The sequence below is a fragment of the Dendropsophus ebraccatus genome, chromosome 12 (genome assembly GCF_027789765.1).
Source record: "Dendropsophus ebraccatus isolate aDenEbr1 chromosome 12, aDenEbr1.pat, whole genome shotgun sequence".
Lineage (NCBI taxonomy): Eukaryota > Metazoa > Chordata > Amphibia > Anura > Hylidae > Dendropsophus > Dendropsophus ebraccatus.
In genome coordinates this window covers 64,004,345-64,148,523 of record NC_091465.1, presented here as the reverse complement: position 1 = coordinate 64,148,523, position 144,179 = coordinate 64,004,345, and the positions used below count along the sequence as shown (strand labels likewise).

The 144,179-nt window shown below is 43.5% G+C and overlaps 2 protein-coding genes and 1 pseudogene across 3 annotated transcripts; 2 read left to right on the top strand and 1 right to left on the bottom strand.

Annotated features, from left to right (window-relative positions):
* The first annotated feature begins 27,424 nt into the window (after positions 1–27,424).
* On the top strand, positions 27,425–31,742 carry LOC138768729 (putative nuclease HARBI1). The gene is made up of 4 exons (XM_069946686.1): positions 27,425–28,407; positions 28,601–28,680; positions 28,735–28,796; positions 31,614–31,742. Exons 1-4 carry the CDS (start codon positions 27,494–27,496, stop codon positions 31,740–31,742), a joined length of 1,185 nt encoding a protein of 394 aa, XP_069802787.1. The 5' UTR covers positions 27,425–27,493.
* Positions 31,743–58,468: 26,726 nt separating this feature from the next.
* Positions 58,469–58,580, bottom strand: LOC138770182 (U2 spliceosomal RNA; annotated as a pseudogene).
* A 27,615-nt stretch (positions 58,581–86,195) lies between these two features.
* Positions 86,196–138,636, top strand: PHLDB3 (pleckstrin homology like domain family B member 3). Of its 2 annotated transcripts, XM_069947763.1 has the most exons (16): positions 86,196–86,344; positions 107,822–108,072; positions 113,148–113,279; positions 117,770–117,907; positions 118,194–118,322; positions 118,759–118,914; positions 119,130–119,240; positions 124,953–125,036; positions 126,124–126,177; positions 127,203–127,293; positions 132,749–132,935; positions 133,029–133,107; positions 136,181–136,309; positions 136,678–136,861; positions 136,970–137,055; positions 137,531–138,636. In XM_069947763.1, exons 2-16 carry the CDS (start codon positions 107,842–107,844, stop codon positions 137,663–137,665), a joined length of 1,926 nt encoding a protein of 641 aa, XP_069803864.1. In that variant the 5' UTR covers positions 86,196–86,344; positions 107,822–107,841; the 3' UTR covers positions 137,666–138,636. The 2 variants fall into 2 exon arrangements, with proteins under 2 accessions (XP_069803864.1, XP_069803865.1); XM_069947764.1 differs by lacking the exon at positions 126,124–126,177.
* Positions 138,637–144,179: the final 5,543 nt, after the last annotated feature.

Below are 144,179 nucleotides of genomic sequence, written 5' to 3'. Positions count from 1 at the left end.
CTGATACCCTCTAGATAGGAGGTTGCTTGTAAAAACCTGCTGGACTTTTCTTACATATTCGAGTATATGCAGTGAAAACAGTATAACTTACTACTGAACTGTATACCTTTTCCCTCCCTTCCTGAACGGATTGTATTTGTGACCTATTTGGTACAGGTTTTCTTTCTTGTATTCCTGAAAAACTTTTTGAAAAACTTGAATAAATTGTTTTTTTTTAAATCAGGTAAGTTTTTATTAACACTTTCACTGCATTACATACAGGCAAGCAAAATATACCATGTATAAGCATTGCTCCATATTACAGTTTCATATACATATAACAAAAGTACATAGGGTAAATAACATAAGAAGTGCCCTATATCCAAGAGGAGTTATCAGCATTATTTGCAGTGAAGTCGCCATTTTCTACATTTTCCTCCCAACTTACAAAATCAAAGAAGGTCATTTGTTTATGCGTATATCACAGCATTTCTGTCGTGTCACGCAATTCGCACGACACCTTGTGTCGATGTAACTGTAAACCTTAAAAACAATCTTCGTAAATAAACTCAGTCAACAAACTTATTACAAAACTTCTGTGTTCCTCATTGTGTCTATCCTTTCCTTCCCCCGTTAGAAAAAACATATATAAAATATGTGGCATCAGCCACCGCGATCAGGACCACAAAAAAATTTAAAAATAAAAATACGTGGCATCAGCCACCACGATCAGGACCACAAAAAAAAAAAATACGTGGCATCAGCCACCGCGATCAGGACCACAGAATGGTATTTCGTGAAATTAAAATACTATGATCCTGACCGTGGTGGCTGCTGCACACATATGTGTTTACCATCAACTGCGCATATGCAGTTGGTGAAATTGGCCACAGACTGAAAGCCTGCTGCTGCCTGCAACCAAATCTCCGGGGTCGGACTGGGCTGCAAATGCTCCCAGATCACGCTGCACATGCACCTCACAACCCCAGATATGGTAGATTTACCAACCCGGAATTGGAGGGGCAACGATGTGTAAATCTCCTCTGTAGCCAGATATATGAAAGAGAAACAGAAAAAAAGATATAATTAAAAAGAAAAACAACAAAAGAAAAAGAACAAACTAACAAAAGAAAAAAAAACTCAACGTTATGAGCAGACATGCCACAGCAGTGATGGCCTTGAGGAAAAGAGGACAGAAAGGTTAAGAGAAATGCTTTAAAAACCAACAATTTACAAACAAAAAGAGTGCTTTGACTGTGTTCACACACGTTACTGTATAATTGCAGTACAATCAGAAAACAATCCAGCAAGTAAAAAGGTGGGAAAAAACTCTATGTAAAATGTATACACAGTCTAAAGAAAATTTTAAAATAACAATAAAAAATACATCTTGTTTGACCAAAAAAAGAAAAGAAAACAAAATGGAAAAAAAATACTTTAAATCTAAGATTTAAACTAAAAAAAAAAATATAAAAACAATTAAGATTGTGTTCACACATTGCAGGTTCTGTGCAGTATAGGCATGCTAGAATGGCATTCAACGGAGTATTCTGATCCAAAAAAATGATTCACCTAAAAGGCACCATTATGTCATTGTAAAGGCAACAGGTGAACACATAAATATAGTAAATAAAAAAACATCAGGTTTAAAACACCCGCCTGGCACAAGGGCGACGTACAATCTTCAACATAACCCATAGTACTAAAGGAACATGGCTACGGTCTAGCCGCCAGCGTGGTCCATTAGGCATAGAAGCATTTTCTATTGGAGCATTCTCCATTATTTCACTATTGCTATTGTCATTATGTATACATGCCTAAGGAAGGCTCTAATATAATTGAGAGCCGAAACGTGTTGCACTTACAAATAAATACTGTTTATTGTTTTACAATAATACCACTTGAAGCAATATCCTTGGTAGTGTAGCTCTATTGGATTTTTTTATACCTGCACTGGGCTTATTAGGAAAGTTCTTCCCTGCCCCAGTTGGTCGCTGCTGGGAACCTGCTTGATTGCAATTGTCTACACCTCCCGATTTGTACATGAGGCACCTCGAGCTGGCTGCGGTGTGACTTGAGCTTTCGATAGTGTTGTGCCTAGAATATGCACAACCTGCCCATGTGAACAATTCATTCGTTTACTACCCCTTGAATTCTCATTACTGATCTCCATTTACTGCACTAGAAGGCGCCCAACTTCTTTTCTCTTAATATTGATAGTGTATCTTCTGACAATGCATCTTCATCTTCTAAATCGGTAACTTTTCTTTATCCAGAGCAGTATCTTGCTCCAAAAGTAGACATAAAATCAAAAGCAGAACTCAAAAGATATATTGCTACTATGACTATCTCATCACATCACAAGTTAAAATGAAAACAAAAAATCTAAAAATAATGTGTGGAAGACTGACATCAACAATGATTCATACAATTTATTGATGAAGTCATCAGGAATAGCAGAGAGTGCAGTCTTCCATGCCTCCCAGAGGTCATCAAGATTCTTTGGTTTTGTCTTCCAAGCTTCCTCTTTCATCCTACCCCAAAAGTGCTCAATCATGTTCATGTCTGGTGAATGGGCTGGCCAGTCCTTGAGCACCTTTATCTTCTTTGCCTTGAGGAACTTTGATGTAGAGATGGACGTATGAGATAGAGCACCTCTTTTATGATTGGGAATGTAAGAGGTAGCTAATACTTCTTGATATTTTAGGCTATTGATATTACCTTCCACCTTGCAAATGTTTTGCACACCGCATACTGAATGTAACCCCAGACCATGATCTTTCTACCACCAAACATAACTGTTTTCTGGGTGTATCTAGGATCCATATGGGCTCGAGTAGGTCTCCTGCGGTATTTGTGGCGGCTGTGTTGTAATTCAACTGAAGAATCATCTGAGAAATCAACCTTCTGTCACTTTTCCAGCATCCATCCATTTAGCAGGCTGTGGGCCTTGGCCAATGCCACACGTTTTTTACTTGCCTTTTGTTTAGTGTTGGCTTCTGGGCACTGATTCCACCATGGAGACTATTTCCAGACAGAATCCTACAAACTGTTCTAGCTGACACAGGGACTCGAGGTGACCAGGCCTGATGGAGCTCTGCTGCAGTCGAAGAGGGGCTGGCTGGCTTTTGACTTTCAAATCAAGAAATTTTCCTCCTGAGCAATTGTCTTGCAGGGTTTGCTGGACCTGGGCTTGTCAAAAACATCTCCAGTCTCTTTAAATCTTTTTTTTTAATTCTTTGTACTTGATGCTGAGACACATTAAAGGTGCCAGCCACCTCTACAGTGGATCTGGTCTTCAGCCTCTTGATAATCAAGGCTTTGGTCGCAGGGTGGATGTTTGGTATGTTGTCAGAGGTCAAGTTGCAGTTCAAGTGAAGGTCTGGGGTGCTGGAGTTCTTTTTATAACATATCTTTTTATTTGTTTGATTTTCACATTACTTTCTGTGGCTGACAAAACTTTTGTCTTGCCAAAATCTGACCAAGTATGCACCAGCATACTTTACTGGAGATGGTCAATGCGACTCACCAGGTTTGGTGCTAAGTACTGCATCTACACGTTAATGGATGCCAAATCAAAAAACAAAATCTGCTCTTTTAGTGTTGAACAGTTGCAACCGTCATTATCTTCAGTATCTCTTGAAAAAATAGCATTTCAAAAAACAATAAATTAATTGATTTGACAAAGGAGTGGAAATTGGCATCTCGCAAAGTCGATTGGGTACAGCCTATTAAGAACCATATGTGGTGGTCAGCGTGTACATGTGGAAAGGACTCACAGGCCTTGGTTGACCGATGGCAGTCATGTGTCAATCATGTGGTAAATGAACATTCCTGTGAAGATGACTCTACATACTTAGGCTGGGTTCACACTACGTATATTTCAGTCAGTATTGTGGTCCTCATATTGCAACCAAAACCAGGAGTGGATAAAAAACACAGAAAGGATCTGTCCACACAATGTTGAAATTGAGTGGATGGCCGCCATTTAATGGCAAATATTTGCTGTTATTTTAAAACAACGGCTGTTATATTGAAATAAGTCCTTTTAACCGCAATGGTGAGTGCACTTGGACTTTTTTCTCTATACCAAGAATTGTTTGAATTGCTGTCTAGCTCTGTCCGATTGTTGCACCACCCTAGGTGATGATTATACTAAGAGCACAGCTACATGCACGCAGCTGGTGAGGCCATAATTGCAATAGGAGCTTTGGTAGTGCCGACCCTCTTTTTCTATACTTTGACTTTGGCAATATTTACAGGAGCCATACTAAATAGAGAGTCTGAGAGGGGTTGACAACGAAGCCTGTAGTGAAATTCCCCACCCCATAATATAGAGCCGCCAAGAAACACTAGGGGTTGCCCTTTGAGCTACACAGGCAGATGGGGAAGCCTCAGGAGGAATCCCCCTGCCTTGCAGCGCCACCGAGATGTTGCCGTTAGCGGGGGGAGCGGGGGCTGAGGGAGAACAGGAGTCAACATTGTGCAATATAAAAATGAAGAAGACTATTATGTCTAGATATAGCAATTTGTCCATCCACTGTGGCGGAGATTAGTTATATAACTGCAACCTTCATCATATCTTAAAAAGGACCTGTCACCCCCCGCGCCGGGGTGACAGGCTCCCGACCCCCAGATAGATCCCCTTATACTTACCTCATGTCGCCGAGTCCCGGGACGGAGATATCCCGGTGAGAAGCCGGCGCGCGCGCTGTGGAGATGGGTCCAGCGTCCATAGAGAATGAATGGAGCCGGACTCATCTCTGCTGTGCGCGCACGGCTCCATTCATTCTCTATGGACGCCGGACCCATCTCCACAGCGTGCGCGCCGGCTTCTCACCGGGATATCTCCGTCCCGGGACCGGCTCCGACAGCGGGACTCAGCGACATGAGGTAAGTATAAGGGGATCTATCTGGGGGTAGGGAGCCTGTCACCCTGGCGCGGGGGGTGACAGGTCTCCTTTAATTCTAACGCATGATGATTGTGGTAGTATTGGTCGTTCTTCAAGCTTGAGGAGTTTCACAACTTAAAAACTACAACCCCTGGTATTTATATGTTCATGTTTATTATATTTAGGTATTTCAAAATCTACTTTTACGCCTACAACAACGTATTAACGAAAACAAAGTAGCCCCATATTGTATTCAATCCGATCCATGTTGGGGCCTAAATGAAGAGCGCCCTGTGGCTACTGAAGATACAGAAAGGGGACTAGAAAATAGATCTTGGTGCAAATGTGAGAAGAGTGAGCTAATGGAAATCGTTGAGGAAAGCATATGCAGTACGAAGTATGCGGCAATTTCTCCTCTTCAACAGTCCTCAATTCTGTGACTACATGCCCAGTTTGAACTTGTGGTCCTTGATATAAACCTACTTAGACATGTGCTTTGTATGTGGCCTGGCATGACTGAGAGAAGACTTAACAGAAATAAAAATTGATAATTAAGTATATAATTAATAATTTTTTAAAATTTATGCTAGATAGGTGCTCGCTTACTGAGCCTTACTGGCTAACTCGGTCTAATCAGTGACATGCAGCTCAGCCAATCAATAACCGAGAGGCGGCCAGTGATTGGCTGAGTGGCGTGACAATAAACAATAAATTAATTGATTGACAAAGGAGTGGAAATTGCCCTGTTGGCAACTGATCGCCATGTGTCAATAAGAAAGATTTTGCGGCAGCAGTATCCTTACATAGACCATCAGTTTGACATATGGCATCTCGCAAAGTCGATTGGGTACAGCCTATTAAGAACCATATGTGGTGGTCAGCGCGTACATGTGGAAAGGACCCACAGGCCTTGGTTGACCGATGGCAGTCATGTGTCAATCATGTGGTAAATGAACATTCCTGGGAAGATGACTCTACATACTTAAAATGTGAAGTCCCAGAACTATCTGTACAGCAAACTGAAAAAACTAAATGGCTTACCAAGGAGAGTCCTGCTCATACTTGCTTAACAAAAATTATAAAGAATCCACTACTTTTAAAAGACATTCGGCAACTGTCTTATTTTGTCATACAGGAGAGCTAGAAATTTATCATAGTCTCTGCCTTAAATATAGACCTAAAAGAATTCACTTCTTTATAGATTTTATGGTAGCTCGTACTCAGCTAGCTGCCATTGATCATAATAGGAATGTTACAAGGATTCAGGCCACCGTAAAAAAAGGCAACACCAACTAGAGACCCTGTTGGAGCTAATCGGCACTGTGTACAATAAAGCACAAAGGGACTGGGTTGTGAAGGCCATATAATCAGTGTTTGAAATAGTCTGTGATCCAAACATCTGGTGATCTGGGAATTCAAAAGAGGTATGTATCCACCAAATATTGGTCAAAAACCAAAGCCAGACCATGCAGAGATAATTTCTCATTTTCGTTCTCGTTTTTTAAAAGTATGTAATTCATTCTTGTAGTTTATAAGGTACTTGTGGGGGAGAACATCTCAAATAGGCTGGATGAGATTATAAAATTCAGGATAGTTGTGTTTTTCAGCAGTGCTATTCTGCTGATATTGTGTTCAGCAGTCTTGGGCATGTTTTTCTTTTTTGGAATGGCGGGTAGGTTGGTCTATGATCCCAGCGTCAAGATGGGAGTTGTAGTTATGCAACCAGAAGAGCAGGTTGCATAACTACAACTCCCATCATGTAGCGTCACCAGGTAATACTGTGAACTGTAGCTGTGCAACATTTACAAAAGCCATACTAAATAGAGAGTCAGAGGGGGGGAGGTGACTATTCCCCACCCCATATTACAGGGCCGTCAAGAGGCACTAGGGGTTGCCCTATGGGCTACACAGGCAGATGGGGAAGCCTCAGGAGGAATCCCCGTCTTGCAGCACCACCGAGATGCTGCCGTTCGCTGAGGGAGGGGGGATGCTGAGGGATAACAGGGGTCAACATTGTGCAATATAAAAATGAAGAAGACTATTATGTCAAGATATAGCAATTTGTCCATCCACTGTGGCGGAGATGAGTCAGTTATATAACTGCAACCTGCATCATATCCTGATTCTAACGCATGATGATTGTGGTAGAATTGGTTGTTCTTCAAACTTGAGGAGTTTCACAACTTAAAAACTACAACCCCCGGTATTTATATGTTCTTTTTATTATATTTAGGTATTTCAAAATCTACTTTTACGCCTACAACAACGTATTAACGAAAACAAAGTAGCCCCATATTGTTTTCAATCCGATCCATGTTGGGGCCCAAATGAAGAGCGTCCTGTGGCTACTGAAGATACAGAAAAAGGACAAGAAAATAGATCTTGGTGCAAATGTGAGAAGCGTGAGCTAATAGAAATCGTTGAGGAAAGCATATGCTGTACGAAGAAAATGGCAATGTCTTCAATAGTCCTCAATTCTGTGACACTACATGCCCAGTTGGAACTTCTTGTCCTTGATATAAACCTACTTAGACATGTGCTCTGTATGTGGCCTGGCATGACTGAGAGAAGACTCAACAGAAATCAAAATTGATAATTAAGTATATTATTAATAATTTTTTTAATTTATGCTAGATAGGTGCTCGCTTACTGAGCCTTACTGGTTAACTCGGTCAAATCAATGACATGGAGAGGTGACAGTGCGGCCAGTGATTGGCTGAGTGACGTGACATTGAAGAGATGCGTCCGCTTTGAGCAGGGAACACTGACAGCATAACTGTGCTCAGCCAATCGCGGCTGAGCACAGTTGTGACGCGGCTGAGGGGGAACGGCGGCATCGATTCGGCCGTCCGTCCGAAGATGACGTTTGGCACAAGATGGCAGACGGCCTCGACACGGATCAGGTAATGTATAATGCACCACACACTTCCGGGTACACGGGAGGGGGTGGTGGGACACGGGGAAGGGGGCCATTCACAGACATAACTTACATTACAAAGTTGTATAACTTTGTAATGTGTGTTATTCTGTGAATAATCTTTTAGCGCCGCACTACCCCTTTCATAAATGGAGCGATAATTAGCTAAATTGGACGGATTTAGAAGATTATTGCACTGTAAACATTATCTTTGGTTACCCGACTGTACCTAATGACAATTCTCTGCCTATGATGGCCCCTGCACATTATCAATGTAGGGACTGTTGCCCAGTGGTTCTCTGCCACTTAGGATGTCAAATTGGCATAAACATTTTAACTTCAGGCATACTGCACCATACTTCACTTTTCATTTATGATATGTTTTACTTATACTTATGTTTAAATTATGTTAAAGGAACCTTCAATGGATTGCATAGTGATCATTTACAGTTATGATTTATGGGCATCTTGGAGAAAGCCACATAGAGTTCCTATATTATAATGTGTGGTTAGCAAGATAAGGCAAACATTTCCCGATCCTGCATGCCATTACACTGGGTTTAGATAGTATGCAAACTACACTACAGGAAACATGCAAAGAGAGCTAAATTATATAACCTTGCAATGTACTTCTATTACCGTTTTTTTAGTCTAACAACCTTTTCAGATACTCTCACCCCCACCAGGACGAATCGATTTTATACAATTACACGTGTGGCGTCATCACCATCTGTTCCCGGATCTGCCATTTTGTGACGATGTTGTCACCGAGTCAATCTTTCTCCTTGGGCTGTCCTTCTCCTCCTGTGAACGCCCCACATCACCAGATGACGTTGCTGATGCGTTACTTAGCTTAGGGGAGTTTACTATGGGCGGGCATGAGGGGGGAGGAATACTAGATGAAGGGGAGGATTTTTGGAACCAATGGGATCGGAAGTGAAACGAAAAGCATCTGGGACGCGGCGCGAAACCCTGAAGTGAGACATAATTTGAAACGGAGCCCAGGATGCTGGTGGGGATCCCGAAACTCGTGCTTTCATTCGCATTTAGTGTCTGGTAGGACATTAATTTATAAGCAATGATTTGTTCATTTTATTTTTTTTTAGTAGGCATCGCGGGAGTTGTCCTTTAAATAATTATAAAATGTTATAATTATTGTTATTGTTAATATTCTAAAGAATATTAATCTATTATTAAGAATTTATCTATTAACCCCTTAGCGTCCCATTATGTACCTGGTACATCATGGTGGCGCAGGGGGAGTTCAGAGAGGGTGGAGGCACCCTTACAGTAATATGAAGTAATATGACACCTGACACAGCCCCATAGACCAAAGGATAAAAGCGCTATAAGCCTGGGAATAGAGCGATTTTAAGGAACGTATATTTGTTAACAATGGTTTTAATTTTTACAGGCCATCAGATACAATAAAAGTTATACATGTTATATATCCTTTTAATCGTAATGACTTCTGGCTGTTATCAGCGGCTGCGGCAGGGCAAAACACTGATTGGCCGGGCGCAAGAGCAGGACGCCGGGACCCCGTGGAGCGAGGAGGTAATGTATACAAAGCTGAGCGGGAGGCGGCCGGCATCAGAAGGGGTTAAGCAGCCGGCAGATTTACATACACGCAGCGGTCGTTCAGACCGCTGCGTGTATGTACTGACAGTGATCTGCCAGGACCTAGCCGACTTGCAGCGTTATTAACGCTGCGAGTCGGTAGGTGTGAAGGCACCCTTACAGTAATATGAAGCCCCCTGGGGGACTTCTATATACACAGAACTGATCTCCCATTGAGATCAATCCTGTGTATATAATAGAGCAATGATCCATCAGATCGGTGCTCTATTATAATGGTCTGCTGCAGACCATCTGAATAGATTGCCGAGCCGGGATCAGCGTCATTCCGACGCTGAGCCCCGGCCGGCTCATTAGAACAGATCTCCCCTCCGCGATCGCATCGCGGGGGGGGGGGGGGAGATCCCCCACTGGACACCAGGGAGAGGGGGCACAGCTGCTATTCAAATGCAGCTGTCAGCTTTGACAGCGGCATTTGAATAGTTAATTAGCCGGCCGCGGCGATCGGCCGCGCCGGCTAATACACGCGGTCCCTCGCTGCACTTAGCAACCGGGGACCGCGCGCTGCAGAGAGGGCTCACGCCGGGAGCCCTCTCTGTTTACTCTTAACGGCCACATGACGGGTATACCCGTCATGCGTCGTTAAGAGGTTAATATTACAAATGTAATTGTGGACGAACGGCAAGCCCCACTCGAATCAGCAGTTGAAGGGCGTTTGGCTCATCCCTCCAACCTGGGTGCTCGTATTCAAGAGATGTATGCTATTTCATGTCTCCTGAAGGTGCCGTGCCCTGGCAATATTCCTGTGTTGGTGATGAGTAGTCACCTCGCACAGGAGGAGGCAGACAAACTTCCTGTAGGTCAAGTAGAGACTGTACTAGGGGCTTCAGCCTAAGGGAAAGCCGACATGACAGGGTTTGGAGGGACCAGTGTAATGGCCCAGAACAGTATTTATTGTCAGGCGTCTGGAGATGTATTGTTGCTATTGACAACCTTAGACAGTCTGTATTAGGGCCTATGTATTTGCTGCTCTTCCTTAACTCTCTTGTAGTGGTATTGTTTTCTGTATATTTATTCAATACGTTGTTGTGTATTAATTGCTAATAATACAAGTGTTGAGCTTGATCAGTGCTCCTCCCTGCAACCTATCACACTCTAGTGATTGGCCAGTGGAAAGCTAGCTCCGCCCACCTTTTACCCAGAAGGGCTGTGCGGTCTTGTCAGTGTCAGTTGGTAGTCACATCTAACCTCCCTACGTCCCCTCAGTAATCCTGTCAGACTCCATCTTCAACCCCCTAACCTGTTTCCAGTCAGCCATAAGGAATAATACGTGTCTTTAAAGTCTCAGCAGGACATCCTCTGTATTTATTAGTGCCTGCTGTCGGATTGGTGAAGTGATACAGGGTCTCCCATTCACCATCCACATCTTCCTGACTTCCAAGTCAGTGTGTCCATGCGTCTTCCTCCTACATGATAGTGAGCGTCGACAGCATCAAGTCTCTTTAGGAACTTCAAGAACCTAGTCACACATACCTTATAAAGGTGGAAAGCTATAAAGTCTCTGGAACAGGTCTGTCTCTTTGAAATCCTATTTATCCACCAAGTTTAAGCTATAGTAACCAAGGTAACCCTCCCCCTGAAGCAAAGGACTCTGACCAAGCCAACAGTTTGCCATAATCAGATGCCCCTGTATTGGATTGTATATAGTTATCCTTCAAGTAAAGTCTTAATATACTTTCACCGCTATTGTGTGAAGACTTTTATTAAAAATTACATGTCCCTGCGTGTATGCTGAAGAAGACAAGGGCCCCAGCACCCTCGGACCCCACCGTGACAGGAAGGTTTCAGAAGGTGAGCCCTAAGGTTGCACTACACCACCCAGCAACACAATACCCTCAGCATATTACAATAATACCACCAATAGGGACACTATAATTTTTCATGGCGTCACGAACAGAATTGTGCCTATTCTGCAACGCTGCACTACAAGTCCCAGAAGTGCTGATTAATAACCCAAAGCTTGCTTGTGAATTTTATGAGGAAAAAGTACTGTGTTGAAAGAGGGGGAGTTCTGTTTATTGAACTGTGCTTGGACTCTGCTGTGACTGCCTGTGTTTTTACATTTTGGGCGCCATTTTCTCTGTGTTTATGCTGCTGGAGCAGTCAACAAGGAGTTAATTTAACTGTAAACTGTAGCTCTGCCCGTGCGCACCAGAAGCTCAAGCCCCGGCCACCTGCAGTGTCTTCTGTGTAGTGGAACCTCCAGCACCACTGCTACGTTTAAGGAGGAAGGATTTCTCTGCTGCACCCAACTACAGGAATAGATAGTTGCCATACATCACTGCCCCAGCGTTACCATAACAACCTCAGCTTGTCACCTCTGCTCCGCTCTTCACTTCAGGGGCCTTAATTCTTCTCCAATCAGCCTGCAATCTATGTCACCAGTCTCATCAGCTGCCATATAAGTGCCATTTTCATCTCTACTGTGTTACTCAAGATAAAGAGGGGGAGGATTTTCAAGAGACTGTTCTGCTGCATAATTTTACAATTTCTGCATAATTTTACAATTTCTTAAAGAGACAGGCACACATTTTTTTAAAGGGACAGTGTACCAATTGCTGCAAATATGTCTGATCCTCAAGCTATTGATCAAGCTGTCTCCAGCAGTCCTGCCTCATCATCTAACAGTGTTCCTGCATCCCAGGCTGCTGCTGCCAATGTTGTTCCTGCTCCAGTTGCTACTACTGGTCTACCATTCTTCATAGTAACCTCCAGTCTTCCCAACTATAGGGGAGAGCCTCACACCTTTGCTAGCTTTAGGGAGAAAATACAGTACTTCGTACCCTTGAACTTGTCTCACTTTCTCCTACTGAGCAGGTACAATTGCTTCTAGGCCAGCTTGAAGGTCCAGCTGCTGAAGAAGTGCGTTCCTGGGCAGCCCCTGAAGTATCCAGTGTCCAGCAGATTCTCAACCGTCTATGTAAGGAGTTTGAGGTCCAATCACCTACAGAGGTACGGTTAAAATTCTATGACAGACGTCAGAAACCAGGTGAGACCCTCCGAGATTATACACTTGCATTACAGTCTGCATACAAAGCACTAAGCCAAGTTGACCACCTAGACCCTTCTGCTGCTGAAAGTATCATCACAGACAGATTCATAGAAGGCGTGGACTCTAGAATTATACAGAATCAGTTACAAATGCTAGCAGCACAAAACCCCAATATGACATTCCTTGATTTTAAGGCTCTGGCACTATAGGAACTGATTCACCATGCACCACTTATACATCTACTACTTATTCCAAAGACATGGCTGGTGAAATTTCTACTCCATTACTACCTTCTGTGCCACCTATGCAAGCCACCCAAGCTGCACAAGCATCTACACAAGCATCCAGCACCACTGTTACTCAGGATACACTTGCACAAGTGGTGGACTCTTTATGCCAAGTTTTAAAAGAGTTAAAGAGCCGATCCCCTTCCTCATCCCATGAGTCTTCTGCTAGTAGACCATTATCTCCAGAGCCTCATCCTAATCGTTTCAACACAGATAGACCCCCACCAACAAGGTTTCAAGTACGTAAACGTCCCTACTGTATTTATTGTCACCAGTATGGACACTTCAAGTCACAGTGTCATCATTAAACGGGATCCCCCGAGCTCATGGGCCGTCCCTCGGGAGGTAATGCCAAAGGCCCAGAGGGACAATCGCAGTGGATTTCGAGGTTTCTATCAAAATGCCCGCAAGTAACTGTATGGATTGATGATGTTCCCCTTGAAGCTCTTGTTGACACTGGATCCCAGGTCACCAACATTTCCAGACAGACTTTTGAGAAACATTGAGACCCCCGTGTATTGAGATCGGCTGACAAGGCTAAAGTTCAGTTAATTGCTAGTAATGGTCAGCCCATTCCTCAATTAGGCTACTGGGAGCCTACCCTGCAAATTGGTGATGGCAAACTGCCACGCCAAGGTGTTATAGTAACTGAATCAGAGGGAGTTAATACGCCATGTGTTTTCTGAGTTATTGAATGCTTTGCATGCCTCTTTGCCATCTATTTCTTCCCCTTAAAGGCAAGCAGTTCAAAAAACCATTAGAGTGCTCACCGCCCAGCAGAAGTTCGCCAACCACAGAGGAGAAATTTGCAGAGTTCGCACTAAAGATACCCGTCCCATCATTCTGGCTGCCAACAGTGAGACTTTGGTCTGGTGTAGAGTTTGACCTGGAATAGACAATGCTCACTATGAAGCTCTGATTGACTCTGTCCAAGTTAATAGCCATCCTCTTGTAAAAGCTACAAGAAGCATTGTTACAGTCTCCAATGGACAAATTCCTGTACGGTTAGTTAATCTCAGTAAATCCACTGCTGAACTCCCAAAGTTCACCACAGTCGCTCGGTTATACCAGTTGGATCCTGAAGATATTCTGGACGAAGAAACCCTTGCCTACCAGAAATCGATCAAAGCTACTTCTAAAGGTCCTAACCAGTCTACTACCCTCTGGTGGGATGAACTTAACATCGGAGACGCTAATACTCCCCTTGAGCATGTCAACGGTATCCGTAAACTTGCCAAACGTCATTCTCAGGCCTTCAGTAAACATTCCCTGGATTTCGGCAAGACCAGTTTAATCCAACACCGCATCAATACTGGTGACCATCCTCCCATCAAAGAAAAGCATCGGCCAATCCCTCCTGCCAACTACCAACAGGTGAAGAAGTTAATCCAGGAGATTAAAGACTCCCGTGTAATTCAAGAGAGTCAGAGTCCTTGGGCCGCACCTATCGTTCTGGTAAAGAAGAAAGATGGCAATATTCGCTTCTGTATAGATTACCGCAAATTAAATAGCTTCTGTATAGATTACCGCAAATTAAATAACATCACCCATAAAGATGCATACCCTCTCCCACGCATAGAAGAGTCCATTGCTGCACTTGGCTCTGCTGCCTATTTCTCTATGCTTGACCTCACTAGTGGTTATTGGCAAGTCCCCATGGCTCCAGAGGATCAAGAAAAAACAGCATTCACCACTCCCATGGGTTTATATGAGTTCACCAGCATGCTATTTGGATTATGCAACGCTCCTACCACGTTTCAACGGCTGATGGAGAGATGCTTGGGTCATGTGAACTTCCAAAGTGTTCTCTTATACTTAGATGATGTCATCGTGTACTCTCGTACTTATGAGGAACATCTTCGTCACTTGGCTGAAGTATTCCAAGTACTCATTGAGCATGGCTTGAAAATAAAACCCTCCAAATGCCATTTGCTTAAGCCACAGGTTAACTACCTATGCCACGTTGTTAGTGCTGCCGGGATCCAGCCAGATCCAGAGAAAATCTCTGCAGTTAAGTATTGTGAAACTCCCAGAACAGTGAAAGAGATCCGAAGCTTCCTGGGTTTTGCCAGCTATTACCGCTACTTTATCCCACATTTTGCACAAGAAGCAGAGCCGCTTACAGAACTCTTGCGTGGTTGTCTAAAAGAGAATTATAATAGAAAGCTGCCCATCAGATGGTCCGATCGCCAGGAAGATGCCTTCCAAACTCTGAAGACCCTATTGACGTCACCTCCAATTCTGGCCTATCCGGATTACAATCATCCACTTCGTCTGTATACAGACGCTAGTTTCCAAGGCCTAGGAGCTGTTCTGTCACAGGTACGAGATAACCGTGAACGGGTCATTGCATATGCTAGCCGAAGCTTAAGAGGAGCTGAGAAGAATGATACTAACTATAGTTCATTCAAGTTGGAGCTTTTGGCTTTAGTATGGGCTGTTACGGAGAAATTCAAGGACTATCTTGCAGCAACTCCCTTTACAGTGTACACGGATAATAATCCACTAGCCCATCTCAATTCCGCACGGCTAGGTGCACTTGAGCAACGCTGGGCCTCAAGACTAGCAAACTTCAACTTCGACATAAAGTACCGAAGTGGGAAGACCAACATTAATGCTGATATCTTATCCCGTCTGCCTACAGGTGAAGAACCTCCAGAAGAGGATGAATGGGAAGATGTTGAAATGCCACCATTCTACCAGAGGTTCGCCACGCAGTGCGCTGTTGCTGCTACCTAGACTGATGAAGCTTCCAAGCAAATGTCAGATCCCTTGCCAGAGTCTTCCAGATGGAAAACTATTCAAAGTGAGTTTTGTGTATTGGAAGAAATGTTTGATTATCTGACAGCAGAAAGAGTTCCTATACGGCTGAAAAAGCAATACCCTGATGTTGAGTTGAGACGCCTATGGAGACAGAGAAAAAGACTGTTCATTTACAAAGGTTTGATCCTCAGGAATACCCTTGATCCTGTCTCAGGAGAAAGACTCCATCAGATTTTAATCCCCAGGTGGGATGCCAAAATTGTCTTGGACGCCTATCATGACCAGTCTGGCTATTTCGGGGTCCACAAAACAGAGGCCACTATCTGACAGAGGTTTTACTGGATAGGAATGCGTTTGGATATAGAGAATTGGTGTGCTGAGTGTCCAGCATGCAATTTGTCTAAGGCCGTCAAGAAAGAAGCCCGAGCTCCTCTATATCCTATCACCTCTCACAGACCAAATGAGTTGGTCGCCCTTGACCATGTAAAGTTAGCTTCTACCCGATCCGGGTACACCTATGCATTGACAAAAGTGGATCATTATTCAAAATGGGTTGTTGTGATACCAGTGAAGGATTTAACAGCCTAAACTACTAAACTACCGCTATCACTTTCTACCAAGAATATGTCAAGCATTATGGTTGTCCAGAGGCAGTGTTGTCTGACGAGGACCTGCTTTCGAGTCCCAGCTATTTCAAGAGCTTTGCAACTTTCACGAATGCAAGAAACTGCGTACCACCCGCAAGGTAATGGCTTATGCGAGAAGATTAACCAAGTCTTCATAAACATGTTGCGTACTGCAGAGTGGCCACAACTCTGATGAATTAGTAGAGATTTATAATAATGCTGACTGGGTAACTGAGCACCAAAGACGCATCCATGAAGCAAAAGAAATTGTTGATCGTCGGATGGGTGAAGCACATCAGAGACAAGAACATCACTATAATCAACGTGCTAATGCCACACCACTAGAAGTCGGAACTAAACTTTGGCTGAAAAAGCATCATCGTTCGGATAAACTTGATGTATTGTGGGAGCAAGAGCCATACACTATAACTGCTGTTCCATATCCAGAATCAGATGTTTATGAGGTCCAGAAACCTGGAATGGCACCACAAACTATCTACAGGAATCGGATGAAACCTTGTACTAAGGAGGATCTAGCCCCTTCTTTAACTCCTCCTGCTCCAGTCTACACTCCTGTTCCTGTGCCTACTACTCCACCAGCAGCTTGTGCAGTGGGGTCAAGTAAAGGGCAGCAAGGGCAGACAGCAGACATGGGAGGGGTGCTAAGCTGGGATTGGTTGGAGGGGTCTGAGGAGCTTGGGGGAGGAGAAAAAGTGATATAGGGGGCTGCAAGGAGAAAGTGGACTGCTATTTTTTAGTGAACCACTACTGGAGTGGAATCTCCCACCCTCCCTCCCTAGGTTGGTGGTTGTGATAGAAGATATCAGCGCCCGAAGCCGTGCGCGCGCTGCTGAGATGAGTCCGACGCTCATAGAGAATGATGGAGCCCTCATTCTCTATGGGCATCGTACTCATCTCTGCTCATTTGCATACAGCGCGCGCACGGCTTCGGGCGCTGATATCTTCGTCCCGGGACCGGCTCCAGGAACGGGACTCATCGCAAAGGGTAAGTATCCGGGAGCTGCACCGGGGGGTCGGGCGGGCTCTGTGCCCGCGTCCCAGGTGACAGGCTCCCTTTAAGCCCATCTCACACATAGGGTGAATCTTTGAAAGACTGTGTACACAAAGCGATCTGCGAATATTTTCCAACGACGATTTGAGAACATGTTGAAAGATCACAATGAGCGATTTCTCGCCTATCGGTTGATTGTTCGCTGTGTTAACAGGAGCCGATTATCGCTCAAATGCGATCGTTATAGTGAAAATTCGAATGATAATCGTTCCGTGTAAATGCACCATAAGGCAGGCAAATTTCATGGTGCATTCACTAACAGGCGTCTGCCTCTTAGTGACTCCACTGGGGAAATTTTGGTTGGGCCTAATAAGACCAGTGTCAGAGTACACCGATGTACTCACATGGACAGAGATCATATCTGGTGTAATACATGTGCAACTCTCAGTTTACCTCATGGCAATGTTTGCAATCGTCTAATATTTGTTTGGTTTAGCAATATTTGATGTGTACATGACATTGTGGAGTAATTTTTGTTTTCTTTTTAATTTTGACTCATCCACTGTAGATTTGAGGCCAAAGGAGAGAGCTGTGCATCACTGCACTTCCAATTCCGGGTTGGTAAATCTTCCTTCTCTGGAATTGTGAAGTGCATATGCAGCGTCATGTGGCGTTGAGCCCATCTGAGGAGACTTGGTGACAGGTCGCAGCAGGCTTTCAAACTTGCTAATTTATTCCATAATAATCTTGAATTTACATTGCTTTTTACGAATTAAATGTAACATGTAAGCGACATATTTGATTAAAGAATATTACACATTTTCAAATTAGCTTTGCATCAATTTCTTTAAAAATAGGAATAGTAAAGGAATAGCATCTAACTTGCCATTATGGCTCTAGATAAGTAGTTTGAAGAGTGTAGCTTTCGACATGGGGTCACTGGGGGGTGAAATTTCTAATGTTCTACAACAATCTTTATTAAGTTTGCTTATAGTTTGATGAAGATTTTTGATAATTGTACACAAGCTTTTAAAGTTCAATTTTACCACCAATAGTAAGTCCAACATAAGAAAATAAAAACGATAGATACAGTGCACAAAAATGTTATAGAGTTATTACACATAATAGATTTTTAAATAGATTTTAAATTTGTCATTTGTCAAGGGGTTAATGGGATGGAGGGAGTTCCAATGGATTTCTTTTTAATGAAAAGAAGGCCAGAGCAGAAGAAAAAAGTTGTCAGCGATGTACAAATACTAAAGACAGAAGATGAACCTGTTTGCCAAGGAAAGGACAGTGAGAATAGACAGCTAGCTCTTCCACCCAAAGCACAAGAATATGACAATATGTATTTGGTTTTAAATCTAATGGAAAAGTAGTGCCATTGTCTCTTTGTGTCATATGTGCTGAAACATTATCAAAGCTTAGTATGAAATCTTCTCTTAGGGTATATTCACACGGGCGGGCTCGCAGCGAGATTCTCGCTGCGAGCCCGGCAGGTCCTGTCAGTTCCCATAAACTACATACTTGCTGCGGTCTAAACGACCGCAGCGAGTATGTAATTATACCGCGCTTAACCCCTTCTACTCCCGCCGGCTGTAAGCAGCATACATTACCTGTCCTTGCTGCACGGGTCCGGCGTCCTGCTCTCCCGTCCGGCCAATTAGTGTGTTGCCCAGCCGCAGCCACTGATTGGCCGGGCGGGAGAGCAGGACGCAGCAATGTATGCTGCTTACAGCGGGGGAGCCGGCGGGAGTAGAAGGGGTTAAGCGCGGTATAATTACATACTCGCTGCGGTCGTTTAGACCGCAGCAAGTATGTAGTTTATGGGAACTGACAGGACCTGCCGGGCTCGCAGCGAGATTCTCGCTGCGAGCCCGCCCGTGTGAATATACCCTTAAAGAGACATCTTTAAAAAAAAAAAAAAAGAATCTGAAAGGAACGAAAAATCATAGACATCTTTAAAAGAAAATTAGCAATGTTAAAAAAACTGCTACTACCATGAAATCTTCCATAAATTCAACTAGTTCAAAATGGGCTCTAGAGGCATCCTATCACATTTTTATTTCATAGCAAAAGCAGAAACATTGTTTAGCAAAGCTTAAGTGCTTAAACTAATACGTTTTTTCCTTAATCAAATGATACATTTAAGGTCTTTTACATTTACATTTTACAATTTTAGATCTAAATAACTGAACACAGCATCAAATCTGCTGTGTATTTGTTGCGTATCTGCTGCGTATACGGTGTGTGGGTTTGTACCCTAGAGAATAGAAGAACTAATCAGGAACTAATTAAAAGTAATAACTTTGTATAATGGAGACGAAAGATAGAAAGACTTCAAGTCAAATAAGAGAAGGGAAATCCCCATTGGGTAAGCTCTGTGGTGATGCCATGCCTGGAGGTGTTAAAACCCGGGCAGTAAAGTAAATTCTTGTTTTAGCTCCAAGAATAGATTTATTATTATGTAAATAGGAAGGGTTGAACTCGGTTCAGGAGAGTAGAGCATTTAATCAAGTCAATATGAGACCATACCCCATTGGTGTGAGAGACTGGTTAGTTGGGAAGAAGAGGGGGACAGGGTAGGCAATTTAAACTCAACCCACAATGGTTTAACATAATGGGGGATCTGACCCAGAAATTAGTGACTTCATGAAAAATAGAGGTTCTGCTAGTACTCAGGTCATATGGGATACATTGAAGGCTTATGTAAGAGGTTTAATAAGCATAAGGAAAAAAAGTTTAAAAAACAGCAATAAACTAGGAAAGACCAAACTGGCATTCGCACAGAATTTGCAAACAATTATTAGACTCTTTATTCCTTTGCACAACCAAATATGGAGGATCTAGAAAATTTGCTTTTCAATAAAATTGATTTACCTACATTACCAAATTCTCAAAATCAAGAGATAAATAGACCAATCACATTACAAGAGCTTGAGGAGACGAATTTTACAGGAGGCACGCAAAAGTGATTCTCCCAATATTGCTGGAGGTACTAAATGATTCCTGTAGGGAGGGGGCTCCCTGTGTCTATGAGGCGAGCATAGTGTTGATCAGTAAGAAGGGGAACGATCCCCAGGAAATCGCTCCATTTCCCTTCTCAACACAGATTACAAGATCTTTGCAAAGCTTATGGCTAGGAGGTTATCAAAATATATTAAAGTCTTAGTGGGACACTTACTAAGGATTTGAATACTTTATTTTTTTTAAAGATTTATTGGATAAAATTTCTAACCAAAATTGTCAATGTGATTTATTTTAATAGCGCACTAGCATTGTAAATGTGTCTAATTGTAACATTTATTGAAAAGGCGCAGAAAAAGGTACAAAAACCTAATATAAAAGGCCGAACATTAGTCAGAGGACAAACAGGAGGAAAGCAGACACTATTCACAAAAACGCATCTAAACATGCTCATGAAGATTTAACTCTGCTTTTAAGTGAGTTCATACAATACCAAAGCGCAAAGACGACTCCATTCAAGTCAGATGGAGGCAGCAAGCGACATCGAAGAATCATCAAATTCCCAAGAGGAGCAAATAAAGTCACCTAAGAAGAGGAGCCGAAAAAAGAAAAAAAATGCTGTTGGATATCGATCTGATGACGAGGCCACGCCTTATAACGCGTTATCCATGCAATAAAGTTATTGATTTTTGTGCCCAATGTGCCCAAGACATGCCTGTGGAGGTGCAATGCATATTTGATCTCCCACCCACCATATAAAGCGGAGGTTGAAAAGTTTGACTACTTCACTGCTAATGTTACCTAAGATGTAACACCTGAAAACATATGGAATGCACGCAAAGCTGTCATTAAAGTACATTAATTAAATTAGGCTCTCGAGTTAAAAAAGACAGCCAATGTGTGGTAACCTCCCTCCTCACAGATATTAAAGGAGACCTGTCACCCCCCGTGCCGGGGTTACAGGCTCCCGACCTCCAGCTAGATCCCCTTATACTGACCTCATCCCGCTCCCGTTCCCAGAGTCGGTCCCAGGACAGAGATATCCTGGTGAGAAGCCGGCGCGCTGTGGAGATAGGTCCAACGTCCATACAGAATGAATGGAGCCGTGCGCACGCTGCAGAGATGAGTCCGGCTCCATTCATTCTCTATGGACGTCAGACCTATCTCCACAGCGTGCGCTGGCTTCTGACCAGGAAATCTACGTCCCGGGACCAGCTCCGGGAGCGGGACTCGGCGGGATGAGGTCAGTATAAGGGGATCTAGCTGGGGGTCGGGAGCCTGTCACCCCACGAGGGGTGACAGGTCCTCTTTAAGCGTGTGGAGACAATTCACAAAAGATTACAAACCCCATCTATTACTATGGAACTCAGATCTTTACGCTAGAAACAAGAAGCTTTACTTTCTGATTTTGAATTCAAATATAAGAAACTTAAGAGTGTATATTATGCCCAAGGAGACAGGGCGGGCAAACTACTCCCCCAAAAATTAAAGGCCCAGCACACTAAAATGCGTATACCACATTTAATAGACCACCAATCTAAAGGGAAGCTTGTTAACCCTAATGATAGAGCCAATTCCAAGTCTGTCCATAAACAGACAAAATCAACTATAGATGCTTTTTTTTAGCAAGCTACACCTTCCAGAGGTGTCGAGTGAGCAACTGGAACAACTTTAAAGGGTATTGCCTCCCCAGGGCTAAAATATGAAATGCCCCCTTTCTAGCTGCTGCCATTCCTGAGGTATAAGTTTTTCTAAAACTGATCCATAACAAATATAGGAAACTACACTTCCCATCATGCATTGCTTCTCTCTGATTGGTCCGTGATGCAGCAGCCAGCTTGCCAACTTTTTATGATCTATGAAAGCCAGCTCCCTCACTCTTAAAGCCATACCAATGCCCCTGCATTCCCTGCTGATTGCACCCCCGGAGCCCCCTTCACACACTGTAAGCTGCTCCCCCCGCTGAACGACCCCCCACCCCCCTGCACACACTGTAAGCTGCTCCCCCGGCTGATCGGACCCCCCACCCTCCTGCACACACTGCAAGCTGCTCCCCCCACTGAACGACCCCCCAGCCCCCTGCACACACTGTAAGCTGTTCCCCTAGCTGATCGGACCCCCCACCCTCCTGCACACACTGTAAGCTGCTCCCCTGGCTAATCGGACCCCCCCCCCCTGCACACACTGTAAGCTGCTCCCCCGGCTGATCGGACCCCCCACCCTCCTGCACACACTGTAAGCTGCTCCCCTGGCTGATCGGACCCCCCCTTGCACACACTGTAAGCTTCTCCCCCGGCTGATCGGACCCCCCACCCTCCTGCACGCACTGTAAGCTGCTCCCCCGGCTGATCGGACCCCCGACCCCCCTGCACACACTTTAAGCTGCTCCCCCCTGCTGACAACCCCCCATTCCCCTGCACACACTGTAAGCTGCTCCCCCGGCTGATCGGACCCCCCACCCCCCTGCACACACTGTAATCTGCTCCCCCCGCTGAAACCCCCATCCCCCTGCACACACTGTAAGCTTCTCCCCAGACTGATCGCAACCCTCCACCCTCCTGCACACACTGTAAGCTGCTCCCCCAACTGATCGGAACCCTCCACCCTCCTGCACACACTGTAAGCTGCTCCCCCGGCTGATCGGACCCCCCCTGCACACTGATGCGCCCCACATACACATACACACACTGATGCGCCCCCCCCCCCCCCACACACACACACACAGACACTTACCAATCCAGATCCGTCTCTGCTGCTTCTGCCTTTAGAATGAATGGCTTGTCGGCTCTGCTTCATTATGCGTAGTTGAGACGATCGCAGCAGGGACAGAGCCGAGCTATCTTTGAGTGTATATCACTCAAAGATAACGGTGTTGCGGTGTTGGAAAAAGTCATGCAACAAGAGGAATTGAAAAAGCCTTTCTTTTCTCTCAGCTTCCAATTACAGTTTTTTCATGGCTGATAGATTGCTCAATAATGGTATTGTTGACATCTCCCAATCTCTATGCTGGTAATGTGCTTTGAGATTTTCATTCTCTTTGCTCCCAATTCCACATTTCTAAACATGACTTTTTCTTTTATTTATAAATGGTATGGTATGGTATGTTTCTGGATCAGTTTTTTCACTCAAATTTTACTATTGATAAGGTGGATTGCATGCATTCCCTGATCCATGACTATGATCTCGTCATCAAACCTGCTGACAAAGGTGGGGCGATCGTGGTCATGGATTGGGAAATATCTAGCTGAAGCGCATAGACATTCGGGGGACATTTATGTATTTCATGTACTTGCTAAAGATCCAAAATTTGTAAATGCTAAAAAAAAATTGACAACATCATACAAGAGGGATTAGGCCAAAATATAACTGATGAAAAAACAGATGAATTTTTAACAGTACAATATTCTAAGATGCCATTGTTATATTTTTTTTGCCTGAAATTCACAAAAGTATCATTGATTGTCCAGGTCTAGTGTCTAGTAGAGATTCTATTCTAAGCAAGATAACCATCTTTTCAGATAGGGTATTGAGACCTATTGTCACAAATGCCAAATCACACCTACTTGGTACTACAGATTTCCTCAATAGAATAAGAGACATTCAGGTACCCAGGGGAGCACTTTTGGTAACCTTGGATATTGTCAGTCTCTACACTTCAATAGACCAAAAGATAGGCCCTAAGGCTATTGCATGCTCTTTACAACAGCTTCATCTTCAATAACAGTAAAAGTGACTTTATTATGCGTTTATTAAGCTTAGTTTTGTCATATAATTATTTCTCTTTCAATGATGTTATCTAAGAGGCGTGGTGATGGGCTCGAATGTCGCGCCCACGTATGCCAACATTGTCATGACTTTCCTTGAGGAACAATATATCTATGTGGCGTCCCAGTTCTGGGATGCTCTGGTCTGGTGGCGTTACATCAATTAAGTGTTCCTCATATAGACAGGCGGTGGTGACACGCTACATACATTTGTCAACTATTTGAATACAACAGACAACACCATTACACTTACAGTGAATTTTTCTGACATAAAAATGAAATATCTTGATGTCATGGTTTTACTTACAGGGGAAAGATTGACAACCGATATCTTTTAGAAACCTACGGATACAAATACCTTACTACATTTTACCAGCTGCCACCCTAAAAAGATGGTACGGTCTCTACCTTATAGCCAGATGCTTAGGGCACGTCGCAACATTGAGAACCCACAAGATCTAGAGATAGTTTTGGGTTAAATGATTACAGATTTCAAGAAACGAGGTTACCCTAGTCAATTTGTTACATGATTGTAAAAATAGTGTCATTGATATCCTGAGGGAAGAGTTGCTGAAGAAAAGGATACATACTTCGGATTTGCAAAAACGCATTCCTTTTATTTCCACATATACTAACTGTTCCCCACAGATAGGGAGAATAGTAAGGAAATACTGGCGAGTACTCAAAGACACTTATCCAAACATAGGTGAACTACAAATACCACCACTACTTTCTTATAATTTAAGGGATAGACTTGTAAAAACTGATGTCAGTACTAAAAAGGTGGAACGTAAAACCTTCCTGGGTACTCCAAAAATTGGTTGGTTTCCATGTGTTGTGTGCATTCTTAGATGTATCTTCATCCACTGGGAAATTGGACTCACCACACACTCATCGAGCTGGATGCTCAGACGTTATTCCTTTATTCTTCTTTTCTTTTCTTACTCTATTTGGGTCATTCGAGTTTCCTGTGGAGCAAAGTTGGTTCAGTTGGAAGGAATCTACATGTTGCGATATGGTTGGGTTATGAATCTGGTTGCATACAAAACATGGAGTCCTTGAACTTTTTCCAACAGACAGCGGTTTGAATATACACTCACCGGCCACTTTATTAGGTACACCTGTCCAACTGCACGTTACCACTTAATTTCTAATCAGCCAATCACATGGCGGCAACTCAGTGCATTTAGGCATGTAGACATGGTCAAGACAATCTCCTGCAGTTCAAACCGAGCATCAGTATGGGGAAGAAAGGTGATTTGAGTGCCTTTGAACGTGGCATGGTTGTTGGTGCCAGAAGGGCTGGTCTGAGTATTTCAGAAACTGATGATCTACTGGGATTTTCACGCACAACCATCTCTAGGGTTTACAGAGAATGGTCTGAAAAAGAAAAAACATCCAGTGAGCGGCAGTTCTGTAGGCCGAAATGCCTTGTTGATGCCAGAGGTCAGAGGAGAATGGGCAGACTGGTTCGAGCTGATAGAAAGGCAACAGTGACTCAAATAGCCAACCGTTACAACCAAGGTAGGCAGAAGAGCATCTCTGAACGCACAGTACGTCGAACTTTGAGGCAGATGGGCTACAGCAGCAGAAGACCACACCGGGTGCCACTCCTTTCAGCTAAGAACAGGAAACTGAGGCTACAATTTGCACAAGCTCATCGAAATTGGACAGTAGAAGATTGGAAAAACGTTGCCTGGTCTGATGAGTCTCGATTTCTGCTGCGACATTCGGATGGTAGGGTCAGAATTTGGCGTCAACAACATGAAAGCATGGATCCATCCTGCCTTGTATCAACGGTTCAGGCTGGTGGTGGTGGTGTCATGGTGTGGGGAATATTTTCTTGGCACTCTTTGGGCCCCTTGGTACCAATTGAGCATCGTTGCAACGCCACAGCCTACCGGAGTATTGTTGCTGACCATGTCCATCCCTTTATGACCACAATGTACCCAACATCTGATGGCTACTTTCAGCAGGATAATGCGCCATGTCATAAAGCTAGAATAATCTCAGACTGGTTTCTTGAACATGACAATGAGTTCACTGTACTCAAATGGCCTCCACAGTCACCAGATCTCAATCCAATAGAGCATCTTTGGGATGTGGTGGAACGGGAGATTCGCATCATGGATGTGCAGCCGACAAATCTGAGGCAACTGTGTGATGCCATCATGTCAATATGGACCAAAATCTCTGAGGAATGCTTCCAGCACCTTGTTGAATCTATGCCACGAAGAATTGAGGCAGTTCTGAAGGCAAAAGGGGGTCCAACCCGTTACTAGCATGGTGTACCTAATAAAGTGGCCGGTGAGTGTATTGTATTAGATCATTTACTATGTTACTATGTATGGCTGCTTGTCGCGTGACCTGTTTCAAGTAGTCAGCTTTTAAACCCACCATGGACACGTGGACTTTTGCATTATAGACAATGGGCGGATCTTGGATAAACCCACATGTCCTAAACACATGGACTCACACGCCCCACAGTGGGCGGTCTATGTTTGTAGCACCAATACGTTTGTATTAAACACAGATGATCATAATGTTGTAATCACTGTTTACCACTTGCTTTTGATATAAATATATACTTTACATTTGTTTCACATTGTACGCTTGAAAAAAGTGTTGTGAAGCCATTGAAACGTCGCATGTATGGACTGCTGCACTATGTATTACTAATAAATCACAGTTTGCTTTTAACTTGACCCTTGGAGTGCCTTGGACTTTCGTGTACTAACTACCTGTGGACAAGCTAGAAAGGACAAGGAGCATGTTGATTATTCTGCTAGCAAAGAAAAAGACTACAGTGTATTTAATTTCAGTCAGTATTGGGTTTACTAGCATTCGCATCTCGTGTAATTCCCAAAACAGAATATTTTCTCGGAGATTACATCTTGCCACAAGGGGTCTGCAGTCACCATAGACACATATCAGGCTAACGGTATCACTAAAGCAGGATTTAGCTCTTTGGCTGGACATTTTATCTAAATTTAATGGCCAAGCAATTTGGCAGGAAAGATTTGTGGATTCTGAAGCTTTATGTCTACAGATGGATGCATTAGGCAGTATTGGGTATGGAGCATTCTTTCAGGGTAAATTGAGCTTTATTATGCTGCGATATGCTATTACAGAGTGATAATTCACCCAATCGATCATTTACAGAGTTTGGAGTAACAATTTTTTTTTTATAACAACGATCATCATTTAGACAAAACGAGAAATTATTTTAAGCAGTCGTTCCAAGTGTCGTTGGCAAAACGTTGAGGTGATCGTGTTAGCGTTCACACACATCAATCCCCTGATTTTTTCAAGTCCAGTTTGGTAGTGTGGTTGCAAAAGAGGTGTGTTTTAATCCTTGAAAAGGTGTGTTGTCCCTTTGGAAGCAGTTGAAGCAACGCCCCTTTTTCATCTAGGCAGCTGTTTCTCAGCTGTGTATGCACAGTTTATTTCTGAGGGGACAAGCAATGCAGCAGAAGCGCTCTCTAGCTTGCCTGATCTTGAATCATGTTGCAGACATAGATGAAGGTGAGGATCAGCCACCTAAGAAGCGTCTGTGGGTCAAGTCATGGCTGCAGAAACGGGAGAGGCTGTCCTATAAGCGGTTACTAGAAGAATTGCGGCTGAATCATCCAGACAACTGGAGAAACTATCTGCACATGTCTGAGGAAACATTTGTGCAACTGGTGGAAATAGTGTCTCCTTTCATGGCCAAAAAAGATACTGTCATGCGTGCAGCTATTCCTGCCGACCAGCATCTTAGTGCCACTTTACGTTTTTTGGCTACCGGCCGTGCTCTCCAGGATCTAAGATTCTCTACAGGGATTTCTGCTTCTTTGCTATCCGCCATTATTCCTGATTGGCTTGCCATTGCTGATAGTTTTTACAAGAATTGGAACCTTCCTAATTGTGGCGGGGCCATAGATGGAAAACATGTCAGAATTTGCCAACCAGTCAAATCAGGATCGTCTTTCTACAATTACAAGGGTTTTTTCAGCATCATTTTGCTTGCCATTGTGGATGCTAATTATGATTTTTTTATGGTCGAAGTTGGCCATAATAGGAGGCTTTTTGATGGTGGAGTTTATGAAAGATCACCTTTTGGTAATTTAATGAGAATTGAATCATTACATCTGCCAACAAATAATGAAACTCAAGGCCATCTTAATTTTTTTTTTGTCGGTGGCAAAGCTTTTCCGCTAACACTGTATATGTTAAAGCCCTATCCCCAAAGACTTCTTAATACAGAGCGCAAGATATTTAATTATCGTCTCTCCAGGGCAAGACACGTGGTGGAAAATGCATTTGGCCTTACAGCCAATTGCTTTCGCATTTATCATACGGCAATTAATCTCTTGCCTGTCAAAATAGATTCGGTGGTGTTGGCATGTTACTTCTTACATAATTACCTTCGGCGCAAATACACTATATCATACTGCCCCACCTGGATGCTGGATCATGAAAATGTGGAGACCTTGGTGGTAACGCCGGGACAATGGCATCGTAATGGTGATGCTCTGGCTTCTCTGCAGCGCCACTCAAATCTTGGAAGACCATCTCATGATGCCATACAGTATTGTATACTGTATTTGCTTAATCACATTCTGCCAGTCATGGGCAAATGGGCTTTAAGTTGTAGTGTGAAATGACTGCTCTAGTGTAATGTCCTGAGGAATGTTGATATTGAATAATATAACTTTTGCTATATGGTTTGACCTAAAACATGTTTGTAAAAGTCAAGTCAAAATATTAACCTCTCATTACAGGATCAACATCCACCTTAGTTCAGCATTTTTGCTAAAGGCAGAGCAACTAACCACAACTAAAGGTAGGATTGCCTATGGAGGTATGTATATTTTTCCATGGCTACCAGTAAATCTTTTTGTGTTTCTCACCACAGGAGAGAGCTATGTATTCCTGCTCTTCCAATTCAAGGTTGGTATCTCTACCATCTCTGGAATTGTGAGGTGCACATGCAGCGTCATCTGGTAGAAACTGCAGTCCATGGTAATCCCTTCCAAGGAGACTTGACGACAGGTTGCAAAAGGCTTTCAAAATGTTGCCAATTTTCCAAACTGCTTGAATGTTGACGGTGGTAAACACGTCTAGGTGCAGCAGCCATCGCACTCCAGATTTTATAATTATAAGAAATTCTTTTCTGTTGTCCTGATGGTGGTAGCTATTGCAAACTGTTGATTTGTTGCCATCGATGTTGGTGCCTATGGCAGTATTGGAGATTTTAAGGTGCCGCAGACATCACAGATTGGACTACAAATTCTCCGAGCAGGCGAAGCGCTCCCAGCTGACCAACCTCTTCCGGACTCCACAGATCCAGTTCCCTTTGTGATGGTATCAGATGAGGCCTTTCCTTTGCTGCCAAACCTGTAGCTTCCATATCCACAGAGAGAACTGGATATCCAGAAGAGGATTTTTAATTTACGGCTGTTCAGAGCACGAAGAGTTGTGGAGTACACCTTTGGGATCATGTGTAGTCAGTGGCAGGTCATGAGTACGGCAGTCAAAGTGGATGTCAAGACAGGATGTGGTAATTAAAGCTTGCTGTGTTCTCCACAATTATACGTGCCTTAATGTTACAAATGTAATTGTGGACGATCAGCAAGCTCCACTCAAATCAGCAGCTGAAGGGCATTTTGCTTATCCATCCAATCTGGGTGCACGTATTCATAATATGTATGCTGAGTAGTCAGTCATGTCCCCTGAAGGTGCAGTGCCCTGGCAATATTTCTGTGTTGGTAATGAGTAGCCAGGTTGCTCAAGATAAGTCAGCCAAGATTTTCCAGTGGTTACAAGGATTGTCCAAGCTCAACATCAAAGAAACTTGATGAGCTGAGAAAAAGATTGACAGTCTACATGATGCTGAGCCAAGTGGCCACCGACTTCAGGTAATGAGGCATTCTTGCATAGTACACATTTGGGCAAAAATGGTACTGTAAATTAGAATAAAAAAAGGGTATTGAACATTTTACTTAAGATGCTAGCGTGCTAACTTGCTGTTGTTGCTATTACAGTATATGCCTTGTCACCTAGTGGACAGTAATGGGGTGACTGCAGTGAGTTGTCTGGAGAGCCCATTCAACCAAGGGCTGCTTGCACCAAACCTTAACTATGGAGCTGCATCCTAATGTGTTAGTGTCTTTATTGAGAAAAATGATAAAAATCCAGCACCTAACAGCATACATGTCGTTGTTCCCTTGAAACATCAGACAGTCCCCAAAACAGTTATCTATTATAATACCTAATAATCCAGCTAATATACACAGGGCCGTCTTAACAGCATTATGGGCCCCTGGGCAGAGGTGCAAATTGCCCCCCCCCCCCAACCGCCGCCATCAAATCCCCCCATCTTTGCATATAGTGCCCCCCATAGTAGCCAATTCCCCCATATAGTGCCCCCCATAGTAGCCAGTGCCCCCCATAGTAGCCAGTACCCCTATAGTAGCCAGTGCCCCCCATAGTAGCCAGTGCCCCCCATAGTAGCCAGCGCCCCCCATAGTAGCCAGCACCCCTATAGTAGCCAGTGCCCCCCATAGTAGCCAGTGCCCCCCATAGTAGCCAGTGCCCCCCATAGTAGCCAGTGCCCCCATAGTAGCCAGTGCCCCCCATAGTAGCCAGTGCCCCCATAGTAGCCAGTGCCCTCCATAGTAGCCAGTGCCCCCCATAGTAGCCAGTGCCCCCATAGTAGCCAGTGCTCACCATAGTAGCCAGTGACCCCCAAAACAACAAACCAGTTACTCACCCGTCCGGCGGCCCCAGCAGCTGATGTCTCCAGGCAGCGCGCACTCCCGACATCCTCCGGCACAGGCAGCGGGGTGCAGAGAGACTGCCTGTGCCGGTAGTGTCCGGCTACATGACACATCCAGGACACAGGCAGCGTCTCTGTACCCCGCTGCCTGTGCTGGAGGATGTCGGGAGTGCGAGCTGCCGGGAGACATCAGCTGCTGGGGCCGCCGGACGGGTGAGTAACTGGACTGCCGGCCCCTTCTATCGCCACTTAGCTGAGCCGATCAGAAGCCCAGGAAAGTGCTGCTCATTGCACTTTCCTGGGCTTCTGATCGGCTGTCAGCTGAGAAGCGATAGAAGGGGCGGGCGGAGGGGGTGGCTCAGGGCCGCTCACTATGCATATGCTTAGTGAGGGGCAATACAGGGGGCGGGCAGGACGGCTTCCTTGCGGTGCTCAGCACTGCTTGGAAGCCGTCTTCGCTTTATAGGACGCACTTAGTTTTATAAGTGCGTCTTATAAAGCAAAAAATACAGGTGTGTCCCAGAGGGCAGGGGCCCCCTAGGACGCAAGGGCCCCCGGGCAGCCGCCTACCCTGCCCAATGGGTAAGACGGCCCTGAATATAGACACTAATCACTTTGTGAGAGAGTTTAACTTTTATCTTCATTTGGCCAGTATGGTTTCACACAAGCCAAAAACCTTCAAACCACTAACTAGCTTACAATGGTTGATAATGTGAATAAAAAAAGAGACCTGATCATTTGCAAAATTTTTAATAAAACTTATTGTATGCTACTAACCGTAGAGCCATGAGCTCTGCTGACTGCTATATAGTACAGATTTTTTAATTTTTTTTTTACATCAAATTTATAATTTCAACAAAGGAAAATTATAAAATAAAAATAATAAAAAATTATTTGATTAATTAACGAGGCCTAGTGTAGTCTTATTTGGGCCCATTGTTATTTGCAAACTAAACATTTTTACAATTTTCTACTTTGATGTTACTCTTCTATTCTTGTATTACTCTTATTTTTAGATTGCACGACATGAGGCCAAATTAGATGCAAAATACTCGGGCAGTGCTCATGATGAATGCTTTGTTACTAATCCTCAAGGCATGCTAAATTCGGACAAAGAAGAGGATGTTGTTCGGGGTGTGGCTTGATGCGATAGTGACCGGACGTGCCTGTTAAGAGCTTCGTCCGGGGGGCGTGGTTTGCTGCTGAGGGGAACACATGCACATCCACCGAGCTCCTGCACTATTAACTAATATACAGCTTCTACACTGCATAATCTTTTTTATTTTTATTCTGGGGACTGCTGTTACACCCCCACTCCCAGGATGAGGAAGACTTCAAAGAGAGCCTCGAGGGCCGCATGGAGGAACCTAAAATCCTCTCTACCTACAGCTAAAGCGGCACAAGATGGTGCCGGCTTCTTTAAAGACTATCACCTAGACTTCCTCTTCTCAGATGCCAGGGTGACATGGCAGGCCCCCCGGCATCAGGACCATCAACAAAGAAACAGGAGAGCTCAGAGTCCATGTCACAGCGTGGACAGATGTCTTCACAGCAGACTAAGATGGATCGGAGGGGACAGACCACTGATACAGGCTATCCTCAGCCACTACAGAGGAGCAGCAGCGCCATCTCTCCTCTTCTGTTGCTCCCTCTCCGATCCCCCCTCCCTCTCCTCCTACTGGCACTCTGCATAAGCCTCTACGTTCTCCTCTACATTTCCCTGAACTGCCCCCTGCCGAGGTTTCCACCACCTTTGAGCCCATGTCAGCCTCTCCACCAGCGGCTATCTCCTCTGAGATCCTGAGCCCGCCTCATGTCCCTGCTTCTTCCCTAGATTCGGGACTCTCCGCTGCATTTATGAGTGACCCCTTGGATGATTTGCTCAGCGTTGATACTCCCCTCACCACTCTTTTCCTCAGGAAACTACTGTTAGCTTTAAGAGACTCAATAAGGGCTGATCTGGATCGCACTGTTATGGCAATCAGAGAGTCGTTAAACGCAGTAGAATCTAGAGTTCAGCGTCTGGAGGACACACTGTCTGCAGTTATAAACCAGCATAATACGCTGCTCAAGTCTCATCGGCACTTGGAAATAGAGGTGAGCCGACTGAGCACTACCCTGGTGGCTGTTGACGACCGCTCCCGCAGTTGCAACCTCAAATTAAGAGGCATCCCTGAGACGGTTCCTCCTTCAGAACTGCCTGCATTTGCTCGGGGCTTCCTTAGGGAAATGTTGCCAATCTGCCATAAAGAGGAGCTTACTATCGACTGGGCACGCCACCTACCAAGACCGGCTAAGATTTTGCCCCAACACTCCTATGGACGCACTGATACGAGTACGTCATCTCCATGTGAAAATGACCTTTCTTGCGGCTGCTAAGCAACGCTGTGCACCGTCTACACCATAAGCTAAGATCTCCGTTTTTCCGGACCTCTTTGAAACAACACTAAATTTACACAGAGCATTCACCCCAGTTACTACTACCCTGAGGGAAAGAGGCATCCCTTACAAATGGGGGAAATCGGTCTGCCTTATTGTGAAGGTTCCGACTCTGTTGTGCTTTGAGGTGTGGAGGCCGGCTAACAACTATTGCAGAAATGGAACATTGTTCAAACCCCACAAAGTCCTCTTGGAACTATGTTGCCGCCTCGGAACAGCGTTACTGACTATCAATCCCTTTTTAGCAGTGGACTCTGCTTATCTATACATGACGTGCAGGATACTCTTTGGTGGACATATGCTTTCTTATTCGCTTCATATAACTCTCAATTTTTACTGGACTCGTTGCCCTCGCCATGCAGTACTATCCGTAGCACACTGTTGAATCTGTATGTTGATTTTGTCTATATGGTTACATAGGCTCTCGTGTTTTCTACCTGCCTGATGTCTATATCACACCCACATTTTGTTTAGTTTTGCTACCTTTGCATTGCGACCAGTGAGGACTCTTTATTGCGAGCCATTTATTATTGCTCATTTGCTGTTGTGTTCTGTGTTTTGTTGTTTGTCCTGTCGTATTGTCATATGACTTCTCGTTAGGCTCTGACCATGTCATGGTAATATTCCTCCACTCTCGACTTTGCGGTTCCTAGCCTATAATGTCTATTGCCTACGTTCATCGCATCATTGAATGGCAGTCTGTCGTTTTTTGGTTCTTGTTGTTGTACCCTTTTACTCCGCATTGCATTGATCACTGACATGCTTCCTGTTTATTGAATTTTATACCAGTTACTACTGCTCTTTGTTTAATTCCTACTAATTGAATTTCTTGCAGCCTTAGTGGGACTAGCATAATTCCTGTGTGGGCTAGTTGTACTAGCTACGTTCTATTTCTACCTGCTACTGTTCTCTGTAAAAAAAAAAAAAAAAATCTGTTAATAAAAATTATTGAAACATTCAGAGCTCCATCCGTGGCCTCCAGATAAAAAAGGGTTTTCAGCTACTAGATATCGGCAACAAGAAGACCGAGAAGCTGGATAAGACACCGGAGAACACCCAGACCACAGTGGTACCTCCGGAGACCCTGTACACGCAACAGAAAAGCGACATGGCCACGAGAGCTGACAGGAGCTCCACACAGGAGAAGACATCGACCATCTTACAACATGCAGCCTCACAGTTTGCTGCCGTGCTCTCCTCACAAACAGCCCAAGAACATCATAAGGGCTCAAAAACAGTGAGTAAACATAATGGGGGAACAGAGGTGACTACATTAGCATCCAAAAGAGGCAAAGTTAAAACCATAAAAAAGAGCAGAGCCTTTGAATTTAGTGATGACGCAGCGGCCATATCTGCTCACACTCTAATGGACACCTCACAGGCTGTAACTGCACAGACTGCCTTATCACACTACGATAAAGAGAACATTAACCCTACAGTAGCTACCTCCACTACCTTACTCCTCTAGTGTAAAGAGTGTAAAAGACCTACTCAAACAAAACCTCCAAGTTTGCTGCTGTGGAGTCATACCATACCAACAAGAAAAACCAGGGGTATGTAATGAACGCAGGGCACACCACGACTAATAATTTAGATAGATATACAAAAAATCTTAATCTCATCATGTTAATAATCAAAAAATACATATATATACACATGAAACAAACACATGGGCACAAAAGCCCCCTATCCATTAAAAACAATTAAAATGCATAACAAAGGGACCTATAAAATATAAAGGTACCCTAGGGCTCAACAACCTATGTGTAATACAAATACTCCGGCTGCAAAAAAAGAAGAAGAGGTGTACCAAAGAAAATCACAATGCCATGAATACAATACAAATATATGCAAGTGAAATAAATCATACCAGGCAATAAAAAATGTGATAGCCAACCCCTACAATGTACTCAATATTATGTACAAACAGATATAAAGTAAATTGCACCGTGTCCCAAAGACCTACACAGCCGGAGCAAATAGGTTGGAGTCCATAACCCATGGACTCCAACCTATTTGCTCCGGCTGTGTAGGTCTTTGGGACACGGTGCAATTTACTTTATATCTGTTTGTACATAATATTGAGTACATTGTAGGGGTTGGCTATCACATTTTTTATTGCCTGGTATGATTTATTTCACTTGCATATATTTGTATTGTATTCATGGCATTGTGATTTTCTTTGGTACACCTCTTCTTCTTTTTTTGCAGCCGGAGTATTTGTATTACACATAGGTTGTTGAGCCCTAGGGTACCTTTATATTTTATAGGTCCCTTTGTTATGCATTTTAATTGTTTTTAATGGATAGGGGGCTTTTGTGCCCATGTGTTTGTTTCATGTGTATATATATGTATTTTTTGATAATCTCATCATGTTAATAAAGATTTTTTGTATATCTATCTAAATTATTAGTCGTGGTGTGCCCTGCGTTCATTACATACCCCTGGTTTTTCTTGTTGGTTTGGTAGTCATTTCAGGTATGTAGCAGGAGCACCCCTTAGATATAGGGTGGTGCAGAATCCTGTGTTCTTGTATAGTCATACCATAACATACATACTGACTCTGAAGATGCCTTATCTCCAGAACAACTAAAACTAGACTGATCATGACATTGACATTGACATTGATATTTCCGATAAATTATCTTCTCCTGAATCAGACGAGGAACGCTCCCCCCCCCAATAAGAAAAAACTGCTCAAGACTCCAAGCAAACATGCTTTGAACAAATCTATTTTTAGTCAGTCACTGTCTTCATCTGAAGATTTTTCCACCTCCTCAGCAAATTCAGTGATTTATAAGCCTCCATCACCTGCATATGTTCCATCAACAGAAGACGCATCTCGTATTTTACAAGACCACCCTGAGCTGCAAGCACTATTGGCTTTCCTGCCTACAAAAATTACCTAGACCTCTTGGCCAAAGATTTGAAACTCACATTGCAAAAAGAACTGAACCAAGTAAAAGATGATGTCAAAAAATTAAAGGACAACACTACTATACTTGAAAAATCACAGAACAAAATGAAGGACCAGATCCAAGAATTGATGAACACCAGTAAAAACCTATTGTCTCACTACACGTCTAGACGACATTGAAAACAGAAATAGATGAAACAACATATGCATTAGAGGCCTACCAGAAGAAATATGAGCATAAGATCTTAACAACGTTCTAACCAACATTTTCAATAAAATACTTTAGAGACCATTGGACTCACCTATTGACACAGATGGAGCCCACAGAGCACTCAAGCCAAAAGGGGGGAGACCCCAGGACATCATATGTCGCATACATATTTACTAACTTAATGAAGAAATAATGAACAAAGCCAGAGCATTGAAAAATATTGAATACAACGGCTCAACCATCTTTCTCTTTACAGACTGATCCTTATTGACCCTCAAGCAAAGATCAGCTCTTAAACTACTTTCAAAAATCCAAGAGAAAAACCTGCCATACAAGTGGGGCTTTCCTTTTTTTCTACTGGTCCGCCTGCCTGGAGGGGTAGCAATTCTGAGAGAACTACAAGATCTACCTTCATTCTTATCAGCTCTTAACCTACCTGACATCTACCTGCCGGAGTGGACTGACTTACACAAAAATATGTTACTACCTCCATCGAACCTCAACATACCTAAATGGTATGGCTTTTCCAATGGCCCTCTATCAACTGACCAACATCCTCTACAGCAAAGACAGAAGAGAAAGCCATGAACTTTTATGTTTCATTTCAATCCCACCTTGTTTTCTCTCTTTTGAAGCAGCATTTTATGTTATAGGTTTATGGTGAAATTTCATATGAACATAATCTCCTTCATGACTGTTGAGTCTCATACTGTTTAATGCTTCTCTTGAATAGAAATAAGCAATGTTATGTTTGTTTCCCATATGACAGTTGTTTTAATTATATTTCTTATATATCTTCTTGAGTTAAGGTTTTAACCATATATATGATATAAGTTTCTAAGATTAGTACACCTGGATGAATCCACATTGACCACATAATTTATCAAGTTCCCCACTGCCTCAATCTTGTTCCCCCCACTAGGAAGTTTCTCAGTTACCAGAAACTTTGTAACCTTTTGTCAAATATAGTCAGTCCCCTTGCGCGTCTGGGATACACTTTTTTATTTAGTTATCTTGTTTTAACTGTTCACACATTTTAAATACATAAGGTATTAATCTATTTTCTTTTCTCTTTTTTTGAATTCTTTTGCTTACAGGTCTTGTCAGCCCCGAGACACATTTATCTACTCATCTCAATACAGAAGGACTATACATACATACAGTAAGTACAGAAGCACCTCATTATGTCTGACCTGACTTTCACCCTATTGAATGTCAATGGCTTCAATGTACCTTAAAAAAGGGCACAAACACTATACTCCCTACACAAAAAGCTCACATGCTACTCCTACGCCTCCCTCACCTATCAATCATTCTCAATATTTCCTTCTACTAGTGTTTTATGAAAGGCAGAAACATAATCTTAGACTCAATAGAGACCTTTTACCATTTGAAACGCTATGCTCTTTGCCTTCCCCCAGTCAAAAACCCATCTCCTCAATTTACAATATCCTACTCAATGAGGACCATGACTTCTCCACTCGATTTTATTCAAAATGGGAGACAGAACTCAAAACTAAATAGAAGAAATAAACAAAACCTTCTATTTATCCCACAAAACATCAATTTCGTGCAAAATACACAAACCAACTACAAAATACTTTCAAGATGGTACAAAGTACCTGCCAAACTAGCCTCAATGTTTCCCAACACGACTGACTCCTGCTGGAGATGTGAAAAAGCTAGGGGCACCATGACATATATACAGTATGGTGGGAATGCTCATCCCTACAACCGTTCTGGGTGGAAATAATAGATCTAATCAACAAAATCTTAATATACTTAATACCCCAAAACATGCTTTACTTTCCATGATACCAGGATCTATACATGAACATAAACATTCTCTAGTAAGATTCTTACAAGCAGCTGCCCGCACAATAATTCCAAGAAAACGGAAATCCACCACACCCCCCTCTATAGGAGAATGGCTAAAAGAAGTAGATCACTTATTCCGCATGGAAGAACAACTTTCAGAAAGCGAAAACTCTAGAAAAAAGTTTCCTAAATGCTGTACACCTTGGATCTTATTTAAAGACTTCACACGTTATCCAAGATTACTCCCTAATATTCCCATCACGCCTCCTACCTCCCCCTTTACATCACCCTCCTCATAAACCGACATTTTTTACTAATACACTAATACAGTAACAGAAAGTATATCTTATATATATAACGACACTTATCACAATATTAAGTCCTTCTGATGCTACTTCCTCTAAATGATGTGACTGAGGACCAGCAACATCGTAATACAAGATGGGTATAATGTAATATGCAACAAGTACTATACATCCAAATCCCCACCGACGAATAAAATATTGATTGTTTTTTTTCCTTTCTCTTCCCCATATCGAAGAGATGATGTTCAATTCTCCCTTATCTCTATTACACCCCCCCCCCCCTCCCTCCTTTTTTCTTCCTGAACAGCAGCCTGCCGCTGACTTCAGTGGGCCACCCGGACGATCTAAGGATCGCCTGGGCAGCCGCTAATCCACAAAGGTGCATTGTCAAGGTGAGGTGCTATTATATAAACACTTTCATGATGACAAGTATATTACAGGTACATGACTTTGGTATTGTAGAGTATGGTCCGCAAGAACACGCCCCCACAATACCAAACGCTTTAACCCTTACCCCCTTTCCCACTGCCTCCCCTATCAGCCATATCCACCCCCCCTCCCCCCACAAGAAGACACAGAGTTGTGTCCTTTTGGCTAAATATGGCCACAGCAGCCAAATTTTATTAAATATAAACATACAAAAACATTTAGCAAAACATTTTGATTGCACCAAAAAACATCCTAACAAAACTTCCTATGAATAACCATAGAGGAGATCCTTGTAGTTCCCAAAAAGATCTGACGCCCACTTTGATGAACTAATTCTTGTCATTAATTTGCCTCCAGACGCCCAGCCCGACTCAGAGACACCATTTAACCATGTATGGCTCCCAAGCCAACCTCTGCTCTCTGGTGATACACCTTCAGTGAGAGCCCTTAAAGCGCCAGACCCCCCCAAAATCTCTAATCATCATTGAGGAGGAGGGTCATACCCCACGATGATCCCCCCCACCCCCCCATCAATTTTTTGCCTCCAACTACAAGGAGCTCCCCCCCGCCACCTGCGAGTAGACCTTGAATACCTCAAGCCTGCGACTAACCCCCCACCCGCAAAGCCCTCTGAACTCCATCCTGTAAAGCCAAGACCCACAGATCGATGCCAACAGCATTGAGATGTACCCCGTATCTTAACCAGAAAGCTCCCTGACCGCCCTCCAGATCTACATGCCGCACAGCCACACCCCCATTCCGCGTTACAAACCCGGAAATCGCCCTGTTAACCTTTATCCTTGCTTTATTCAGCTTCTCGACCGATCGGGCTGTGCGCCAAGTCGCCCGAGGAACAATCTCCGACCATACCACCACCGTCCCCGGGTACTCAGTCCACAGCCTCAACAGGTCATTCCGGATATCCCGGATCAATTCCCGCATGGGGTGAACCCCCAAATCGTTCCCCCCACATGCAACACCAATAACTCCGGGGGGCGGTCCAACACCAAAAAACGACGAACTTCAGGCAGCACTCTACTCCAAACCAGACCACCAATACCTAGCCATCTGACCACCGCCATCTCCCGCGGAAAGCCAAGCTGCCTCCCCTCGGGCGCACATCTGCCCGTTGAGCTCCACGAGCCACGTAAGAGTGCCCAAATATCCATACAAGGTACAGCGGTCTACCTGCAACACAAAAACAGCAAGCACATAACTAAAATCTATACCAATCTGCAATCACCGGAACCCTTCCCCCCTTCAACTCCCCTAACAATCCCACGTACTCAAACACAATGGGGGCGAATATACCCCTTATAACGGTTAGAGTCCCAACGACCTATCCTTGCTCGCGGCCTCAGTCGCCGCCCCTATCCAGAATGAGTGTGGAGCGAAGCGAGACGGGTCCAACCCCAAAAACAACAAGCCCCGCCGAAAAATAGCTGTAAACTGGTATCGGGACAAGTATGTCCCATCCGCATGGCACAGCAGCAGGATGGCACCCAAAGGGCGCACCCGCAAGTACTCCTCCAAGCACCGCACCGGACAAACCCCAGAACCAGACAGCTGTCCCAACACTACCCGCCGTCCGGCCCCCACCTGATCCGTCTTGGACTTCCTAATCCAAAACTCAACCCGCCCCTGATAAAGCTGCACATCCGCCAGCAACAACCCCCCTAACTTAGAACCACTAGGAGCAACAAGCTCCCCTATCCTCAACGCGCCAAAGAAAGCAAGCACAAATGCTACCCTAAACAAAGCCGCCTCAAAGGAAGAACGACAAATACCAACAACCGCCTCCCCCAACCGTTCCAACAGCTGAAATCCCACCGGCCGACGGGTATCCCTGGTGGACCTCCCCCTTCTAAACCCCCTCACTGCCTGGGCCACCACAAAATCCTTGGTAATATCGGGCAACCGACGCAACTTAAACCCAAAAGCCAACCCCGCCAACACCCGATTCACCTTCGCTACCGACCAAACCTTCACAGACATATCCCCCAACCAACACAATAAAAGAAGTACACTACCCTCCCCCGATGCAGCTCCACCACCACCCTCAGACCATTCTTCCCACAGTTGCCAAGCAGACTCGTAGGAGGCCCACGTACCAGTAGCCAGGGAAGCCCGAATCAACTGCCCTGCCGCTCGCAGCCCAGCTCCCAGAGGTGCTCCAGACACTTCAAGCAGTGGATCTCTGCATCGGGTGCCAGCTCCCGGAAGCGATCGAACTGCGAGCGGGAGAGAGAATCCGGAATTGAGTTAAGACATCCCGGCACATGGACAGCCACCACCCACGCATTCAACTTCAAACATTCCAACACCAGACAATGCAGCAGCCTCACGACCTGCGGAGAAGAGGCCGACAGGTGATTCAGGGCCAACACCACCGCCATGTTGTCACAATGAAACCTGACCTTAAGATCCCTGAACCTGTCCCCCCACAGAAAAACCGCCAACACTATTGGGAACAACTCTAGGAAAGCCAGATTCCGAAGCAAACCCGCCCCCTCCCACTCCAACGGCCACCTCTCCGCACACCACTACCCCTGACAGAACGCCCCAAAGCCCCAGCTTCCCGCCGCATCTGTGTACAGCTCAAAGTCGGCAGTATCCATGACCTCAGCCATCACCATAGATCTACCATTGTACTGAGTAAGGAAACTATCCCACATCTCCAAATCCTCCCTATGGTCACGGGTCAACCGAATATAATGGTGAGGCCCCTGCACCCCCGAGGTCACAGCCGCCAACCTCCTACAGAATACCCGCCCCATAGGGATGATCCTACAGGCAAAGTTCAGTCTACCCAACAATGCCTGAAGGACCCTCAACTGAACTTTCCTGCACCGCTTCACCCGCCCCACCTCATGCCTCAAGGACAAAAGTTTGTCCTCCGGCAGCCGGCATTCCATAGCCAGAGTATCAATGGTAATCCCCAGAAAAACAAGCTCTGTACCGGGCCCCTCCGTCTTTTCTGGTGCCAAAGGGACACCAAAAGAGCATGCTACCCCTTCCAAAAAGCTAAGTAGTGCCCGACACATGGGTGAACCCCCGGGACCAATACATAAGAAGTCATCCAGATAGTGGATGAGAGACTGGACACCTGTTACATCCCGCACCACCCACTCTATGAATGTGCTAAAGGCCTCGAAGTATGCGCATGAGATAGAGCATCCCATGGGCAGACAACGATCCACATAATAGGCCCCATCCCAGAAGCAACCCAGCAGCCGGACGCTATCAGCATGGACCGGCAGAAGCCGAAATGCGGCCTCCACATCGGCCTTGGCCACCAAGGCCCCCCCCCCCCCCATACAATCTAACCCAATGCAGCGCGGCGTCAAATGACGTATAAACCACAGAGCAAAGCTCCGGGTCTATCCCATCATTGATTGAGGAACCCCTGGGATGGGATAAATGATGGATGAGCCGAAATTTATTTGGCTCCCTTTTGGGGACCACTCCCAAAGGAGAGACCACCAAATCCGGTATGGGGGGAGAGTCAAAGGGTCCTGCCATTCTACCCAGCGCCACCTCCTTAGCTAATTTTTCTCGAATCACCTGAGGGTACTGATAGGCCGACTTTAAGTTTCTCAACGATAAGGGGATAGGGTGAGGTGGAGGGGGGATAACGAACCCATCCCGAAACCCTTCAACCAATAATTCCGCTCTCCGCCTATCAGGAACCCTATTTAGATACGGGAGCATCGCGGCCAGCTTCACCGGGGTTGCCCCCTTGGCTATTGCCCTGCCCTGATCCACGGCCCTTTCCCCTTCTAAAACACTTAGCCGCCCCGTGTGTGGCGCAATTACAAACGGAGCAGGCATGCTTAAACTTGCAGTCATTCCCCCATCTACACTGCCCCTCATTGAACTGCCAGCAAACACCAGACTTTTGTCCCGTCTGCTGACTGCCGGCGGAGGGGGTTCCGCCGGAAGCTCCGTGGCCGGTCGAACCGGCCCCTCCTTGAAAGGGGTGCCCATACCGCGTGGGAGCCATAACTCTCAACCACAGGCCTATATCTTTATGATCCCAGCGAATGGAAGACCTAATGGCCTTCCGCTGCCGGAACTGCTCATCGCAATGGAGCCAGGCCTGGCCTCCGTAAACCCGATAAGCCTCACTGATGGCGTCCATATAGCAAAAAAGGGCCGAACAGTGTTCAGGCGCCTTTTCCCCTATAACACTCGCCAAGATGGCGAACGCCTGCAACCAGTTATTGAAAGACTGGGGGATCAAGCGCCACCGCCTCTTCTCTTCATCCTCTTTCTTACTATCCTCCTTCCTACCCTTATCAAGGTTAAATTTCTCCAATGGAAGGAGTGAGAATATTTCTATATACTCATCCTTCCATATCCTCTCCCTAACCTCCTTTTTTAAATGGGAACCAAGGGGGCCCTCAAAACATACATACACCTCCCCCTTAGCCCTATCATCCAACCGAATCTGATCACCCTCTGTCTGCACCGAAACCTCCACTCCCCCCCCACTAGAGGGGACTACACTCTGCCCGCCCACAACCGAACTCTCTATTCTCGTCCCCACAGACCCTGACTGCTGCTGCACCCAGGCCGCAAGCGGGGAACCCCCCCCCCAGCTCACGCACACTCCCCAGCAACTCCCCAATACTATCATCCTGCCTAACTGATCCTGAGCCTCCACCACTAGCCGGGGGAATTGGGGAATCTACAACGGGCCTAACCTCAGTACTCTGGGACATCAAAATAGGGGGAAAAGGACAAGACAAAGACATGAACTCACCAGGCTGCGCAGGTGCTGTGGTCCCACCAGCCGTGCGGCACGGGAGACTCCAAACGCTGCGGACTGGGATCTAACGCCCCCGCAAAACTGCTCCCACGAATGTCGTCCCACACGCCACCGGAAGCCCAGCTGGGGGCCTGGTTCCCTCTTGTGGCTGCTGCCGATACTGCAGGACCTCTGGCTGCAACAGGTGGGAGAGAAGGGGCTGCCAGGAAAGACACCCCACTGCTGGAAGGCTGCATCACTGCCGAACGAGGTCTGGGCCCGGCCTCGGCCTCATCAGGATCAGAAGGAGGAGAAGCCAACGGCCCAGCCGGAGCATCGCTGGGAGCCGCCGCCGCTGGGTAGCCATCATGCGACGAGGAGGGACGGGCAGGCCCCGCCCCCCTACCGGGGGGTGGAACTGCGCCTCACCGCAGGGCAGGGCCGCCTGTACGGATTCTTTTCGGACCGGGCCCGCCTGCCAGAAGCAGTAGGCCGCGGAGCCCGGCCAGGAGGGTCCCTGGAGGGGCTCTGTGGGCGTCGCCCAGCCCCTTCACTCTCCTGCCTCGGACTCAACCTTACCGGCGGCCGAGTCCTCCGAGCAGGTCGTCTGGATTCCTGGGGGGTGGAGGAAGGAGGAGTATCCGGCGCTGCAGGAGCATCTGCTAACAGCTCCCTGAGTCTCCCCTCCAGCCATGCCGCATTAGACGAGCCTGCAGCCGCACGCAGCTGCTCCAGCAGAGCAGGTAGGCCAGACATGGTGAGAGGAGAGGCGGTGCAGTAGGACCAACTACTTCACGGTCTCCCGCCTGACTGACTTCCCGCTCGCCACCTCTCCCCTATATAACCTAAGCTCCTCCCCTCCGCAGACTACGTGCAGGCCCCCCCTACAAACCCCAGTCATGCGGGCCTGCACGTAGGCCTGCGGCCCCGCTCCGGCCCTCCTCTATCCTATCTCTAACTGTCATGTCCTAAAAAAAAAGGATGTAATTACATTTCCTCTTTCTTTTTGCCCATTGGATCACCAAGATTTGCTCTGCATCTAAAAAACATAAAAAGACAAAAAAAAACAAAGTCAGTTATTTATATGTATTGTTGAAGGAAAAGTTTGGCTAAATTAATGATATTTTGGCATCTAAACGTGGACGGTTTATGCATCTCTGATACCAAGAAACGTGTAACCCCCACCACCACCCCTCCGATACTGCAGCTATTAATACTCCACATATAAGTAAAGTCTTCTCTGATGTCATCAGTCTTTTCACTCTCAGATCTGTTCGGTTTACTTCCGTGTATGCTCTTTTTTCAGTGCTGAGAACCAAAAAAACAAAAGAAAAAAACAAGTATTTTACTGCAGTAATTTCCAACAAGCTATAAAGACAAAGCTGTCTACTGAGGAGATCAAACCAGTCCCCACCACAGAGGCCACCATCTCTGCCGTCCTCTAGAGTAACATCATGAATAGCATCTACACTGGAGTATCCTCACTGTCATAACAACAATGGATGGCTTTCTGTGGTGGGTTATACCCTTGGTATATAGACTGGTGAAACTCCTGAAGATTTATTTTAAAAAGTCCCTTAGTCCAACGCTATCGCTAAAATATTCCTCAACCTCTTATCCTTAACTTACCGAAACATAGTAGATCTCCGATCTCAGAAAATAATAGATCTCCATCCGCCATTTTGTGTTGATGCCGTCACAGGAGAGAGGCTGGTCTAACTTCTACCCATCCTTTAGTTAGGACCAGGGGCAGGCTGGGCCGAGGGGCATCTTCCCCCTTAGCCGGTCTTCCCCAGTACATTATAGGGCCACGCAGCTGCCACTGACAGCTGCTTGAGTCTCAGGGCCACGTTGGCTTCTTACCACCCTAGTGCTCTTGCCTCTGCCACCACCTAAGAGGCCGTTCTGTGCCACTGGGCAGCGGCTGAAGCTTCACCCCCATAATTTCAAGCCCTGCCCCCTTTGCGACCCCTAAGCAACAAAGCCTATGAGGCTTGTAGTTAAAAGCAAACTGCTGTGCTTTCTTCCCCCTGCCACTAGAGGCCGCTCTTTCCTTACAGCTGTCACTTCTGCATCTGGCTAGGGGAGCCTGAAGGCAGAGAAGACAGAGACAGAGAAGAGTCTTCTGCAGGGAGCCAGGTAATAACTGTGCAGAGGAGACCTACACAGCAGTATATATATACAGAGGCAAACACACATACACAGGAGTACATAGAGGATGAGACATATATAGAGGAGGACATAGAGGATACGTATATTTACAGGAGAAGTTTAGACAAGCCTGTGAAATAGTGGGAGGATCTAATCTGGTTACATATTATATACCATGGTTGTAAGCAAAAAGGCACTACATATCACCCCAAAGCACTAATTAAGTATGGAGATGGGATCATCACGATGTGCGGCTATTTTTCAGCATACAACACTTACAAACTTTATATTACTAAAGGAAGGCCGAATGGACAAATTTAGAAAGGTGTTCTTCATGAAAATCTGCTGCCATCTACAAAGTAGGTAGAGATGAAACAACATTTCAGCAAGACAATGATCGATAAGAAACTCTCCAGAGAAAGATAATTGAAGCTGCTAGAGTGGCCCAACCAATCCCCTGATCAGAACTTATAGAAAATCTATAAAAACAACTTTAGGTGTGTTTACACGTAACAATTATCGAGCGAATTTGCGCGATAACGAATGAATTCGAACGATTATCGTACGTGTAAACGCAGCGAACGATCGAACGAGAAATCGTTCATTTTGATCTTTCAACATGTTATCAAATCGTCGTTCGCAAAAAATTCGCAGATCGTTCCGTGTAAACAGTCGTTCGCCGATTTAACCAATGTGTGAGATAGGCAAAACGATTGCAAAACGAATTTTCCGTACGATATATTGTACCGTATAAGGATCGTTAGGAAAAAAAAAGCGTTACTCTGACATCGTTAATCGTACGATCGGGCCAATTATCGTTTCGTGTAAACGCAGCATTAACCTCAGAGTTAAACGAGAAGTCTGGCTGATTATAATAAACGGCAGCCGGCAGGGGCAAATTGATTACAAGTACTAACTTAAGCTGCGTTTACACAGAACGATTATCGTTTGAATTTTCGCATAAACGATCGCATTTGAGTGATAATCGTACCGTGTAAACAAAGCCAACGATCAAACGACGAGCGAAAAATCTTTTTTTTTGATCTTTCAACATGTTCTTAAATCGACGTTCGTCGTTCGCTGAAAATTCGCAGATCGCTTTGTGTAAACAGTCTTTCACCAATTTACCCTATGTAAAATATGGGCTTAAGCGATCTTAAAAACTATCGCAATAACGATTTTTCTTACGAATTTTCAAGCGATTTTTCTAACAATTTATTAGTCTAAACGCTGATCGTTATAAAAACCAAATTGTTGCTTCAAAATCGTTAAACGATCAATTGGGCGAATTATCGCTCCGTGTAAATGTAGCATTACCTCTCCCCATGCTCCAGGATCTCTAGAGCTGACACGTCATGACGTGGCTGATGGACTAGCCGCTCAGCCATTCAGTGACTGGGACGGCACGCCGCTCGTTACTGATCGGCTGATCGTTAAAAAATAGGACATGTTGTTACTCGGAACGTAAGCACGTCCCAGATACCCCTATAGAAATTAATGAGATCCGTGTTTTTCACAAATGTGCAAGGATATGACATCTGTGTACATCCGTGATCAGTGCAAAACACTGATGTGATGTAAGATTGGATCCCCCTAATAGTCACGTGACCGAAGCAGGAAACAGGAAGTAGAAGGCAGCATGGATGTCAAAAAACTTATTACACTGGTCCAGGCTAACCCATATTTAAGGAAAAAACGTCAGGAGTCGGGACATAAGGAACAAGGGATGGGAGGCAATATGCAGCAGAATATTGAGTGGAGAATGGGCACAGTCCCAAAATAGCTGATTTTTGTAAGTTTAGCAAAGAACAGTTTAATTTAATTTTATGGAGTTTTTTATGTGTCAACACAGATTTCTATTTCTTTTTTCAGTAACATATGTCAAGCATAGATGGTTATTAACAGTTCAAGCGTGATCTCAACATCAGCTGTGCTAGTGGTGACGGCAAGAGGCAGAAAAAGAAATACTGCTACATAGACCAGCTCATGTTTTTAAAAGATACCAGGTATACTCCCTTCAGGCCATCCAGAATAAGTCCCCACTACTTTATTTACATATTGAATCTCGTCACCCCATTATATTCTAATTTCACCTTGCTTCTTTTTTCATGATTCATCCCTGATTGAAAAATATTCTTCCACCTGCCACAGGAGGGCAGCAAAACTCCATATAACCCATGTCTTCATATTTTTCACTTCTAGTCACCAGTTTGGAACGTCGTGGTAGCATTCCGTAATTCATGTGGCTGTTCTAGCCATAATTTTTAGATGATATTTATGAATGATTGAGTTTAATCACATTTCTATGATTGACATCAATATTCAAATTTAAATTAAGCACCATACTCTGAATTCTAATTGTTGTGTTCAAAGTTCCAATTCTGTTCTATTGTGATTGACAACACTATAACCATAGAAAGTAAAGATAATGTGAACCAGCACTGACATGAAAACCCATGTCCTCCACCTCTGGTTTATCTGACCTCTGCTCTGTTACTCTGACTATCTTAGTTTTCCACCTGCCCTGACCTTTTTACTTGTGACTTGCCTTTTCTTTTGTGTGCCAAATACAGTAAATCGTCCATAGCTGCCTAGGGCTGATTGTGGCAAGTAAGCAGTGACAGTGGGCAAGTGCAGGGTACACTATGTGTCTTCCCCGTTCCTTCACTGACCAAGTGTGAGAGAGAAAGACTTATTTTGGAACACTGCATTATCTGTACTTGTCATTTGTAGCCTGCACTTTCAGGTTGGACGTTTTACAAAAATGCGTTACTTTTAAGTCACTAAACAAAAGTAAATGGTTGGCAAAGCTGGAAGCTAAGGAAACGATTTATATGCACTTAGGGGAAATTATTGACTCTTTAAATGATCTTAAAACTAGCTCTGTAAAAAACAAAAGTTTAGGCTTCTTCTCTGATGAATAAGCTCAAGAACTGCAGTCACGTCTTGTTTTTGCCACCAAGTGCTAAGTCAAATTGATCATATCAACAAAATTCTTCAGAATGAAAGCATTACAATTATTATGTCTGCAAAGCATAGCCATGGTCTCTTAAACCTGTTGGTCAACCAGGACAAACAATGCAGCTGATGCTGTAAATGAAGCAAAACCGATGTCTGAAAGGTGTGGCCTGGATGCACAGTACAGAAGAGAAAGACCAAAGGGATGTTTAATGAAGAAGGTGAAGAAGAGAGTGTTCAACTGTCACAGAAGAAAAATTTCACATTTCACTTATTCAAATACTTGACAAAATTCTTTTTGAAATGTGAACATGGTTTTTAGCAGACAGCATATAATCTGCTACAGCAAACCCAAACCAAAACCACCCGCCGCCAAAAGTAAAACACAAACACATAAGCTTCCTTTGCTGGGTAATGGTCATTTTGTATAGTGAATCACATAAAGAGCACATAGTGAACTTTTAACAGTAAGAACCAAAAACAACAAAACGGTCACATAGTTCCAAACTCTGAAAAGGGGGGTTGTCGAGTTACACTCTCCAGCAGACTCCCACCACGCATTTGCCCTACAACCCATCAATGTTACTTCACCAGCTGTGACTTAATTGAACAAAGAAACAAAGTAGTATGGGAGGGCAGGAAAATGTCTGTACTGCAGTTTCTAAGAGTGACCAGGGGGGCAGACATGCCCTAGTATATAACCCAGGGGTGGCTCCAGACAGAGGAGGCTGTCTGATTTGGCCTGCTACCCCCCAAACCCACCTAAGGGTGGGTTCACACTGAGGAATTGTAGAGGAAAGTTTTCTGCTTGAAAATCCTCACCTATTCAGCTCTGGCAGAATAGGAGTGGATTTTGAGCAGAATGCAAGTGGAATTCAAGCAGAATTTAAGACACCATTGACTTCAATAGGATCCCTCTAGCAAAATCCACCCAAAGAATTGAAATGTCAATTCTATGGGCAGAAAGCAGATCAGCAGAAGAAAATTCTGCTCGGAAATTCTGCAGTGTGAACAACAGAGCGGAAATCCCATTGAACACGATGGGACATTGCTCTGTGGATATTTTATGGCGGGAATTTAAAGCTGAAAGAAAAGCTGATTTCTCTTCAATTCCTCACCTACTCCTCAGTGTAAACCCACTCTCAGGGTGCCTTCACACATACCGTATCGCTGCTTATTTAACGCTGCTTATTTAACGCTGCGTATTTATCGCTGCGTTTTTATCGCTGCGTGTTTGGAGCAATTTTTACTTGCGAGTTTTGATTTTCACATGATTTTCATGTGAAAATCAAAAATCGCATGTAAAAATCGCATCCAAACACGCAACGATAAAAACGCAGCGTTAAATACGCAGCGTTACGGTACGTGTGAAGCTACCCTTATAATTGATAATGCTGAATGCTGTGGAGTTTCCGCACAGATTCTGCACTGAAATGCTAAAAAAAAAACCCTAGGAGTTGCTAAAGGAGGTCCTACGTATTTTAGAACACCCACTTTTTGAATTCTGGCAGCCATTTTTTATCCTGTTCTTTAACAAGTAACAGCATTTCCGAAACAACCTATACAAACACCTGTGCGCAAAAAAATCCTCTGCCACAAATAAGGGCTAGAAGATGACCAGCTGAAAATCCTCCTGGCTGTGACACTGAATGTCATTTGCCGCCAAGTATTGCTAATTTCTTGATATACATTATGCCCAGTCCCACAAGAGCCCCGTGGCCCTGTTTGTTTTTTAATTCTCACCCATATTAGCTCATCTCTGTGTTGATCCTTTAGTTCTTATATACTGTTCTATTCCAATATGTATAATGTATGGTACTATGTATTGTTCTTGAATGCTTGCAAGTTTTTAAATTCTATTTGCTGCCATCAGGTACTGTTCTTTAATCTGTTTAGAACAGTACAGTATGTGCCCAGTCCCACAAGTGGCCGTGATGTCATTAACAAAAAACCTTGGAACCATATTATCTTTAACAATGAATCCAGCTTCTGTTTGGAATCTGAGGACTGTCGAGTTGATACACGACTTTGTAGAAGTGCCATCAATGGCATGATCTCAGCACCCCAAAACAAATTTGGAAACAAGAATTCCACCAATATTTATGATTTTGGTAAATTATTTGAGTGTTTCTTTTAATACTGCAAATATAATATTCCCACACGCCACATATTGAGTTTATTTTCTGACTTTGATTATGAATATAATTTGACTTATATTAAATTTTAAATATTAAATTTGCCTCAGCAAAATTTACAAGTTAAATTTTGCCCCAAGAAAATTTTGTTTAGTAAGATTAAAAAAATAATAAAATAAATGCATCAAGATGTCTTAAATGGCTGAAAGAAGACACATGAGACCGATAATTGGGACCTACAGGTACTAAATAAAGTGTTTCACAATAGAGTTGGGTTTCTGGGTTTCAAGTCACAGAAATCTAGCAGCATTAGAGAATTCAGAGCACAAAGAAAAAATAAGTAAAGTATGTGAAAAGTGGCCTAACACGCTGCTAAAAAAAGTTGTTCTAAAGTTATGACTAGTTTCTAGTAAATTATTCCCCGAAATAGAGTGCAGTATAGTGAAGGGAGTCCATGGGAGTTGCAAGCTGAAATGGTTAACAAGTACAGATGAGCGAACCTCGAGCATGCTCGAGTCCATGAGAACCCGATCGTTCGGCATTTGATTAGCGGTGGCTGCTGAAGTTGGATAAAGCCCTAAGGCTACGTGGAAATCATGGATCTAGTCATTGGCTGTATCCATGTTTTCAGACAACCTTAGAGCTTTATCCAAGTTCAGCAGCCCTAGCTAATCAAATACCGAACGATCAGGTTCTCATGGACTCGAGCATGCTCGAGGTTCGCTCATCTCTATTAACAAGCTTAGATGGTGTATGTGCAGGTCTAAGGCAGAGGCAGTAAAGGGGGGAAGGCCAGTGCAGAGCAAACTGCAGAAAAGAAATCTACCCACCCGACCTCTTTATCTTTATTTGTATTCATGTGGGTGTACGCTTGTCACAACAGCAGGAGTAGGAAAGAGGATTTGGAGACACTAGTGGAAATTTATAATTGTTTGTGAGAGGAATAAACTAGTGATAGGGGGTGTTATGGCTCCAACTAGCAGTGCCCCTGGGTCTGGTGCTCACAGCTGGGGGTAAAGTTAGGGACCTTGTTAATTACAGAAGAGGCAAGTTACCTAAGTGTCCTCCAGGTCCTCTTTCAACTGTTTAGAAGGAAAACTCAGAGAGTTATTAAAGATGTCACAAATGTCGGGAATGTTTATGGCAATATTTATTGTTACGGTTCTGCTGGTTGTAAATAAAATGGCCGCTGTGTTGTTGCCCCAAACAACAGTTTGTCCGTGTCTGGGGACTAAGCTGGGTGTTGGTGGGCCATAGAGTACCTTAGCTATGCCCTTGAGCACACACTGTAGTAACAAGCTAGGGGCAGATCATAGTTTAAGCCCAGCACCACTTTCTACCCTGCTATACATAGCATGCCTTACATAACAGGCTCATATCTGACTCAGTAACGGGTGACAGGATCATGACATAGCTCAGAAGTTACTGTCCATGTTGTTTTCTTCATTGTGCCTCCAATACATAGCTGATCGGTAAGCTAAGGAAGGTACTACCCACAATGCCTAAAGTGTCTCCTCCAGTTTAACAAGCATAGCAGCACAGCAATAGTTGTTTTTAGAACTAAAGGCAAACTCTTACAAATATAAATGTTATCATTGTAAATCTAGCTATGGTGTAAGTAAGTTAACCTTAGACACTGTTGTACCCTTCATTGTTAACCTCTGGCGCCAAATGGATGTGGTGCCCCCCTCCTCCCCATTGAGTACATAGCACCTCACATACATACATACATACATACACACACACAGGCTGCCTTAAGTCAATACACAACAGATGCAGTATGGTTTACTGGAGGCGTACACACATCTGCCATGTGAGGGCCCTCTGAGAGCTGAACCCAGAACATAAAAGGCTAAAGAAGTGTTTCTGAACCAGAACAGCAGCTCCAGGACATGGCGGCTAACTAGAAGCAGATGCCTGCCGGCAGCGGCTAATGATTCCCATCTGGAGCTTTCCCGCTTATTACCAGTTATGTATAAACACCAGAGTTTCCTGTTGCCTCCGTCTATGAATAAGTTGCCGGATTAACTTTGCATTAACTCAATCAGTTCTCAAATATCCAAGTTCTCCCTTTACCCCAGAATGCAGTTTGGTTCTTCTCATGTATCCAGTGATTTTCTATTGTTCATAAAATGGACTAAAATAAAGCACATTTTCAAGTATATTACACATGGATTTAATGGTCTCAGTGTCCCTATAACAGTGCAAGCCTCTGCCAGCCATAACAACAATATCACCATGCTCCTATCACAATACAGCTTCAATAGGCTGCAGTATCTCCAACAGTGCCAGCCAAGGAGCCCCTTAACCCCTTAAGGACAGAGCCTGAAATGGCCTTAATGACAGAGACAAATTTTATGAATATGACCAGTGTCACTTTATTCATTAATAACTTCGGGATGCTTTTACCTATCCGGCTGATTCTGAGATTGTTTTCTCGTGACATATTGTACTTTACATTTCTGGTAAATTGGAGTCGATAATCATAACAAATCTTTATGAAAAAAACCCAAATAATGTGCAAAAATGTGAAAAACTGCATTTTTCCAACTTTGAAACTTCTTTGCGTATACAGAAAGTGGTTATACCACATAAATTATATATATAGCATATATAAATAGCATTAGCAACATGTCTACTTTATGTTGGCGGCATTTATTAAACGATCTTGAATTTTTTTTAGACAATAGGAAGCTTAAAACATTAGCAGCAAATTTCCAAATTTTCAGTAAAATTTCAAAATCAGATATTTTTAGGGACCTGTTCAGGTTTAAAGTGTATTTGAGGGGCCTGTATGTTAGAAAGCCCCACAAAGCACCCCATTTCAGAAACTGCACCCCCCACACTCTGCAAAAGCATATCCAGAAAGTGTTTTAACCCTTTAGGGGAGTCACAGAAATAAAAGCTAAGTGTGTAAGAAATTTGAAAATTTTAATTTTCTGTGCAGAGATTTTATTGTAATCCAATATTTTTCATAATTATAAACCTATTACCAGAGAAATGCACCCCAATAATTATTGCCCCGTTTCTGCAGTTTATAGAAATACCCCATATGTGGCCCTAATGCGCTATTTGACGCAACCACAAGCCTCAGATACAAAGGAGCGCCTAGTGAATTTCAACGCCTCCGTTATATTTGGTCATTTTTGACTGTACCACTTCAGGTTGGCAGAGGCTCTGGGTTGCCAAAACCTAAAAAACACCCCTAAAGGGACACCATTTAGAAAACTACACCCCTCAAGGAATGTAACAAGGGGTGCGGTGAGCATTTGGACCCCACAGGTGCTTCACAGATTTTCCGAACAATATGGCGTGAAAAAAGAAAAATTTATTTTTTACACTAAAACGTTGTTCTAGCCTTCAATTTTTCATTTTCTTAAAGGGATAAGAGGAAAAAAAAGACACAAAATATGTAGCGCAGTTTCTCCCGAGTACAGAAATACCCCACATGTGGCGATAAAGTGCCAAGCGGGCGCAGGACGAGCCTCCAAAGGGAAGGAGCGCCAATTGGCTTTTGGAAGCTGAATTTCACTGGAAAGGATTTCAAGGGCCATGTCGCATTTACAGAGCCCTCGTGCTGCCAAGACACTGGAAACCCCCCACAAGTGACCCCATTCTGGAAACTACACCCCTCAAGGAATCTAACAAGGGGTGCAGTGAGCATATGGACCCCACTGGTGACGGGCACAAATATGGAACAATGTGACGTAAAAGTAAAAAATTTCATTTTTTCACTTTCATGGCACAAATGTGCCCGTCATCAAGGGGTCCATATCCTCATTGCACCCCTTGTTAGATTCCTTGAGGGGTGCAGTTTCCATAATGGGGTCACTTGTGGGGGGTTTCCAGTGTTTTGGCAGCACGAGGGCTCTGTAAATGCGACATGGCGTTCATCATCCATTCTAGCCAAATCCAACCTCCAAAATCCAAATGGCGCTCCTTCCCTTCAGAGGCTTGCCCTGCGCCCACATGGCGCTTTATGTCCACATGTGGGGTATTTACAGACTCGGGGGAAATTGCTCTACACATATTGTGTGTTTTTTTCTCTTTTAACCCCTTGTGAAAATGATAAATTCAAGGCTAAACCAACATTATAGTGTAAAAAATGTAATATTTCATTTTCACGCCACATTGTTCCACATTTGTGCCCGTCACCAGTGGGGTCCATATGCTCACTACACCCCTTGTTACATTCCTTGAGGGGTGTAGTTTCCATAATGGGGTCACTTGTGGGGGGTTTCAACTGTCTTGGCAACACAGAAGCCTTTTGAATGCAACATGGCCCCTCGAAATCCATTCCATCCAAATCCAGCCTTCAAAAACCAAATGGCGCTCCGTCCCTTCGGAGGCTTACCCTGCACCCGCATGGCGCTTTATGTCCACATGTGGGGTATTTCCGTACTCAGGGGAAATTGCTCTACATATTTAGTGTTTTTTTTTATCTTTTAGCCCCTTGTGAAAATGAAAAAATCATGACAAGATTAATGATTTAGAGTAAAAATTTTACAAAAATTACACTAAATGTTGGTCTAGCCTTGATTTTTTCCATTTCCACAAGGGGTTAAAAAAGAAAATTAACACAAAACGTGTAGGGTAGTGTCCCCTGAGTACGAAAATACCCCATATGTGGGCATAATGTGCCATATGGGCACAGGGCAAGCCACCAAAGGGACAGAGCGCCATTTAGAGGCTGGAATGGAGGATGGAGGCCATGTCGCAATTACAAAGCTCCTGTGCTGCCAGAACAGTAGAAACCCCCGACAAGTGACTCCATTCTGGAAACTACACCCCATAAGGAATCTAACAAGGGGTGCAGTGAGCATATGGACCCCACTGGTGACAGGCACTTACGTAGAACATGTGCCGAGAAGATAAAAAATACAATTTTTTTCATTTTCACGTCCCAAATGTGGCCGTCACCAGGGGGCCATATCCCCGCTGCCCCCCTTGTTAGATTCCTTATGGGGTGTAGTTTCCAGAATGGGGTCACTTGTGGGGGGTTTCTACTGTCCTGGCCGCACAGAGGCTTTGTAATTGCATCATGGCATCCTCTAATGGGAATGGCGGCCATACCTACTTAGCTGGGGAAAAGGGACAATTCTAATTTATTTGGGGGTATTAGGCCAATTATTACTTTATAAGGTTGGAAATGACAGGTGTCCATCAAACTCAACCTGTGTTGATCCAGAGGAAGGCAAAAAACCCTTGTGAGGCAGACGACAGTAGCCTCATCACAGGGGAAAAATTCCTTCCCGACTCCATAATGGCGATCAGAATAATCCCTGGATCAACGTGACCCCTGAAATAGGAATAAGGGACAGAATTTAGATAATGTAGAACCCCAGTGACGTGTGGTACGCCTTGAAGCGATCCAGTATGCAGAGGCCGGGGGGATCAGGACAGGTGTCACACTGAACGGGGTCCTTCATATCCAGAAGTGCTGGGTCCGCTCCATGGCTGCTAAATATTAGGGCGCTATTACTACTTCTGATTTGTTCGGATTGTGCCGCAAGCTACAGGGCAGCGAGGGACCGGAAGAGGGGGTGCTGGTATAAAAGTTATCCCCGTACAGGTGGTGACCTTTATCCAGCAGTGGGAAGATCAGTTCCCGGACGATCTTTCCACTTGTTCCGAGGATGGGGGGGGAGGGGGCATCTGGGGGCATTTGGGGGCTGGATTTGGATGTCCCTTCCTACATACACTCTAAGGGTACGTGCACACTGCGGAATCGCGACAGATAACCCTTCGTGCATTTCACAGTTGGCACCCGCCGGCGGACTGATGCAGGCGCACGTCTCCATCCGTGTCATAGACTCCATTCTATGCACGGGCGGATTCCGCTCTCCGTCCAACGTGTTCATTCTTTGGACGGACGACGGAATCCGCCCGTGCATAGAATGGAGTCTATGACACGGGTAGAGACATGCGCCCGCATCAGTCCGCCGGCGGGTGCAAGCTGCGGAATGCACAAAGGGTTATCCTTCGCCATTCCGCAGTGTGCACGTACCCTAAATCTGTAAGAGTACCCAGAGGTACTCTCACACAGTTTGTAGAATTTCACGCCATACCGTCATCTCTTATTGGGACGGTACTGGCGGAAAAGACGTGTCTGGGGGGGCAGCGTACGCTACGCTACCCCCAGACACGTCACTGGATGATGAGGATGAATGGAGGAAAGAAGGATCCCCCCATTCATCCTTACTGGCTGTTTCGGTGTCGGAGGCAATAATAACGTATGCGTCCGATGCCGAAAACACCCTGGGGGCCATCTTTATACGGGGATTGGTATATGGGGTATGTAGTGGTGTAGTGTCAAACTTTATTCAATGTAGTGTGGTGTAATGTAGTGTTTTTTACGTGTTTTTTTTACAGTAAGTATAAAAAAAAAACCTACGCCAACAAAGGAGTTGCTGATAAATGCCGCACTTATGTGCGGCACTTATAAGCAGACCGTGGCAGTAGAATATAGAAAAAAAAACACCCTACGCCAAAAAGGAGGCGATCGGGCCGGTGGCACGGTGACCACCATTACTTTTTACAGTAATGGCGGTCGGTGGCGTCCTCGGACAGCACCGACCGCCATTTTTTTCCGGGTCATCGATGACCCGGAAAGGTTCTGATCGCCGCTATTGGCTGATCTGAATTGATCAGCCTATAGCGGCGATCGTAAGCACGGGGGGTGTTAACCACCCCCCGTGCCGTGAAGCTATGATGGCCTGCTATGATTTATAGCAGGCCATCTTCCCCGACCGCTGTGTGTGAACACGCAGCGATCGGGGAAACATCGGGCGTAAATTTACGCCCTGATGCGCTAAGTACCAGGGCGCGAGGGCGTAAGTTTACGCCCGATGTCGTTAAGGGGTTAATATCACTGTGCCCCCATAACAATAACAGCCTTGGTGTCCCCCTAGCAGTTAGGTCACCATGCTACCATAACAATACAGCTTCAATAGGCTGCAATATCTCCATAACAATAACAGCCATAGAGCCAATATAACAGTATTATTACAGTGCCCCTATAACATTAACAGCCTTGGTGCCCCCCTAGCAGTTAGGTCACCATGCTACCATAACAATACAGCTTTAATAGGTTGCAGTATCTCCAACAGCGTCAGCCACAGAGCCCCCATAACAGTAATATCACTGTGCCCCTGTAACAGTCTTGGTGCCCCCCATAACAATACAGCTTCAATATGCTGTAGTATCTCCATATCAGTACCAGCATGAGTAAGCCTCAGAGGCGACAAATTGTCCCATGTGATATGATAATTGTCACGTGTGATATGGAGTCAATGTATCCATCTATTAGACATGCAGACTTATTGTCCATATCGCAATTGGATCATGAGTCCTGTCAGTTTATAGATGTATTGTTATCATTTGTTCAAGCAGCAAAAACGGAAAGTGATTCCTCCCCTCTATGGGTACTTTGAGGGACATTGATAGGGTGTTGGTGACTCCACAGAGGCTTATATGGGAACATCTCACACAATGTGGGACAAAATAGATCTATGAGCTTGATACTGTTACTCCAAGGGACTGAATGACAGTATTAGCTTTGTGCTATTGCTATAATTTTATGGAATATGTATTCAAAAAGTTTCCCCGCTCTCAGCATGATATTGATACATCATGCTGGGCAGGAAACTCTCTATTTCTGGTAATATAGTTATTTTTATTTCTATTTGTCACTTATGAATCATACTGTCGTCTACATTTAATCCACCTGTATTTTTGTTCTACATAGCCCCTCTTTCTTTTAATTTTTTGGTAAAATCCATTTAATGTACAGTTCCCAGATAGGGGACGTATTAGACATTAAACTGATAAGAACAGATACTACACTTGATCCAAAAGACAAAGAAGCAATACATAGTCCCTATTTGCACATTTTGGCTATGTTCCCACACTGCCTTTTTTGCCTGTGATCAGGAACATTACTTGCTGTGGTAATTAACCCCTTAAAGGAGAAGTCCGGCCAAAATAAATTTTTTATATGTTATTACTGATGGAAAGTTATACAATTTTCTAATGTACATTAATTATGGGAAATATATACTCATATACTGCTATTTCCCTTAATTTAGTGTATCAGGAAGTGTTAGAATTATCTCTGAAGCAGTGACGTCACAACGAAAGGTGTAATTCCTATGGAGTGTCCAGCAGGGGGCGCACTATATATAGAAGTCAATGAGTACCATTGACTTCTATATATAGTGCGCCCCTGCTGGACACTCCATTGGAATTACAATGGATGTGTATGTAAATGTAGTATACAGTGTTTTTGATTGAATACATTTATGAAATCAGTACATAACAGTAAGCCCGCCAAATCGCCGCCGCCCGCCGCTACCGAACGCCTGCCGCTCTGGACTACTGAACTACTACTCTCCCCACCTGCTCATAGCATGAGCAGGTGATGGGAGAGTAGTAGCTGGGTTATATCTCCGAGATCGCCGCCGCTGATGCCGCGCAGGGGAGCCGCTAATAACTGCAGCCATCATCCCCCTCCTGCTTCCTTACTCTCTCAGAGATATAATCCGGCTACTACTCTCCCATCACCTGCGCATGCTATGAGCAGGTGGGGAGAGTAGTAGTTCGCCGCTGATGCTGCCGTGCAGGGGGAGCCGCACATCACTGCAGCCACCATCCCCCTCCGCTCCCCCCTCCTGCTGCTTCCTTGCTCTAGCTGATGGCTGACTCCCCGCCCGGCCGCCGCCGCCGCTCTCCGATCACACGTGCCGCCGGCCGGGCGGGGAGTCAGCCATCAGATAGAGTAAGGAAGCAGGAAGCAGCAGGAGGGAGGAGCGGAGGGGGATGATGGCTGCAGTGATGAGGGACACTTGCACCCCAAAGTATTTCATAAATGTATTCAATCAAAAACACTGTATACTACATTTACATACACATCCATTGTAATTCCAATGGAGTGTCCAGCAGGGGCGCACTATATATAGAAGTCAATGGTACTCATTGACTTCTATATATAGTGCGCCCCCTGCTGGACACTCCATAGGAATTACACCTTTCGTTGTGACGTCACTGCTTCAGAGATAATTCTAACACTTCCTGATACACTAAATTAAGGGAAATAGCAGTATATGAGTATATATTTCCCATAATTAATGTACATTAGAAAATTTATAACTTTCCATCAGTAATAACATATAAAAAAAAAATTTTGGCTTTAAGAACCAGGCCAATTTCCATTTTTGCGCTTTCCTTTTTTCACCTAAAGACCCACGTGAGCCCTTATTTTTTGGGCCATTAATTGTAATTTGCATTGACAGGTGAATTTTTGCATAAAGTATGCTGCGAAACCATAAAAAAATTAAATGTGTGGTGAAATTAAAAATAAAATGCATTTTTTATTTTTATTTGGGAAGGTTTTGTGTTAACGCTGTTCGCCCTAGGGCAAAACTGACTTGTTAAATATGTTCCTCAGGTCAGTACGGTTACAATGATTTGTAACTTGTATAACTTTTATTTTATTTGATGGCTTTTAAAAAATGAAAACCTTTTTTAAAAAAATGAATGTTCCTTAAAATCGCTCTATTCCCAGGCTTATAGCGCTTTTATCCTTTGGTCTATGGGACTGTCTGAGGTGTCATTTTTTGCGACATGATCTGTACTTTCTATCGGTACCCTGATTGCGCATATGCGACTTTTTGATCACTTATTACAATTTTTCTGAAGTTGATGCGATCAAAAATGCGCAATTTTGCACTTTGTAATTTTTTGTGCTTGCGCTGTATACCGTGCGAGATCAGGAATGTGAAGAATGAATAGTTCAAGCAATTAGGCACACAGTGATACCAAATATGTTTATTTATCTTTATTTATAAAATGGGGAAAGGGGGTGATTCAGACTTTTATTAGGGGAGGAGATTTTTTATTAATAAAAAAAATTCCCTGGGGGACTTCTAGTATCATTACTCTGATCTCTCATTGAGATCTATGCAGTATATTCACTTCCACTTTACGGACAATTCTTGGTTTTGGTTTACTCCTGCTATGTATTGCTTCACGACATAATCAGATTCAGGCTATGTTCACACAACGTCTTTTTTCCACAAAATACCGGCTGCTGTTTGATAATGATGGCCATTATTTTACAATGACCAGGTTTACAGATCAGACACCGGCACATGTTTATTTCTGTACTGTAGGTCCCGATTTTTATCTTTTACCACTAACGGTACTTTTACATGGCTAGTTATAAGGCCGCACAAGTCCGCCAATAATGGTGCCTTTACGCAGACAGATTTATCTGACAGATTTGTGAGGCCAAAGCCAGGAACAGACTATAAACAGAGAAGAGGTCATAAAGGAAAGACTGAGATTTCTCCTCTTTTCAAATCCATTCCTGGCTTTGGCTTAAAAAATCTGTCAGATAAATCTCTCTGTGTAAATGCACCATTAGTGTTGATCATCATTTGTTTGCAGTCATTCAGAAGGCTCACTGAATCAAGCAGCCAGACCACACGAACGATCACTGTATCGTTTGTGCTTCCATTTAAATGTATTGATGTCAGTTGCACATCCTGTTTACACAGGCAGATGAGTGGACAATATCAATAAATTTTGAATTTGAACAAAAGATGCAATCAGCCGATGGACAGGGGCGTTTTTTCCGCTCTTTAGCTGATCACTGACACTTTAACAGCGTTTCTAGCAACATGATTGGTCATAACGGATATATATAGTAGGTCAAGCTTAGCATTATCAGTATTCTTCTTGACAAAGCCACTAGGGTGGGTATTCCTCCTGCTGCCCCAATAGAGTGGGTATGGTTTAATTGTTATCTATGTGAATTCTGTTTTGCACAGCACTATAAGCGATATAGTATTTTGGCACGGGCTTTGAATCTATTAGCCTTCAGCATTAGGCCTTGTTCACACATGCAGTAACACAATGAAAATGCAGTGGGAATGAACTATTTAATTGCAGTAACTGATCATTTTATTGCAGTGCTGCATCCCTATATTGCTGTAATTAATAATTTAATTGCTGTCCAGCCGTCCTTCATGGCGTTAACATGTGTGAACATACCCTTATGGTCCTTTTACACAGAAAGATTATCTGACAAAGATTTGAAGCCAAAGCCAGAAACAGACTATAAACGGAGATCATGTCATAAAGGAAAGCCTGAGATTTCTCCTCTTTTCAAATCCATTCCTGGTTTTGGCTTCAAATCTTTGGCAGATAACCTTTCTGTGTAAATGGACCTTTAGTACCATATTGGGCAATTAGATCATCATTTTATGATTCCAATACAAATCAATGTTCACAACATTGAAAACTGATGCGCACATACATTCATAATTCAGCAAAATATCTGCGCCGCCCATCCCAGAGAGGCAGGACAGTGGGTGCTGAATGCTTCTGTGTATGGGGAGCACTGGCTGCGGGTGGTAGATATACACTCACCGGCCACTTTATTAGGTACACCTGTCCAATTGCACGTTACCACTTAATTTCTAATCAGCCAATCACATGGCGGCAACTCACTGCATTTAGGCATGTAGACATGGTCAAGACAATCTCCTGCAGTTCAGACCGAGCATCAGTATGGGGAAGAAAGGTGATTTGAGTGCCTTTGAACGTGGCATGGTTGTTGGTGCCAGAAGGGCTGGTCTGAGTATTTCAGAAACTGCTGGGATTTTCACGCACAACCATCTCTAGGGTTTACAGAGAATGGTCCGAAAAAGAAAAAACATCCAGTGAGCGGCAGTTTTGTGGGCGGAAATGCCTTGTTGATGCCAGAGGTCAGAGGAGAATGGGCAGACTGGTTCCAGCTGATAGAAAGGCAACAGTGACTCAAATAGCCAACCGTTACAACCAAGGTAGGCAGAAGAGCATCTCTGAACGCACAGTACGTCCAACTTTGAGGCAGATGGGCTACAGCAGCAGAAGACCACACCGGGTGCCACTCCTTTCAGCTAAGAACAGGAAACTGAGGCTACAATTTGCACAAGCTCATCGAAATTGGACAGTAGAAGATTGGAAAAACGTTGCCTGGTCTGATGAGTCTCGATTTCTGCTGCGACATTCGGATGGTAGGGTCAGAATTTGGCGTCAACAACATGAAAGCATGGATCCATCCTGCCTTGTATCAACGGTTCAGGCTGGTGGTGGTGGTGTCATGGTGTGGGGAATATTTTCTTGGCACTCTTTGGGCCCCTTGGTACCAATTGAGCATTGTTGCAACGCCACAGCCTACCGGAGTATTGTTGCTGACCATGTCCATCCCTTTATGACCACAATGTACCCAACATCTGATGGCTACTTTCAGCAGGATAATGCGCCATGTCATAAAGCTAGAATCATCTCAGACTGGTTTCTTGAACATGACAATGAGTTCACTGTACTCAAATGGCCTCCACAGTCACCAGATCTCAATCCAATAGAGCATCTTTGGGATGTGGTGGAACGGGAGATTCGCATCATAGATGTGAAGCCGACAAATCTGCGGCAACTGTGTCATGCCATCATGTCAATATGGACCAAAAACTCGAGGAATGCTTCCAGCACCTTGTTGTATCTATGCCACGAAGAATTGAGGCAGTTCTGAAGGCAAAAGGGGGTCCAACCCGTTACTAGCATGGTGTACCTAATAAAGTGGCCGGTGAGTGTAATTGACACCCGACGATCGCTCAAGTGTCAGATACTAAAGGTGTATGACCACCCTAACACACAGGATTTAACTCAGAATCAGTAAAAAAAACTATGTAATGTATGTATGTACACAATGACTCCACCAGCACAGTGAGTGCACCTCTGGAGGACCAGAATACAGGATATAATTTGAAATCTGTACAGGATAAGTAAAGTAATGTATGTACACAGTGACCAGATGAAAAGAATAGTGAGTACAGCTCTAGAGTCAATATAAGACATGACAGGACCAGTACAGAATAAATTATGTAAAAAAAATAATATATATAACTCAAATTGCACCTCTATATTAGCTAAACATAATCATCTAGAGAAGGGGTGTCAAACTCAAATACACAGTGGGCCAAAATTAAAAAATTGGAGAAAGTCGCGGGCCGACCTTAATATTTAATGAAGCGTGCATGCGGCGTTTCTGGCACTTTCAGAGCAGCGTGCAGCGTTCCTGGCACTGCCTATCCTAGGTAAATGTCCCCACATGGTAGTTACCCATTATATCCCTCAAGCAGTAGGTAATCCCATAATTGGGCCCCATGTAGTAGCCCCGCCCCCAGTGCCCCACATACTAGCCAGGCCTACTATTAGAGCCCCACATAGTAGCCAGTCCTTCCAATAGTGCCAAATATAGTAGCCAGCCCTTAAAATAGTGCCCAATATAGTAGCCAGCACCTCCAATAGTCTTATATAGTAGCCAGCCCTTCCAATAGTGCCAATATAGTAGCCAGCCCTCCCAATAGTGTCTTATATAGTAGCCAGCCTTCCAAATAGTCTCTTATATAGTAGCCAGCCCTCCAAATAGTCTCTTATATAGTAGCCAACCCTCCAAATAGTCTCTTATATAGTAGCCAGCCCTCCAAATAGTCTCTTATACAGTAGCCAGCCCTCCCCAATAGTCTCTTATATAGTAGGCAGCCCTCCCCAATAGTCTTTTATAGCAGCCAGCCCTCCATAATAGTCTCTTATATAGAAGCCAGCCCTCCCCAATAGTCTCTTATATAGAAGCCATTCCCTAAGTCTCTTATACAATACCACCCCCTCCCCATAGTTTTATATAATAGCCAGCTCTCTCCAATAGTCTTAGAAAGTAGCCAGATCTCCCAATAGTCTCTTATATAGTAGCCAGCCCTCCCCAATGTATTATATAGTAGCCAGCCCTCCAAATAGTCTGTTATATAGTAGCCAGCCCTCCCCAATAGTCTCTTATATAGTAAGCAGCCCTCCCCAATAGTCTCTTATATAGTAGAGAGCCTTCCAAATAGTCTGTTATATAGTAGCCAGCCCTCCAAATAGTCTCTTATACAGTAGCCAGTCCTCCCCAATGGTCTCTTATATAGTAAGCAGCCCTCCCCAATAGTCTTTATAGCAGCCAGCCCTCCATAAGTCTCTTATATAGAAGCCAGTCCCTGAAATAGTCTCTTATACAATACCACCCCCTCCCCCATAGTTTTATATAATAGCCAGCTCTCTCCAATAGTCTTAGAAAGTAGCCAGATCTCCCCCAATGTATTATATAGTAGCCAGCCCTCCAAATAGTCTGTTATATAGTAGCCAGCCCTCCAAATAGTCTTTTATATAGTAGCCAGCCTTCCAAATAGTCTCTTATATAGTAGCCAGCCCTCCAAATAGTCTCTTATATAGTAGCCAGTCCTTCCAATAGTCTCTTATATAGAAGAGTGTCCCTAAAATAGTCTCTTATACAATACCACCTCTCCCCCATAGTTTTATATAATAGCCAGCTCTCTCCAATAGTCTTAGAAAGTAGCCAGATCTCCCAAGTCTCTTATATAGTAGCCAGCCCTCGCCAATAGTCTCTTATATAGTAGCCAGCCCTCCCAATAGTCTCCTATATAGAAGCCAGTCCCTAAAATAGTCTTTTACAATACCACCCCTCCCCCATAGTTTTATATAATAGCCAGCTCTCTCCAATAGTCTTAGAAAGTAGCCAGATCTCCCAAGTCTTTTATATAGTAGTCAGCCCGCTCCAATAGTCTCTTATATAGTAGCCAGCTCTTCAAATAGTCTCATATAGTATCCATCCCTCCAAATAGTTTCTTATATAGTAGCCAGTCCTCCCAATATTCTCTTATATAGTAGCCAGCACTCCAAATAGTCTCTTATATAGTAGCCAGTGCTCCCAATAATCTTTTATATAGTAGCCAGTCCGAGCGGCTGTCCGGACCACCCATATTATAATCTGCTGCAACGTCAGACGGGCCAGATTTAATACAGCAATGGAAAAGCATGGAGGGCCAAAAATAATGGCACTGCGGGCCAGATTTGGCATGCGGGCCAGAGTTTGACATGACTGATCTAGAGGAACAGGGTCTGTTCATCCCCAAATGATCAACAGGGATTTGCAATTGACTGGACTGAAATATGTTTCAAGTTAAAAATATCCCTAATGTCTATGTGCAGAATATAAGCTCATGTCCTCCGCAGGTCTCTGTGTCCATTCCAGTTACCACTAATGGACAGCAGATGTATGAAGCATTTGATCAGTCCCCCAGCCATCTTATTAGAAGTATTTTAGGAAGTCTCTTTGGTGAACAGTAATGCTCCGCACCCAAACAGGGGCCCTGCTGCGATTTCACAAAACTGCAAAAACAATGAAAGATAACAAACTGCCCGGAAAAAAACCTATAGCAAAAAATGTCCTGTGGGTTTTATTTTTCCACGCTGACTCTCAACTAACATCAGGCCACAGCGCTATGCGCCAATTATGTCATTTTTAGGCAGACTTTGTAGTTTTTGTGCAAATCCATACAAGCAATTGTGCAAATCTACAGTGCGGCTCTATGTTGATTTGCGCAAATCTATCACACTGCAAGAAAATCATGCACACGCTAGAGATAACTTATGACCATCAGGGAGCATTAACACGTTCTTCGCAAACTGTGCATAGTACAGACATGAACCAGAGTGAAATAATGCTTTAGGGTAGCTTCACACGTACCGGATCCGCAGCGGATTTCACGCTGCGAGCTAAATCCGGTGCGGATCCTGTACTGTAAAGAAGAATGGGTCCCATACACGCTGCGGATCCACTGCATTATAGGGACCAGCCCAAAGACCCCCCCATTGCCGGCAGCCCCGAACATACATTACCTGCTTGGCGCTACGGCTGTGTGTGACGCTCCCGTCGCTCCTCATCAGCCAATCAGTGCTGCCTGATTGGCTGATAAGGAGCGAGGGGAGCCGGGAGCGCCACATACAGCCGCGGTACCGAGCAGGTAATGTATGCACGGGGCTGTGGGCGGGCGGGTTAAAGGGGCCAGGTCCCATAACGCAGCGGATCCGCAGCGTGTATGGGACCCATTCTGCTTCACAGTACAGGATCCGCAGCGGATTTCGCTGCAAACTCGCAGCATAAAATCCGCTGTGTATCCGGCACGTGTGAAGCTACCCTTAGAACGTGGCTCCTGTTCTGGAACCACATGAAGGTCTATGTGCACATTGTAATATCACATTTTTCCTGCAGAGGGTGCTCACAGCTATCCCAGTGCAACAACAACTGATAGTAGAGGTAACTTAACTTTATTCAAAGAGGTGTCCTGTTTAAACAGCGTTTTAACAACACTATCTGTAACACTGGATTTATTGTGCATTTTGACTTTTCATTTACAACCAATAGGGAAAATTGAAAAGAAATGTAGCATTTTCGACACCAAAATTATTTCACAGCAGTGACTGTGTGACTGGACCCTAAATTGTTTTCCCCAGATAAATATTCTTTACCATCTTTGTTAATGATTATTAACCCTGTGCCCAGCCTACCTATTATGTCTCTATAGATTAATCTCACCCTCAACCAAACAGTCCTGGAGACCCTGCTGAGATCTGATTACTGGACACCATCCGCACACCATCAAAGTGATATTTATCACCATACAGTATAGACAGGACTAATTAGGGCCTGCACCCTGCCCCCCCCTGCCACTGATTTATGACCAGTCTGAGAATTGGGATGATTAGCACATCACTGGTGCTGACAGTCGCCTCTATACAGAATTGTTCACAAATGAAATCAGTGACAAAAAGCTGCAAAACAAGACCTCCAGCTAATCCTGACCAACAAGTACCATAGACATGGGTGGGGGTCATGAATACCCTAGGGCAACCACCATTTAAGTGTCTTTAGTAGTTAATCTACACTTCACTCCTCTCTCAAAGTGTCCATACACCTTCAATAGCTGTCAGGCAAACTCTTCCTCCTCCCACCAGTTGCAAAGACTCACCAGGTCATGTTCCCCAAACAGTGCAACAAAGTGGAGACTCTATTTCCCTTTGGCTACCATCCCAATATTCCAAATTTGAACTGATTAAGCTTATAATCAGAAGAATTAAGTTTACAGGAAAATAATAGTGAAATTCCCCACTAGGCAGGAGAAGGTCATCCAAAGAGCTACTGACTGTGCTATGAACTGTGGGGTGGGGGGTCACCTGGAGCAGTGTTTCTCAATTCTAGTCCTCAATGCCCCCAAACAGGTCCTGTTTTGAGGATTTCTTTAGTATTTCACTGTCATATAATTATAGTGAGTGCATCAGGTATCACCACACCTGTTCTTTATATGTGGTATCCTCAAATCCTGGCCCTTTGGGGAGCCTTGAGGACTGGAGTTGAGAAACACAGATCTAGAGTCACTAAACATCTAGTGAGAGCCTAGTGCTCTCTATATTGTTAGGAATCTAGTGAGATAAAGCAGGGCTGCTGAAAACAGGTGTTGATCTGTAGGTGTGCTACACACAAAACAGGAAGATGTTCGGTACTCAGTTGTGGAAACATATATCACTGGAGGGGACCTGGATGACCTGTCCGTAAACATCCTGTCCACCCTGTGGTGCTTTTTGATCACAGAGCAGAAGGCAGCAAAGGAGGCCGCCCGGAGGGTGAGACAGATTGCCAAAGGTCTCAGACAGAGACAAAGCTCAACAAATTGCTAGTATGAATAACAACCTAGTGAGGCGACAAGTGACAGAAAACAAGATCTTAGCTATGACTAGGTCAGAATAGTTACATGCTACATCAATAGCCGCCAAGGCAATAAAACAACCTGCAATTATTTGCTTTGTTCTATCTGAAATTATTAAGAAAAAACACTTTGAGCTCCCAGCGTGTTTTACAGGTTGGTGCCACTTGGTTTCCTTTAGGGTTATGAAGGCAACCCAATGTAATGTCATGAGGCTGCCTGATTATAGATGGTCAAGCTGGTGCTGTTAGATGGGTAGTAGCTGTTGCCCTATAAGGGGCCCGGTTTTATATGCAGAGACTGATACAGGACAATTTTTGACAATGTTAAAAAAATCTGCTATCAACCATCATCTGTAATGGAGGAAATATTCATAGGCTGCCTCTGTAACATGAATGGTTGCAGGTTGGCTCTATTTGGGGTCATTACTGCTGGCACTGTTATAGGGCACTGCTGAAAACCAGGCGCTGTATCCAGAACTGTTATGTTCTAGCACTGCTATAGGGCACTGTGATATGCTGGTGCTGTTATGGGGTACTGCTGCATGCTGGCACTATTAGGGTAGCTTTACACGTACTGACTTGCAGCGTTATTAACGTTGCGAGTCGGCTAGGTCCTGGAAGATCACTTTCATTACATACACCCAGCGGTCTGAACGACCGCTGCGTGTATGTAATTCTGCCGGCCGCTTAACCCCTTCAGCTGCGCCTGGCGCCCGCTCTGTATACATTACCTGTCCGAGCTGCACAGGGTCCCGGCGTACTGCTCTCCCGCCCAGCCAATCAGTGGCTGCGGCAGGGCAACACACTGATTGGCCGGGCGGGAGAGCAGTTCGCCGGGACCCCGTGCAGCGTGGACAGGTAATGTATACAGAGCGGGCACCGGGCGCAGCTGAAGGGGTTAAGGGGCTGGCAGAATTACATACACGCAGCGGTCGTTCAGACCGCTGGGTGTATGTAATGAAAGTGATCTGCCAGGACCTAGCCGACTAATAGTGATCTGCCAGGACCTAGCGGTAGTGCGCTGTTGCATGCTGGCGCTATATAGAGCACTGTTATGTGCTGGCCATGTTATAGAGCATTGTGACATGCTGGTGCAGTTACAGTGCACTATTGTATGTTGGCTTTGTTATGAAGCACTATTGTTTGTTGGATCACTGTTGCTAACTGGCGTTGTTATGCTAACACTATTATGAAAATGCAATTAGCTTTATATCTATGTTAAAATTTCGTAGAAGCTGCTCTCGTCTCGTTCACTCCATCCTCCCATTGTGAAGAGCACATAAAACTATTGAAAACTCTCAGCTGTGTAGGTGTCAGGATTAGAATTTATTATGTCTGTGGCAGGAAGGTCTATAAATAGCAAATCAGACCTTCTGTATATTAATGAAGTGATTACATTTGGTTTCCGTAATCTCTGCCGGTCACATGGCTGCCAGCATGCAGTCAGTGAGGTCACTGCTTATTAGACCGGGTGAGTGCTGGAACTGCCCTCTGTATGCCCAGACACTGCCCAACACATGAGATAATATATGAGCATATGCCACGCCTAATGAAGATGTGGGAATAATCTACTGTACCATATAATTCTATTCTCTAATTATTAACATGAATATACATTAGTATGTGAGGATAAGTAATTCTGTACATCTATTATAAGAATATGACAATAATACTATCTTCTCCGGACAAGCATATACTTGAACTACTATAATAATCTATTTATTTAAACTTTCCAGCAAATGTAGAAAAAAGAAGAATACGAAATTAAATGACTTGAGTGAAATCTGCAAGGTACAAATGTGAACACATCCTAAATCTGCAGCTGTTACAAAACTAGGAGGGTAGTTAACGTGTTTTATAAAATGTATTTGAATTAGGCCATATAAATTAGAAACCGCACTTTTACTAACTTTTCTAATTTTGACAATAAGCCCATAGGTATGTGTATAAGTACCCATAATTTGTTACAGTCAGTCCCCCATACCACATGTTGTTTGAACAATATGTATAGCCTGTACTTTACATTTAAAGTGTCACTGTCGTGAAATTTTTTTTTGCAGAAATCAATAGTCCAGGCGATTTTAAGAAACTTTGTAATTGGGTTTATTATCCGAAAAATGCATTTTTATCATGAAAAGGCAGTTTGAAGCTCTCCCCCCTGTCTTCATTGTTCTCCTATGGAGAGAGCTAAAGAGAAGACCAAAACAGGACAACAAAGAGTTAATCTACAAATCCCTCACCCGTTATCTGTTCTGACCATTACCAGTGACCTGTGCCTGTAATCCTCTGTTATCTGCTTTCTGCTGCCGCTAACTCCCTCCTTCCTCCTCCCCCCTCCCCTCTCCCTAGAGCAGACAGGGGACGTCTCCTGCAACAAGTCACAATTTTCAGATTTTTCAGAGTGGATGAAAAAGAGGAAGGAGGGGGGGACCTGGGAAAAGGCTTTTTACATGCAGATAATGGCAGATTTGGCTAATAAACCCAATTACAAAGTTTCTTAAAATCGCCTGGACTATTGATTTCTGCAAAAAAAAAAAAATACGACAGTGACTCTTTAAGCTGAAGTGCTTGTACTCCATTTACTTTCTGCTGCAGCTCATGGCAGTGACTGTGGTAGGGTAGCACCTAAATGCTGCAGTATAAGGGTGGGTTCTCACTGAGGAATTCTCGCGGGTAAATTCAGCAGAATTCCGTCCCCCGTACGTGCGCGCGGCCGCGGACCTTTCCGACGGCTCCATAGACACCATTCTATGGGCCGGCCGATTTCGCATTCCGGCGAAAGAATTGTCACGTCAGTTCTTTCGGCGGAATACGGAATCAGCCGGCCCATAGAATGATGTCTATGGAGCCGTCGGAAAGGCGCGCGGCTATGCGCGAGTACAGGCGACAGAATTCCGTGGAATTTATCCGCGAGAATTCCGTAGTCTGAACCCGCCCTAATAGTCATATATTATATATAGTATAATAGGTATACCCATCTATCACTGGTAGCAACCCCCCTTTGTTGTAGTATAAGCAATAAAGACCATTTAACTGAACTAACTAATGGTCCGTTCATAGGGTGAATCATTGAAAGACTGTTTACATAAAGCAATCTGTGAATTTTTAGCAAATGAACATGATGATTTTTCGCTCATCACTTGATCGTTCGATGTGTTAACATGAGCCGATTATCGCTGAAATGCGATTGTTATTGCAAACATTCGAATGATAATCCTTCCGTGTAAACGCATCATTATGATTACTGTTTATTGACACCTAGCAACAAGAATTAACTGGCTCCTTACTGATTTATGTGCTGCCTAGTTTCGCATATAATCCAATTATAAACTAGCAAAAGACACTAGAATACTACACTACAAATAATTTATTATGTTTACAAACTGACTTAACCCCTAGACGACCCTGGGCATACCCATACGTCCAGAGGTCGTTAGGGGGGTTCAGAGCGGGGTCACTGCGATCCCGGGTGCTTTATGTAGCCCGGGACCACAGCTATTAGCAGGCACAGTCCGATCGCCGTGCCCGCTAATTAGCAGCCGAAAGCAATAGAATGCCTATCTCATGTATCTATGCAGTATTACTATACTGCATAGATCTCTATGAGAGATCAGTGTGAATATACTAGAGGTCCCCCAGGGGGGCTTCTGGTATATGTGTAAAAAAAATAAAAATGTTTTATTATTAATAAAAAAGCCCTTCCCCTAATAAAAGTTTGAATCGCCCCGCTTTTCCCATTTTATAAATAAAAATGAATAAACATGTTTGGTATCGCCACGTGCGTAATCGCCAAAACTATTCATTTATTTCGTTCCTGATCTTGCACGGTAAACGGCGTAAGCACAAAACCCCAAATTAAAAAAATTCATATTTTTTACAATTCCACCACACATTTAATTTTTTTCTGGTTTCGCAGTCTACTTTATGCAAAAATTCAGCCTGTCATTGCAAAGTACAATTAGTGGCGCAAAAAACAAGGACTCATGTGGGTTTCTTGGTGAAAAGATGCAAGTGCTATGGCCTTTTAAGCACAAGGTAGAAAAAGCGAAAAAGGAAAAATTAAAATTGGCCTGGTCCTATAAGGGTTAACATCAAGCAGTTTGCTACCACCACGACATGTCACTGCAGGTTCTATAGGAGAATCCCATCTAATAGTTTGCATAGGCTGCATTGTCAGTGACGTCACCGCTGCTCTTTAGTGAATAAATAAGCTGTATCTTCAGTAAGGTCACTGCTGATCTCTAGTCATTGGATAGGTTGCACTCTCAGTTATGTCCCTACTATTCTGCAGTGAACATACAGAATGCAATCTCAGTGGTGTTGGCGTTGCTTGCTAATAAATAGGCTGGACTATCAACTAAATAGATAGGATGCATTTTCAGTGTTGTCACCGCTGATCTCTAGTTCATGGATACATTTATTCTAAGGCCTTATTCACACATTCTGTAAATTTGTCCAAAATTGCGGAATTGCAATTTCTTTTGCCCTATTAACATTATCTGTAATTTTATAAATCTGCAATCAATGCCGCAAAAGAAGGACATGTCCTAATACAGGCCACAATTGTGGAATGGATTAGCCAATGGGATCTGCATTTTTTGCAGATGTTACACCCATAAAATACAGAACCCCCTTATTTCAACTATCATGTTCCCATTTTTTGCAGAGCCGCACAAAATATGGAATACAGATGCACTATGGATGAATTTTTTTGCAACATAATATATGGTCCTGAAAAAATTCTGAACATGTGAATGAGACCTTAGTAATTTCTCTACTACTTTATAGTGAATGGAGAGTGCATTGTCAGTAATGTTACTGCTGCTTCCTACTGAACAGATAGGCTATGTTCACACGTTTTCTACGCTCCATTTAAAAATACGTCCATCATTTTGAGTCTAAAATAACGGACGTCATTTAGCTGTCTTGCCTCCCCTTAGTGCAATGACTGGTGTGTGCACATTATTCTAGTTTGAGGTTACTAATTGGACTTTGGGTGCGGCTTCATTGAAAAGTCTATTGAATTTAATAGTCAAAACGGAGAGAGAATGGTGACAAAAGAAAAAGTGTGAGTAAACAACTAATAAAAAACGTCAGCTGTTTGCAAAAGACGTCCAAAAATAATGATCATGTTCATTATTTTGACGTGACAAAAACGTCCGTTATTCAATACATTGTGCGCATTGGACGTCCGTCTTTCCATTGACTTCAATGCATTGCCATTGCAGTCAGGTAAATCACAGCAAAAACGGACGTTATTGTAAATTAAAAAATCGGATGCCTTTTCTCTATTTCTGACGTTGTGTGAACATAGCCATAGAGTGCATTCCCAAATGATGTCCCCACTGCTCCCTAATGAATGGATCGGCTGAAATCTTAGTGGTCGCTATTGTTCTCTAGTAAATAGATAAGTTGCATAATGACCCTACAGCTCTCTAGTGAAAGGAAAGGCTGAAGATAAAATGTGGTGATACCAAATATGTATGTTTCAGGTTTATTTATTCTTTTAATTCTGTTTCCATGTATTTTTTTTTTTTTTACTTTATTTTTTAAAAACATTGTTTCCCATCTTATGTCCCCCTTATCAACCAGTTAGATGCAGTGTTCAATACTGACCACAGAATATATGCAGGGAAAGTGAGGACTGGAGCTTGCTTTGTTTCTGAGCCCACACAATGCCAGCACCATAAGCATATGGGCGTGAGCATTGAAGGGATATTCATATCTTGTTTTTCCCTTATCTGTAGTATAGATAACAAACTGACTACCAAGGGGTCAGACCACAGGGCCCCCAATGATCACATTGTTATCCGCTATGCTGCTAACATAGGAATATCAGTTTAGCTACCTCCCTGTGCTGCTGTACAATTACAGAGCTGAATGGGAATAGGTTAACAAAATTGCCATCAAAGTCTACAATATTTTATGTAGTTTTTGGTGAGGATTTTGTTCAAATAATGTGGTAAAAAATGAGCACCTGCTGATCCGGGCATCATTGATCAGCAGCAAAAAGAAACTCACAGTCACTGCTCAAATACTACAGCAGATGCTGTCACACCACACAATGAGATGGTTAAAAAAATTGCATTAAAAAAAACTAAAGTAGTAAAAATATGCCTGTCCTCCCCTCATCCTCCATTACAACTATAACTATGCCCTAGGCTAGAATGCAGTCCACCAGCTTCTACCTAATAAACCCTTAGTGCAATGACTGGTGTTTGCAGATTATTCTAGTTGGGGGTTACTAATTGGACTTTGGGTGTGGCTTCATTGAAAAGTTCATTGAATTTAAGATGTCCGAAAATAATTATCATGTTCATTATTTTGACGTCCGTGGCAAAAACGTCCGTTATTCAATACATTGTGCGCATTGGACGTCTGTCTTTCCATTGACTTCAATGCATTGCCATTGCAGTCAGTTAAATCACGGCAAAAACTGACTATTGTAAATTTAAAAATCGGCTGCCTTCTCTCTATTTTTGACGTTGTGTGAACATAGCCATAGAGTGCATTCCCAAATGATGTCCCCACTGCTCCCTAATGAATGGATCGGCTGAAATCTTAGTGGTCGCTTTTGTTCTCTAGTAAATAGATAAGTTGCATAATGACCCTACAGCTCTCTAGTGAAAGGAAAGGCTGAAGATAAAATGTGGTGATACCAAATATTTATGTTTCAGGTTTATTTATTCTTTTTTCATGTTTTGGGGTTTGTTTGTTTTTTTACTTTATTTTTTAAAAACATTGTTTCCCATCTTATGTCCCCCTTGTCAACTAGTTAGATGCAGTGTTCACGACTGACCACAGAATATATGCAGTTAAAGTGAGGGCTGGAGCTTGCTTTGTTTCTGAGCCCACACAATGCCAGCACCATAAGCATATGGGCGTAAGCATTGAAGGGATATTTATATAGCAGCTTGTTTTGCCAATATTTGTACTATAGATAAGTAACTACTGGGGGTCAGACCACAGGGACCCCACTGATCCCTGATCACATTGTTATCCCCTATGGAATATCAGTTTAGCTACCTCCCTGTGCAGCTGTACATTTACAGAGCGGAATAGGTTAACAAAAAATTGCTATCAAAATCTACAATATTTTATGTAGTTATTGGTGAGTATTTTGTTAAAAAGAGTGGTAAAAACTGAGCACCTGCTGATCCAGGCATCACTGATCAGCAGCAAAAGGAAACTCATATATTCACTGCTCAAATACTACAGCAGATGCTGTCACACTACACAATAAAAAAAGTTACAAAAGGCAAAAATCGCTTTAAAATAAACTTGTTCTTGAAAAGCAAAATAACAAGTAAAATTATGTCTGTCCTCCCCTCAGCCTCCATTACAACTATAACTATGCCCTATGCTGGGCTGCCGTCTACCTATTTCTACCTAATAACCCCTAGCTGCTGTCCTAGCTTTGTACACCTTCTTTGTATTTCTCCTAATATTGTACTTTCTGCAGTCATTTCTTCCCTAGCTCTGCTTATACAGACTTTTCTCCTCACACATTTCTCCTACATCCTCTCTCCTCTACAGTTAGTCATAAAATGGCTGCCTAGCTTCTCCTCACAGCTATGAGCCCGCCCACTGAAGCCACGCCCCTTGTCCGGATAGGTTAGCTTCAACAAAATGGAGTCCAAAGCCCTCAATGCAGGACAAACTTTTTGCATACATTTGATATCACCATTAATAGGACATAATAGGGGCAGAAGCAGCCTCTTGCAAGTTGTCAGAGTGTACTATAGAATTGCTTGTAGAACTACAAGTACCACAATAACACACTAAAAGTACCCCAATAAAACAAATTAGTGCTTGTACAACAAACAAACATGACACAAACTATTGGTTGTGGAACTACAAATGCCACAATAATGCTTGTAGGACCTGCAGGAACCACATTGACACAATAAAAATGATTGTGGAACTACAAGTACTATAATAACACAAGAACTACAAGTACCACAATAACACAAATCAGTGCTTATACAACTACAGGTACTACAATAACACAAACTAGTAGCTGTAGAACTATAGCACAGCGTAATGCTTGTAGGACTGCAAGTACCACAATAACACAACCTAATTATTTTAGCACTGCACGTACAACACCACAACATAATACAAGAACTACAGGTACCACAATAACACAAACTATTGGTTTACCAAGAACAAGCACCACAATAACAGGAATGAATTGCTGGCAATAAACAGAGCAGGATATGGCTATGTTCACACAACGTCAAAAATGGAGAAAAAACACCCGATTTTGATATTTTAAAAAACGTCAGTTTTTGCCGCAATTTAACTGACTGCAATGCCATTGCATTGTAGTCAATGGGAAGACGGACGTCCAATGCACACAATGCATTGAAAAACGGACGTTTTTGCCGCGGGCGTCAAAATAATGAACATGAACATTATTTTCGGACGTTTTTTGCAAATGACTGACGTTTTTTATTAGTTGTTCACATACAGTTCTTCTTTTGTCACCGTTCTTTCTCCGTTTTTACTATTAAATTCAATGGATTTTTCAATTAAGCTACAACCAAAGGGCAATTAGTAACCCCAAACTAAAATAATGTGCAAACACCCGTCATGGGATGCCAGGCTTCTAAAAATGTCCGTTATTTTAGACTCAAAATAACGGACGTCATTTTAAACGGAGCTGAAAAAAACGTTGTGTGAACATAGCCTAAGGATGATTTACAAGCTTATAAGGCTAGGTTCACACTGCGTTTTCAGCATCCGTTTAACAGATCAGTTTTTTGCAAAAAACATATTGCAAAAAACGGATGCATTTGTGTGCATCCGTTTTTGATCCGTTTTTCCATTGACTTCCATTATAAAAAAATAACGGATCAAAACGGATGCGTTTTTTTTTTACGCACAATAAAGTACTGTTGACACTACTTTTTTGACCGTTAAAAAAAATGGATCCGTTAAAGGGATGCTGAAAACACAGTGTGAACCCAGCCTAAGCTTGTGGACATCATGGTACTGATTACCAAGGCTTTATGATCTCGGTCTTTCCTTTACAGTCTGTTCCTGGCTTTGGCTTAAAAAATCTGTCAGATAAATCTGTCTGTGTAAAGGCACTCTTATGGTGCGTTTACACAGGCAGATTTATCTGACCAATTTTGGAAGCCAAAGTCAGGAATGGACTTGAAAAGACAGGGAATCTCAGTCTTTCCTTTATGACCTGCCCCCTGTTTATAGTCTGTTCCTGGCTTTGGCTTCAGAAATCTGTCAGATAAATCTCCCTGTGTAAACGCACCATTAAACACCAACTTCATCGTTTTTTTGTCAAAAATATCAGATAGAATAACAGGCTGAACTATTTTGTCCAGTAAAACAACAAACACTGTGCAGGAAACCTGAAAAACCTTGATACATCAAACATAATTCATGTCTGGCGTTTACTTTACTTATTGTCAAAAAATGTTTGTACATTTTGAAAACATAAAATTTGATAGAAAAACACCCATTCCTTTTGTGTATTATTTTTTTTTTTCACATAATTAATTCAAAAAAGCAGCCAGATTTTACCTAAAAGTCAGTGGTGAAATAGAAAACGTATTACAAATAATACATTTATTCTCCATTTTGAGGGTTTCCTTTTGTCCTTTAAGTTTTTTGCTTTTTTTTTTTACATCTGCAATTCATTTATTAATTTATTTTCACAATACAACATACTGGGGGTACCTGGTTTTGCATGTTTTGCCATACTCATATTTAACACATTATGGGTAGCTTCACCGTATCGCTGCATATTTAACGCTGCGTATTTATCGCTGCGTATTTGGTGCGATTTTTTGAGAGTTTTGATGTTCACATGAAAATCATGTGAAAATCAAAACTCGCATGTAAAAATCGCACCAAACACGCAGCGATAAATACGCAGTGTTAAATACGCAGCGATACGGTACGCGTGAAGGCACCCTAAATTGCAGTCAGCACCTACATGTTACTTAGATTTGGCCCACTATCATTGAGTTAGCACGAAGAGACTCATTAGGACTCCAAGGGATAAACATTCTAATGGATAGACTCCACAATGCTCTTCAGCTTTTCATAAAATCCAACATTTTTATTTTATAGCCATGGATATTTTATGATGAATATGAAATAAAAATTTGGGATTTTATGAAAAGCTGAAGAGCATTGTGGAGTCTAACCATTAGAATATAACACATTAAAACCTGGGGAAACAAAAATGAAAACAAATGCATTATTTATGTATTTGTGACATTTTTACACAATGGGGCTAGGTTCACACTACGTATATGTCCGGCCGCATATTTTTCGCGGCCGGACATATACGTATGAAACTCCGGCCGGGACTTTACGCAAGTTGCGGCCGGATACGTACGGACCGCGAACTTACGCTTCCCGAGCGCTCTTCGTAGCGATCTAACAGCGGTCTTTTACTTGGAAATCTTCGCCTAGCCCCGGACACCCCACAGAACCTTTTGGATTGGAACAAAAAGCTGGCAAAATGAAGAAATCACCACTACGTACGGGACCGCATGTTACGCTACGGGCGTAAGTTACGGCATTTCCGTCCCGAAACAATGGTCTGGTTCCTTTTTTTTTTCGCCGCGTACGATTCGGGCGTAAGTTCGTACGTAGTGTGAACTGTGCGCCCGTAGATCGTATACTTTCCATTGTACGCAAACTACGTAAGTTTCCGGCCGCATATTCACGGAACGCGCTACGGCCGGAAACTTACGTAGTGTGAACGTAGCCTGATAGTGGACATTTATCTATGCTTTTTAGTAGATTTTGGTAAATTTTTGAGCAACAATTTCAGCAACAATTTTTGCCTTTTTAACACTAGTTTCCTCGTGAAAGCATTGATGCATTACCCCCAATGTGTTTTAATAAATACATTGCATTTATTCCTGTGGCATTTTTTTTTTATTTTATTTTGAAAACAATTGATTAAGGCCCCCTTCACACTTCAGGAAAATCTGTCCATTTTTCTTATCAGGAATTCCTGTCAGGATTTCATGACCCATAGGGTTGCTTTGGACACTGACACCCTTCAGGATTTTTCCTGAAGGGTGCCCATTCAAGAAAATAGGTCAGGAATAGTGATAAGTGAACATCGAGCATGCTCGAGTCCATCCAAACCCGATCTATCGACATTTGATTAGCTGTGGCTGCTGAAGTTGAATAAAGCCCTAAGGCTATGTGGAAAACATAGATATAGTCATTGGCTGTATCCATATTTCCCAGACAACCTTAGAGCTTTATCCAACTTCAGCAGCCCCCGCTAATCAAATACCGAACTATTGGGTTTGGATGGACTCGAGCATGCTCGAGGTTCGCTCATCTCTAGTCAGGAAATTATAGAACCTGTCCTATTTTCCTCAAGATTTCCTGAAAGGGTTCCCCCTTAGAAGTCTATGGGAGCTCAGGAAACCGTGATGCTATTCTGATACTTTCCTGATGCGCATCAGGAAATCCTGAAGACACTACTGATGGTTCCTGATGGATTACTGTCAGGAAATCCCTAAGGTTTTCTGAAGCATTTTATGATCAAGATTTCCTGACAGGAAAAACTGACACTGAAGTGTGAATGGGGCCTGATTTCTTTTTAGGCCACATACCCAGATATGTGGTCAGTATGACTCCTAAACCATGGCCCTACATATTCACCACCAGCCATTGTGATATTGATTATCAGCAACATCATGCGATTATAGATGGAGACATGGGGGACATGATTTCGTCCATATTCTCATTGAAAATGTGACAGTGCGTCCTTTATCACACCTAAATTTTACACAATGCTGGCAAAAACGCCATATCTCCTCACACATTCACATGGTGACAGTCAGTTGTCATGGTAATTATAGGCCTGTTGAAGGCCTCAATTGCTGCCATGTTTGTTATCCTTTTACATCCTTATAATAGGAGATTGTGAACTAAAAATATAGGAACACACACAGTCCTATAGGACGCCCCATAAATTATTTTTTTTCTTTGTTTTGCGATATATTATATGGTAAAGCTGGGTTAACACTACATTTTTGGAACTAAGCATTTGTGTGCATCCGTTTTGATCAGTTTTTCCATTGGCTTCCATTATATAAAAAAAAATGGATAAAAACCCATCTTTTTATAATGTACACAAATGCCCCCATATAGTGCCCCACATAGTAGCCAATGCCCCCATATAGTGCCCACATAGTAGCCAATGCCCCCATATATGCCCCACATAGTAGCCAATCCCCCCACATAGTAGCCAATCCCATATATAGTGCCCCACATAGTAGCCAATGCCCCCATATAGTGCCCCACATAGTAGCCAATGCCCCCATATATGCCCCACATAGTAGCCAATCCTCCCACATAGTAGCCAATCCCCCATATAGTGCACCACATATTATCCAATCCCCCATATAGCGCCCCACAGAGTAGCCAATCCCCCCATTAGTGTGGCCCCAGCGAAAAAAACAATAAACCAGTAACTCACCTGTCAGCCGGTCCCAGCAGCTCCTCTCCCGGCAGAGCGAGCACTCCCGTCATCCTCCGCTGCCCGCCCCGGAGGATGACGGGAGTGCTCGCTCTGCCGGTCCCAGCAGCTCCTCTCCCGGCAGAGCGAGCACTCCCGTCATCCTCCGGGGCGGGCAGCGCGTACAGAGACACTGACTGTGCCGGAAGTGACCTGCAGCCTCCATCATGAATCACTTCCGGTACAGTCAGTGTCTCTGTACCCCGCTGCCTGCCCCGGAGGATGACGGGAGTGCGCACTCTGCCGGGGGAGAGGAGCTGCTGGGACCGGCAGACAGGTGAGTTACTGGTTTATTGTTTTTTCCGCTGGGGCCACATTTAATGCCTGACACGGGGGGCCGTTCCGGGACCGTGGGACAGCCCCCTGAAAACGGGACTGTCCCGCGGAATCCGGGACAGTTGGGAGGTATGCTTTTATCAGTCATCCCCCTTCCATGCTGAGTGTTCCACGTTCTCAATAAAGATGATATTCGGCCCAAAGCGGTCAGTGCCACTTCTGTATTTACCAGTATTCATACTGTGCGTCTTTGCTGCATACCCTGGCTGTGCACCTCTGGGGGTCTGTTTATTGGTTCGTGGCTGCAGCTGCAAGCGACTGTACTACATTTATTCGCCTGTGTTATCCGTAGTGCCGGCTACCCACCGTCTAACCTCTTCATAACTACTATTATACTGCTCCTATATACAAGAATATAACTACTATTACACTGCTCCTATGTACAAGAATATAACTACTGTAATACTGCTTCTATATACAAAAATATAACTACTGTAATACTGCTCCTATGTATAAGAATATAACTAATACTAATACTAGCCCTATATATAAAAATATAACTAGTACAGTACTTCTTTCTCTATATATAAGACTATAACTAGTATATTACTGCCTCTATATGGGCCTAAAGAGACAGGCTCTTTACAGTATCGTACATGAATGTACCCACACCCTTGCACCATGACAGTGTGAACACTTGACATTGTGATGTTATCTGCTATCAGGCGGTATGCAGCACCTGAACAGGTAAATAAACAGACAATCCTATCAGGTGTTATGAAGAGCAGATGTTACGTAATGGTACTTACACGGAGCGATAATTCGCCCGATCGCACGATTAACGATTTCAAATGAACTATGTGTTTTTCATAACGATCAGCATTTAGACGGAACGATTTTTGTATCCCTATGAGAATACATACTAGCAGCGGGACTGACATCTCACCGCGAGTATGTAAGTTAACTAATGTAAGTTGCTCACCGCTCCGGCTTGCTCCGGGGTTCTTAGCTGCACATCCCACTCAGTCAATCAGTGGCTGCAGCTGGGCCGCGCACTGATTGGCTGACCAGAATGAGCAGACGCCCAAGCAGACCCCCAAAGCAAGCCGGAGCGGGGAGGAGGTGATGTCAATCCTGCTGCCAGTATGTATTCTCATAGGGATAAACAGGCACTGGATCTGCAGCGGATTTCACTACGAATTTGCAGTGTGAAATCTGCTGTGCCTCCGGTGTGTGTGAGGGCACCCTAAAGGCATGTTAGTCCTCAATGTAATGACCATTGAACTTTGGAAAGGACCAGCTCATATGATCTGCTAATGGTTGAGTTATGTAGAGATGCCTTGGGTCTTTGATATGGTCATTTGTCCCCAACAAGACAGAGCTAGCTGACACTAATGGCCCTATTCCACGGGTCGTTTTAGAGGAGCAAACGAGCGCTATTAGCGCTCGTTTGCTCCTCGTTCGCCGCTCGCTGCCGCCGCTATTCAACACGGCTGCAGCGAGCGGGTGAGTGCGGGAGGGGCGGCGGGGAGCTGCGGGGGGGCTGCTCGGAGGATCGCTGATCGTCCGGGCAGCCCATAGGATATAGCAGCGTCTGCTGCCGATGCTCCTATTCAACGGAGCGACGGCAGCAGATCGCTGCTATATCAGTCGCTTGTTTTTCAACATGTTGAAAAACAAGCGACTGCAACGATCAGCCGACATGAACGATGTCGGCTGATCGTTGCACTCTATTCCACGGAACGATTATCGTCCGTAGCGGTCGATATCGTCCGAAAACGAACGATAATCGTTCTGTGGAATAGGGCCATTAGGGCCCTATTCCACTGGACGATTATCGTTCAGATTATCGTTAAATCGTTCGAATCTAAACGATAATCGTTTGGTTGAAATGCAGTTAACGATTAACGACCGAACAAGAAATCGTCGATCGCTTTATAAGACCTGGACCTATTTTTATCGTTGCTCGTTCGCAAAACGTTCGCAAATCGTTCGCATTGAATAAGACATCATTCGGTCGTTCGCAATAGATACGAACGCAATAGCGAAGAAATACGGAAGAAGAAACGATCGCAATTACGATCATAAGTAACGATTATCGTTCCATGGAAATGAGTGAACGTTTTCAGGTCTTTCGCAATAGCGGTCGTTTGAGATCGTTAATCGTTAACGATTATGCTAACGATAATCGTCCGATGGAATAGGGCCCTTATTTGGTTTGTGGCCATCTGCCTATAGTAGACACTCACTCTCTTGATTTCTTGACACCTACTAGGATTGTTAAGACTCAGGGACTATCTGATAACTGAGTCCTACAGACATCCATCGCACCATGGGACACACTCGTGTGTCTAGCTCTAGCCTGTCTATGGCAGCTGCGTCACTGCTGACAGATGAATTGTTACATATTGAGAAGTGGTAGTGTCTAGGTATAAGTGGCGACCATGGGGAGAATGGCCTTCTCCCTGACTGTAGAGCACTCCTAAGGCAGCTGGGGGTCACATGGCCTAAAAGGAAGGTCAGGAAGGACTTGGCAGTAGCAGACAGTGCACTGATGGGCGGCATACAGTTGGTCAGTAGTGGCTGACAATTACTTTGATCATGGTCCTAGCTCACTGGACAACATAGGAAGTACTTTGGACATTTGCTGCAATGACGTATATGTGACCAATCTATTTTGTAGGTGCTAAAGCTCCCAGGACTGTGGACTGCAAGACTTAGAGGATTTGGGCTTTATTCCCTACATTGTATTTACAAGTAGCACTTGCATGAGGGAAATGTGTCAGAGCCATTTGCTCAATTTACTTACAGTGGCGGGGAGTGAAGGGTCATAGCTTTAGGGCCCTAGTACATGAAGCAATTTACAGATCAAGAGGTCGATATCACCCTAATAGGGCCGGCTCCTTCATCAGCTGATCAGCACTCATTTTACACTTTTGACTGGCCAACCATATAATGACTATAAGGGTGTCCCTAAACTGGGGTATCACACATGTTAAATGTGACTTGCCCAATTGTTTTGTTCTCAGAGAGATAAGCCGCCACCAAGGCTATCCGGGAGAGCTTAGCCCACACCCTCTATTTAGAGCTCATGAACGCTCTGATGAGCCGAGAGTGCACGCATGGTGGGGCTCAGGGGATATAGCTGTTGTCCAAATGCCACTGTATTACTAAAGTTTAACAAGAGTTTGCGGTCCCTTTATATATGAAGTGATTGGATTATTATCTCATACCTAATATAATATTACTGGGGGATTTGCAGCAGATTGAAAACTTGAAGATTCAGGACCTCCACCTAAAATACCTGTTTGCCTAGGTATGACTGCCACCTCTGCAGCCCCTCAAATTATGCCCCTAATTTGGAAGTTGTATACACCCTACTGTATATAAATGCAAATGACTCCTGGTTCAAACAATGACTTTTGTACTGACACATGACCAGCAGGGGGTGCCATTAATGGCCGTGTTTACATTACCTGTGTACGTGCAGATGCCCGTCATTGTGGAAGCGTGCGCCTGTGCTGCTATTTTTATGTTTGCTGGTAAAGATAAGCGAAGAACGGTACATGATAACACGGGCACAGGGCCTGGCTGAGATCAGCAGAGACCGGGCGCTTGCTGCTGCTGCACGGATTAACACTTGTTCTATGCACTAATGTATCCAAGGCTTATTAAGAGGGTTTTTGAATTTTCTATGTATGATGTTGATCAGTGATATCTATAGCACATAGGTGGTTGTCTTACCTCTGGATTCCCACCACTATGGAGGGCAAAGGTCTCCTAACCTCCATTCGACAATCTTCACACTACGTAAAAAACACGGCCGTATTTCATAACAATGGCCGTAAAAGTGCGTAAGTCTTTTACGTAGTGTGAACCCGGCCTAAGGTGGTCTGAGGACTTGCAGTAACTTTCTTTATAGCTTACCTGTCACTAGTAAAAACTTTCAGAGTATCACAGAAACAGGTCAAAAGTTTTTATTAACCAAGGTCGGCGTGTTTAGTAGAACAAGTAGGGTGAGAGACACATTCTGCCACGCACCTCACTCCCCGCTCTCTAGTTGAGCGAGATGGCCCCATAGAATTCTCCCGACTTGTTCTCCTGATCCTCCTTGATGTTTCGGGCCAGAACCAACAGAAACTTTTGCCCATTTAACCCTATGTCTATGTCGGTGATTTGGAGCTCTGTATAAGGAGGCGGAATCTCTGAGCATGATCAGCGTAAAGGATGATCAAGGGTGGGCGCAGTTTTTCTGCTTTAATCACTGATCTAATCTAATCACGGACCCAAACTGACTTCATTACAGATCCTAAGATCTCACCAGAACTTACGGTCATAATATATATATATATACAAAATGCATCCAGATAACATTTGTCTAAGGATCAGTTCACACTGAGGAATCATTGACGAAATAGCCGAACACACTTTGCGGACTCCGCTTGGAATTCCGCCTGCTTAAGCAACTCAATGTAAGCCGGTATAGGGCACCTCCGCTTTCTGCGACTCTCCGCTCAAAGAATTGACTTGTCAGTTCTTTGAGAAGAGAAAAGTGGAGGTGTCCTATACCTTAAATTGAGGCGCTGAAGCAGGCGGAATTCCAAGCGGAGTCCGCGACAGGGATTCCGCTCTGAATTTTGTCGTTCATTCCTCAGTGTGAATTGACCCTTAAACCAACCCTAAATAATGTCATGTACAGGCTTATTTACTGTGCTAATGAAGGCTATGACAATGAAAAGTATGCAACAAATATATACAGCTTTACTCCATGAATGTGGAGTACGCCTTCATCCATAGACACTAACTTTATCCTCATTCTCCGACAGAAACTGATTAGTTTCTAATGCAATGGTAACAAAAAGGGGCGATACTGTAAAAACCATAGGACTTCCCTTCTATACAAAAGCTTTGTTTTGCAAGAGATAAGGGGATTGTATGTGAGGGAAGGAGGGGGTGAGAGCAGAGGGGTAAACAGGAGAGGAGGGAAGGATTAGGTCAATGAGAGAGGTGTGTCATAGAGAGCTGTGAATCATTAGCTGTGTCACAGTGTGCCAGTACTACACACAAGCTATGCTGGGATATCTATGCAGGCTGCTACATTGCTGCTAGTACCGTGTGACTGACTGTGGACGCATATTCTGGTGACCCTTGGAGACTTTGCCCTTGCTTCATTGCAGGATTCCATAGGAATAAGGTAAGAGGTGCAGAACTGAGGGGACAAGTAAAAGCTCACAGGTCCTGGAGTTTCTTAAAGTTTCTTAGGAGATTCTGATATAGTTGCATGCCCAGTGTAAAGAAACTACAACTCCCATCAGGGCATGCTGAGGGTTGTAGTCATAACAGCTAGAGAGCCACAGGTTGGATTGGCTGGAGAGGGTCATCTATCTATCTATCTATCTATCTATCTATCTATCTATCTATCTATCTATCTATCTCCTATCTATCTATCTATCTATCTATCTCCTATCTATCTCCTATCTATCTATCTATCTATCTATCTATCTATCTATCTATCTATCTCCTATCTATCTATCTATCTATCTATCTATCTATCTCCTATCTATCTATCTATCTATCTATCTATCTATCTATCTATCTCATAAATGCATATGTATAGAACCTATCATCATCTGTCCCCCTTCCCTGCATCCATCCCCTCTTTGGTTGAACTTGATGGACATGTCTATCTATCTATCTATCTATCTATCTATCTATCTATCTATCTATCTATCTATCTAATAATTTCTGCTTCCTTTGCTCCTGCTCCGGTGCTCCATACTAGAGGCTCTAAATAAAGAATGAGGGTTCAGTACTTAGGGATGAAATGATTGTTTTTGACCAAACAAAACTGAAATCTGTTCCTCTGTGTATAAAATGTATCACTCTGCAGTTTCCATCTCACAATCATTAGGTAAGAACTAGCTGAGAGTTTCCCTTTTTTTGCCTCTATTGTACTGACATTCCAAGGCGTGAATTGTCCTTAAAGGGGTCACCCCACAATCAAAAGTTATTCCCTGTCAATGGGATAAGGAATAATTAGCTGACCGGTGGGGGGGCTGATTGCTGGGACACCCATCAATCATGAGAACAGAGGTGAAATGTGTCCTGCCTTGAAGAGTGCGTACAGTAACTGCGCTGGCAATACTCCATTTGTTCTCTGTGGGGTTCCTGAACATTACTAAGTGCTGAGCTCTGCAAAAACTCCATAGAGAATGACTGGAGCTTTGGCTACACATGCATGGTGCAGTCTGTTCTTTCTGGGGATAGCACCTCTCTTTTCATGGGGTTCCCTGCAGTCAAACCCCCACCTATCAGCTAGTTATCCCCATTTCCTAAAGCAACCCATGATAAAGGAATTTGGGCATGATCACTTACTAGGACCTCCACAGTCTGGAGGATGCAGTGATGTCAGGTCAGTCTCGGATGTGTGTAATACGGATGCTTTCTGCATCCATATCAGGTCTGCAAGTTCTTGCCAGACTGTGAGTCTAATGACCAAAAATTACAGCAGTATAGATCCATACGTCGCTGTCATTTCTGGTCATTGTATCCACCGTTGGTCCTGCAGCTACAATACAGACACCAAAATGTGGCCATATTATACTCATTTGAAACTGTCCTAAGCGCTATTGGGAAACAGGACCGGTGTCATAGAAAATGTTTCCCTGACCAAAAACTATAGAGGACCCCATCTGCTGTTAACTTTTCAAGTTAACATTTTCTTATAATCTCAACCTAGATTGTACCGCCATATAGTGCCAAGATATCACTGTCATCATTTACAGTCTGCACAGTTCTACAATATAGGGCTAATACTGACATACTGTATACAGTCGACATGATACCACTAGAGATAAGCAAACATACAATGGCTTTGAACCCAAATTGGTGTTTGAATTCCGGTGGTTGAACAATATGGATACAGCAATACATAGCCTACATGATACCACCATATATACTAATACTGCCATACACAGCCCACATTATACCACCATAGAGGGCTTTGATAATACTGTTATATATAAAGCCCACATAATACCACCATATAGTGCTAATACTGCCATATACAGCTTACATTATACCATACCACCATACAGTGCTTATATTGTCATATGGTGCTAATACTGCCATATACAGTCCTCATGATTCTACTATATAATGCTAATACTGCCATATACAGCCCAAATGATTCCATCATATAGTGCTAATACTACCATATACAGTCTATATGTTTCCACCATATAATGTTAATACTGCCATATACAGCCCACAAAATACCACCATGCAGCGCTAAGCTAATACTGTCATATGCAGCCCACCTAATACCACCATGTAGTGCCCAAGTAAATCTATTTGCTGTTCACTTTACATAATACTGTATTTAACAACTTACGTAAGACCGCCATATAGTGCCCAAACAATATTACCTGCTAGTAATTTCAAACATTTTTAGCTTTCTCCTAGGAGATTCATTTTTAGGGAGGAAGAGTCAACTCTTAGCAATTACCCCATAATGCTGACCTTTAAAGGGGCCCCACTTTGACCAGTGCTGTTTAAGTCCCTGCTCTTTTAGTATGTTTCTTATACAATCATAATACGATATAATAAGGTGTACAGGGTACTAGCAGATGTGTATGCAGACCATGGAGTGACGCTTCTGTTCCTATAATCAGCGTTTCCTTCGCCATTGTTCTTCGTGATATGTTTAGATGCATCTTTTATATATTTACTAGTAAAATGTTGGAGGGGGAGGAGGGCATGTTGACTTTAATCAAGACAAGACCCTGAATAAAGGCATTCATGGTGACACACAAGACATAGTGCATACATGGCGACGGCCGGCTCGGCCTGTCTAAGTGCTGTTTACCTTTGATCCCATGTCCCAGTGATGTCTGGCATTCATTAGCCCATGGACTGGGTTTCACTCAATGGTCTACTAAAGGAAATGAAAATCTATGGACGGTGCAGAACACAACAACTTACAATGTTTGACATTGAAGCAGAACTCCAGCCCTTCCCCCTCCTTGAGGCCCAGTCCCCTCAATATGCCCTATTGTTACCTGCAAACATTCTCTCCCTCAGTGAAAGTTTAGCTGTGTGTAGTTTGCATGGACTGTGATAAAAAAAAATCCAGCACCTAACAAGCAGAGCTGCAATGTAAAGCATGGTGGACTGAGCAGCTTCTGATGGATTTTAGCAGTATAAGACGCTCATTGTCATCACTGCTCCATTGTATTAGGTTACCTGTAACAGCCTGTAGGATTTTGATTGTTGTGGTCCTGCAGTGTGAAGAGCATGAGGACATATGGCGTCCCTGTGAGACCCTGACACCTATAGAGCGAGCAGGTTACAGGGGTGTTACGCCTCACAGCTTCTCGCCATGCTGTTGGCTCTGAACCCGAAACAATATGAGTATTGTAAGCCAAGCTGTTCTGCCCTATCCGATTACTGCTACTGCCTCGCGCTCATTTGGCGGTGTTTATTTAAAGGTGTGAGTACCTTATACCCCTAAAGCTCCAGTTGATTTAAAATATAAAGAAAAATTAAGCAGCTTTGCAAATAACCTTAATATAAATTTTCTCTCTCGTTGTGAGTACACAGCTCCTAGGCAGACCTGTGGCCGCAGGCTGCCAATACAATGGGGGAGATTTATCAAGCTGGTGTAAAGTAGAATTGGCCCAGTTGCCCCCGGGAACCAATCAGATTCCACTTCACAGATTCTTTGATAAACGAATGGACAATTCTACTTTACAACCAGTTTAATAAATCTCCCCCAATGTGTTAATCCATTCAGACTTACTGCTGTGTATTTTCAGTGTGAATAGTGTAAACTTAGCCGCAGTTGCAGATTTTGGTGCGGTTCTGCAGCACAGTCCGCAATGACATTGTGTTGCAGAATTTGTCTTCCCATTAAGATAATTTATTGCAATAAATCCATAACATTTTCATGACATACTGTGGATTTAGAATCCAAATTTTTATTATTTTACCTTAGGCATATTAAACCATAGGGCAATATCTATGCCGCCATCTTGAATGCAACTTTCTGACTTCTGACCCTGTACGTTGAGGCAATCCAGGATTTTTTAAGGTTTTTTTCTGCTGATTACCCGTCCGTACTTCTTGCCTGCTCCGCCGTCTTTTGTTAGGGTTGTGCTGGGCTGTTTCCCCTCTTTTTATGAATACCCCACAGTAAATCACAATGGAGGCTTTCAGCTCAGGCTACATGAATGGCCAACTGTGAAATTGTGTGGAAAAGGGGAAAATAACAGGGCCCCGCCGCCGCTCTGTTACCAGGACATAAAACATTCCCATAAAAGTCACTTTTTTGTGTGTGCACTTGAATGTTTTTATCTTTTTATATTGAACCATCTGGAAGGTTTAGCTGATGGAAAGAATATTGTGTGAGGGGAGATTGATGGAAGCAGTATACGAGCCCCGCTGGTAAACTCCGACCCAACAGACTGCTTAGTTTTCACTCACAGGCTTGTAAAGTTTGGCAGGAAGCCCCTGGCTTTTGTTTGGCAGAGTTGACATATGGTACAATGGTGGACACATCACATTACACCTGGGGGAGAGATCATAATACAGCGGCAATGACAGCCCATCATATGGCGACTCTCATCCTGCCCTAAGTCCCATTCACATACGTTAAAACTTTCCATTTTATACTTTGTATTTTCTGATCCTTTGCCCTTTTCAGGATCACTGCTTGCTGTCGGTGACTGGTTTAAAATGCATCTCATAGGTAGGAGGCCTACAAGAAGTCAAGGGGTGACTATGTAGTACATGGTCACATAGAGGACTCCAGAGCCAGAATTGCAGTTTTGCACATTACATAATAGGTCTGTGACATATACACATACACAGGACATAAGAATAGTCGTTTCCTGCATGGACAACCCCTTTACTCAAGCAGTTATCCAGGATTGGATAAACATGTGTTCTTCTAAAAACAGCGCCATGCCTGTCTTGAGGTTGTGTGTGGTATTACAACAAGGCTGTATTTACTTCAATGGAACTGAGCTGCAATACCACACACAAACTAAGGACAGGAGTGGTGCTGTTTCTGGATGAAAGCAGACATGTTTTTCTAATTCTGGATAACTATTTTTTTTAAGGCTGATGGCTTTCTGCAACTACCTTATTAAGGACACATGAACACTCAGCCTTTGTATGTATAGGGTGATCTGGAAAAATAGTAGTGTTCAGCTGGCAGCATCTCATTTATGTGTATGGCAAACTTAAAGGTTTTTTTCAGGCTATTATGGATAGGCCTTCCATCAGAGCTCAGTTTTCATTTTACCAGAGCAGACTACAAAATGAAACCTGAGCTCTGATACTATGTAACTATCTGTGACTAGGACCAATAAAGTTTTTGTCAAAGACAGACAGTGGTGGTAGGGAAACCAAAAACAGCCTGATGCGCAGGAGGTAGGTAAACAGTGTAGCTCGCGGGTCAGTGGGAGTTACAAAATCAACTTAAGGGTGCCTTCACACCTACCGGATGCGCAGCGGATTTCACGTTGTGGATTCGCACCGAGATCTGCTGCGGATCCAGTGCCATTCATGCCTATAAGAGCACATACTCGCAGCTGGATTGATATCCCACTGTGAGTATGTAAATTAACCCCCTGCCGCCGAGAGCATACATTACCTGCTCGGCGATGCCGCTGCATGTGAGGCTCCCGGCTTCAGTCCCGCTCAGCCAATCAGTGCTGCCGTGCACTGATTGGCTGAGCGGGACCAGAGCCACAGGGGGTCAATCCTGCTGCGAGAATGTGCTTTCATAGGCATGAATAGCACTAGATCCGCAGCGAGATCCGGTAGGTGTGAAGGCACCCTAAAGGGGTTGTCCAGTGCTACAAAAACATGGCCACTTTCTTCCCGAGACAACACGACTCTTGTCTCCAGTTCAGGTGTGGTTTGCAATTAAGCTCCATTCCCTTCAATAGAACTGAGCAGCAAAACCCAGCCCAAGCTGGAGACAAGAGAGGGTCTGTCTCTGGAAGAAATTGGCCATTTTTTTGTAGCGCTGGATAAACCCTTTAAGGGTGGGTTTAGACGATCCGTAATCGCTGTGGATATCAATGCCTGCAGCGGGACAATGCACTGATTGGCTGAGCGGGACATCAGGGAGCCGGGAGGCACAGAAACAGGCCGGAGCATGGACGGGTAAAGTATTCATCGGGCCGTGGCGGATTAAGGGGGGCAGCTTTTACATACTCACACTGGGACGAAAATACGAGTATGTTAACGTATTCAAACTGACAGTGCTAAAATTTGCTGCGGTTCCGGTACATGTGAACCCACCCTAAAAGGGACATGTGAAAAGTTCTGATCAGTCAGGGTCTAAGTGTTTAGGCCATGACTAATCAAGAGAACAAGTCTGTACCAGCAGGGCGTCCTTATAGACCTACAAGACCGTGCGGGTCAGGTGACACAGAGCTAGGAGTGAACGTGCTGAGCGGTCTTCTCCCAACTCGTTCTCCTGATCGGATGTGGTCTGAACACTCAGACCCTGACTGATCAGAACTTCTAAAATGTCTGTGACATGTCAAAAGTTTTCTCTAATGACAGGTACACTTTAACTCCTGTGCTTCTGCTGTTTTCAGCTTTTCAACCACGCTCAGCGGCTACAAACCGTCCGGAGGGGGCCAGAAAGCCATCTTCACATTATGGGAATACTCCTTTAAGGCCTTCTCTTCTGTTACACTTCTAAAAGCCAGTTTTTCCGTCTTTCATGAAGTAATCTGAGGACAAAAATTGTCTTATTTACCTAAACCAACCAATCACAGCTCAGCTTTCATTTCTCAGATTACTCTGACTTGTTGCTATGGGCTAATCAGGGAGCAATTTTTTAAGGTGTAAAAAAAGTGGCCACATCTTGTTAAAGGGGTTATCCAGCGTTAGATAAACATGGCCACTTTCTTCCAGAGACAGCACCACTCTTGTTTCCGCTTTGAGACCCTTGCAACTCCAGTTCCATTGCAGTGAATGGAGCTTAAAGTGAATGTACTATCAGGAAAAGGTTTTTTTTGTTACATTACCCTGTTGGCGCCGTAGGGGTGACCCCTATTATTGATATATCAGCATTGCTGTGAGAGGATGTGGCAGGTGACTGGAAAGGACATCATGGCCTCTATGCAAAAGTAAAACATGGAAATCAGAGCGTCCTGACTGCTGCCATCTCCTTCCCCTGTATTCAAATCACTGACGGGAATAGTCTTCCTCCCCGCCACAGGCCGGCCTGCCATAAAGATACATGAAGAACCTGTTCCAAAACGCGTCTTCTCATGATATAAAATTCCCTCCTCGTCCTTCCCCTCCTCCTCCTGGCACATGAACAGTTATGATGGAAGCAGGCTGGTGGTGAAACTGTCACTTATAATAGTGCTGGGCCGAGCCCCTAAAGGCCTGTCTGACTCCACCCTGTCACTGACAGCATCTGTACACCAGAGAGGCATTCTTATCCTTCATATTTATGCTATTAAACCTTGCAAAATGTTTGCATTGTGTGGTAGGAGCAATAGCGGAAATAGTCACTCACCCCTGGGCAGCAGTATTATACTACTTTTTCATCAATATTTTTTAGGATGATAGGGAGGGCAGAAGAGGCATTTGTCTAGGGGTCTCCACTACCAAGGGGCTCCAGTGCTTTCCTTCTCTACAGAAAGATGTGTTACTTTGTACTTTAAAGTGCCCATACACCTTCAATGGCTCTTGGTGGGATAAAGTAGTTATTATTCCCTATTCACCTTCAGACATGTGCATTGACTTCATGGTCTCCATTTGTAAAAGAAGTGCTGTTTTTTAAATTTCTGTCATGTGGAAGCCCCTGTGGATGTGGATGCCCCTTAAAAGTTAAACCACCTTGCCCCTGCTGCGCAGCTCCCCCTAGTAGTGAGGATGTTGGTTGTGCCAGGCCAGCGGGGCTACAACCTCGTTCTATAGCAACTGTAATAAAGGAAAAATGGACTGTTGGTTGCCTGAAAACTCCAGATTTCTTGAAACTTTCTTTTTTGGAGTTCTCCTTTAATTCGGGCATCCCTAATCCACATTGTCCCCATGGACTTGTATTCAGCTCGCATCATGCATCTGTGATAAAGAAGAGGGCAAACTTCAACCTGATAATGAAGTTACAATGATTTAAACAGGGCAAAGGTGATATAACTGGAATACATGCTAAACCTAACAGAAGAACATTATCAATGCGATATGGGGGCGGCACCCAGACGTACACAGACCCTGAGAGGCATATAACACAGCCTTGTTACGTAGAGTTGCACTGTCATTATCTGTGTCAGTTTGTACTGTTGTTCTGGCATTGTATTCATGAGCTCAGGATGAACAGTGCCATACATCCCTTATATACTTGCATTGTGAGATCACAGAGAGAGGAATAACTGCATTTCATCTCAGTCGCTCGCTTGTGGTCGTAGAGTTCTTGTAAATTGAACAATGAGATTAGGAACTAAAAATGAGATTAGCTACGGAATCAGGAAGTTATTTCAAGATAAACAGGCAGGAAGAAGGCGACGTGACCCGAGTGATTTACCTACAGGGACAGACAAGAGCCGCCATTTCCAGGTGTTATAGGGATGTACAGGTATGACAAGTCCTCAGCTATAACATAGGGCCCTATTCCACCGGACGATTATCGTTTGCATAATCGTTAACGAATAATGATCTCAAACGACCGCTATTGCGAAAGACCTGAAAACGTTCACTCATTTCCATGGAACGATAATCGTTACTTATGATCGTAATTGCGATCGTTTTTCTTCGCTATTTATTCGCTATTGCGTTCGTATCTATTGCAAACGACCGAGTGATGTCTTATTCAATGCGAACGTTTTGCGAACGAGCAACAATAAAAATAGGTCCAGGTCTTATAAAGCGATCAACGATTTCTTGTTCGGTCGTTAATCGTTAACTGCATTTCAACCGAACGATTATCGTTTAGATTTGAACGATTTAACGATAATCTGAACGATAATCATCCGGTGGAATAGGGCCCTTAGTCTCTGACCTGCAACAACATGGAACTGAGCAGATTCTCTGCAACATTACATGTGATTTCTGGTATCAATAAAGCTAAATCATTGTATAATGAACAGTTCCAATCTCTATAATGCTGTATAATGCTACGTTTACACGGAGCGATAATTCGAACGATTAACGATTTCGAAGTAAAGATATGTTTATATAACGATCAGCGTTTAGACGGAACAATATATCATTTTAAAAAATTGTAATTACGATCGTTTTAAGAACCCCTAAGCCTATCTCACACATAGGGTGAATCTGTGAAAGACTGTTTACTTGAAGCGATATGCGAATTTTTAGCGAACGACCAACGACAATTTGAGAACATGTTAAAAGATCACAATGAACGATTTATCGCTCGTGGCACGATCATTGGCTGTGTTTACTCAAGATGATTATCGTTATTGCGAAATTTCGAATGATAACGTTCCGTGTGAACGCACCATTAGTCTGATAAATAATACCTGCACTGATACATTTTAACAAACTGAGCACAGTAGAGAGATTTGTGCTGCCGATGCATTAGGATACTTGAGTAGATTGCTGGAACAAACCTATTGTAGTGCATACTAAAGGTAGCTATAGTCATACAACAGTCTACAATCCTTCCAGACACATAAACACTCAGTTTAGATGAGCGTCCATATGCTCTGTATGGAGAAAGGGGGTAATTCTCTGGCATCACCTTATCTCCCTAACAACCAAAGGATCAGGCCTTGAAATTTATCATGTTCGATCCTTCTCCTCCCCATCATCTGTTGGGGGACAGTAGCACCTGATGATGAGAGTAGTAGTTGGCGGGGGCAGGAGGTAGTACATGAGTAAACAGATCTAGATAAGATTGTGTACAAAATGCTTCTCATCTCGATCTACCATATTACTGATATACCTTGCATTGTCCCTGCTCCCATCTCTATGGAAGTCACTGAAATACTCTGTGCTGCTCAGGACCCTGCTGCTCTGAAAATACAACTTGCAGACTTCCTTCTTGTCTTTGTGCACCTGTCCTTAATATTACTATCATGTGAACGAACAGCTCACTGCGGTTAGTAGGAGCATCCTGTTCCTGAAATACTCTGTGCTGCTGAGGACCCCGCACTTTCCACTGATAGTATACAGTGGAAAGTGCGGGGTCCTCAGCAGCACAGAGTATTTCAGTCATTGTTTTTCTGTGATGTCTCACCACCTTCCATTTGTGTGCCTGCTCTGTACTCACTGATATCACATACATTCCTCAATTCCTGAAATACTGCTGAGAACCCTACACTTTCCTCTATATACTGCAATTCTTTGTGATGTCTCACCACCTTCATGTCTTCATGTGCTCTGTTCTTATTAATATGACATGAATAAATGAGTCACAGCCTCCTTCACAGTACACTCCTTCCCCCTTCTGAAATACTCTGTGCTGCCACATCCCTTCTATAGCCACTAGCTAATTCTCAAACACACTTGTCTCCATTCACCTCCTCCCATCATGACGACTTGGTTCCTGTCATGTGCAGCCCTGTCCTCATTGTCATCACGTGTGGATAGATCACTGCTGTCAATGAGATCATCACTCTGAAATACTCTGTGCTGCAGAAGACCCTGCTCATTTCACTAATTCTCAGTCTGTGACCTGCCAGCTGCCTTCATCCTCCTGTCACTTCCAGCCTTGTCCCCACTAAACCAGAGTGAGCATCACCTCCGCAGTATCGCTCCACTTCCCTCCTGAAATACTCTGCACTGCTGTGAACAGTTGCTGCTTCTTTCAGGATCTCTAGCTCTAGCACCTGCATTCCTCTGTCCTGTCTATGTATTCAGTAAACCTCAAGCAGAACTTGTGTCCTCGGGGAAGGTGCGCAGGTTCCTCTGTATTTCCTGGTAGGTTATATGTCCTGTGGCATCTGCCACCTGTGTACTGTACACATGTGTAAATGCCAGGCTGGCGTGTCACCTTGTAGCTGCCCTTTCCTGGAAGCCTTCCATGGATAATATTTACACAGACCTGTGGTATTTGGGCAGCAGGTACAGCAGGAGGAGGGGGATGTAGTGCAGTGTTTTACCTTATACAGATAACCTTGATGGCCGTGGGTGGATCTCACCAGGTAATGCCAGGTCAGGTCAGTGCTTTCTATGATACTGGGATAGGTGGTGTAAACAAGCGGAGCTGAACTAACCCCCAGGCATTTGTCTATAGCCCTCCATGCAGGTGCAGCAGATAGCGATAGAGAGAAAATAGACAGGGCAGACCTAGGTTGGGAAGGGGCCTAAGACCTGGCCTAGGCGCCCATGACCACTCTCATGGCAGTGGTCAGGTCATGCTTGCCGATATTAAATGAATTATGAGCTGGACAACTAGCACTGAGAGGGTTAACTAATATTAAACTTTTTAAGACACAGCGCCATTCTTGTCCTCCGTTCATATGTGGTATTACAGTTCAGCCTGTACACCAGTGTTTCCTGTGTACATGGCAACACTACAACCCCCATCATGCCCACATGCAGCTGAGAGCCACAGGTTGGGTAACACTGCAATAGACTATTTCTTAGTTTTAGTGCCATTGAATAAAGTCCAACATGGCCATGATGGCAGCTGCCAGTAGGGTGGATAATCAACTTTTCCTGACCCCCCAATGGTTGCTGCTTTCTTCCACAACTGTCTTCACTGAAGTGAAGGAGGAAGAGCTGCACTACTACATACAACCTGTGGGCAGGGGTGGCGCTGTTTTTAGAAATGTTTTAATTCTTTGCCAATTTTTGCACTGATGCATCACATAGCAATAGCATCTCTACGTAACTATACAACATTTACCTTTCAGGAGTCTGAGTGGCTATATTTGACCAGCATTAGGATCACATATATAATATTTACACTCACACCTAGGGGAGGACACAATAAAATGCACACAAAGCGGCAGCCTGTGATGATGCATGCCCCTGATGGGTTTGGCAAGAAGCAGTATATTTAATATGACGTTGGATGCCGTTCCCATACATACCAGACCTATAATACTTTCATAGGACAATGCTGGTGTCACAGAGAGTGGCACAGCAGACGCCCCACCTTATGCACACGCAGTAATAAGGCTTGGCATCAGGTTATTAATAGCAGTATAAATAATAGGGGACATATTGTACCAGCCGGCCACTAGTCATTGTTTTCATTCCTCTCTGGGTAACCACTTATTCTCAGGGGCAGTCTTGGCATTTCTGGGGCCCCAAGCGAAGTTATGTCTGGGGCCCCCCCTCGACACGCGTTCCAAAACAATAGACCGCTGTGTGTTGCCCCCAGTAGTATATACCCCTTGTGCGCTACCGCCAGTAATATATACTCCTTGTGTCCTGCCCCCAGTAGTATATACCCCTTGTTTGCTTCCCCCAGTAGTATATAGACCCCTGTGTGTTCTCCCAGTTATATATAGCCCCCCGTGTGCTCCCCCAGATGTATATAGACCTCCTGTGTGCTGCCCCAGTTGTATATAGACCCCTGTGTGCTGCCCCCAGTTGTATATACCCCCTGTGTGCTCCCCCACTAGTATATAGGCCCCCTGTGTGCTCCCTCAGGGGTATTTAGCCCCCCTGTGTGCTCCCCCACTTGGATATAGACCTCCTGTGTGCTCCCCCACTTGGATATAGACCCCTGTGTGCTCCTCCAGTAGTATATGAACCCCCTGTGTGGTTCCCCCAGTAGTATATAGACCCCCTGTGTGCCCCACCAGTATTATATAGACCCCTTGTGTGCTGCCCCAGTAGTATACAGACCCCTGTGTGCTGCCCCAGTTATATATAGACCACCTGTGTGCCTCACAAGTAGTATATAGACCCCCTGTTTGTTCCCCCAGTAGTATATAGACCCCCTGTGTGCCCCACCAGTAGTATATAGACCCTTGTGTGCCCCACCAGTAGTATATAGACCCCTGTGTGCTCCCCCAGTAGTATATAGCCCCCTGTGTGCTCTCCCACTTGGATATAGACCTCCTGTGTGCTCTCCAAGTTGTATATAGACCCAATTCTGCTGCCCCAAGTAGTATATAGACCCCCTGTGTGCTGCCCCCTGTAGTATATAGACCCCTCTATGAAGCCCCAGTAGTCTATAGCCCCCCTGTGTGCTCCCCCTGTTATATAGCCCCCCTGTGTGCTCCCCCCATTTATATAGACCCCCGATGTGCGCTCCCCCAGTTAAACAGACCCCTGTGTGCTCCCCCTCCCATATAGTATATAACACAATAAAACAAACACTTATACTCACCTGGGTCCGGGAGTCTCCTCCTCTCTTCACTCTTGTGGCCGCAGGAAGGGTTTTCCCTGCGATCACAAGAGGCCGCACTCCCCTTGTCCTGGCGCCAAAGCGCCGGCACCACAAGGACAAAGCTGCCACTTCCTGCGGCCACAAGAGTGACTGACAGGAAGGTGGCCAATGTCTCCCGCCCTGTCAGTGCTGCTGCATGTAACTATGAGCGCTCATTACGAGTACTCATAATTACAGTTTAGATGGCAGCAGCGGCCCTGTCCAGCGGTCTTGAGCACAAGAGCGGAGCGTGGGGGCCCCCCTGGATGTTGGGGGCCCCAAGCGATCGCTTGGGGTGCTTGGTGCCAAAGACCGCCACTGTTTATTCTTATATTTATACCAGGCTATTACATTTTATATCTGCAGTAAAAACAATATAAATGGTTTTTCCAGGATGAAAAACAAAACCCCTACATACTTTATAATAAAACAGTGACACACTTGTCTTGAGGCTGTGCATGGTATTACAACTTGGCTCTATTCACTTCAATGTACCTGAGCTGCACTACCGCACACAAGCTGAGCAGAAGAGTGGCGCTGTTTCTGGTGGGAAAAAAATAGCTATGTTTTTCTAACTCCAAACAGGATTCTTGGCGGTACCAAGCGTCATGTACAGTGTAATTGCAGTCTTCCAGATATCTCAGATATCCCAAGATTAAACAGATGCAAGGAGAATGTAAGTCTCACATAAGCATGACAACCAGATAGTCAAGTACAGCGCTCCAGCATTAGTAATACAGGTCTTGTGTGACTGGTGCTAGATGTGCCCAGAGTGAGTGTGCTGTCACTATTGGAACCTTTAGGGTTAATGCCTGTTGCGTGACGCTGTAGCTAAGAACCCAGTGCAAACAGGTAAAACAAATACTTGCTGTGTGTCAATGTCAAGGACGCCATCAGGGATGCAAGCGGAGAATTCCTCACTCCTGACCTGTGTGTCCACATGAGTGGGAAGAGAAAATTACAGGGGGCTCCCGGGGTGCACTATGCAATTAGTAGATAAAGGAATCTAAAAGGAGCTTGAAATTAGAGGATGAGAGGCAATGGATTACAGGACACGCCATGTGTCTCATCAAAGAGGTCAAACAAGATTACAGGAGGGTTAATATAAAATTTGATCTATCTATCTCCTATCTATCTATCTATCTATCTATCTATCTATCTATAAAGTAACGATGATCAGCGGCACACCAGTTTTTCACGTTACTGGTGTGCCGCTGATCGTCGTTACTTTATGGATTGAAGTTCGTGGTCGGAACCATATCGGCTGGCACCCGCCGCGTTGTGACTTGGAGTGCCACTCGTTTCTACTAATCTATCTATCTATCTATCTATCTATCTATCTATCTATCTATTCCAAGGATGAGAACAGCACTACTTCAGGTAGTGGGTGGTGCCAGCGGGTCGAACTGTAGACTTGGGTCCACAGTAGTATATACACGGATAAACCAGCAGCACTCTGTTCTCTTAAAGTCAAAAAACGTGAATTTATTCCATATACAAGTGCGACGTTTCAACCGCCTCTTGCGGAATGCTTGAAAAAGACTGTGAGAGGCGGTTGAAACGTCGCACTTGTATATGGAATAAATTCACGTTTTTTTTAACTTTAAGAGAACGGAGTGCTGCTGGTCTATCCGTGTATCTATCTATCTATCTATCTATCTATCTATCTATCTATCTCCTAACTATCGATCTTACGAATAATTTTCTTAGCAAAACTTGTGATAGTTATAGCACCCCTGGTGGTCTAGGGTAGTAAAGGGTTGTGATTTAGGTTGATATAGAGGTTTACGGTAATATCACTACTGTGGTTATCTAAGGTACTGGGTGGGTTAATGATAACATACCTTGTTGTATAGATGAGTAAGAGGGATTTAGGACTACATCTCTGATGTCTAGGGCAGTGAGGGGGTTAATGGTAATAAACACTGTGATATAGAGGAGTAAGAGAGATTTATGATTATATACATGGTGGTCTAGGGGTTATTGCTGGTTATTGGTGGTGAGAGGTTATTGCTAACAGTGTAAGGTGGCAAAAATGTTAATTGTAGCAACCATGTTGGTTTGGGGCAGTGAAGGAGTAATAGGTGATATCCCTGGTGGTCTATGGCAGTGAAGTGGACAATAGTAAAAGCCATACAATAATGATCATTCAGCTGTAAGTTATCTCTCTTGCCCACCGCTCATCCTCCCCACAACAGCAGGTACAGCTGACTAAAGATGTAGGTGGACATTTTCATTCCTGGTGTTCTTGGGCACTAAAGGAGTAGTAAAAATGGTAGTCTGTACTCGCTTGCCCCTTGTTCTCTTCTTGCTGACTACGCTATTACATGCACAGACAGCGAGCAGGAGGGGCCATGGCGAGCAGTGATAGGGGCGACCTGGACAATCCTTAAATAGTCCAGGCTGCTCGTTGAAGTCAGCGCCAGTCTGTTGCCACCGCTCCTATTACATGGGGTGACGTGCAGCAGACTGTCATATCATGTTAAAAGACCTCGATCAGACGACCACGATCATGCATGTTGGCTGATTGTGGTCTTTATTACATCAAATGATTGTTGGCCAGTAATCGGCCAAGGACGGTCATTAATCGTTTGGTGTAATATGGCCTTAAGAATGAGGGGTTTTACAGTTTACATCCCTGGTAGTCTAAGACAGAGAAGAAATAAATGGTCCCTGGTGGTCTAGGATAGAGAAGGAATAAATGGTGATGTCCCTGGTGGTCTAGGACAGAGAAGGAATAAATGGTGACGTCCCTGGTGGTCTAGGACAGAGAAGGAATGAATGGTCATTGGTGGGCTAGAACAGAGAAGGAATAAATGGTTCTTGGTGGTCTAGGACAGTGAAGGAATAAATGGTGATGTCCCTGGTGGTCTAGGACAGAAAAGGAATAAATGGTCCCTGGTGGTCTTGGACAGAAAAGGAATAAATGGTCCCTGGTGGTCTAGGACAGAGAAGGAATAAATGGTGAGGTCCCTGGGGGTCTAGAACATTCATTGAAATTAATGTGACTGCATCACATCACAGTATACAACACTATCCCTGTCCTGATAGGATCCGACTTATAGCTGGGACGCTCTGCATGAATTTAGTGTGAACCCAGCCTTAATAAAACTGCTTGGCTAGGCTTTATATCGCCCCAATAAAACACCCTAAACCATAGAGTATACTATGGGAAACATAAACTATTTACCTGTAAACCACGCTGACATTAAGAGATACATTAAAGTTCACTCATTCGTCCACATGGTTTTTGGCCATGTTGCGTGTGTTCTACCCTAAATGACTTCCTCTGCCTTCCCCCGTACGGAAGAGGACTCCAATCATCTGTTTATCGGAATCCTGCGTCATTTACATGTAATGAAACAATCCCTGTCAGGAACAGGAGGCGGAATATGGTTCCTGTTCTTACGAAACTTCTGGAATCATATAAATATTATGCTCACATGTATTTGATGCAACGCACGAGCAGGAGACGTCAGTTGTACGTTAGCCAAAGTGGAGTGCATGCAGATGTAGCAGAGCCGGGAATATCATGAATGCTTGTTGTTGCCTATTTACAAAGGACTGCAGAAAGTTATTATATTATATTAACATCCCCTTTCCACAGGATAGGGGATGTGTCAGATTGCAGGGGGTCCAACTGCTGGGACCTCTTCATTCTCCTGAATAGCGAGTTGTACATGCGTGCCAGCACTCTACGTCTGTGAAGCTGCCAAAGGTAGGCAAGTACAATGCTCGACTACCTTTAGTAGCTCTTATATAGAATGAACACATTGATGGTATTGCATGTGCGCCAACTCGGCACTCCTTTCATAACACATAGGACCCCATTCTGTAGATTGTGGGGAGGTCCCAGCCCCCCATGATCTGAAAGTTGAAAGTTATGTTATTTTAATGCGAAAAGCTGCCTAAAAATGTAGTGTCCAATATTTCCTCTTACCCTCTCATTTTACACTCAGTGGGGCAAAAGGAAGTGAGGATATGCACGGGGGTTATCAATGACTTCCATTCCCTGCAGGAATACTTTGTTAGGGTACTATTACACGGAACGATAATCGGCCGAATCGGCCCAATTCGGCCGATTATCGTTCCATGTAATAAATACAATGATCAGCTGATGACAACGATCATCGGCTGATCGTTGATATAACTTCTGATCTATTTTTGTCGGGCGCCGACCGCGCGCCGCTACGTGTAATAGCGGTACGCGGGCGGCGACTAACAATATACATTACCTATCCACGTTCCAGGGCTGCTGCTGCGGTCTTCTTCTCCCCGGGTCCCGCGCGCTGTAACGCCAGAGTGGCCTGTCAGCTGACAGGCCGCCCGGCCAATCACAGGCCGCGGCGGTCCCAGTCTGTGATTGGCTGAGTGGCCTGTCAGCTGACCCGGGGGGACCCGGGGAGAAGAAGACCGCAGCAGCAGCCCTGGAACGTGGATGGGTAATGTATATAGTTATGCAAGGACATCGGTAACGATGTCCTTGCAGCCCTTGTTTAACGATTATCGGGACGTGTAATAGGTCCAGTAAACGAGCTCGTTTACAGGTATTATCGGGCCCCCATCGGCCCGTGTAATACCACCATTAGAAAATTATCGGTCATTCTTCCTAACCCTGCTAGCAGTATGTGATAAACAGCACCATGTATCTCAGATTTCCGAACACCTGTGAGGGTGACACTGGAAAAATTACCATACTATAGTTATCTACAGTGAACACCATGTTGAGGTTTTAGGCAAAGTCATGATACACCAACAGTGCGGTTCCAAAGGGTTAAACAACAAATTGAGCTCTGCTACATCTGTATGTAAGCACCTATGTACACATACATGCATGTTGGGGCAGGTATAGAATTAAATAATAGCATTGTTTGACCTGGAAAATGAATACTTGTCACACCCAACAAGAGAACTAATCACGGCTGTCAGGCTGGGACATGGGAGAACTTTATTACAATCCATCCCATGATAACTAGTACCTGTGCTGCAAGTTCTACCAAGCTTCTCTAGTAGTATAGATATCTTCAACACCAACCTAGACACTGTCACAGTCCTACTGTGCCTACTACAGATGCAGCAGAGCTAGATATTAGATATTAAGCCATATAGGAATTGGGGGACTAAGGGTGGTATTACACGGGCCGAAAGGGGCCCGATAATACCTGTAAACGAGCAGCGATCTGCTAGATCGTCGCATGTTTAGTGGGCCTATATGAGAACCTATATCAACGATCAGCCGATGATTGTTGTCATCGGCTGATCGGTGTATTTATTACATGGAGCGATAATCGGCCAAATCGGGCCGATTTGGCCGATTATCGTTCCGTGTTATAGTACCCTAAGGATAGAGGCAGAGTAGAAAACATGGTGACTGGTGCTATTGGAGCAGTTATGGCAGCCATGTTAGTAGTCACCCAGCTTTCCCAAAGAAAGATTTAACTAAGGTATCGCTGAATACGTGAAACCAAGTAACAAGCTTATGTATGTACCTCTTATATTTGCATGCAACTGGAGAACAGAGGTAGTGCACAGGTTAACAGAAGTTAACAGCACTCCCTGTGAATGCAGGGGTGAATAAAGCCCCCATTGCCACCCCTTTGTCAACTTAATACAATAATAACAAGGCTTCAAATCTCGATGTGAATGAAGGTAATGCTTCATTAAGCTCTTATTAACCACTAACAAAGAGAGGTGTTTCCGGAGATATCCGAGGATCAGACATAATGTTTTCTTAATTCATCATTAGAAGCCCATTCAGGTACTTACCGATTCAGTGCTCTGGATAAATTGGGAGAGGGGGGTAGTAAACAGTGGGTAGACTCTGCCCTGTAAGAAATGTCATCCACTGGTAAATATTCTCAGCTGGAAAGGAACATTTATTATATATGTTATCATGGGGTGTAAGAAAAACTTTGGTGGGGTAATGCAAAGCCCCATGGCTGTCCCTCTATGAATAATTCTAATGCTGGTTGGATTGGGGTCCTGTTGTACCATGTATGGGTGATTTTATGTTCTCACAGACAGAGATCAGTAAACAGTACGGTGGACAATTCTGTATATACTATGGGAAGGCCTCTGCACACCTTAGAGACTATTCCCACATTCCATAATTACAGTCCGTGCATGAAACGTGTTATGGACCTCCCAGCTTCATGTATTATTATGATGCCGGGATCTCTGAACCACTGTGTTAGTACAGTACCGCAAAAATATAAACTGATTTGGAGCTCCTGGCATCATAATGATATCTGATACCGGGAACTCTGAACTCTGTTCTATTGCTTACCATCTGTATACATGGAACGTGCATGGAACATGTAAACTAGGCCTTACAGAGGGTGAGGCGGTGAGCAAAGAGAAGGTAGTCTGTACCCTATATGCTATGACAAAAGTCATCCATAATTGAGTATCTATTGTACATGGTCTTATCCTTATAGGGTTAAAGAAAACCTCTGGTAGGGTGAAACAAAACCCCATGGTTGGCCCCCTCAGAGTTTGCTCTAACAATCATAGTAGCACTGGCTGGATTGGGCTCGGATGTTCTGTGTACGGTTGGATTTATGATACCATTTGCTCCAGAGGTTTTTGGTAGTAGCTGATCTCCCTGCGTTAGGTTACAATAACACGTCTGGCTTACATGGTCACGCGGCGAGCACATCATTATAATAGAGAACATATGATATTATAATTTGCAATATTCTAAACACATTTTCCAGCCCTAAGGGTTCTCTGTGGCAAGGTATTGTGATTTTCTATGTACCTCCTGTTCTGCAGCTGTTGTCCCACAGTAAACACAATGCGGTGCCCGGGAGGACTGAATATTTCATGTGCAGGTCTCAGGTAGATGTCACCCAGGACAGCAGCCCCCACATCCATCTATCTATCTATCTATCTATCTATCTATCTATCTATCTATCTATCTATCTATCTATCTCTTTGACTTCTATGGACTTTTTAATGGAAAGTCCTGACTTTCCCAGCTCCCCCAGCGGCATTTCTAGATATTTTGGTCATTGACAACACTAGACTCGGGGAGTTTCCATGTAGATCCTCGTCATTGTCAGCCCAGCATTTACGCCCACAGTTTAAAGTAGAGAAAGTCCCCAGATATAACATCTGTTGTAAAAGCAGAAATGATGCCAAAAACCAGAGCCTGGGAGTAGTGGTGAGTGCGGCTTGTCTGGGCTTTTATTGCACAACATGACCTCTAATTCTTACTGAATCCTCATGTATTTTGAGAATGAAATGTCCAAGGAGTCTCCAGGAGACGGCGCTGACTCCTTGTGGTAGACACTGTGAGAAGCTACTGAGACAAAGTTAGAAGTCAATAAACAAACAGTGTGGCATAGCATGAGAAAAGTACACTAAAGAGAACATGGGAACTCATACTCATGACTGCTGTTAAAGGGATCACTTCCCAATTTCTGGGGAAACTGCTGAGCGCACAGTCATCCATATGCAGGGGAAGTAGATTCTAAAAGGTGAGTACACATTATGCCATCCTAACTTCAATCATCACGGAACTATGTAAAGGATTGCTTTTTTTTTATAGTTGTGAACAATCTGAAAATAAGCTGGCAGGGCATTGACAATATTGTTGTCTTGCTCTTAAAGCAATTGCTTGATAATCTAGGGCCCCAGTACACAATGTTAAAAGATTCCCCAACTATCATATGTCATTTATAGTACTCTTCTTCCCCTGTGAGACAAAATGTGGTCTTTTTGCGGTCCTCTCAAGCTCTAGGACTTCTGGGACTTTTCACTATAGTCAAGTCCATACTTCTGAATCAGAGGTTTGGGATCCTGATGGGTTGTGAAGAATATGGCCTTCAAACTTCTAGATCAATTCGACTCCCAATCCTCCCAGAAGCATGGCTGGAGGACTGAAGTGGTACCTGTTGCTCAGTGTCATTGACCCTATGCTAATGAATGGCTGCTGTGACTACTTTATTACCTCCATATACACTAATAGGAATGGACTGTTCATTTAAATTGCAATAGTTGACGCATGCTAAGAACCTCCTACAGGACTATTACCTGATGGGGACTGCACTGCAATTTGCATTCACAACTTAATTTCCTTGTTTTACTTCCTGGTGTGAGATAATGAATGTCATCCAATAGATCTGTTCATCCATTTTGGTTTCAGAATCTGTAAGATTCCTAGTCCTTTGCATTGGGAAGTGTATGGTGGTGATATAAGGGAACTAGGGTATGGTCAACATTGGTCTGGAATTTGGAGTTGTCTGAAAGTTTTGCTTATTGCACCAATAACATCTCTAGTTGTATAGTCCTGCTTTTCTTAGCTCCATATCTGTCTCTAAGCTTCATCTTGTCCTTTCTACGCAGGGTTCACGTCTTGATAACTCATGGTTGTCGGATGTCCTGGAACACTATTGGGGCAGCCAGAACTTCAAATCTGCCTGGAGTCAGCCAGTCACAAAGCCAAGCTCATGTCCCCCGAACGGAAGGAGGAATGTGGATGGGAGCCCACTGTGGAAGAGCTGGAAGGAGACTCCATGTCCTCAGAGGGAGGAAGGGTGACTGACAGTACTACGGATGATGAGGAGACCAGCAGTACAGAAAGTGCACACACTCAGGTGAGAACTGGTGACTCTCATGTGGTCGTCATATAAAGACAGGTACATAGTGACTGTTGCAGATGCATAGGAAGCCATTGCCACCAGGCACCTATGGCTTGTAGGTTCATAAGTCCCCTGACCACTAAAAAACTATAGTTACAAGAAGGTGGAGCAAGGACAAGAAGTACAGTAGCTAAGAATTTGATCCTTCCCCTACTGAATTAGACATTCCTAGATTTTTTGATCTTGAGGGAAATTTGAGGACGCTTTCAACACTTAGGGCCCTATTACACAGGACGATTATCGTGCCAAAAAATCGTTATATCGTTCGAATTTAAACAATCGTTCTGTGTAATTGCAGACAACGATCGAAAAATCCTTCGTATATCGTTGATAGTTGTTTTAGAACTGAACGTAAAATCTTCGTTAATCGTTCGCTGTAATTCCACTTTCATTCGCTCAGATTCCGCATTTTTTCACCAATTGTTCAGTGTAATTGCTCATTGTTCATAGTTTTGCTGGGATCAGAAGGAATAAACGATCATAGTAACTATCACAATAACGATCGTAGTAATGATCATAACTAACGATTATCGTTCTGTGTAATATGGTGAACGATTTCAGATTAATGATAAACAATCTCGTTTGCGATCGTTTATCGTTAAAAATCCCTCCGTGTAATAGGACCCTTTGAGTTTACCGTCCCTTTAACTAAAGATGATAAGGACAGAACAAGATCCTGTAGGTTCTTCCTAAGGGCCTGAGAAAGGATGTTGCCCTTAAGTGTCTAAATGACAGCTCCTAATGAAGCTGTGGACATACCATAGCATCTATCACACTGTATAATATGGATAGTCCTGGCCGTAGATGGTGAAGGAGGCTGCGTTATCATTTTCCTCCTGGACAGGGGGTGAGTCACTTCAATGTTCCTACTGAGATCTATAAATCCTGATCTAGATATGTGATTATTATTATTATGGTTGAGGTAGCTGAGATCTGGGGAGTTGTTTGTTGGTGACCGCGTATAACAGAATCCTAACACCTAATTAACTATGATAGGATCTTTCATGGTTCTGATATTTTTTACAGCTGGAATATTCTTGCCCTAAAAAAAAAAGGGACAGAAGCCATGCTGAAACCCTGCAATCACTAGTGACCCCCATATCACAGGCAGCTCAAGGGCAGATAAAGTAGCAGTACAGTACGAGAACCTCAAACAGCTCCCTTATCTCAGCTTCCTGAGCTTCTATGAGTACGACACGAAGGATAATTATAATAACTGAGAGGCTTTTTTGACAGCTCGGATAGTGCTAGGGCTACGTACAGTACTTTCTGGAGCAGTGCTGCTCTCCCAGCAAAATCTGCCGTATTGCGCTAACATTTGGCAAGGATAAGACCGTAATAAAACCGCTCCCTGTGTTACAGAGGATAATGACAGGTGTTACAGAAAGCCGTCAATCACTCTGATAGGTGTAACAGACTCCACAGGGGTGGATATTCCTGTATGTATCTCTGTATTCATGAAATAGTCACCCTCATAGATAGTGACAGGACACAGACCCTCTGGGGGTAATCTCCGACGCCAGGATGTGGCAGGAACACACGGCATACCCAATCCACAGTTTTTATAGGAATCCTAATATGCAGATTGACACTTTTGGGGGTTGCAGGTATGGCAGTATTTTCATCACCTACGTGGCACTTGTAACTCTGATGTCTATAATGAAAGGCTCACTTTAAGGGCTCAGAGCAGGGCTTGTCTAGGGTTACAACTCTGGTGCCATGTATGCCAGTGCTGTGGCCGTAAAGAATACCTTTTCCTACTTATCCTTTTATATGTCCCCACTTTCTGTTGTGTAAGCAGATGTATTTCCCAATCAGGGGCCTTGGAAAGCTAAGTTTTCAGGTGTTTGTGGGTTAGGCAGTGGGGGGTGTTTTGTATAATTTGCGCCATCCCCTCTTACTTTCCTGTAATGGAGATGGTACGAAAAGAGCAGCTGGCCCTCTGCCCAGATCCACATTTTTGCCCTGTACGTGGGGAGGTGACGCTGACAACTTGTCATTTCTTACAGTATATGTCACTTTGTGTGAGTCACGGGCCGAGGTGACAGCGAACAATCACCAGCCCCAGGTGACAGCGGACACAATACATGGCATGAAGTCAGAACATTATATCATTGAGAACTGTGTAATTATAACATGATAACTTCTTCATTACCTGATTTTTTTCATAGGCTCCAATCTGAAGGCTATAATTTATGGACGTTTCCTTATATATACAATATTTTTGTATCTTTTCCCGACAAATAACAGTTCTGCATTTGCTTTTATACAAGTTATTCTTTCATGGCAAGAGAATTTTTTAAATAAATAAATATATTATATATATATATATATATATATATATATATAATCCTTTTTTTCATATGTTTTTGGACTACAGCCACAGCTTGTGGGGCACTTATTTGATTAATTACATTATTTATTTATTTTACTATTGTGTGTAGAGGACCGTCTTACTATTTTGATGTCTCATGCATTTTTATGGCCCTAGCATTGGCTTTTTTAGCTGCATAAAAATCATCATTGTAAAAATGTATTATTTCATTTTTATTTAATTCTTTTTACTTTACCCATTTTTCTTATGTTTATTTCCTTTTTACTTTTGTTTTGCCTCTTTTTCATTTTTGATTGCCTGTGCATTTTTTATTTGTAAAAAAAATCACTATGATGAGCCTCACAATCTGTAAATGCAGATACCATTTGTGTAGACATTGACGTTATCCATCACTAGGCAGCAGTGATGTACTTTGATGGGTCGAGAGGAAGCACCTCCTTCTAGCACTGAGGATAGTAATGATGGAGATGTCCATTGTGGTCACATACATACATACACCCTTTTGTGCCCCATTGTCCCGTCAGGTGACTTGTTCATTTCTGAATATCTTATTAATGATCCCCAGCTGGCTGCCATGTTTTGGGAGCCATTTTGTTCAATTTATCAGTAATGGGCAGCAATGGAACAGCTGTTACCAAAAATTCGAGTCACCATGGAATAGCCATCAGCAAATAACCCTGAGGTGGGGGATACATTAGTTTTACAGCCACTAAACACATAATGGAGGCTATTTACTAAGACATTTACCATCATAAAGGGTCATTTCCTCCTAAAGGTCCTTCACTGATCATTTGTAGACCTGCATAGGTCAATCCTACCACTGATCCTGTGCTTGTAGACCTTCAATGTTTGGACTGTTGGTTGCTGGACTGTAGGAATTTTTCATTTATTGTCAGGGTTGTTTCTCAATTTAGAGGTCAATTTGGGGTCCCTTTATAAAGGAGTAAAACATTTAAAGGAGAACTCCATTTAGAACAACATGTGGTAGTTAAAATATGCACAAGAAAATGAACATTTTTTGTTAGTAGTTCCTTCTATTCACCCTGAATTAATTTGAAGTTATACATCGTTTCTTCTCTCTTTACACCCAATGAAAGTCCAAATTGTGCACCTTTTTTCTTGGGATCAGTATGCGGCTTATCTGTTATCAGAGCTCCCACAAGGCATTGCTTTCTGAAAACAGGAAACAGCATAAATTTTAATTTTCCCTTGTGTCTGAATGGAGAATTAAACATTACATACAAAAAATCTGGCATGAAAGAAGAGAAGTAAAGTATATAATAAAATTTAGACTTAGCCTATGGTCACACAATGTACTTTTTATTAAAAGAATGGCCGTTGTTTTCAGTTTACACAATGGCAGTCCTTTTCGTAATGCAATTTTTTGCACTGAAGTCAATGCAAACAACGGCCGTTGTTTCACACTTTGCTATGGTCATCGAAATAATGATCATGTCAATTGTTCCTGACCGTTGTCCATAGACTTTAATGCAGTTTTCATTTAAAACAACGGTCATTGTTTGATACTCAAAACAATGGCTGTTGTTTTGAGTGCTAAATATTGGCTGTTTTTTATATGTTGTGTGAACATAGCCGTAAAACAGGATTCTGCAAAAGTGGATATATCCTAATCTGTCAAGTGCAATTATGATTGTGGTCTCAAACTTCTTTGAACCAGAGAAGAAAAGAATTCTTTATATTCTGGAAGCACAGACAGAAATATGAAAGGTACCACGTGTCTCCTTGACCTTACAGGTATCTAACGGTGTCAGCAGTTTGAAACCTGAATTCCAGCTGATAGATTCCCTTTAAGCGTAATGTTGGTTCTGTAATTCAGAGTCAGGACCACTTAGAATAATCAGAATTGCCATATTCCTACTTGGTACCTTATACATCTAGTATCAGTGTTACATCCCAATCATAGCTACAATAAGAGCCATCCCACATATGGTGGTAATTTGGGGAATGTTAATGTCATAATATTTTATTTACATAGTTACATAGGACTGCATGTATATTTCCTGTAATCCTACTAAAACTGCAAGAGTAGAGCATAGGACACTCCCTAACCTGGCCCCATAGCAGTAATGTTATTAGTGACGCTATGTTACTATTATCGTCACATTCAGCTTGGTACTATTCCCCATAACTCCTATTCATTTTGGTAGTTTATTGACTATAACTGATGGTTCCATGAATCACCTTGCCACATAAAGCAGAGCTTAGTTTGTCATTTGGCACATATCACAGTGATACTTCAATGCAATATTTGAAGTCCTGCTTATAAGTGCTGGTAAATGAGATAAATGACAAACCCAGCTCTAGCCCTCCACCCCCTGGCAATGAATCTCATGGATTGTTTATGGTCTGATGTATTTTTCATTAGTTTGTGTCTATGGTTATAACCCGCATAGTTGCGACAATGTGAAAATAACTGGAGCGTGTCTGTTCCATGGCTGAGGTTATACAGTGCGCTCCTACTATAAACAGCCCAGTAGAAGTCTCCTTAAGTGCATCATTGTTTACAGTGATGGGAACCAGACACTTCACAGGATAGGAACAGCTTATTGCATCACTGTAACAATGTAGCTGTCCTGCAGCTATCCACCCAGCTTTTCTGGGAAAGCTGGGTGACAACCAAAATGGCTGCCATCACTCCTAGCTTTTTAATCGGGTCATTTCTCTGTCCCCTCAGCATGAGGAGTTCACTGGAAATCCGGTTCAGAGACGACTTGAGGCCGAGCAGATGAAAGTGATGAACAGAATCTCCCAGCTGGAGCAGGAGATCAGAGAGCTCCAGCTGCAGAGAAGAGAGCTGAAAATTGAGGTAACCTATAGCAATAGTGCATCGCCTATACCATGGATCTCCAGACTGCGGCCCTCCAGCTGTTCCAAAACCACAACTCCCTTCATGCCTGGACAGCTAAAGCTTTGGATTTGGCTGTCCAGGCATGATGGGAAATGTAGTGTTGCAACAGCTGGAGGGCCGCAGTTTGGAGACCCATGGCCTATACTACCACAGGTCCTCCAGCCTGCAAGGGTGATAGCTGGCATGATCACCATTACAGTTCCAATACAGACTGACACCCAGCTCTCCCACATTTGTGAATGGCACCTGTTTATGAAGTGATATCTATCTCCCTATAGGAAATTCAGAATATAGGTTGTTCTATTAAATGAGTATTCTTATCACAACTACTGTAGTATAGGTATACTTGTAGGACTAGTGAGGTTAAATATTCTTGCACATATATTTATTTAGGAAACTTGTCTCCTTCTCCTGATATGCTGCCTTTTCCCTCCCGTTGTTGACAGCTCATTGTCTAGGTTACAGACCACAGCTCTGCTCTAAAAGCAGTGGTCTGGCTGGTGTATATATATCTCTAATGTACATGTATAGAGATATAGGGGGAGATTTATCAAACATGGTGTAAAGTGAAACTGGCTTAGTTGCCCCTAGCAACCAATCAGATTCCACCTTTCATTTTTCAAAGAGTCTGTGAGAACTGAAAAGTGGAATCTGATTGGTTGCTAGGGGCAACTGGGCCAGTTTCACTTTACACCATGTTTGATAAATCTCCCCCCTAATGTATTTACTGTATAATATATATAACTGTGTATACTATAGCTATATATATACTAGCCAGGTGACTGCTTTTAGAGCAGAGTGGTGGTCAGTAGCCTAGAAAACAAGCTGTCAACAATGTAAGGAAAAGAGCAGCATATCAGGAAAAATTTGCTAAATAAATGTATTTACACAAATATTTAAAGCGAATGTACCATCAGGTACATCGCTTTTGGTTTCTTGCCCAAATAGACCGGCAAGCCCTACTTGTATAACAATATTAGTCAGGATGGGAATACCTCTTTAAGTGTGAGAAAGCAGATGGTAATATCGGTTGCCACCCAACTTTCCCAGGATCAGATATAACTATGTTACAATGGCTCTGTATACATCAGATTTGGGGTAGTTCCGGATGCATCAATCAAGTCCAGTGATCCTTTTTTCCGCCAGCTGCTCCGCGTCACCCCAGCATCTGGACAAACCAGTTTTTCCAGATAGCGCACCCTAGGGGGGAGGAACCGAAACCAGAGGAGGCAAGGGATGGCAGCGGCGTCTGGGAATATCAGAGTCATCACGCTTGGAGATATAGCATGTCACATGAACTCTGAGACTGTTGTGTGGAAGCCGACTCCCAGCGTGATGAGGATGAGCTTCAGGTCTGAGGGACCGCTGCCACAAAACTAAGAGATGGCTGTCCGGTTAGTCACCCTGAGTGCAAGAGAGGTCATGTTTTAGGGAAAAGCTCAATAACTCTATGTTGCAATTCTGCAACTTTCTAATACTTTGTGATCAATATCACATCAAGAACTCAGCTTGTTGTCAGTGAATGGCAAACAACATTCTCATTTACATCCAGAGGTTAAAAACCCAGACAGACATAATCTTGCTGACATAGCTGCAGCTTGTTACAGTGTGAGGTATTTACTGCAGGGAGGAGGAATAAGTATAAAGTCCAAGACTGTCGCGGTGCATTCTGCACTTAAAGGGGTTATCCAGCGCTGCAAAAACATGGCCAGTTTCTTTTAGAGACAGCACAACTCTTGTCTCCAGTTTGGGTGGGGTTTTGTGACTTAGTTCCATTGAAGTGAGTGGAGCTTAAAGAAGCAGTTCACTTTTTATTTTTTTCGCCCCCCCGGGTAGCCGCTGTCATGTATACTTACAGAAGATGATCGGTGTCCCGTTCTCGTTGGTCAGTTCCGTCCCGTGGTGCCGTTCACATCGGGCGCGCGCTCACTTCCGCCGGCTGCTGCGAGTCCTCTTCTCTGCCCAGTGATTATACGCCGGAAGTCACTCGCTTCCATGCATTCTCTATGGAAGCGCGTGACTTCCGGCGTTCAAATGACAAGGGAGAGAAGAGGAGTCACAGCGCCGGCGGAAGTGAGCGCGCGCCCGATGTGAACGGCACCGCGGGACGGAACTGACCGACGGGAACGGGACACCGATCATCTTCTGTAAGTATACTTGACAGCGGCTACCCGGGGGGGAGAAAAAAATAAAAAGTGAACTGCTTCTTTAATTGCAATCCACACCTGTAAAGGAGACAAGAGTGGTGCTGTCTCTGGAAGAAAGTAGTCATGTTTTTGTAGTGCTGGATAACCCCTTTAACACTTCTCAGTGTTTCCCCTGATAGAGCAGTTTATGCTCCAGAGCTGCTCTTCCTACTATATACCTATTCACAAGAGATGATTGCAGCAGTTTGATATCTGGAACCCCTCCAGTTTTTCAAGAATGGGGTCCTGGGTATAATGGAAGATCACAGCAGCAATCACAGAGGGGCACCCCCTCATTCATTGTCTGAGAGCTGCTGATGATAGATGAATGCCTTACTCAGCTATCTCCTGCAGCTACTATAAACCATGAATAGAATGGAGAAGGTCTTCTGCTTTATTCTGCTGGAAGACTCAGAATCTCATTTTCAAGACTGCAGAAGGTTCAGACGTCAGACCCCTGTGCTGATACACTTACATGTGTTATTGTTTGGAATCTCCCTTTAAGACACTTCTTTACTCCTCTTTCTGTATGTTACTTCTCCCAGGAGTCCAGGACCTAGTCCTATACTGGCATTTGTAACATCCACATAACAGCCCACAAATACCATGTAAACTTCTCGTGGTAGGGCTCCAGTGCACATTACAGAAGCAACCAGACTGTATAATAATAGGGTGATAGACATTCTCTTCTGTCCTTGGGAAAGCTGGATGACATCCTATACAGCCGCAGTTACAGCTCACACATTGGGTGTCACCAAACTGAATGGCAGACATGACTACTTATGCAGCCACAAATGACTGCCCGGCCTGTGAGCCGATGGATATTTACCAACCTGAAGCCGGTCTGTCTAGCTCCTCCTGTGTGTGTATACGGGATGTATATTTATATAACAGGTGCACACTGCTGAGTGGGTGTCAGTGTAACAAAAGAGCAGCTCAACACATCCAGACACTGGTCCCTTTGTGTACTGGACAGGCAGAGTCCCGCTGTCTTGTGTTTTAATACATTGTATGGTTCGGGATTTTCCATGAGGAAACCACCAGTAGCAGAGCACCTGCGGTCAGGCCTAGGGAGGTTTGTGTGGGGCTCATACCTACAGGAAGTTTCCAGCATGAAGCACAGAGAGAATACAAGCTGGGTAATGACGGACGCTTTCTTGTCTTCTTATCGGTAGCAACACTTTAAGATTGTAGGGCGTTCGAGAACAAATCAGATATTCACAGCAGGTTCCGGAGCGGAGAGTACAGATGTAACAGATATAGAATTAGCGTACATCCTGGAGAATATCTATATACGATTGTGACATTTCCTTATGTACTGCATTTGTATTCTTTCTTTTTTATCTGTGCTTTTTCGGTCAAGTTTATCCTGTAGCCTTATAGCTGTCTAGAAGGAAGCAACCAGGTTGCCACTGAGATTCTGGGCAAATGTTGTCTAAAAAGATATAAGATATTTCAGAAAGAAACTATTCTAATAGCAATATTATATTGTGCTCACATATAAGTGCCACATAATGCATATACAAAGAAACAGTAAATGGTGACTAAATAATACCACCATATACTGTCTATATAACCACAGAATTCAATGTATAAAATCTGACAAAATAAATACCACCGTACAGTGTTCACTTACACAGTGCTGTATGGAGACTAATATAAAAGAACATTTCACTGATCATGTGACAATAATATGTGGAAACTAAATAATGTTGCAAAATAGTATTCTAAAAATGTGGATACACAGCACCCAAATTATACTGTCATTTAGCGCCAAAATCATTCCACTATACATTGTACAGATTCTCAGTGCTGTATATAGTGGCTAATAAGAAATATACCAATTATAAATATTATATGGTGACTGAATAATGCTGACAAATAGTAATCCAGTAATACGGCCATACAGGGCCCAAAAAGTACCACTGCTAAGTGCCAAAATGATACTACCATATAGTGTGTAGATACAGAGTGTTGTATAGCAGCTAATAAGAAGAACACACGCTAATCCATTGAGAAACTATCTGGTGACTAAATAATGGCATCAGATGATATACATAATTATACAAATGATATGGTTATACAGTACCCAAACAAATCCACCATGAAGTGTTAAAATGCTACCGCCATACAGTGTACCACATAACAGTGTCAAACGGTGTTCAATCAAACACTGCCCATCAGTACCTGTGCCACACATTGCCATGGCATGGCCCCGTTTCTTATCCCATTCTGTTGACCACAGTACTGCCTCTATTACAGGTGGAGATGGAGCTGGCTCTGCTGGAAGGGGAGCTGAGGACAGAAAGAAAGGAGATGGAGAAAGACGAGGAGACCATAAAACTCTTGCAAGAACAACTCAGAGAAACAGAGTGGAGGTGGCAGGAGGAGAAGGAGAAGGTATATATTCTATATATTTGTATACTTAGTAGTATGCCCTTGCATATGCCCTTGCCTAGTTCTATATCAGCTCTTTGCTATCTCTCACTTCAGAACACATGTACTCTCAGCCAAGTATGGGGGAGTCGGGGGAAATAGCTGTAAGCAAGACTAATGGTATATACAGTAGCTAGATTGTGCTACATATTGCCAGAATAATAGTCCAGGTACATGGTGGTCATATTGCCCAGTGGGTTATATCACCATTCCTATTGTCGAGGTTTCATTCTCAATCTTGTACCCACAGGATAAGTTGCAATTACAGAATGAAAAGAAGAAAGTTAGAGAACTGGAGCAGATGATATCTGAGTGTCAAGCACAGCTGGATAACCAGCCAGAAAGCTTACATGAGCAGCTAAGGAAGCAGATTCAGGAGGTGAGTAGAGGATGCCAAGGAGACCCACTGTAACTCACAGGATAGTGGTCCCCAATTCAGGCCCCTAATCTGGCAGAATGACCATGAAAATTAGATCCCAGTGCATTCACTTATTTCACAGACACCCTGTTTATTTCAGACAGAACTGTAATACTATATTCAACCTGCAGAGGTGCTGCAGGGAAATGGAACACTTGCTAACAGGTTGTACCACCGACTGAATCCTACTGCTGGGGGATTCAGCATTTCAAGGGATGGACAATTGTTTAGAGACATTAGAAAACTTGAAAGATAAATAAGGCTTTGTGTAGGAGCCATGCTCATCAATATTCTGTTCTATTATGGGTGATGGATCTGTGTGGGATGGAGCTGTTTAGTTTTCCTGCAGAGGATGTTATTGTATGGGCGGGTTTATAGATGTACTTTTGTATACTAGATGACAGAGATGATGGAGAGTGCAGTCAAGTCTTTTGAAGACTTGGAGTTCCAGCAATTGGAGAAGGAGAGCAGCCGGGAAGAGGAGAGAGAAGCCTCGTACAGACAGATCTCCCAGAGTCTATCCCAGAAGCAGAATGAGCTGAACAAAAGAAAGGTGAGAACGTCTTGGAACTGGCAGTGGCTGTAAGCGACATGTCAATGCTCTGGACTGGCCTGGATTCTATTGACCCTGATATATTTGGGCATGCTAATGAGCCTGGATAAATATCCTGCGCACAGTCACATTGTATTTGTATTTGCTTTGCATGTCTGCAGAAATAGCTCTAAAGTGTTTTACAGGGAAACTTGACTCAACTACTTATCTTACAGGATAAAGTACTACGCTTGGAGGAGCAGGTACGGAACGCAGAAGAACAAGCGCAGACAGAGAGGCTGAGAATCAGCGAGGAGAACACAAGAGTCTTCCAGTCACTCAATAAGGTATATAGATGACGTATAACACATAGGTCTTATACCTGAGGAGTAGGTGATGGCACTTGATCATCTAGGGTGACATAAGTGTTGAGCTTATTGTCCTTTCCAGTTTTCTGGGATGTGACATTGATGTCTTGCACCTAGCAAAGGGTAGCAAAAACATGAGGAATTGTGGAGTGTCCCAGCTGAAGAATGGTTCTAGAGAAATAATGCATGATGCTTATACCGCCATATGTTGCTGTAGGAGTTAAAAAGGTGCAGGTATTCACAAGCTTGGTATATTAGAGTATACAAAAGTCCCTCATAAGTGTAACATGAAGCGCCTGGGCCCCTATGCAAAATCAGTAAAGAGACCCCGCCAACAAAACCTATAATCCACAGAAACTAATTATTGCCCTATATAAGAGACAATGCTGGTATTAGTCCCCCCCCCCCTTCCCTTCCCGTCTTCTTGGAGCCTCTTGATAGGTGGGCTTCCATGGTCTTCTGCCTTAAGGAATGGACGCGTACACGGATTTGAAACGTTTCATTAGACGTGTTAGGATTCAGTGATCCCATTTCACCTTAATCCAACAAACAATGAAGGAATGGGAATATGGCTTAGAGCCAGCTCAGCGAGTCGGTGCGTCACACCCATGCCATGCAGTGCTGTCAGCCTCATACCCTACTCTGAGCTGTCAGCGATACGTGCTAGCAAACTGATGGAATTTATACCAAACTTCTTGTCTAAAATTCTGTCCCCCATCCACTGACATATGACTAAGCCCCCTGTTACAGACATAGTGTTTCCTCCCCTACAGATCATTAGGAGGCCCCGACATCAGCAGTATTTCAATGGATCCACAGAACTGTTGCTCATATCCATGAACTGTTGGGTTCTGTATTATTATTTCTATATTCTGGGTCAGGGAAGTCCTCAACACGTTATAATAGGATGGATATAATTATATGTATGTACAAAATTCACACCCTACTATAAATATAGATGGAAAGTTGTGCCCAGTGAATACAACGTAATAGTAGATGTGAATGATAATGGTAAAGTAGTCCAGTTTAAATGCATCTTAAAGGGCTTGTCTACTTGACAGTTCCTTTCAGTTAAAAGGGTCCCAAGAAAATCAGCTGATCATATAGGGTGACATTTATGAAGCAGATTTGCCCCCTTTCTCTGTCATATGCCTGCTGTATCCCCCTATAGCTCCATGGATGGGCGGGGGTGTGGCAAGGCGAAGAGGAGGTGTGGCTCCTCCCGCGCCTGATTTACCATGCTCGAAGGTGTAAATCATGACAGAAATCTACACCTGCTAAGATGCAGGTGTAGATTTCTGCACCGGTTGTACGGCAGGCCCAGGTCTGGCCAGATTCACTAAAAGGCGTGCATCGATGGGTCAGTTGGGGGTGGGGCTTTATTTAAGACTGGCGGTCTTCCATGGTGTCCTTCTGCTGGGACCATTAGTGATCCTCAGTACTCTGCACAGGATGCTGGCAGTAAGTATTTAACTGTCCTACAGTGACACCACAGGAGAAAAGAAGTAAATCAATGTATCCTAATAGCAATGACCTTTGCTGGAGATGCAACAAAGAGAAGGGCACTATGCAACATATCTGGTGGAGTTGTCCAATGATTCAAAAGTTCTGGACGGACTTAGTAGATATGATTAATCAGATTTCAGAGATTCACATTTCTAATACTCAACAAGTCCTTTTATTAATGATCCCATTTTCGTATAATGCTTTCAAAAATTCACCAATTGGTTTTTGGTTAACAGCTGCAAAAGCAGTTATCGCTAGAAGATGGAAAACAATTCAGGTTCCTTCTTTGAAAGATTGGGCAGAAGAAGTGTACCGTTATTTTAGACTAGAAGAACTAATAGCTGAAGATAATGATAAAAACTTAATTTTCATAAGTCATTGGTCAAAGTGGATCACCTGGAGAGAAAATAACTATACTACTACCCTATCATAAAGAATTATTTGTTTATGTAAGTTCATTCTTAACAAAAACATCCTTGTACATATTTAAGGGGAATAATTCCGTGATGCTAGAAAAAATTTGGTTTTATTATAATGGTAAGATATAGTTAATTTTCTACGGTTTGCTTTATAAGTCTTTGAGTATTTAGCGATATTAGTACTTATTTGCTGCACACATATTGTATATCTTTTTCTTTTCTTTATATTTTATTATTATTTTTATTTTATTAAAACACTAACTTGATGTCGTTACATATAAGATTTAGGCTAGGTTCAGACTATGTAACTGTGCGGCTGTAATTGTGCGGCGGTATTTTTGGTGGTTCATGCGTACGCTGGAAAGTATACGATATACGGCTGCACAGTGCACACTATGTATGAATCTACGGTCCTATCGTAAACGGACCCGTAAAAAATGAACAAGACCATTGTTTGCGGCTAGAAATGCGGCCGTGGATTGACAGGTGGTCCGTACGGAGTACTTCAAAAATAGCCGGCAATGAAAGCCGATAGTAATAATAGTTAATATATTAAATTAATAAAACACATTTTCTTTGTAATAAAGTCCCTTTCGTTGTTCAATAATTTAATTCTAACGAATCCATCATTGTGCAATTAAATATACTGTTAAAATAAATATATATATAAATAAATGTATATTTATATATATTTATTTTTTGACAGTATATTTAATTGCACAATGATGGATTCGTTACAATTAAATTATTGAACAACGAAACTGATTTTATTTCAACGAAAATGTGTTTTATTAATTAAATATTAATTAGTACAGGAAGCTCCAGTAAGCCGTTAATTCATATTTCCGGCAATAGAGATTTCTGTACTAATCATCACTTTACTTTAATTAAAACATCAAATGTTTCTTCTAATTATATTATTACAATAGCATTATTAGAAGAAACATTTAGAATTATATGTGCGCTCAGCTGATTGGCTGATCGGCTGAGCGCACATATAATTAGCGGGTCCGTAGCACAGTGACTTCATTGTGCTGCGGACCAGCGAAGAGACAACATCGAGGTAAGTATAGAGCTCTCCCCACCCCCTCTCCAGCACTGCACCCCTCCCAGCAAGGAAGGGGGGTCACTTAACCCCTTCCTTGCTGGGATGGGTGCAGTCTGACATCAGTCTGGCCCCCAAGGGGTTAAGGGGGATGCAATACATCCTCCCTTAACCCCTTGGGGGCCAGACTGTAAGCAGCGATCTGTAAAGATGCTGCATACTGTAAGGAGCACAACACCGCTCACAATGATGGGTGTTGTGCTCCTGTTTGTGTGTTTTTTGTGTGTTTCTTCCTTTTTGTTTTTCAGATATCGGTATCCTGTGGACTACGTCGATGACCAGCGGTTGTTTGTTGTTTTTTTTTAATAAAATGGTCAATGAGGGGTGTGGGGGTGTTTTTATTTGAATAAAAATTTTTTTTAACTTGTGTCTTGTTTTTATTTCTTTACTTTATAGACTTAGTAGTGGAAGCCGTCTAATAGACGGAATCCATTACTAAGTTGGGGCCTAGTGTTAGCCGGTATACAATGGCTAACACTAACCCCCCATTATTACCCCAGTACTGGGAAGAGCCGGGTGCCAGTGGTCCCGGAGCGTCAAAATTGGCACTCCTGGACCGGGCGGCAGCAGGCTGGTAAGATTTAGGCTAGGGAGGGCCTAAACCAATGGCTCTTCCCACCCTGGTGTTACCAGGCTGCTGTCGTTTGGTTTTTAACCCGGCTGGTTATAAAAATAGGGAGGACCCTATGCGTTTTTTTTTAAATTATTTATTTATTTAAAAAAAAAAACGCATAGGGTCCCCCCTATTTTTATAACCAGCCGGGTTAAAAACCAAACGACAGCAGCCTGGTAACACCAGGGTGGGAAGAGCCATTGGTTTAGGCCCTCCCCAGCCTAAATCTTACCAGCCTGCCGCCGCCCGGTCCAGGAGCGCCAATTTTGACGCTCCGGGACCACTGGCACCCGGCTCTTCCCAGTACCCCTGGTGGCATTGGGTACTGGGATAATAATGGGGGGTTAGTGTTAGCCATTTTATACCGGCTAACACTAGGCCCCAACTTAGTAATGGATTCCGTCTATTAGACGGCTTCCACTACTAAGTCTATAAAGTAAAGAAATAAAGACAAGACACAAGTTAAAAAATTTTTTTATTCAAATAAAAACACCCCCACACCCCTCATTGACCATTTTATTAAAAAAAAATAACAAACAACCGCTGTTCATCGACGTAGTCCATGGAATCCGACGTAATCCCCAGGATACCGATATCTGAAAAACAAAAAGGGAGAAACACACAAAAAATACACAAACAGGAGCACAACACCCATCATTGTGAGCGGTGTTGTGCTCCTTACAGTATGCAGCATCTTTACAGATCGCTGCTTACAGTCTGGCCCCCAAGGGTTTAAGGGAGGATGTATTGCATCCCCCTTAACCCCTTGGGGGCCAGACTGATGTCAGACTGCACCCATCCCAGCAAGGAAGGGGTTAAGTGACCCCCCTTCCTTGCTGGGAGGGGTGCAGTGCTGGGGAGGGGGTGGGGAGAGCTCTATACTTACCCCGATGTTGTCTCTTCGCTGGTCCGCAGCACAATGAAGTCACTGTACTGCGGACCGGCTCTTTATATGTGCGCTGAGCCAATCAGCCAATCAGCTGAGCGCACATATAATTCTAAATGTTTCTTCTAATAATGCTATTGTGATAACATAATTAGAAGAAACATTTGATGTTTTAATTAAAGTAAAGTGATGATTAGTATAGAATGCTCTATTGCCGGCAATATGAATTAACGGCTTACTGGAGCTTCCTGTACTAATTAATATTTAATTAATAAAACACATTTTCGTTGAAATAAAATCAGTTTCGTTGTTCAATAATTTAATTTAAACGAATCCATCATTGTGCAATTAAATATACTGTCAATAAATAAATAAATATATAAATATACATTTATTTATATATATATTTATTTTAACAGTATATTTAATTGCAAAATGATGGAATCGTTTAAATTCAATTATTGAACAATGAAATGGACTTTATTACAACAAAAATATGTTTTATTAATTCAATATATTAACCATGAGAGGCATCGGCATTACTGCAGAGGATCGCAAACCCCGGTAATAGCGATTCCTGTAAACTGTGTTCCCTGCTTTCCCAGATGCATCCAGAGGTGTTTGCATCACTTTCTAAAGATTTTATTTGTTATTTTTAGTTGAACCAGATTTCCAAGTAAATGACCGTATGTTTTCAGCCTCATGTCTATTTTTTCCCACGGCCGTAGTTTAATCCGCACATTTACAGCCGCATAAAAAATATAGCCGCACACATACATAATGTGAACATAGCCTTAATCTGAGATAAAAATGCTTGCCTTTCTGTATCATATTATACCAAACAGTTTGAATATACCTGCTAAAATTGTTGATACAGTTTATATAATGCCTCTAATTAGGAAACTGTTTAAAAAAATTTTTTTGTTGAATAAAACTTAAATTGGTAAGGAGAAAAGAAGTATTGCATGGTTGAAATCACTGTACTGGCCATGTAATGCATGGACATGTTGGGTCCTCCAGGGTGAATGACACTCTTTGTTACCACTCTATGCTCAAGGATCAAGGGATTCCCAGTGTAATAATTCTGAATATTTTAATGGATACTTGATTATGAATTTTATGAATGAAGAATCTGTAACCTTACAGAATTACTATGTTTCAGGAGAAGGATCGCTTGCTCGCTCTTAATGCATTGAATGAAAAAAGCTCCGACCAACAAGACGGGACAGAAGGTTATCCTAAAAAAGTGAGTAACATCCTTATGACTGTTATGTCACATGTCATTCTGTTCACTATCAATTCTCTTTTTCCCAGTTTTCTACCTTCTCATCCTCCCTTCACTATAATATTGCATCTTCCCCTTCCCCTCTCTTTAGCCCTACCTCTCTTTTTTTTTTCCTCCTATCCTCACACTGAGCAAAAGCGGCAGAATTCCACGTCGGATCTCTACGCCTATGAGGGCTCACTCTCCTCCGCTTCTGTTGCTGTCCCCTTACGGGACGATTATCGTTCACATTATTGTTAACAATAAACGATCCAAACAACGCTATTGCGAAAGACCTGAAATCGTTCACCTATTAACATGGAACGATAAAAATAGGTCCAGGTCTTATTAAACCATCAACGATTTCTCGTTTGGTCGTTAATCGTTAACTGCTATTCAACCGCACGATTATCGCTTAGAACGACTTAACGATAATGTTCACACCGCTGTCTGTATAACCTATTCATTTTGACGGATGCAAAAACTGACGGAAAAACAGATGCAATTGTATGCCATCCGTTAGAATCAGGTTTCCATTGAATTACATTATAAAGAAAAATGGATCCAAACTGTTTTTCTTTCAGCGTATACAGAATGAGGTGGACCACTGTATGTTCTGTATGTTAAAACTAACCTTTTAAAAACGGATCTGTTAAACGGCAGGCAGATTTAGAGTTTTTTGTTTTATGTTTCCAGACTTTTTTTTTTTAGAAAGCCAGTGTAAGATCTGTGCCCCTTCAATTGTGAAAAAGTCATGGGCCTCGAATAATTCACAATGACCTTGACTTGCATTAAAGAAAAAATTATTACTTTCACATTTTTTATTGCAAGGGTCTAATGGTCAAATACTGAATGGTCAGTCTGACCCTTCAGCTGTCCCTCACCCTGTGAGATTTGCTAGAGAGATATCAGGTCATTCCCCTCTACCCCACCCCCATTCTACCCTCTCTTGGTCCCCAGACACCTTGTCCCATCTACCCCCACCACCACCTCTGCCTCCTTTTATCTCTCATTGAACTTTTGCACTTGTTCTCTTACACTTTTGAGACAGTTCTCTTGTTTTAAGTAGGACTCCAAAATAGTGGAGCTCACTTCAAAGCATGAACCCATGCACAAATTAAAAGTGAGTACACACCGAGGGCTGTGTTCGTGTTTCTGTTTTCTACTTGTGTCCTCCCCCAATCACAAATAATCTAACTGGTTTTTGGTTTGACATGGAAATTTACTGGAAAACATTCAATCGGTGACACAATTATCCATTGTTTGGCGATTATGGGAAACTACATCAAAGCACACCACTGCCCCCTGCAGGCAGATGGGAAAATTACAATTTTATTTTGATTTTAAGTTTTTTTAATCTCTTCTGTCATCTCCTTGCTCTCGCTTGTAAACTCCTTCAATATATTCAGTGTGATTCTGCCTATTGATTTGAATGGTGATTTATACCCTCTTTTTTTATTTGGAATCAGATTAGCAAATCATCAGCAGTATCACCAGATTTATCAACTTGCAGATTCACCAGTCTATAAAATACTATAGGAAAACTATTATCTGTTCATCTATTATTTTAGTGCTTTTAGCAATATTTCACCCCCCCATACACACATTTATTATTGCATTCTATTACCTGGTGATTTACAATCTGATTTGTGGGTCAGACAGAAAATAAACGGTTATTCCAGTGTCTGATATTAAAATAGCAGACTGTGAGCTCTCAAAAAGCAGCGCCACACCTGTGCATGGTTGTATCTGGTATCGCAGCTCATTCTTACTGAAGTGAATGGGATTGTTCTGCAATACGTTAAACCACCCATGTACAGGCTTGGTGCTATTTTTGGCAAAAAGCCTTGACTTTCTATTCCTGAACAAATACTTTTAAGTGACTGTACCACCAGGCCCAGGGTGAAGCACTGGAGGCGGGCCAACCCACCCTTAGTGGGAAGAAACTCCAGCCCCTCCATGACGTGACTCCATTAGATACAATTGAACCCTATCATAGAGGGGCTGGGGTTTCCTCCCACTAAGGGTGGGTCAGCCCGCCTCCAGTGCTTCAGCCTGGGCCTGGTGGTACAGTCACTTTAACTAATTTTGTAATCAGAATAAAAAAATGAAAAGAAAATATTGACCTTTGCGTAAATTGTCCACTAGGGGCTCCAGAGAACCTCCAGCCTGCCCAGGAGAAGAGGAAATGCACCATTTGTCCGGCAATCTGACCGGCCAGTTTCTCTCCACGGCAACAGTAAGTGACCTTAAAGTCTGTCTTACTAATGTGGCAAAATTGTTTTTATCTGTATTTGTGGAGGTCCAGTTATCTGTTGCGGAACACTGCGTCTCTTCATGTTTTCTTAGCTATACCTTGGAAGTAGTGCATAGACTTATAGAAAGTCTATCACACTCACAGATTTCTCAAGAAAACTGAGAAGAAACAGCTTTTTTGCCACTTTGCTTTATTGATTGGTGGGAGCCAAAGCACTTGGACCCCCACTGATCAAAATGTCTGGCTCTATGACATGTCAGATAGGTATCCTTCAATCATTTTATAGTGAAAAGTTTTACTAGGTGTTAACATCTTTTTGTTAGCTCTTTGATGTTTTTAGGATCTCTGCTTGCTGTGAGTTAATATGAACAGTGATTTCAATATAAGAGCCAGAACACCGAGCCAGATACGTCTCATAGCTGATGGTCTGTTATTGGAAAAAAAAAAATCACTCATATTTGATTCATTCAAGTAGCCAACAGATTTGAATTAAATATGATGACTGATTCTGATTAAAGTGTACCTGTCGTTATAACCACCTTTTGACATGTCATAGAGACATATTAAAAGTTTTGATAGATCTGGGTTTGAGTGTTCAAACTCATACCGATTAAGAGAACGAGCCGGGAGAAGACCACGCTGAGGCACGTCCACCCCCCACTCTGTGTGAGAAAAAAGACTCAGGCTTCATAGATTTACATTATGAGCCCACCTTGTCACATGACACAGAGCTAGGAGAGAACTGTGCTTAGCGCAGTCTTCTCCTGGCTCGTTCTCCCGATCAGTACGGGTCTGAACACTCATATGCGCACCAATCAAAACTTTTGGCATGTCTCTGTAAGACAGGTACTCGCCAATGTGCAAACTCGAACAACACAGTAAAGTAGTAAGACCAGAACCTATAATCAAATGGATAAAGAGATGACATTGTTGCCTATGTCACTTCTAACACAAGACCAGAAAAAGAGGAAAAAAAAAAAGAAAAGAAAAAGATAAACCACAAAGAACCAGACAGACTGGCGGGGGAGGGGAGACAGAACACAGGACACGAGAGGAAAGGCTACAGAGAGGTTGCACTATCGTTTGGGGGACAAGTAGTACGATGAGGCCTGACATTAGTGGACTCCCTTTCAGCCCAGAACACATCCCACAGGTTCCAGACTTGCTTGAGGAGGTCCAATCTATTGTTAAGCATTGCTGTTTACTGTTCCATGTTTCTCACATCAAGAATGCGAGCATATAGGTCGTTTTGTGTGGGGGAGACCGTCTTTCTCCAGAACCAGGCTACTAGACAGCGTGCCGCTGTGAGGATATGAAGCAACAGTTTTGTGGTCTTGCGCCCCAATTTCAACATTGAAGAGGTAGAAAACAGGGTCCAGTGCGATCTCAATGCCCGCTACTTCCCTGATCAGACTCTTCACCATCGCCCAGTAAGGGGCAATTAGGGGGCAAGACCAGTAAATGTGTTGAAGAGAACCCACACCCCCCTGACATCTCCAGCAGACATTAGGTAGTATAGGATTCATGGCGTGGAGGAATTTGGGTGTGTGATACCACAACAACATCAGCTTGTATTGATTTTCTTTATAAGTAGTGCATATGGAGGTCTTAGCAGCCCTATCCCAAATCATATGCCATACAGACTGGGTGAGCTGCCTACCAAATAGTGTCTCCCAGCGCTACATGTAGGGGTATCGCACTTCCTCGTCAGGGGGAGGGCTATTCAGAATACAGTATATATCAGATATAAGGCCCTTGGTGGACACACCCGCTTTACACAACCTCTCGAAGTCTGTGGGAAGAGAAACCGTAGTAGAAGAGAAAAGGGTAAGCATAAAGTGCTTTATCTGCAGATATTGATACTGCGCTGAGGGAGGTAGGTCATACTCTGCAGCTAAAGACGAGTAGGGCAAGAGGGTCCGGTCTCTAGGGTTAACAATGTCTGCAAATCGAAACAGCTTGTTAGCGTGCCAAACTCTAGACATACTACTCGTCAGGCTATCCGGGAGACCTGGATGAAAGAGAAAGGAGGTCATCGGGGAGCATTTGGAAACTAAGGGGTATTTTTTGATACATGTACGCCAGATTTGTCTTCTGTGAATCATAGGGCCTAAGGCTGGTCCTTGGAGGGGTGTGTCTGAAGTAGACCACAAGAAGGAGTTGGGGTGAGCAGGAGCTATCCATAATTTCTCAAACAGCATCCATTTCATGTAGGCCAGAGGCGCCGACCAGGCTGGGATGTGGCGGAGATGCGCCGCCCAGTAATAACAAACCAAGTCAGGGAGGGCCAGTCCTCCCAGAGATTTGGGAGCTTGCAAAATATTTTTAGCTATCCTGTGACGTCTATGGGCCCACACGAAACGCAGGATGGAGGTTTGGATCGCTTTCAATGCACTCATAGGGACTTGGACTGGGAGGGTCTCAAAATAGTACAGGATTTTAGGTAAGATAGTCATTTTAACTGCCGCTACTCTCCCTAGTAGAGAAATGGGTAGTGAGTTCCATTTATCCAGTAGGGTCCGGATCTCCGTGAATAGTTTTGGAAAATTGTGGGTATATAGAGAGGAGTAAGAATTTGTAATTTGGACCCCCAGGTATTTGAGTGAGGTGCTTCTTGAGTTATAGGTAAAATTTCTCTTCAGGGTGGTTAACAACGGATTGGGGATATTAATCGGTAGGGCTTCCATTTTAGATGCATTTACCTTATACCCGGAAAGGCAGCCAAAATGAGTCAGGAGGGTGTGAAGGTTGGGGAGGGAAATATGAGTCAAGGTAAGTAATACATTGTCCGCAAAGAGGGATAGCTTATAGTCTTTCCCGCGGATTTGCACCCCATGAATGTCCGGGTGGTTCCTAATGGCAGCCACCAGTGGCTCGATGCACATCACAAAAATTAGTGGTGAAAGCGGGCACCCCTGATGGGTGCCATTATGAATAGCGATCGTCCCCGACATAGCATGGGGGAATTTTATAGAGGCTGTGGGGGAGGAGTACAGGCCGCCGACCGCTCTTAGAAATGCTCCACGTACCCCAAACGTTTCCAAGACCCGTGTCATGAATGGCCAACTCAGGCGGTTGAAGGCCTTTTCTGCGTCAAGGCCTAACAGTAAGGCCGATCCATCTTCCTTATTGACCGCATCTATCAGATTGACAACTCTTCTGGTGTTTTCACCCCCCTGTCAACACGGAACAAACCCAACTTGGTCTTTATCAATGAGCTGTGGGAGCCATGTCGACAGGCGGGTGGCAAGAACCTTAGTGAACAGTTTGAGGTCAGCATTCAGGAGGGCGATTGGGCGGTAGCTACCGCAGTCCGCTGGGTCTTTACCTGGTTTGGGGATTAGGGATATGTGGGCGTGTGTCAGAGATGCTGGAAGGGGAGTCCCGGCCAGAAACACGTTAAAGAGATTTAGTAAGTGAGGAGTTAGGAGTGGTGCAAAAGTACGGTAGTATAGGTACGTGAGACCATCGGGTCCGGGGGATTTACCGGTGGGTAGGTCTTTCATTATGTCTCCCAGCTCCTCCGCAGACACCTCTGCGTTTAGAGCTTTCTGGGCTTCCGGTGGCAATCTGGGGAGGTGGCAATCCGCCAGGAACTCGTCAAAGAGCTCCAAGCGCTCTGCGGTGTCCTCCGGTAATGTGGTAGGCAAATGGTAGAGGCGGGCAGAGTAATCCCGGAACTTTTCAGCTATGGCTGAGGGATCATGAAGCATAGTACCGTCTCTATCTCTGAGTGCGTGAGGAGTCTGCTGCTCAGTGCGATCGCGAAGCTGCTTGGCTAACAATGTATGGGCTTTGTTCCCTCTTTCGTAATATTTTTGTCTGGTATAGAGAAGCAGCTTCTCAACGTTGTGCAAAGCCAAGTTCTTCACTTTCGCCCGAAGGCCTATGACCTTCCTAAGTAAGGGTGGTGAAGGAGCGGTTAGTAAATCAGCTTCTCGCTGTCGCAACTGGGCAGAGAACTTCTCCATCATATGGTTCCTGTCCTTCTTTAGCTTGGAGCAAAGAGAAATACGATACCCCCTCATAACTGCGTCATGGGCCTCCCACAAAACCACCGGGGACTCAAAAGAGCCCAGATTCTCTGTAAAGTAAGCCGTCAGAGAGGCAAAAAGGGAGTCTCTTAGGTGGGGGGTTTTAAGAAGCGACTCATTGATGCGCCAATGACAGGACCTCACCCCAGGGACAGTATCTTTAAGGACTAATAGGATGGGGGCATGGTCTGACCAGGAGATAATGCCCATAGACGCATCTGACATATGCTGAAGTCCCATAATATTACTGAAGAAGTAGTCTATTCTTGTGAAAGTCCTGTGCGGGGACGAGTAAAAAGAATAAGACTTGTCCCTGGGGTGATTGATCCGCCATAGGTCATATAAGGAGTATTGTCGCATTAATTTGCGAAATTCCCTAGCCATGTTAGCGGAAGAAGGAGGGGTTCGTGGGTGTGTCAGGGAGAAGCGATCCATCTGTTCAGAGAATATCATATTAAAGTCTCCCCCGAGTATGAGTATGGAAGGGGGTAGCCGCGAGAGCTTCAGTAGGAGCTTACGGAGAAATCGTATTTGGTGGGTGTTAGGGACATAGACGTTACATAGGACAAGACAGGTACTCTTTAAGTAAAAAACATTGCTGGGCCAGGTGTAAGCAACCAGCTAGTGTACTGGTGAGTATGAACAGAGATGCCTGACCAAGCATTTGCACCAGGCCTAGTGAATGTTAGGTATACATCTTGACACTTGCAGGAACTGGTGTCCCTGCTACTAAACACAATTTACCCAAAACAAGTCCCACAAAAATTTGGATTTCAATAAATTGCAAAGTGCAGGCTGTATTACTCACTGAGCATTGTCCAAACTGAATACAGTTGTAACAAACTCTCTGCTGTGAGATGTATTAGAAAATGTGAACAAGAACTGTACCATTTACTGACAGATAGCAGATGTCTTGAAAATTGTGACGCACTGAAATGCAGATTATATTAGAAAGCTGGTAAGAAGTTCATTGTGTTGAGGTTTGTTAGTTTTGTTGCCTAATGTTAATGATAATGTTAAATTATCATAATTACCATGTCTGTGGGAGGATCAATCGGATCTGACATATTGGATATTTACCATCAGATCATTGTTTCTCCTGGAAACAAGTAGTCACCTACCGGTTAATGTGTGCAGCTCTTATGTAGACCTTTGTGTCCCCCCCATGTAGTGTCATCCTGCCGTATAGTGTTGCTTTACTCCCTTTTTTTATCTACAGTCAGTATAAGAGGAGGAAGGTACAAAACATTAACACATGATGCCAGGATCAGACTACACAGGGTTTGTTTGTGGTCTGTTACCATGGAGACACACAGGTCTGCAAAGAAGCTGCATACACAAAATCTTAGGAGATTTTTAATTAGTCATAAATTGATAACTGACTGTCTCTCATCATCCTGTAGCATGTCTGGAGAGCGCCGGCCTGGCTCTGCATCTTGCCGTATCTTCCAGCAGTTCTGGCGGTAAGATCGCCTTAGCCATAAGCCCAAATCTTCAGATTGCAAGGAATCGAAATCTACAGGGAGAAGAAAGAAGATCTTGTGGGGGAAGACTGCAGAGCAGCACTCCCCGGCTTCCTGTGACATACAGGTAATCCTTGTATACTGACTTCTTATGGTCTGTCCTTATCCTTATCATCACATATTCTTTACTTAAATTACATTGCTTCTTCCTTCTCCATAGACCCATACCTAAAATAGCAGAGATGGAGCGTCAGTTACTTGAGGCCATGGCAGAAAAAGAGCGCCTCCTAAAGGCCAGGGTGAGTAATGACCTTTACTAGATACACATGAGTGTGGGTCAGTACATATTGCTCTATCATGTGTCCCCTTGTGCGTCAGCACCATCTATAGATGCACCTATTATTCCAGGTGATAGGTGACAGGTGGTAATTGTTTCAGGTAGAAATGAGCGAATCTCCAGTAGGAAAAAAAGTAAAGTGCTTCTCTCCTATCTGCATTCTGCTCATCATGCTGTGGGCTTTAAAGTCTGCTTTGCTCCGTTTGCTTTGCTCCTGGGAAAAGATGGATCCAGTCCTGGGAAACTGGGGACAGAGCGGAGCAGGATCTGGGCACAGAGCGAAAAAGACTTCAAAGCCCACTGCTTTGAGTGGATTCCAGATAAGAATGAAGCGCTTTGCTTCGTTCCTACTGTAGATTCGCTCATTTCTAGTTTCAGACATGTTAGTAAAGGGGGCAGGGACTATTAGTTGATCACTTACACTGCAGTGACTGAAGGGGGCAGCAATGTGTTGGATTTGCTCTCTGTCCCTGCAATACAGCTGGCCATAGACATCATATATTTCTCAGCAGAAATATCTGTCTTTGGGCTTTGTTGGTAACAACTTACTGATGGTTTCCATGATCTGATGATCCTATTCCATGCGAGACACATCCACCTTTGCCTCTTTTGTACTTCTCTGTATTTTTTGGAATAAATCACCTTTCACACGTATGCTGGTGTGCTGCGGAACATCTTTACATACTTTTGGGGATCCCCGAGCCAGGGGACTATCTATTCTATCTATTCATCTATCTATCTATCTATCTATCTATCTATTCATCTATCTATCCTTCCTAATATCTATCCATCTAATGAATCATCTTCATACTCATTAGATGTCGGATCATGACTTTGCATGGCCGCACCGAACAACAGCCATTGTCAGTGCCATTGTCCTATCTATCTATCTATCTATCTATCTATTATCTATCTATCTATCTATCTCCTATCTATCTATCTATCTATCTATCTATCTATCTATCTATCTCCTATCTATCTATCTATCTATCTATCTATCTATCTATCTATCTATCTATCCATGTCCTATCTATCTATCTATCTATCTATCTATCTATCCATGTCCTATCTATCTATCTATCTATCTATCTATCTATCTATCTATCTATCTATCTCCTATCTATCTATCTATCTATCTATCTATCTATCTATCTATTCATCTATCTATCCTTCCTAATATCTATCCATCTAATGGATCATCTTCATACTCATTAGATGTCGGATCATGACTTTGCATGGCCGCACCGAACAACAGCCATTGTCAGTGCCATTGTCCTATCTATCTATCTATCTATCTATCTATCTATCTATCTATCTATCTATCCATGTCCTATCTATCTATCTATCTATCTATCTATCTATCTATCTATCTATCTATCTATCAATTCATCTATCTATCCTTCCTAACATCTATCCATCTAATGGATTAAATTTCTCTCGCGTTTGGTATACAAGGCCAAAATTGATAGAGTCCACAAGGGGTTAAGCAAACATCTGCCAGAAGTGGAGCTTCCCTTTATTAAATCCCTTCCAGCCTCATTGTGTTCTCCACCGTCAGCCAGCCCCATCCATTGAGCTGTGTGCAGGGCTGAGCTTTAGTGCAGCCGTCTGACCTCGCTGTCACATGACTGTCATACTAGTGCTTCTGCTTTTTGGAGGCGAGCCCTAGCAACAAGCTTTTTCCTTTGTGAGTCCGACGACAGGCAGAGAGGTTGCACAGGACACAGGTATGGACTCTCTGCTACTGTCTGGTGTGTATGTGCCTGGGCTCTTAGTATGATCGACCTGTGTATGTGTGTATATGTGTCTCACCTAATACTATATAGGTTATACAGAACTTATTCCTTATACTCTCTCATTGTAACTTCAATGGAGCAGCCTGTCTGTGCTGCTCCCCAGCGAGTTGTGTCCTAACCCGAGTTGACAAACAAGTTTTTCATGTTTGCTCTGCGCCTTTGCAAACACAGCAAATAAGAGGCTCAGCATTTAAAGAGCGTTTCTTGTAAAAAATAAAAAAGATCTGCAGCTAAAACTCCTAGAGTCATCCTCGACTGTCAGATTGTCATACATTGTATCCATTACTTCTATTCAAAAGTTGGATGACAACCAAATTCAGTGACCAAGGAGCTGTCACCCAGCTTTCCCAAACTCTAACATTGCCCAGAACTGTGATGGGGGAGAGGTATATTACTATATAACTATGCTGATGTCAGTCAGGGATCTGTGAAATCTGGGTGACGCACTAGGGCAGTCTGCCATTGAGATAAGAAGTATCTGATGTCCTGGAGTAGTGACATATTGAATTATAAAGGGAATAAATGAAATAATTGATTTTACAACTATATGGTGGTGGAGGGTCACATGATATCATTGTCCATCGCCCCCTTAAAATTCAGGAAAGAATGACCTTTGGCAAAATGTTGGGACAGGGGAGAATGCCACCAAGTTTTCCAGCTTCTGGCTATTAAGGGGTTAATCTATAATAATTGTCCCTATAGCTGGCTGTATACATGTTGGCCAAACCCTGAACTGTACAACCACCTAATGTGCTAAAGGGAACGAATCTGCTCCCAAAAAGAAGCGCTTTGTGATAAAGTACTGACTCTGCTCTGCTACATCTGCATGTAGTGACAGCAAACAGAAACTAGGTCGATGGATATTATAGCACACAGCAAAGAATATGTCTGAGACAAGAAAACCACATTGCTGAACCCAGAATTTATGAGAATAATACCGTTTATTATCTCTCTTGGAGCAGCCATTGTTTTTATAGGGTGGAGTTCACACATAAAGTGATTGTTTGAGTAATAAGCGGAGGCCAAGCGTGACTTCATACGCTTCAGTGTTTCACAATGCATCGCCTGTGTCGGTGCTGACACCTGGGCTCTGCTCATGTCCTTGCGCGGTTCTTCTGAGGGGTTCACACCTTTCCCCGGTTTAAGGAGCTTTGCCTTGCAAAACCAAGCAGAGGCGCTGCAGAATCTTGCCTACTTTGTGACCACATTGACAGTCTTTTCGCCTTTGCTTCATCCCAGGAGGAGAAGAGAGCAGCTAAAGAAATGACGAAACGTCTAGAAGCAGAGCAAAACCACGTGAAGGAAGAAGCATCTGTCTCCAACCCCCCCATAGTGCACGTGGCCGTACCTGAGACGACAGCCGAGCCGGTAAGTCCACACACTCACTTTTAGTCTGTATAAATTGATGAGTAACATTGCAGATTTATTAGGTTTTGCCTTAATTATTGTAGATGCAATATGTTTCATATGCCAATCACATCCAGAGCTGAGCTCATAATTCTGCCATTTTTCGTAGTCAAATGACAGATACTTTGGTTGTGTGATTTAGAAGCGATTTGCTGAAGCGTGACGCATAAATGTGTAGCCCTAGCCTAAGGAAATAGGTGAAGGTTCAAGCTCAGGCACATATAAAGGACATTATAGATGTCACTGATGCAGCTATATACAAGCAGGGCAGCAGGAATCTTACACAGGCTTATACACAGGTTACAGAGCTATCTCCATCTTCTCTGCAGCCGCCTCTTGACCTCAGATCGTATCTGGAAGCATCGGGACACAGCGTAGAGACCTGTCCTCATGTACGGGTCAGTGCCATGTGCTGCAAAGGTTACCTGGTAAAGATGGGCGGCCGGATAAAGACGTGGAAGAAGCGCTGGTTTGTGTTTGACAGGCAGAAGAGAAGACTGGCCTACTATGCAGGTATGTGTCATCTTATTTCCTTCTCGATAGATGGCGCCACAGTTTAATATAATGGATCTATGTGATGTATACATGTGTGTATAATATGTGTGTAATGATGTTCTGCAGACAAAGAGGAGCAGAAGCTGAAGGGGGTGATCTACTTCCAGGCAATAGAAGAGGTTTACTATGACCACTTACGCAGTGCTTTTAAGGTAAGTAATGTAGATGGGAAATTATTATATGTTAGATAATATAGTCCTTACGGTAAGGTTTCCTTCAGATCTGTGCTGGAGCCTCTATTAAGATTCTGATATTTAATAATAAGAATAATATTTTTTTTTAACTTAAACCTTTGCGGAACCCAACCATGGAAAACTTTTTATAGCATCCTTTTATAGATAGCCAGTCAAATGTTCCAGCCCAGGGTCCCTCACTGTACTGTCCAGTAAGCATGTGTCAGTCAGGCATCCCCTCCATAGATAGACAACCAGAATGTCCCCACTATAGCAGTACCAAAATGGTTACATGCAGTGCCGAAGTGGAGCCTTATACCAACCATAGTCACCAATTAATCTCCAAACACAGGGAATGGAAGGACTTCTCTATCCGCCCTACAGTTGTCAGACATTGCCTTGTTTAACTATCTGTGTGATTCAACATATACTAATTCACTCTTTACTCCTCCAGAGCCCACACCCCAAGCTGACATTCTGTTTGAAGACCTTTGAGCGTCTGTTTTGTATGGTGGCACCGACCCCAGAGGCCATGAGGATATGGATGGATGTAATGGTCACGGCAGCTGAGGAGAACTCGCGGTACTGAGAACTCAAAGGACTTGTGCAAAAGGAAAAGGGGAAGATAAGCATGTGTAGCACAGACTTGTGATAAAAAGAAGGAACTTGTGAGAGAAATATGACTGACGCCACAGAGGGAAAAGAAAGAACTGTTTTGTGTGAGGCATATGACCAGACTATGGGATGTTTTATGGGGCAATCCCTGGTGACCACTGTTATATGTATAAACGTCCATTCATCCATCTGCTCCTGTGAACTTTTATTTGACCTATCATGGATGTAAGATAATAATACTAAAGGCCTCTCAGGCCTACCGGACATCTATATATGTATATACATTAAGCATAAGGAATGGTATACTATATACATTTATCCAGAGAGCCTACATTCACAACAAAACATAGGGAACACTGCTTTTTTGTACATTATTTCCCATGACTTCAGAGCTCAGGTTAAAGCATATGACGGCTACAGACGGATATTTTATGGTCAAAACAAACACTTTCAGATCCCTCAAAACCGGAGGTACAAAATGGCAGCTCTGACCGTGTTGTGGGATGTGATTGCATTGGATCTCCTGGAAGATGGCCAAGAGCCATTGGAAAATCACCAAAGACATAAGGAAGGAGACTTTTTTTGGAGGAGATGCTCAAGACATTGTGAAACTAAGTCCAGGTTTCCCAGCCATGTATTAGGACTGTCTAGAATAAGTCGCCTTGTTGACTATGGCAACCAGTTAGACCAACTTTCTCAAATTACAAAAGAAATATGAAAGGTGGTCATGGAACTGGTTGCTTTGGGTAACAAAGGGATTTATATATAGAGACAGTTGTGATACTTAAGGCGCCAGGTGTCTGTAACTAAACCACTATTTGTGCTACATGATGCCTGGAACAAGCCGCAACCAATGTGAATGGTGTGCAGTTTATTATACCTCATACGACCCCACAGCCATCATCTTCTATGGTGTGTGAATAAACAGAACTCCTTCCTGAAATATATTGATGGTTTTGGATTGTGTATTGTTAGAACTGAAGCTTTTGCTGGTTACAAAGATTATGTATGTGTTAGTAGGAGGCCTGTCATTGTTGGAAATGAATAATATAATGTAGCATGCCAGGAATTACAGAAATGTCCATATTGTGCAATGTTTTAATTTAGTTTTGCTGCTAAAGGACATTTATAAATAAAGTTGGACAGTTCACATTGAACCTGGGGGTGACCTTGTTGCCCATAGCAACCAATCAGAAGTTTGCAGTAATCTGGACTGAATCCAAATCATACGAACCGGCTGTGAATAGGGATTTTTTAAGAAGGGTCTTTTAAGAAGTGCCGTCTACTCTCCGGGGAAATAAAATGTCTAAAAGAAATATAAATCAACAGCTGATTTGAACAATTTACAATTTGTTCCATATTACTGTAAATTCAAAGTTCCTGTTCTATAATTTGCTGGAAAAAATAAAACCTAGATTCTGGTTGTTTTTTTTTATAGCAAGGACCTTGTTAATGCTGAGGCCTATCATGTCTGCTGGCCACCATTTGTTTGTGACATTAAAAATGTAACGTAATTATATTTGCCAACATTTAAAAAGCCAAAATTGAGACATTTAGGGTGCATGTACAGGATCCGCAGCAGATTTGATGCTGTGTTCAGTTATTTAGTTAAATCTGCTGTTTATCCACACCATAAAATCTGCTGCGAAGCCTGTACGTGTGTAGCTACCCATAAAGAGATTATCCGTCCAGGACCCCTTTTTGCAGAATTCATGGGGAAGGGGTGGGGAAAAAAATAACATACCCTTATCACCCTGACCCCCGCGCTGCCACAAATAATCAGCTGCTACGGTTCCCAGTGTTCAGCCGCTTCTGGGTTATGGGACTTGATGTAGCCGGCTCGCTCAGCCATTCAGTGGCAGAGGGGGGGACACAGCTACAGCCAGGGAGCAGCTGTGCAGGTCTGCTATGTCACATCCTAGAACCCGGAAATGGCCACACATCAGGGACTGAAGCAGCGAAATACAGCTAGCAGCAGGGGAAATACTTGAATGTTATTTTTTTCACCCATTCCCTTCCTGGACTTTCTGCAAAAAGGGATCCTGGACGGTCAACCCCTTTAGGGTGTGTTCACACGTACAGGATCTGCAGCAGATCCGCAGCAGATTTGATGGCCCAGAGTTACTTTGCATTGAATCTGCAACTTCAAATCTCCGCCATCAAATCTGCTGCAGATCTGCTGCAGATCCTGTATGTGTAAACGCATCCTTAGGGCAATCACACAGGCGGATCTGTTGGGAGTCTCACGCACGAAATCTGCAGCTAATCCACAATACACGTATTATTATTCTTATTAACACGTGTATTGCGGATTAGCTGCAGATTTTGTGTGTGAGACTCCCGGCGGATCCGCCCGTGTGAATTTACCCTAAAGCCTCTCTGAAGTGTGTCTGAAAACCAACAGAAATGTTTGCTCAAACCTAGTGCCTTTTTTTGGTCTGGTCCGGTCAGGACTGTTGGCAGTATGCATATTGTGTAACCTGTTGCCAAAATGCAAGATGCAAGAATATGCATTTTAAATGTAGAGAGATACCTAAAAGCAGCCATTTTCTGGAATGAATCACAGCCACAAAATGGTCACCTTGTAAGACATGAGGTCGTTTGTGTCTCCTGTCTCGGGATATTTTGTAGTTTTTGGTCACGTTATCTTATTTTTGTCCCTGGTCACTAAATGGCCACCGTCTGAGCGTTTGTAATAAAAAACAAATGGAAATTAGGAGCAGACCATTGTATATATTTACATGTTTTTGTGATATGTTCATTTTTTATTTTTCAAAATCCAAGAAATCCAAAAACATACGTTTTTATGGAGTAACTTATGCAAAGTTGTGTGCGACTCTTGCAGCCATCTACTTTAGGAGTAAATGGTAACACAAGTCCTGTGACACAGTTGCGCCACACTGCAATTTTGATGCAAAAATAGTAAAACCCTGTTCTCAAGGGTGGGGTTTTAGAGAGCGCAAAGACATTTTCAGACATGTTGCAAAATCTCTTTTTGTTCTCAATTCCTTGTAGAAGAGTGTAGGATCCCCCTGTAGGGTATATGTAGTTGGAAAGAGAAACAGATGTCTCACTGACTGTCACCATGTTGTCTGCTCACCTACCGAGTCCTTGGAAGCCCATAATGCACAGACCTCACTCTGACCAAGTGCAGCTATGCAGTAAAATATATGGCAATCCACTGCTTAGGTAAAAAACAAGATGAAACTTTATTGCAGTCGTTATTTAGAATCCACTTGCAATCAGGAAGACAATAGCACTTACGCGTTTCGGGTGCCTCACACTTTATAGCTATGACTATGTGAGGTGTTTGAAATGTGTCAGCACTTATGTCTTTATAATTCCAAGGATTAAAAATGGGTATTTTCACCTAGGCACTGGATTGCTTTATATTTTATTGGACCACTTTCCTTTTCCACCACTAAAATGTATGTTCCAATTGGCTGTTTATTTTTTTGTATTTTTTTCTGCACTTTTGGTACAGACACTATTATGCAGGATTGCAGACATGTATAAAGTTTGTATATTTTTTATTTACTTTGGTGAAAGGGTTGTTATTACATTTGCTCCCAATGTCACATATCTTATTTATTGTACTCATAAATAAAAAATGTTGATGATGTGAAGAGGTGCAGAGTGTTTCTTATGCAGATAATATTATTTGACTACTATGAACCTTTTTCAACCCTCTTTTTGGAAAGAAATGATATCTGACAACTTCAGTTCTGCAGACGTGATAATGGAAGAAACTGGCTTTAAGGACCAGTCCTGGATTGGATAGACATGTCAGCTTTCTTCTAAAAACAACACCACTCTCATCGACAGGTTAGGTACAGTATTGCAGCTCATCCCCATTCATTTCAGTGGGGTCAAACTGCAGTACCATATGCAACCTATAAACAGGTGTTTTTACAATAAAAGTTTTTTTTTAATCCTGTAAAGACCCTTCCCTTTAAGGTGGCCGTACATCTTAGATAGCCAGCTGGTCCTGCTTTAGGGGAAGAATCAGGACACCTGCCTATACATTAGATTATCTGGTTTGGCCAATATATGTGTTCACCTTGATTTGCCCCACGCCTCATAAGAATTCAGTTAAAAGATGAAGTAAAATTCATTCAGCTTTATTTCTTCAACCAATAAAATCATGCAAAATCCATATTAACACACCTCAGTAGTAGCAGGATAAAACCAACATGTTTCACATGCAATTATTACTCATGGTTATTCATGTATCTGACTACAAAAGTCATAATGTAGTCTGGTGCACAGTGTTTCCTTTCCATAAGTTCCCTGCCTCTAATCCACGCTAACGTTTAAGACAGAAAAAATCTACACAATATCAGTTTTTTATGGTCCGCATACAGGCTTACCGACCTAACCTGTTAAATGCACCCTTTACTCTAGATCAGTCATGTCAAACTCTGGCGGGTGCCATTACTATTGGCCCGCCAGGCAATTCAGAGTTTAAATTACATCTGGCCAGCCATGGCTACTATATAAGAGACTATGGGGGAGGGCTGGCTACTATATAAGAGAGTACGGGGGAGGGCTGGCTACCATATGAGAGTCTATGGGGAAGGGCTGGCTACTATATAAGACTATTGGGGAGGTCTTGCTACTATAGGAGACTGGGGGAGGGCTGTCTACTATATGAGACTATTGGGAAGGCTGGCTAATATGTGGGGCAATTTTGGTTGGGTTGGCTACTACATGGGTCAATATTGGGGGGTGGGGTGTCTATTACATGGGTTGGGGTTTAATCATGTCATAGCAAGTTATCATGTCTCTCCTACTTGACAAAGGGGCAATTTATGCCTCGAAACGCGTTGTTTATGAGACCATTAAAATTCATTGTTTTACTTCATTAAACCTGAAGCCGTGAAGCGCCGTCATTCTGGCTCCTGTGGTCCCCGCCTACCCCGAGGATCCGACACTTCATCTACCATAGCAAGTTATCATGTCATTTATCATAGTGCACAGGGCTGGGAGATGCACACCACTGACAGTGCCAGGAACACCACACAATACTCTGACAATGCCAGGACCACGGCATTCGCACTTCAATAATTATCAATGTTGGTCCGCGACTTAGTCCAATTTTTTCATTTTGGCCCACTGTGTATTTGAGTTTGACACCCCTGCTCTAGATAGTCCATTTTACTTTCCATTAATTACTATAGGGCAAAAATTATGGAAATCGGTTGTTCCCCACTTCAGCACGAATTACATGTGCTGTTAATTTCCAACTTGCTCCTGGTTTATTCTCATAACATCATCACATTATCCAAGTCTTACAAATCAGCCAAAGGCTATGTGGTTTCCCAGGTCTGTGCTTTGATGCTCTGCGCAAGGCTTTTTACTATTCACAATTTTCCAAAAAAACTCCCCTGCAATTAGTGCAGGTACATTATGCTTCTGATGGAAGGCTAAACTGCGGTGTGAACCCAGCCTTTGCCTGACTCTAGAGCAGGGGTGGGGAACCTCCGGCCTGCGGGCCGCATCCTGCCCCTGAGACCTCCCGATGCGGCCCGCGGCCCGCAGCTCCCCTGTGATGCGCGCCGCTCTGGAGGAGGAAGGAGCCGGCATACACAGCATCCTCCGGTGTCTGTGACAGCTGCCGGACACAGGAGGATGCTTACTATGCCGGCTTCTTCCCCAGCAGAGCGGCGCGTGTCTTCAGTCTCCTGCGGGCCGCGCGCGATGACGTCATTTCATCGCGCGCCGCCTGCAGGAGAAAGACCGGCACAGAGGACCTGGGACAGAAGAGGACATGGGCAGCGTGGGAACGGAGGTAAGGTGAGTGGGATGTTTATTTTTTTTATTTGGGGGTTAACTAGGCCACCAGGGACATGCCTGATGGGGGTTAACTAGGCCACCAGGGACATGTCTGATGGGGGTTAACTAGGCCACCAGGGATATGCCTGATGGGGGTTAACTAGGCCACCAGGGATATGCCTTATGGGGGTTAACTAGGCCACCAGGGATATGCCTGATGGAGGATTAAATAAGCCACCAGGGACATGCCTGATGGGGGTTAACTAGGCCACCAGGGACATGCCTGATGGGGGTTAACTAGGCCACCAGGGACATGCCTGATGGGGGTTAACTAGGCCACCAGGGATATGCCTGATGGGGGTTAACTAGGCCATCAGGGATATGCCTTATGGGGGTTAACTAGGCCACCAGGGATATGCCTGATGGAGGATTAAATAAGCCACCAGGGACATGCCTGATGGGGGTTATCTAGGCCACCAGGGACATGCCTGATGGGGGTTATCTAGGCCACCAGGGACATGCCTGATGGGGGTTAACTAGGCCACCAGGGATATGCCTGATGGGGTTAACTAGGCCACCAGGGACATGCCTGATGGGGGTTTGCTAGGCCACCAGGGACATGCCTGATGGGGGTTAACTAGGCCACCAGGGACATGCCTGATGGGGGTTAACTAGGCTACCAGGGACATGCCTGATGGGGGTTAACTAGGCCA

Excerpts from the sequence above, each read along its gene's own strand:
- LOC138768729 (XM_069946686.1), top strand. The coding sequence starts at position 27,494 with ATGTCTGAGGAAACATTTGTGCAACTGGTGGAAATAGTGTCTCCTTTC. Across the intron at positions 28,408-28,600 it reads CCATCTCATGATGCCATACA|GATCAACATCCACCTTAGTT; the intron begins GTATTGTATACT and ends CTCTCATTACAG. Across the intron at positions 28,681-28,734 it reads AGGTAGGATTGCCTATGGAG|GAGAGAGCTATGTATTCCTG; the intron begins GTATGTATATTT and ends TTCTCACCACAG.
- PHLDB3 (XM_069947763.1), top strand. The coding sequence starts at position 107,842 with ATGGTTGTCGGATGTCCTGGAACACTATTGGGGCAGCCAGAACTTCAA. Across the intron at positions 127,294-132,748 it reads AGTTTCTCTCCACGGCAACA|CATGTCTGGAGAGCGCCGGC; the intron begins GTAAGTGACCTT and ends ATCATCCTGTAG. Across the intron at positions 136,310-136,677 it reads CTGAGACGACAGCCGAGCCG|CCGCCTCTTGACCTCAGATC; the intron begins GTAAGTCCACAC and ends TCTTCTCTGCAG.